This window comes from Muntiacus reevesi, chromosome X, assembly GCF_963930625.1.
Source record: "Muntiacus reevesi chromosome X, mMunRee1.1, whole genome shotgun sequence".
NCBI lineage: Eukaryota > Metazoa > Chordata > Mammalia > Artiodactyla > Cervidae > Muntiacus > Muntiacus reevesi.
The window spans coordinates 21,749,025-21,882,938 of NC_089271.1; the positions used below are offsets into that span (position 1 = coordinate 21,749,025).

Genomic DNA, 133,914 nt, shown 5'->3' on the forward strand with positions numbered 1-133,914 from the left:
CACAGTATTTGCACAATCTATGTGACCTGACAGAGAAGAATCTGGTGTCCCAATCTTTATCAGATTGGCGACTTCTGAGAAGCTGAGTTTCCTAAGGGCCAACCCTGAGGTCTCTCTGGAGACCACAGTCTCAGAACTGCGAGGTTAATTCTCTTACTGAACAGAAGCCATGACATTCACTCAAGCTCTAATTTGAAATTTACTTAAGGAAACATTCAAACTTGGGGTCTAGTAATAGTCTGATTTTGTCATCACTTCAGTGAGATGAAGTTTATACTATCAATGAATTTTTTAAAGTATATTACAACAGTAGATATTGTATGATACATGTTTAAGCTAAGAGATTTTTCTTTTTGGGTGTGCAAAAGAATGTTTAATGCAGACTGTATTTAACAATTAAAAAAATCTAAATATCTACCAATAGGGGGAACAGACAAGTAAAATGTGGAATATTCATACAACGGGATGCTATTAAAAAAAAGCAAAAAGATTTTTAAAGGACAGTGGTATACCTTACTATGCAAATGGGTATTAATTTTAACTTTTTTTCTATTTTTTGGCCACATGCAGCATGCAGGATCTTCGCTTCCTCACTAGGGAATGAACCCATGTTCCCTGCAGAGGAAGCATGGTATCTTAATCACTGGACTGTCAGGGAAGTTTCTAATTTCAAATTAAGTATATCTATTCATTAAAGCACAACCTGCAGGATCTCAACTGGTATTACTCTAAGCCAGACATTTAAATTCTTATTCATACTGAAAGTATTAAGACATTAAATCTTGTCTATATGCAATAACACATGTGCAATAACATTAAGGAATAAGCTAGAAGAATACAAGGGTGCCTCAAAAGCCCAACCCCAGGCTAACTCCTGCTGAACTTACTGTGGAAGGTGTTCCAAGGAGAAATAGCGATCACACAAAGAGAGCACAAGTTAGGTCCTAATGCAGTAAAAGTAAAATCACTCATTCAATGTCCTGTTTTACCAGGCTTGTTTCCTCTGATTACTTGACTTCCTTCTTTAAAAAACAAATATCCTTGGGTGCTTCTTTGCACAAGACCAATATACAGAATCACTGTCTATAAGGCAGTTAATCTGTATGGTATAAGGCTGTTATTATTCTTTAATTATTCTGATTGTTTTGTGTACTTGCTTTGTCTTTGCATCTGAATTGTAAACTGCATTTCTCCTCCTTATCAAAACAAAATATCTAGACCATGCACTCAGCTGATTCTTAATAAATCTAAAGAGGAAGTTATAGGGATTGAAGGTCCTTACAGAGTACTCAGTCCAATCTTCTCTGTTTTGGAAGCCAGAAACATAGGGAAACACAGGGACACATACCCTCAGGTAGGTGACAATGAAACAAATCCAATGCCTATGGGTATCCTCAAAAGTTAAGGAAAGGAAACAATGGACTTCCTATTCTGGAAAACGTGCCCCACAGTGCATCACAGCCCCCTTTTTGATCAATGCTGCAATAGAGGGTTGCATTCCTGATGAAGGACTCAGAAAATGAATCACAGATATCAACCACAAAATGCCATAAAGACAAAGACACACTATAACCTTCTCAAACTTTAAAAAATGGGGAGAAATGTATCACAACGCATTCATTACAGGAGGGGCCCCACTGGACACATGAAACCAAAATGTACAAAGCAAACATGAGACTTTTAATATTAACTCCCTTCCTTTTCTTAGAATTTGTTGTAAGTGTTTTCATTATTTTTCTTTATGTCAATGTTATGTAAGTACAGGGTTTCAAAAGCTGAACAGTTCACTAAGTCTGCTGTAAGAAAAAACAGAAGTCGTATTGTCTGCCCCTCCCTACCCTTTCCTAGGGCACTAGTGCCATCTTAACAACCCCTTTCCTCTCATCTTCCTGGGGTTTCCAGAGAAAGTAATGTATGTGTTCAGACTCTATCATTACCTGAAAGCTGTTTTTTCATAATTTAGAAGAGCTATGTGAAGACAAATGAGATGGTTGATCTTTAAAAGCTGCTATTTTCCCTGTAGTGAACAAAAGCGTATAAAATCATTCCTCCAACCACACTCAAGTTTGTAGCCACTAACAAAATCCCAGTACTGCGCCAAATAAGCATATGACTTTACTTTTGATCGTAAGTAGCCTTTGCATCCTATATTTTCCTCCATCTTTGCCTCTTGCCTTTTCTTCCACCTGTCTTGTACACTCCCAAGGCAGGCCAGCACTGAAAGGACTCTTCAGTGTACTTTCAGCGTGTATCTGAGAGGATAAAGAGTAACTCTGACTGGACTGACCCTGCCAGTGCTGAGTGTGAAGACTACTTCACAGGTGGGAGGGTTGGCAGGAAACACAGTCACTTCCTTCACTCTTTTTTTTGCCTTCAAGAGTCATAGCTAAAGATGAACAACGAAGCTGTAGAGCTGATTAAGAAGATAAAGGCCCTCAAATGTGAAATACAGGTGACTCAGCATTGAACAAAATGTGAACAAAATGTGAAACAGTGAAACACTTGTTTATGAAAACAAACTTTTCTCCTCCTGAGAAATTTGCTTGGCTATCATTTCATAAACATAAATAAGCCTGAACTTCGGTTATGTTTGGAGTTTGACCTTACCATACCCTTAGAACTATGTGCTGGCTAATTATTGACTTGAAATCTGAACCTATCAGAAGGGAAACAAAACATCAGACAGGAAGTGGACAAGGTGAATACCAAAATCTCAAGTGTTTCTTTCAGTGGTGAACAAAATATCATTGCAAATACTGACTTTTAAATTAAAAATAAACCTCGGATGAGGGTTCATTGCACAAATATACTGCTGGTCCCTCTGACAGTGGTTTTTCCATTAACTTAAAAATTTCATTAACAAATTAAAAAGTGAAAACTTAGACTCACAGTAAATCCCTCAGCTCATTTAAATTATCATGAATAATACTGGTCACAAAGAAAAATGTCCCTCTAAACACCCAGTCTTTTTCGAAATGTAAGTGCAAAGTGTGTTCATCAAGACAGAAAAATGAGGAAAAATCTCTTTTTGTTGTTGTTGAACTCAAATGTTCTTTTATTTTTAAACTATTTTTATTTATTTATTTGGCTTCACTGGGTCTTAGTTGTAGCATGTGGGATCTAGTTCCCTGACCAGGGATTGAACCCAGGCCCCCTGCATTGGGAGTGCAGAGTCTTAGCCACTGGACTACCACGAAAGTCCCAGAATTTTATTTTTAAACTAATGAAAATCATTATTACTCATTACTTGGCCTCATTTTAACTGTCATTTTTGTTGTTGTTGTATAGCTACTAAGTCGTGTCCGACTCTGCAACCCCATAGACTGCAGCACGCCAGGCTACTCTGTCCTCCACTATCTCCCAGAGTTTGCTCAAATCCATGTCAATTGAGTAGGTAATGCTATCTAACCATTTCATCCTCTGCCACCCCCTTCTCCTTTTGCCTTCCATCTTGCCAAGCATCAGGGTCTTTTCCAATGAGTCGACTCTTCAGGTGGCCAAAGTACTGGAGCTTCAGCTTCAGTCCTTCCAGTTAATATTCAGGGTTGATTTCCTTTAGGATTGACTGGTTTGATCTTGTTGTCCAAGGGACTCTCAAGAGTCTTCTCCAGCATCACAATTCAAAAGCAGCAATGCTTCAGTGCTCAGCCTTCTTTATGGATCAACTCTCACATCCATACTCGACTACTGGAAAAACTATAGCTTTGACTATATGGACCTTTGTTGGCAAAGTGATGTGATGTCACAGATTTGCCATTTAACCACAAGTAAGTTGCATTTTTCTATTTTTATATGTGAACACAGTCATTATACATACATTTTGAATTTTCTTTGGGCCATTTAGATATAATGCCACTGATCCATTAGGGAATGCCACTGATCCATTTGCATCACGTGGGCCACCACTGGGCTGGAATCCAGCCCCGCACTTAGCACAAAAGCTGCTGACCCAGCGGCCCAGGCACCTGCTGCTCCACAGCCTGGGTGGGTGGTCTCTCAGCTGTCCTTGATTCTTCTCCTCCTATTACTATAACTTTGTCCCAAGGTGTGACACGGGTGATAAGACTGATGAAGGCATTCTCTAGTATCACTAGTCTCTTTTTTCCCCCCACTGAAACTGCTTTTAAATCTTGATTTTTGACACAGCAATCTTTCTCAGGACATATTATCACAGAACAGAGCATGCCACATTTATCTCTTCAGAGAAGCTTAGGTCACACGGTATGGTAAAGAAGCTTCCTCCAAAGCATTAAAGTTATCCAACAGAACTACCCTGATTAAGTTACAGATAAATTGCACTGAGAGTCAGTCTTGGTTTTGTTTGTTTTTTTTTTTTTTGGCCATGTTGAGCAGCATGTGGGATCTTAGTACCCTGATTAGGGATTGGACCTGCACCCACTGCAGTAGAGGCATGAAGTCTTAACCACTGGTCTGCCAGGGAAGTCCCCAAGAGTCAGTTTTATAAGAAAAAAAGGGTTATAAGAAACAGAATAAAAAGTGTAACTGTAAATAGAGAATATTAACTCAGGATAAAAAAAAAAACAGAGTACAAATGCACTGAAGTAAGGAAATAAGCCAAAAAGGAAAGATACAAAATGGAACTCTGAAAAATATAAAGTGAAGTTAAAGTGTTAGTCGCTCAGTCATGTCCAACTCTTTGTGACCCCATGGACTGTAGACTACCAGGCTTCTCTTTCCATGGGATTCTCCAGGCAAGAATACTGGAGTGGGTTGCCATGCCCTCCTCCAGGGGATCTTCCTGACCCAGGGATTGAACCCACGCATCTTACATCTCCTGCATTGGCAGGCAGGTTCTTTACCACTAGCACCACCTGGGACCCCCACTATAAGAGTATTAAGAGCTAGGCAAATACAACATATTATAATAAGCAAATTTTATATACCCTACAGTTCAAAGTTCATTAAAGGCAGGTAAAAATTATTAAATACAAACAAAGGCAGCATTAAATCCAAACAACCATGAAAGGAAAAGATGATAGTATAAAAGCAACTGAGTTACCGTGGGTGAGAGGTGATCCCCTTGTTATCCTAAATATGGACCAGAAACTACTGGGCACTGGCTCTGTGAGACCTACTTCCATCCTCCACTCCTTGGAGGAGTTAGTAAGTTTCAAAGTAATGTTTCAGTGGGATCAAAGTGTTCAAAATGGAAGTAAATACCTTCCAGTTAGGAGGCACTGAAATACCTTTTGATTGAAGATCTCCCAAGCACACTGTGGTAGTGGCCACCCCTTCAACTTCTCTATATCAAGAACAAGGAAACCGGTGGATTCTCTACTTTCTGGAGGTGATGTATGAAGCCAAGACAATGGGAAAATCCTGAAACAGTAATAGTATGTTTATAATGAGACAATTTAGGCATAGCTTTAATATATTTGGTTGATTGATATGGTAAGACAAATGTATTTCAGTATAAAAGGAAATAAAAGATTTCTGGGTCACCTGGGGGATTATTCTAGAGACAAATATGCTTTGGCTCATTAATCCAGTAACAATGCTGGCACCATTCCTGGCATCTTGGTTCTATCGATTGTATTTAATATTAACATGTGCATGTTCCATTTGTGTATTGCTATCTTACCAGCTGCTATCAGTTCTCGAAGATCAACAATTTAGGAATTAGATTGATGCTGCAAGAAAACAAAGGTGACTTGTAATTTTTAAATCTGATTGAAATTTGGAAAGTCTCAATTCTCCTTCATATAGTTTCCCCCACCATCCTTCCTGGCTGACTGACAAGTCAAAAGAGACTCCTGCCATTCCCACCAGCACTGGGAAGATGGAGTTCAATGAACTGTGCATTAAGAGGTCACAAAAGCAAACACAAGGCCTACATACAGAGAACCAACACACACAATCACATACCATTCCTCCACCGGCAGAGGACAGAGATTACTGCATTACATGTCTCCCACTGGGAGTCAAGAACTGGAAGATCTATACAAGCTGGGAGGCAATGGCACAAAACAAGGGGTCATGGTCATTGTTTTCTTTTGTATGTCTTCTCATTAGTCAGGCAAACTATTACTTACAAGTTTTGTTCCCTGGGCTGGCGACAGAAGCATGATGTCTCAGCTTCAGAGCCACTCTTCTTTTTTAATTAAAAAAAAATGTTTGTTACTTATTTTTGACCGCATTGGATCTTAACCATGGCATGCAGGCTCTTCATGGTGCTCGGGCTTCTCGCTAGTTGTGTTGAACAGGCTCAGGCTCCAGAGCGCATGGGCTCTATGGTTGTGGCTAACAGGCTGAGTTGCTCCACAGCATGTGGGAACTTAGTTCCCTGAACAGGGATCGAACCTATGTCCCCTAGAGCCACTCTTCTTAATGCAATCTTTGGAGACTGCCAGCTGATGCTAAGAAGAGTAGGTGGTTTTCCTTAACACACACACACACACACACACACACACACACATAACATGCACACACATACATGTACACTCAGACACATACCATATATACACACAGGGAAGGGACACCAGGTACACTTAAACTGTCACTCAAATAATATAAGGGAAAAAAAAGGACAATTTTTTTAACTTAGATCTTTAATTATGTACATAAATAGCAACATGAGAACGAGGAGTTCTAAGGCTTATACATTATCTCTAGGTGGAAGAATTTCAGATTAGTCCACTTGGAGAATGGCATCACCCAAGATAACAAAGAGGCCTAGGATAGTTTTTCCAGAAGAATGCCAATTTACTACATTCAATACTGACTTCTCTGCCATTTTTCTGTAGAAATACTGGTTTACCATATGGAGTTTCCAATGTTTACCTATAATTAAAAGAAAATAAAAACATAAATACAGTGTCCTCCCAGATAAAAACAGCTCTAAGAGTTTGCATTTTTAAAACTTCTTAGGTTTAAATAGAGAAAGTCACATCAAGTACATATATTACCATTACATGACATCACAATGAGCTGGTGAAAACTGTAATTCTTCCCATTTTATAAATGAGTACACTAAAAACCAGAAAGGATTTTGGTTTACCTTTTATTTCCAATACTATATGCTGATTCTCGACTGGCTGTGTACCTGAGATAAATTAACCAGATGGATATGTGAATAAACTAAAAATAAATGCTTAAATGGTACAGCACACACTACATTCCTCCCCTTCTGAAAATCAAACAACTATATTTCCATCCATCAGATGGGGGAAAGCACGATGATATCACAGCTAGAACTACACATACCTTTCCTCACATGACCCCATCATTCTTTTCTCGAATGAAACACACATCAAATCCAAAGATACAGCAAAGACAAGCCAACTCTTCTTCAGATTGCCTTTCTCCTAATATGTAATGAATCTACTCAGCAATTAGAGATTTATAAAAATTTTAGAGGCCAGTGACTACTTCCTTGATCTTTTAAAATAAAACTAAACATTTTTAAACATGTAAACTACTAGTTTACCTTTTCTATCTCAGTTTATTAATATATTTTGAACTCCTCTAAGAATTCAATAGATTTACTGCATTGTTAAAAAAAAAACAAACTTCCAACTACCAACAATCTATATCAATAACGTTTTAATAACAGATCATGGCAGTCCATACTAGCAAATTATTAAGCAGCTAAAGGAGGAATAAGTACCAACAGGGAAAGATGTACACAATATATTCAGTGACCAAAAAAAAGCAAGTTATTGTCTAAAATAGATAACTAATGAGAACCTACTGTATAGCACAGAGAACTCTACTCAATGCTCTGTGGTGACCTCCAGGCAAGAATACTGAAGTGGGTTGCCATTTCCTTCTCCAGGAGATCTTCCTGACCCAGGGATCGAACCTGGGTCTCCTGCACTGCAGGCAGATTCTTTACCATCTGGGCTACCAGGGAAGCCCTGTCATTGATAGTTGATTCACTATGCTGTACAGCAGAAACCAAGGCAACACTGGAGAGCAACTCTACTCCAATAACAATTAATTTCAAAAAAGCAAGTTAATTCATTCAGCATAACTAAACATAGCAGTGTCTACAAAGTATTGTTACCAAAAAAATTGAACCTAAATCTGATTAAGCCTTCAAATCCAACAGTCAGTTTATGGGAAATGCAGAGAGGAGAGGAACCAAGAGATAAAACAGAATGACACTAAATGGATACACTCAGCCACTGCCAGAACATGGGAAATTTCTGAAAGACAAATAAGCCTGGTTTTTCAACAAATAAATGATAAGAGAAAAATGAGGGAGAAGGAACTATTACAGCTTAAGAGGGACTTAAAATATCTGAAAACATAGTTTATATCTTTATAAAAAAAATGAAAGAGACTTAAGAGACTCATCAGTCAAATGCAATGGCAGATCTTGTTATGATCTTGACTCAAACAACCAAAACAACTGTAAAAAGTTATTAATGAGATGATCAGGGGAATCTGCATACTCAATATGAAATGGTATTAAAGAATTAGTATTAATTTCTCTAGGTGTGATAATAAAATTGCAATATGTGCCTGCATGGAGCTTTCGGTGTACTTGCAAAATAGTACAAGGAATATGATCTCATTCTATCAAAAACCCAAAAGCATATTTGGATGTGTGTGTGTGTGTGTGTGTGTGTGTGTGTGTGTATTACACATAGAGAAAAAAGTTTGGAATAATATACCAAACTATTAACAGAAATTACCTCTGGGAAAGGAATGGAAGACAAAACAAGCTTTCAAAACATTTATCTAAAAACAATTCTTTACAGCAAATATGCATCATTTTTATAATTAAAAACTACATTTCCAATAAACAACTTAAAAATGAAATCAAGGTTGTATATACAATAAGCTGAACTCTGGCACGGAACATTTTTGAAATGAAAGGAATATGTACACAGTTTCCCTATATTCTATGACTCATTGTCCCTAGAGAGAAATATAATCATATCCAGTGTCAAATCTCTGACAAACATGTGTGACTTCTTGGCTGCTTACCCACTAGTCACCCAGATACACATCTGGCCCTACTCCCCAAAGATGCCAATTCTGGGGTGGGGCTTAAGCCTCTGCTTTTCAACAATCTCCCAGGTAATCTGTATCACAAAATGTGAGAAATGCTGACTTAGGGTTTCTATGTGAAGGGCTAGGATGTGAAAGAGGATCTGAATTTATTTTCTGTGACCGCTAAAGCAAGATCAGATCACTGTGTAGGAGTTATAAGGAGACATATTTTTGCTTAGTAAAAGAAACAGCTTCCTAAAAATTAGAACTGCCCAAAGATGGCTGCCCCGTGGGGTGCTTTTCCTATCAGGGAGGTAAAAAATGGGAACACACAGGGCCACAGAGAATTTTGCTTGAGGCTGGGGGTTATACCAAATACTTCTTTTCAAATTCTAAGATTATATGACTCTCTGGGTCTCCAAAAATATGGGGACAACGTGAGAAAGAAAAACCTCAAACCCAGAGTTTTCATGAGTTTTAAATAGCCATGACTTACAATAAATGTAACACTGATTTTTTTTAAAACAAATTTCTATTATAAAAGAAAATTCATATTCATTGCAAAAATTTAAAAATACATAAAGTTATATAGAAGAAAAAGTATAAAAATCATCTATAATCCTACTATCTGAAGATACATACTTAAATTTTTTTTGTATTTTCTGGTAATTATCCTCTCTAAAAATGTATTATACTAGCTTCTTTTTTCATTTGATAATTGTGCATGTGTGTGTGTGCTAAGTTGATTCAGTCATGTCCAACTCTTTGCAACCCTATGGACTGTAGCCCCACAGGCTCCTCTGTCCATGGGATTTCCAGGGAAGAATATTGGAGTGGGTTGCCATTTCCTCCTCTAGGGGATCTTCCCAACCCAGGGTCTGAACCCATGTCTCCTGCATCTTCTGCATTGGCAGGTGTATTCTTTACCACTGAGCCACCTGGGAAGCCCAGTCTCAAGTTACTCAATCTTTAAAGAAAGAAAATTACACCTGTGAATTCCCTATGTCACTTATTCTATATAATCTTGAGCGTCTCTACCAAAGTCATGCATTCAGCAAATGTTTATTGAATGATTATTAGGTGAATACAAGTGTGCTGACTATAGTGAAATGCTGTCTGAAAAAAGTAAGCTTAAGAAATGATTGTCTGAAATAGGTTTGTAGACAAATCGCAACTGTCGAGTTCTAGCTTGTCTAAAAAACGCAGGTACTTCTCAGGAACAAACACAATTAAAGAAGACATAGCACTTAAGCCTAGAAATTAAAGATGAAATGAAATATCATCCTGGCCCTTATGTTTCCACCACACAAAGTTTAAACAGCTATAATTAACTTAATTAATTAAAGACAAGTCATTTCAATTGGTGCTAATAATGCTAAAAATAACCACAAAGTTTTTTTGTTCTTTACCTGATTAAAATGGGCAGAGCATGGAGTAGTCTACTTATTTCCAGGTGAGTTCTTCACATTTCCTGACTTGTAAAACAGAAAGCAAGAATATTAATGCAGTTTGAAAAGAAATAGTAAAACTTCTAAAGAAATAGTGCACTGTTTCAAAGTGCACATCTTCACTATTTGAATATTATCTGATGCAAAGTGACCCATGTCTCCAGAAACTAAAGGAATTACTAGGGCTCCCTGAGGGCCCTGTTGTAGAAACTGACTCAGGCCCAGAGGAGAGGAGGAAATAAAACTCCATTAATCCTCACTACACAGATTTGGCCAACAGCTGATTTGATAAAACATCCAATCAACAGTGAAAAGATTTCTTCACTACTTTATGTCATTGTCCTTGTTAAAGAAGGTTACTGAATCACTTTGCTGTATACCTGAAACTAACACAATATTGCAAATCAACTAAACTGCAATAAAATTTAGAGAAAAAAAAAAGAACAGTCATTATGATTGGAACATCAAAAAAAAAGGGTTTACACATATGGTAATACTTCCTGTAGGTACTCTACTCTGTATATCATTCACTATAGGGGTCAAATCACAAAACATGTTTATTCTGAAAGAGGTTATAATCAGACCACACCCATCCCGCCTGGCTGTCATCTGAGAACATATAATTAGGTCATGTCATCCATGAGAAGTGATGAAGGAAAGGTTCTAGAGGGAAAAATTCATGGGCTACATGTATAAGACCTTACTTTCTTTCCCATATGTTCTTAAGACTGTAATTCTGAAAACACATTAATAAGACCTGATGTACATCAAGGAACTGAGCTCCCATGAGTGGCAATCTGAAAAACACTAGGCTGCATTTGGGTGAAAATGGGGCTGTGATTCTGTGGGCGACTTGGTGCAGGTTCTCCTAGTGGCCTTCTCTCAAAGTTACCCATGAGTGAAGGAGGAGGAAAGTGAAAAAGCTGGAACAAACGCCTAACCCTATAATTTCAGAGCATGGTTTCTAGCATTGCTTCTATTTCTAAGCAATGTCAGGCTTACTGTACAGGCTAAGAACCTGTCTCTAAGCACAGTGATCATACATTCTGCTTTGCTCCAGTTATCCATACTGGTTTATACCTGCTGTTTCAGTATAATTAATAAGTGTCCCCTTTCACTCTCAAGGGTATCCTGTTTTGGATGACAAATTACATGACCACTGTATCTACAGACGACAACCACTTGATGCTGGAGTTCTAGGAAATAAAGCAAGATGTATTGCTTGGTGGATCATTATACAATATCCAGGTCCACTTGCTGCTCTGAATCTACAGGACTCAGTGCCTATGTGCCTTACTCTATTCCTCCAGAGCCTCTTTCTCACACTGTCACGCACACACCAGAGGCCTTCTTGTTGTTGCTCTTCCAACTTGCCAAGTTCCTTCCTGGGATAAGACCTTTGCTACACAAATCCCTTGACCTAGACTGGTCACTCCCAATTTCTGCCTGGCTAAATGCTACTGATTCTTTAGATCAAGGCTTTCCTCTGTCCTCTGCCCTTCTATTCAGATGAGAATCTTTATTCACATTCATAGTACCCATGCACTTCCTGATTTGTGGAATTCTTTCATTCATGTTTGAATCCTTCACTAATATATGTTTCACAAGGGCACAACATCCCTAGGACCTCTTAGCACAGAGCATTCAAACATTTGTTGAATAAACAAATGGAATGAGGCAGAACCTAGAAATCTGATGAGTGTTTAAAAAAAGTTTGGGCATGTAATTAATGAAGAGATAAAAACAAGTTTATGAAGATAAGTGAGATAACCATGTCCAACAACTGGGTGTGCCATAAAAATCATGTGCTTCTCTACCAAGTTAAATGTATTTCAGGTCTGAATTACCTTAACATAATGCTTGCCAAGTACTTTTAGTGATATCTTATATATTCTACTATGGGTATTTGCCAGCAACTCGATCTCAAAAATATAAACTGCTAAGTTCATAAGCTTGTTAATCTTTTGGACATTAAAAAACTGAGCACATAAAAACATTCTTCTGGTTGAAGAAAACAACTCTGTTTCTAGGAAATTTTTCTTGTTTGATTACGTATTACTTATAGTATAATAAAACATGACAGTCAAATATCTCACTAATGAAATAGTGAGTCCATCCACGCTATTACAAATCAGATCTCTCTTGGCAGAAATCATCATGATTTCAGCAAAAACAATATTCTGACTTCAAAAGACAGTTTGTGACTTAGCACAAGCCAGAAATCAAGGTTTTTTTGCATCTCCAGACAGTTTTATTTAAAATATTTTACAATGCAACCATTCTCCTTATAATCTAATTTTAATATATATTGGGTTTCACTGTTCTTTTTAAGTCAGTAATGCATTTTAACCCAACACATCAAAAAATATTATACTATTATTGCAACATGCAATCAATATAACATCAATCAATATTAAAATCCTGAGATAGTTTACAATCTTTTTAATTTAGACCATGTCTTCTAAATTTGGTGTGAATTTGCCCTTATAGCACACTTCAGTGCAGATCAGTTACACTTCATGTAGTCCATAGCTGGTGTCTGCCATATTAGATTGCAAAGAGCTACAGAAATTAATCAAAATATTTATTTCTAATTAATATGAATTGCCATATGAAGGGGCATTTGTAGCTAAACCTTTAAGGTATATTAACCCACTGAAATGTCTGAGCCCTTCACTAGCTGAATCATTTTGATCAATTACTTAACTTCTCCAAAATGCAGTTTCCTCAGTTATAACATGGGGATAATAATAGCTGGCTTAAAACTCAATGTTCAAAAAACTAAGATCATGGCACCTGGTCACATCACTTCATGGCAAATAGATGGGGAAACAGTGGAAACAGTGGCAGACTTTGTTTTCTTGGGCTCCAAAATCACTGCAGAGAGTGACTGCAGCCATGAAATTAAAAGATGCTTGCTTCTTGGAAGAAAAGCTATAACAAACCTAGAGAGCATATTAAAAGCAGAGACATGACTTTGCTAACAAAGGTCCATATAATCAAAGTTATGGTTTTTCCAGAAATCATGTATGGATATGAGAGTTGGACCATTAAGAACGCTGAGTGCCAAAGAATTGATGCTTTTGAACTGTGGTGCTGGAGAAGACTTTTGAGAGTCCCTTAGCCAGCAAGGTGATCAAACCAGTCAATCCTAAAGGAAATCAATCCTGAATACTCATTGCAAGGATGGATGCTGAAGCCAAAGCTCCAATATGTTGACCACCTGATGCAGAGCTGACTCAATGGAAAAGACCCCGATGCTGGGAAAGATTGAAGTCTAAAGGAGAAGGAGACAACAAAGGATAAGAAGGTTAGATGGCATCACTAATTCAATGGACATGAGTTTGAGCAAACTCTGGAAGATGGTGAAGGACAGGGAAGCCTGGCATGCTGCAGTCCACTGGGTTGCAAAGAGTCTGACATAACTGAGTGACTGAACAACAAATAATAGAACCTGCTTCACAGACTCTTCCTGAGCAAAGAGTTTAGCACCCAGGGCCAAGCTCCCAGCAAGTACTCCATAAATGTCACATATCCTATGTGGTAGGTCACTTAACTTTTTTAATGAGGAAATAGAAGGTAAGGAAAAATGACCTGTCAAAACCCCAATGAAATTCCAGTTCACTGGATGTGGTAGGCAGAATAATGGCCCCGCAGAGGTGTTTGCATCCTAATCCTGGAAACTGTGACTGTGCTCCTGTACGTGGCAAAGGAGAATTACAGTGGCACTGGAGTTAAGGTTGCAAACCAGCTGACCTTACGATAGGGAGATTATCTTGGATTATCTGGGTTGGCCCAATTGAATCACATGGGTTCCTATAGCGTAAGAGAACAGAAGACAGGGTCAAAGAAATAGGACGTGAACAGGGCTCATCTACAGAAGCTGGCTTTGAAGACGGAGGAAGAGAGCTGGGAGACAAGGAATGCTGCAGCCTCTAGAGGCTGGGAACTGCCCTCAGCTGACAGCCAGCAAAGCAGACCTTGGTCCTATAACCGCCAAGAAACTGAATTCTGTCAACAACCTGAATGAGCAGGAAGCGGATTCTCCCCTGGAACCTCCAGAAAGGAATGCAATCCTGCTGACAACTTGATTTAGCACTGGACGTCCAACCTAGAGTCTAAGAAAATAGATTTGCATTCCTCTCAGTCAGTAAAGTTGTGGTCATTTGTTACAGCAGCAAAAAGCAAACTAAAACAGATACAGGGACTTTTGACTAATGAGTATAATAAGCTCTATGGCTCCATTTTCCATCAGGAGATGTTACCTTCTCCCGTGCAGATGTCACATGACATCCATCATGGCTACCATGTCTAAAGTTGGTCCATTTTCTCTGCTTCTGACATGGATAAACCCACTGAATTGTCGAAACAACCCCCATTTACCAGAGCAATTTCCCAAGGTTCCCTGGTGGCTCAGCTGGTAAAGAATCCGCCTGCAACGCAGGAGACCTGGGTTCGATCCCTCAGTTGGGATGATCCCCTAGAAATGGGAAAGGCTACCCATTCTGGTCTTCTGGCCTGGAGAATTCCATGGACTGTATAGTCAGTCCATGGGGTCACAAAGAGTAGGACTCAACTGAGCCACTTTCACTCACTCAAGGATTGTAAGAGGTGGGGGTGGGGTGGGAGTTGGAGAAGAGTGTCCACTATGGAGTCTACTCTCTTGGCTACCAGGTCACGCTGAATCCTGCCTCGTCTACATTTTCTGATACCAAAAGTGTATGTCTTTCAAAAAAAGGAGAGACTTTTTCTTTCAGGATTTCTTACTTTTTATTTTGCTAAGTAATATCGTTTTTAAAGGACAAAAGAAAAATCATTGCCTGGTACCTTTATTTCTTAGCATTTTAATAACAAAAACTAGAATGGGCAGAAATTCTGAACAAATTTAGCTTTACAGAAAACCCACTATATTGTCCTTATTTTTATTTTATTGTGGTAAGAACACTTAATAAGAGATCTGCTCTCCTGACAAATTTTAAAGTGTACAATATTGTAATGCTAACTACAGGCACTACGCTGTACAGAAGATCTCTAGAATTATCCATCTTTTATAACTGAAATTTTATACCCATTAAATAGCAACTCCCCATTTTCCCCTCACCCCCAGGCCCTGACAACTACCATTCTACTCTGTTTCTATAAATCTGACTGTTTTAGGTACTTCATGTAAGAGGACTCAAACAGTATTTCTCCTGTGACTGCCTTATTTCAGAGATGGTCATTTTAAAATCATATCACTTACAGCTAAACTTGAGTGTGTTTAGAAAGCTGAGGAATTTTGAATGGAGGAAGAGAAAACAGGATTTACTCAGGATGGTGGCCACTGTTGCCCTTTTATTTTCCTGCTGAGCTAGCAAAGGCTTGAATACAACTATTAAAAGCTCAGCATTAGAAATTCTGCTCAGTTTTCACATTAGTAACAGGTTTATATTTCTTTATATTTTCCTGCCCTTCAAAGAAGTATTAAGTTCTTTGCTTTTAGTTATTGTTGGTCTTTAACAGTCATTCCATAATTCTTTGATAGTAAATTGTCACAAGTTTTTAAAACCTAGTGAAAATTAAACATGACTTTTACTGAAACACATTGCTGTGTTTGGTTAATTTAGAAGACAATTCCAAAAGGGCCATCTGTGACCCTGGGGCCTGACACCCACCACTGGCCTCCATCTCTGAAACTCAGACTTTGGGCTGGGACTATTCTGAAGGGATTTCAGATTAGCAATGAACAATCAATGAATAGTTTCCTGCTTTTATTAAGTGCCTAGAGTCAAAGAGTGAAAACTGTAATGGAAGCGATCTATGAATCAATTATATTAAGAACTCCTGATCATCATCATCAAAGGACACCAAAACTGAAAAGACTAGCCTCAAACCGGGAGAAGACACCTGCAAACAAGTGACTACAAATATTAGTATCTAGGAAAAAATGAAGACTTTTACATCAATCATTAAGAAAGGAACTAATGACCCACATAAAAAATGTCAAAAGATATGAGCAGGTATTTCAAGAAGAAACCAATAAACATGTGAAAAGATGTTCAACTTCGTTAGTAATCAAAGGAATGTACACTAACACAACAAAGAGAAATTCTGAGACCAATGTGACATGCCAGACAGCCAGGAAACTATTGCAGAGTTCTTGCATCACATCAGGACACAAAGCCAGCTTCTACCAGCCAAAATGAGCAACCTGAACTCCAACAAGGATAGGAATTACAAAGCATTCAAACCCAAATATGTCTAAATCAACAAATGCAAAATGATTGTTAAAAAAAAAAAACTAGTTGGAGACAGTCTGAGGATGTGAGGGAACAAATTTATTATTCTGAAAGCCAGACAAATCCAAGAGAAAAGGCTGAGCATTTATCTTGTCTTTCCTATAACTAACTAGTTTATGAGGGGAAGGAGTTATCTATTCAAGTGCTCTAGCCATCATGTGAAAATGAAATGACAGAAATAGAATATCACCATTTTCCAACTCCCAGTGAATCAGTGAGTCTAGGTATTGATCCTCAACAGCCACTAACACCAAACTGGTAAAGTGAAACAAAAACTTAGGCGCCTGCAGAGACCTACGATAACACAAACTTGGTTAGGCAGCTTGTGGACCCAGCAGCCAATCTTCAGGAAATCTTGAGAGAAGAGAGGAACACTTTCAACTGCACCCAAGTGTGTAATCAGTAAAACCCAAACTGCTGGAAACTCTACAGGTCCAACATGCCAGGTTCTTTTAACAGAGTAAGGAAAAGAAGAGGATGGAAGGAGAAACTGTAGATTAAAAGTGACTTAGAAGGGGGAAAAAAGCCTTAAAAGAAATATCAAGTCAGAAATAATAGTGGGCAAGACTAAAGAGACAGGGATAGATACTTAGGTGATAAAGTTATTAATAGTTGAAGGAAACTACATTATTGGGGCAACTAAGGAAATCTGACTATGGACTGCATATTAGATTAAGTCTATGTAAACAATGAAATGTCAACTTTCCTGAGCATGATAATGATATTGTGATTCTATCAGTAAATGACCATATTCTTTGGAAATACATGCTGAGTTAGATATGAGTAGAAAGCGCCATATCTATAAGTCTCAAATGGTTCAGAAAAATAAAATACACATGGGTGAGTGCCCAAGCATGTGTAAAAAGACAGACAAAGCAAATGTAGCAAAATGGTAACTGGCGAAACTAAGTGAAGGGTATATTCATTACACTATTCCTGCAACTGTTCTGCAGTTCTGAATTTTTTTTTCAAAACAAAAATTGAGGAACAAAACAAAGCCACACATACACACACCCCACAGTGAAAAACTACTTCAAAGGCACCAGACTGGCAAAAATAGAAAACTTGTCATCTAGTAAAATTGATGTGCAGACCCTATGAACTAGGAATCTCAGCCTAGAAAGACTTTTAATAAACCATGACACATGTACAAAAATATGCTCACAGCTGTGTGTGCAACAACAATATACTGAAAACCACCCAACTAGCCATCAACATGGGATTTTCCCACAAAGAAATATTCTATAGCAGTATAAATAAACTATAGCCATACACAGCCCATGAACATAATGCTTAGGGAACAAAACAACTTGCAAAATAATACATAGAGTAAGACTCCATCTAGATCAACTATATATTTATTTATATGTGTATTTGATATAGCTACTTACGTTAAAAGGCAAACAACAGGCAAGCTGAACTACAGCATTTTAGAATAAATATGTATGTGGTTAAACTACAAGAAAAGTTTGAAGAAGAACAAGGGAATAAAAACTTCAAAATTCTGGACAGTGGTTCTCTCTGTGTAGACAGAGGGGCACAGGAAGACGTTAAAAGACACTGGTAATTTCCTATTTTTAAAGATGGATGGTTGGTTGGCATATGAATGGCCATTATATTGTTGGATTTTAAACTGTAAATATATATATACACACAGTTATTGTACATATATTTTATATATTATATCTCAAAAAAAAGAAAAAACCCTGACCCACTATGATGACAATAAAAAACCCCGACCCACTATGATGACAATATTTCTGGACACACCCGTCTTTGCTTCACAGTTCTGCCAAAGCAAAGAATTCATTTTAGCTGAAGCAGATTAATTCCTCTTCACCAACCAATCACAGAACTGAAAGATCACCTCATTCAAATTTCATTGGTAGAAGACTCACTGCAAACATTTAGAATTAATTTCTAAAAGGGAAAAGGGATGTGGCGGACCAAAAAATGCCACAGACTTCCTTAGGGTTTTGAGAGCAATACAGCTCCATGGGAAATAATAAAGAACTGAACCATCATTCATACCACTTAAAATTTCAGGGCCCCATTTTTTTTCCATTTATTTTTATTAGTTGGAAGCTAAAAATATGGAACGCTTCACGAATTTGCGTGTCATCCTTGTGCAGGGGCCATGCTAATCTTCTCTGTATCATTCCAATTTTAGTATATGTGCTGCCGAAGTGAGCACTCAGGGCCCCATTTTAAACACAATGGCCACAAATTTCTTTTGACTATTTGCAACCAAAAGTATGTATATCTGTTACATGACTGTAGTACAATTATGAAGCAGACTGCACTGAATTTGAGACTGGTAATTAAAGCCTCTCTTGAAAATCAATTTCTAAACATGCTAAGAAACAAACAAAAATCTATGAAGTGTTCCCCAATTCCCTTCAGAGTTCCTGAGCTCCAAAAGATTCCCGTTCCAGGGTAGCTTAAATCTTTACTCTCATTAGTAAAGAAAAAATAAACAAAAAATACTGAAACCCACAAAGTCCAACGGGGGTGGGGGGGGCAGGGAAATCAATAAAAAACAAAAGCATTTCATTATCAAATAATTCCCCAAATCTAAGTACATCAGATCTTGAATTAAAAGGGCCTTCTGAAATTTTTCACTTAGAACTTGTGCTAAATGTTTAAGTTGTCAATATCCATTTTATTACCTTCTAGTCACAATAGATAACTGGCAGGAGAATTGTGCTTTGAGAGTGAATGAACAGAACTCTCAGTGATGCTGGAGAGGGCAAGGGCACAGACAGGAGACCAAAGAAGATATATAGACCAACCTCTGGCTAACTAGGCATCGTTACTACCTCACTCCCCATATCCAACGTTTTCAAACAGCCATAAAATGCTGCCCTGTTCAGCTTGCATTCCAACCACAGTCCAGATGGTGAGCACGCGTCTGCCTGACACCACAGTGAACGCTCAGACTCCCAGGGGAGCCCCCCACCGTGGCTTTTGTGTGCATCAGCTCTGTACTGACACCACAGAGAGCATGCAGAAGTGAGGAGTTTCATTTGCTACATTTCTACTTCCTTTCTCATATTCAACTCAACGTGGACTTAAGGAATTTTTTAAACAGGAAAGAGAGCTTCCAAAGAAAATGTCAGAGAAATGAAAATAAAACTATGAGTGCTTATTCTTTAAAATGGATTGCCAGAGGGCACTTGATATTAATATACAACTTCCTACTCAAGAGCTAGCTGGTTTTAAACAGACTCAATAGAGGTTAATTCCTTTAGAAATCACCAGTACAAAACCTAGTCTTAAGATTTCACTGGAAGGAAAAAAAAAGATTTCACTGGAAGACTATTTATGTAACTAATGAGAAGGGCTTATAATTTATTCTACAATGTTACTTTCAAGTTCCAGTTTGAAATCCTGGACTTTATTTTTGAGACAGGTATTTATATTTTTTTAAAAGAGTACTTTGATTGGAGATGACCAGAATCAAGTGTTCTAAGATAAGGTATGTTAATAATAAGAACCCTAATTCTTCCTCATTGAGCTGTGCCTCTGAGCACTCAGAGAAGACATGATGCCTTGTTCTACACTTACTCTTCCTTATCAGAGGAGAATGTTCCAGCAAACATGGGCAACATTTAATCAGCTAAGTGGCTGTGAGAAGAGACAAAAAATGGCATGTCCTTTAATTCCACAACCTCTTCCCCTCTGATGCTCGCCCACGAGTCAGTAAAGTGGCCTGTAACTGGTGGCTGGGCCCCTATATACCCTTAACTTGGCCCAGAGGCTAGGGGATGAACAGATACAGTACTGATTAAGCAAAGAATGGGGCCTATGATGAGCAAAACAGCAAGAGGAGGAGTCTCAGCTATTCCTCTTCTGCTGGGAACATACCCTGTTTCCATCTATTCTAGTTTTGATAAAACTTTCAGAAAATATGCAACACTCTGAACAAATTGTAAATACAATAGAGCGGAAATTATGGTCTAAGACTGAAATGGAATGCATTCTATGATCCCCACTTATATTCAGCCCTGCTAAAAAATAATCACATGTATAGAAGTTCTATTGCTCCTCTAATAAAGGCCACCCGAGAATCTGAGCTACAAGCATAAGGAAATACAAACACAAAAAGCAGGAGCAAGCAACAGAGTTATCAATAATTTTATAAAACCTGAGAGAAACCACACATTTAAACTGAAAGGAAGATAATTAAAAAGATCTTTCTCACCTTTTGAAAGTTCTCCTTCCACAAATCTTCTACGACAATGTAGCCTCGTAAACCCCAGTCATACAGTTTCTCTCCACTGACCTTGAAATAAAATATAAACGATCCATTGCTATTCCATATATGAAGTGGTAAGGAAGAGAATTTATTGCTTTCTTTTGTCCCGTTTCCAAAAGAACTGTATTTAAGCATACAACTACCACAGGAATCTTGATTGAACATACACATTAAAACTATACAATGAAAAAAAAACAAAACAATGCAATGTGACCAAATAAAAGCAAGAATGATAGGGTAAGAAGAAAAAATAGTTTGCCCAGGTATAGCTACTATTTAAAATAATGTGCCATAAATTATAGGTGTATATTTCAACCTTTCACAATTTCAAGGGAAAAATGTGGGAAAAAATGCTGATATGAGAAATTCCTGAAAATCAGATAAGAAAGAAGGCTTCTATCTATCACATCTAGCACACAACAGTCAACCAAGTCTGAAACTCAAGATGAAAATCATTCATTCATTTTAGGGGCTAGGTAAAAAAAACAAGTGAGCCCAGTAAAGGTGGTCAGTCTTCCCAGATCCCTCAAAACATAAGTCTCTGAGTTTCTATAGGGCTTTTGCTTTCTGCTCCAAAATCCTTTCTACAACATGCAGAAAGGTAGGCTCCAGGGTCAGAGAATATTTTGGAGTAAGTGAGCTCCCTACCTTAAAAGGTGCTGATCCACCTTTGGCCTGCTGACTTCAATTACTGGAAGCTTTTACAAAAAATATTGAGCTTTCTTAAAAAGAAACTTCCAATAATTTGCACTCATTGGTCCTACTTATGACAATATTGATTTGTCTTCTACATGAAATTACTTTGATTTTCTGAAAGCAGTTATTATTCTCTTCTGAATTTTTATTATCATTTGTCTCTATATAGCATTTTACTTTACCAAGCACATTCACATGATTTACCTCTATTCTATATAACAATGCTATATGGTAAGTAGGCAGAGATTATTAGGAAATATTCAGAGGCCAAATGACTCGTCCAAGGTCACAATGCTAGTAAATCCAGCATTTGGCTGCAACATACTGGTTTCTTACAAGTTATATTCTTCCAGTTGTGCCAACTGTTCTTAAAATATGATATGATATGATTCTCAGACTCATTGGTAGATGTAACAAGCATTTACTATCAGTATGGCACTGTTCTCAGTGTTTTAAATTTCTGAGAGAAAAATAATATTCGCCCATCACTTTCAGAGTTTTCTGACAATACTATTCTCCAGACACTACTGAACAGAAAACAAAACATAAGTGATTAAGTGGTTTGTCCAAGGTCATGGCATTCATTAGGAGGGAAAAAAAAAGAGGAAGTAGAAAAGAAACTGTGAAATAGGAACTAATTCTCTTTCGATCACTGATGTTTGTTTTGTTTTATTGTGCAAAATACACATAATATAAAATTTACCATTTTAACCACTTCTAGGTGTACAATTCAGTGGTAATTACATTCACAATGTTATGTGACCATCACCACCACTATTTTCAGAACTTTTTCATCATCCCCAACAGATCACTAATGTTTTATATCTAGTGAAAATAGTTAATTGCTTTGTTCTGGCTCACTCTAGGTACAAAAAAAAAAAAGACTAAACTCCTTCCCACTGACTTTAAAAATAACTTAGAATACAACTCAGATTTGTATGCTACTATCTTGGTTGTGAATACAAAAAATTCTTTTGCAATGTATGCTGTGGCATGGAACATAAAAAAAAAGACCTCTACTCAGAGGGTTACTACATATGCTTCTCAACCACCAGCCAATTTACTATTTAAACCATAACAGACTAAGATGATGTTTGATTATTTTTGTGATCTAGAGCAGGCAGACATGATTCACTGTTTCAGAGTTAGGACTGAAGCAGGCAGAGGATCAGTAACTGCCTCCAGGACTGCTATAAACAACGCCAAACCCATGTTATAAAGATCATATTTGTATTTGCCACCAAAGCCAACAATTTCCCACAGCTGGATCCACTGGGCTCCCACCTACAACTGGAGCACCATCCAGGAATCTAGACTTAGTGATATTGCAAGGACTCCAGGGGACAGTGTCTGGTTAGACTGGCTCAGCGCTTCAAGGACTAATTCTGGTGATGGCACTGCTCTTCTTCCTAGAAACCAGTTTCAGTGTGATATGGCAGTTCTAGCAAATGAATCCCCATCTCCAGAAGCTACCTAGGATCTCAAAACTTTAAGATATGGCCTCGTTCTTGCCAGTTTTCCAAGGGATTCTATGTGTACAGTCCCTCCAAGTCCAGACACCACTGCCCTGAGGGAGTCTAACATCTTTATCAGTGGTTCTCAAATATTACAGGCTTGCAAAAATCCCACAGAGGGCCTGCTAAATCAGACTGCTGGCCCTAACTTTCAGGGTCTGAGTCAATAGTTCTGGGTTGGGGCCTGAAAACTTGCATTTCTAATAAGTTCCCAGGTGATCCTGATCCCACTGATCCAGGGACTACAGTCTGAGAACTGCTGGTCCAGCTGTTAGGGACTGAACTGTGTCCCCCAAAACTCATGTGTTGAAGCCCTAATGTGAAGCCCTCCCACAATGTGACTGTTTGGAGAAAGGGCCTTTAAAGAGGTAATTAAGGTCAAGTGAAGTCATAAGGGTGGAGCTCTAATCCACTGGTGTCATTATAAGACAAGGATGACACATCAGGGAAGTGTGCATACAGTGACAAGGCTACGCGAGGACATGGAGAAGGCGGCCATCTGCAAGTCAAGGAGAGAGGCCTCAGGAGAAACCAACCCTGCTGACACCTTGCTCTTGGGCTTCCAGCCTTCAGAACTGTGAGAAAATAAATTTCTATTATTTAAGCCTCATAGGCTGTGGTATTTTGTCATGGCAGCTTGAGCTGACAAAGGCATCAGCTGTACTCATGTCTCGGCCACTGTGTTCTACCCGCCAGGATGCCATCAAGCTGAGGCCTCAAGGGTGAGAAAGGAGCAGCCAACTGACAGCCCCAGAAAGGGCATTCCCAACGGAGCGAACTGCACTCCCTGAAGTCCCCAGCAAGGAAAGTGAGGCCGGCACCAGATGAGGGGGAAGGCAGAGGGCCAGAGCACAAGGCCCATGCCTGCAACACCAAGGAGGGCAGGCTATGACCAGGTACACCCAAACTGATCTGTAAACACCAACTCTGGAATTTGAGTCTCTGGGCTTCCATGTAATTATGCAAAAAAGTATATTAAATTTTCTTTTATTAATATTCAAATTAGCTTGCCTTCTCTGAATACTGACGTTGAAAGGAGGGCCAGAACTGAGGTATACAGTGGAGAAAACCATTTAAATTTGCTGCAAAACCATTTAAATCTATATGTGCAAAGAAATTTTACTCTGGTGTTATAAAGTCTGCAAAATAAAGTTAAATGAAGCAGTAAACTCATACATACATGAGCATGAAAGCTTACTGATATAACTTACCTGGACAAATACAATGGCTTGCTGTGGATAATAAAGAGAGGCAGCAAATCCCATGAAACCAGGTGGATACACAAGCTTCTTTATCTTTGAACCTATTAAATAAAAGGTTGTGAACACCATCAGAGGATTTATTATCTCTATCATCACAGTTTGCCTTGTACATCTAACACTGTGTAAGACTCCTCCAAGTATATCTACCTAAATAAACAAAAGACCTATACATAGAAAACTATAAAACACTGATGAAAGAAATCAAAGAGGACACAAACAGATGGAGAAGCATACCGTGTTCATGGATTGAAAGAATCAATATTGTCAAAATGGCTATTCTACCCAAAGCAATCTACAGATTCAATGCAATCCCTATCAAGCTACCAACGGTATTTTTCACAGAACTAGAACAAATAATTTCACAATTTATATGGAAATACATAAAACCTCGAATAGCCAAAGTAATCTTAAGAAAGAAGAATGGAACTGGAGGAATCAACCTGCCTGACTTCAGACTCTACTACAAAGCCACAGTCATCAAGACAGTATGGTACTGGCACAAAGACAGAAATATAGATCAATGGAACAGAATAGAAAGCCCAGAGATAAATCCACGAACCTATGGACACCTTATCTTTGACAAAGGAGGCAAGGATATACAATGGAAAAAAGACAATCTCTTTAACAAGTGGTGCTGGGAAAACTGGTCAACCACTTGTAAAAGAATGAAACTCGAACACTTTCTAACACCATACACAAAAATAAACTCAAAATGGATTAAAGATCTAAATGTAAGACCAGAAACTATAAAACTCCTAGAGGAGAACATAGGCAAAACACTCTCCGACATAAATCTCAGCAAGATCCTCTATGACCCACCTCCCCGAATATTGGAAATAAAAGCAAAAATAAACAAATGGGACCTAATGAAAATTAAAAGCTTCTGCACTACAAAGGAAACTGTAAGTAAGGTGAAAAGACAGCCCTCAGATTGGGAGAAAATAATAGCAAATGAAGAAACAGATAAAGGATTAATCTCAAAAATATACAAGCAACTCCTGAAGCTCAATTCCAGAAAAATAAATGACCCAATCAAAAAATGGGTCAAAGAAGTAAACAGACATTTCTCCAAAGAAGACATACAGATGGCTAACAAACACATGAAAAGATGCTCAACATCACTCATTATTAGAGAAATGCAAATCAAAACCACAATGAGGTACCATTACACGCCAGTCAGGATGGCTGCTATCCAAAAGTCTACAAACAATAAATGCTGGAGAGGGTGTGGAGAAAAGGGAACCCTCTGACACTGTTGGTGGGAATACAAACTAGTACAGCCACTATGGAAAACAGTGTGGAGATTTCTTAAAAAACTGGAAATAGAACTGTTATATGACCCAGCAATACCACTTCTGGGCATACACACTGAGGAAACCAGATCTGAAAGAGACACGTGCACCCCAATGTTCATCGCAGCACTGTTTATAATAGCCAGGACATGGAAGCAACCTAGATGCCCATCAGCAGATGAATGGATAAGGAAGCTGTGGTACATATACACCATGGAATATTACTCAGCCGTTAAAAAGAATTCATTTGAATCAGTTCTAATGAGATGGATGAAACTGGAGCCCATTATACAGAGTGAAGTAAGCCAGAAAGATAAAGAACATTACAGCATACTAACACATATATATGGAATTTAGAAAGATGGTAATGATAACCCTATATGCAAAAGAGAAAAAGAGACCCAGAAGTACAGAACAGACTTTTGAACTCTGTGGGAGAAGGTGAGGGTGGGATGTTTTGAAAGAACATCATGTATATTATCTATGGTGAAACAGATCACCAGCCCAGGTTGGATGCATGAGACAAGTGCTCGGGCCTGGTGCACTGGGAGGACCCAGAGGAGTCGGGTGGAGAGGGAGGTGGGAGGGGGGATCGGGATGGGGAATACGTGTAACTCTATGGCTGATTCATGTCAATGTATGACAAAGCCCACTGAAATGTTGTGAAGTAATTAGCCTCCAACTAATAAAAAAAAATTAAAAAAAACAACAAAAAGAATAAAAAAAAAAAAAAAAGACTCCTCCACACCATACCAGTGCCAAAATGCTGTGGTCACGGCATCTCTCCAGACGAAACCTTAAAAGGGGTACAAGGTACCTCTAAAGAAATGCCACGGATTTGCTGCTGAAAGCCAAGACAGCTGGTGTAACAGCATGTGCATGTTAGTGGAGAAAGTCCAGCCTCGCTCAGGTGGGCATTGTCACCACTCTCCTTTAAGGTCAGTTCCCTCTCAGCTCACCCAGAGAGAGAACCTGCTTCCCAGCAAGTCCCATTTATGTGTAAAAAGTTCTTATTAGAGTTTCAATCGCCTTGCTCTTAAATACAACTGTACAACCGAGGAAAGGTAAAACCGAGGAAAGGTAAAGAAAGCTCACAACATAAAAGAGAACATCAAGACAAGAAAGACAGAAAAATGACCCCAAAGGAAAGAGAAGAACTTAAACTTGTTCTTAGGTATCATCAATAAATTTAAGAAGCTACTGCATTAAAAGACAAATGAGCTCTGTGAAACAGAGCAGAAAAGAGCTCTTAGAAATGATCAAAGTAAAATAATTCAAAAGAAGAAAATAATCAAGAATATGTAAGAGGAATCTGATAGAGGCTCCTCAGAGGGCTCAGTGGTACAGAATCTGCCTGCCAGTGCAGGAGACACAGGTTCAATCCCTGGGTTGGGAAGATCCCCTGGAGAAGGAAATGGCAATCCACTCCAATATTCTTTCCTGGGAAATCCCATGGACAGAGGAGCCTGAAGGGCTACAGTCCATGGGATTGTGAAGAGTTGGACACAACTGAGCGACTGAGCACTGTGCACAGAGAAAGCTGATAGGCAGCTGCTCTTGGGTTTCTAGCTCCAACTGGTGCACACAATGAGCTGGGGGGTCCTAGAAGTTCTGGAAGGAAGTACAATCCCCTGCTTCCCTTCCTGTTTCCACCCCCAAACTTCCCAAGAAGCCAGTGATGTAGACTGTAACTGTCAGCCAGAGGGAGCCTCCAGAAGGCAACAACAAAGGGCAACAACCACCTGCCGTCCTTGAGTGGCCTGGCTGGGCCTACTTCCTCTGAATAATCATCCATTCATTTCTCTTCCAGAGAGATACCTCTTGTCATCACCACAGTCCTGGCCACCCTCATCACTGTTATCTGCTAAATGCCCAAGAAACCTATCTGTATGATCCAGCAATCCCTCTTCCAGATGTATATCCAAAGGAAATGAAGTCAGTAACCTGAAATACTTCATGTTCAATGCAGCATTATTCACAATAGTCAACACATGAAAACAAACTAAATGTCTGGAGTGGAGGAATGGATAAACTGTGGTATACATTTGCAATGGAATATTATTAGGCCTTTAAAAATAAGGACATTCTACCATGTGCAAAAATATGGATGAACCTAGAGGACATTATGCTAAGTGAAATAATCCAGACAGAGAAAGAAAAAAACAGCACATGATCTCACTGATACGTAGAAGCTAAAAAAAGTCAAATATACAGAAGCAAAGACTAGAAGGGTGGCTATCAAGAGTAGGGAGGTGGGAGAAATGTGGAGATATTGGTCAAAGGATACGAAGGTGCAGTTATGTAGGATGAGTAAGTCTAGAGATCTAATGTGCAGTATGATAACTAGTTAATAACACTGAACCCTGGACATTTACTAAGAGGAGATTTCAGATGCTCTCATCACAAAAAAGGTAACTATGTGAAAAGATATATTAATTAGCTCCACTCCAGTAATCATTTCACTATTTATACACATATGTTGTTGCTGCTGTTGTTCAGTCGCCCAGCCATGTCCGACTCTTTGCTACCCCATGGACTGCAACAAACCAGGCCACTCTGTCCCTCACCATCTCCTGAAATTTGCCCAAGTTCATGTCCATTGTATTGGTGATGCCATCCAGCCATGTCATCCTCTGACACCCTCTTCTCCTTCTGCCCTCAATCTTTTCCAGCATCAGGGACTTTTCCAATGAGTCAGCTGTTCTCATCAGATGACCAAAATACTGGAGTTTCAACTTCAGCATCAGTCCTTCCAACAAGTATTCAGGGTTGATTTCCCTTAAGATTGACTGGTTTTATCTCTTTGCTGTCCAAGGGACTCTCAGGAATCTTCTCCAGCATCACAGTTCAAAGGTGTCAATTCTTCAGTGCTCTGTCTTCTTTACAGTCCAGCTCTCACAACCATACATTACCACTGGGAAGACCATAGCCTTGACTATACAGACTTCTGTCAGTAGAGTAATGTCTCGGCTTTTCAGCACACTGTCTAGGTATGTCATAGCTTTCCTGCCAAGAAGCAACCGTCTTCTGATTTCATGGCTGCAGTCACCATCCATAGTGATTTTGGAGCCCAAGAGGAAATCTGTCACTACTTCCACCTTTCCCCACCTCTATCTGCCATGAAGTAATGGGGCCAGATGCCAAGATCTTAGTTTTGTTAAATATTTAGTTTTAAACTGGCTCTTTCACTCTCCTCCTTCACCCTTATCAAGAGGTTCTTTAGTTCCTCTTTGCTTTCTGCCATTAGAGTGGGATTATCCGCATATCTGAGGCTGTTGATGTCTTTCCCACCTATCTTGATTCCAGGTTGTAACTCATCCAGACCAGCATTTCTCATAATGTGCTCAGTATATAGATTAAACAAATAGAGTGACAGCAGACAACCCTGTCATATACATATATACGTATCAAAACATCACTCTGTATACCTTAAATATATATATTTTTTATTATAGATTATTTTCCTACTTTAAGTACAACATACTCTATAATAATTAATATTACTTTACAAAATGGGGAGGGGGAAAATTATGCTTGAAAGGATAAACAATTGCCTAGCATTTTAGAGATATTTACTATCAAAAAAAAGTCCTAATTATAAGTGAAACGTGTCTATTGAGTTGTCAAGCCCTGGTTAATTTGTATACAGGCAATTCATACAACTGTGTGTACTTAAGAAAAAAACTGAATTTCTTTATTAAAAAAATAAATTTATATTAAAATAAATAAAATGTTTGAAAAAAGAAAGAAAAGAAATGCTACCAGGAAAGACTTAGCCCATCATACTGCTGCCAGCATCTACCTAAAGGGGCCTGCAAATCACTCTGACCACCCATAAACATACTTACCCTCCCATTCATTTTGTTTAGGAACCCCCACCCAATGGTGTTTACCTCAGGCTCCTATACCCCAGCACCCATGGGAAAAGATCTATTGTACAGTATGTGTGCCTGTGTACTTTTCTGGAAAAGAAGTAAGGTTTTAAAGTATTTTAATACAACTAGAGTCCTCTCAGGAAAAGGAAAAAGAAAGGGGAACATCTAAACAAACAAGCAAATAAAGACAAAGGCAAAGGCCCCACAGCAGCAGATGTCCTTCTGTTGCTGATCTGCTCAGGAGAGCAGAGCTCCCAGTCGTCCTCAGGACGGTCAGCTCAGTGGATGTGCGGAGGATGAACACAGTGTAGAGCGCATGCGTGGCACAGGGAGCTGTAAAACTGTTCCATGTGCTCTCCCCACGGGGAGGGAAGGAGGAAGCTAATCTCACTTGATTCCACATTCCTGGCTCCCTAACAGCCAGTCAACATTCCAACACCCTGGCCTTGGGATCTCCATAAATTCTAAACACTATCTAAATAAGATAGGAATGCTTTTTTGGACAGCTTTACAGAAGGAGAGGAAAGAAGTTTGGGACAAAAAGCTGATTCAACTATTGCCCAAGTCGATTAGCAAAAATAAACTCTGCTTTTAATTCTTATGTATTCTGCGCCAAATGGGAGGAGGACACAGAAACTACAACAGGAGTTCATTCCACATGCTCGGGGAGTGGCACCAGGACAGCATTCTTCCATATTGTAAAAGAATGGTTAAGCCATGTATAGAAAGGTTCTTAATATTGAGAAATGATTATCAAACTAGTCTCTATAGTCATCTCTTATGGGAACCTGATTACAGGGTTCATAATCTTTCTAATTTAGAAAATTTTGCAATCTGAATTTTACAACGAGTGAAATTTCCAAGTAGTTCATAACAAATTCATCTCATTACAGTAAAGTATTTTATTATCCTGAATTTCCTATAAATTCTTTGTAATCCAGTAGTAAGGTGTAGTAATATCTCTAAGTTGATATTTGTTAGCTTTTAACTTTAAGTATTTTAAAAGATTTTTTTATCACTGACTGAAGCTATAAGACATCAAGAAATTATAAACTCTATGAAATCACTGTACTGTGATTAATAGCCTGATTTTTTTTTACTTTCTAATCTTTTATATTTCAAAAAAATACTACAGTGCACAACCTTGAACATATGCCATGTGTACAAAAACATCTAAGAGGTAAACTGCCAGAATTCCAACCAATTAGCCTGATCTTAATAGTGAAATATTTAGAAACAGTTTCTCAGATGTGACAGGTCTTGGTTAACAAAAGTTCACTTTCTGTACTGAAGAGCAACAGGATTTGACCAAGTAAATGAAGTAAATGGCCTATGAAGGATAACTAACTTCTTCTTTAAATCAAAAGTACACATTTTTTTTCATTTTATTTTTTTACAATTTCTATATATGTTTAAAATCAAATATACTGGAGAAAATAATCATATCAATTATACACCAAGAAGGCCATATGCAGAAGCCAACTCATTATTCCAAAAACTGATAAATGAAAACAAAGAACCAAACATATATCTTATCTCTGATTTATGAATTTTTTTCTTAAAAAAACTATAAAATTGTACCTACCTCTAGCCAAAACGAGTCCAACAACTCCAGCAAAACCAATAACACCAAGTCTTGGAAAAAATCCAGGAGGTGCATTCTGGAGATATTCATAGCTGTCTACAATAGAATCAGACCGGAAAACAGTACCATAAATTGCTCATTAATAAATAAAACACACATACCAAGTATATTTCAATTAAAAATACATAAAAAGAAACAAAAAGAACAAAACAAGAAGTCATATATAAAAGTATATGTAGTATCAAATGCTTTTCAAATAATGTAGTCTGCTGTTAATATGCTTCAACAAGTTCTTTTTATGTGAGAGATAAACATGATTTACTAGTCACATAGCAAGTATCCAATTCTCAAACACCTTTTAGTCTGATGACAATCTGGCAGTAACATTAGATTATCTTCATAATTCTTGAAGGCAACAGATCCAAATCAATTATTTATAACGGGAGAAATACAAATACAGAAATCTCTTGCCATTCAAACACAGGATCAGAATAAACTTGGATAAATCTTTGGACAGATGTGTCACTGTCTGAAGCTTTGCTGATTGCTCTCTAAAACTCAGGAACAAAATATATCAGACTCAGGGGGAAAAAACTTATCTTTTGCCATCTGAATTCATTATTCAGACTCAAGAAATGAAAAATCTGAACAATGAGGGAAACTTGTTGTGCAAGTACATGCGGGAAATAGTCACTGTTGATAGATAAATACAAACAAATGCAACACGTGAGCCTATTTGCCACGCCTGAACATGCCTGATGACCTCATTTGCACAATGCCTCCTCAGAACTCCTTCCCTGACTGCTTCCATCTCCCCAGTCTCTGTTAAACTAGCCTCCTTCCTCTGTACCTTCAATGGTGGTCTATGACTACCTCTGTATTTGAGATAGTATTGAACACTTTATTATATGCACCTCAGTGGTTGTGACCACTGTCTTCCTCAGCCTCTCTCTTCAATGCCTGCCATGGTGGTGACTTAAGAAATGAAAGTGGAACTAAACTAACTGGAATACTCTGTAATTCTCTCCTCCAGATAAGACTAGACACATGCCAGTTTTCCTTTTCTTGGGTTCTTTGGGAACTGTGGTGATCATTTTAAATACTGCTATAGGGTTTGTGCTGCTGCTGCTGCTAAGTCACTTCAGTCATGTCCAACTCTGTGCGACCCCATAGATGGCAGCCCACCAGGCTCCTCCGTCCCTGGGATTCTCCAGGCAAGAACACTGGAGCAGGTGCCATTTCCTTCTCCAATGCATGAAAGTGAAAAGTGAAAGTGAAGTCGCTCAGCCGTGCCTGACTCTTCATGACCCCATGGACTGCAGCCCACCAGGCTCCTCCATCCATGGGATTTTCCAGACAAGAGTACTAGAGTGGGTTGCCATTGCCTTCTCCAATAAGGTTTGTGCTGTTTGCACCAATTCCTGTTTGGCCTTTTACTTACTTTGCCTTTAACCTGATTTTAACTTGCCTGGGTCATTTGAGGCAGTTTTCTACTTCTATTTCTGCCTACCAGCATGTTATTTTCAACATGAACACAGAGCAGGTGACAGGACACCCAGATGCCTCGGTGAGGGGAACCAAAGTGGGAAGATCACAAAGAAATGGGACTCTAAGACTGCACTGAAGCTGAAAGCCAGCTTCTAGTTAACACATCTTGGCTGTGACTGCTGGGAAATGGACGGGTTGGGTTGTCTTGGCAGACAACAACGCAACTCATAATGGAATGTTTCTTCTTAAGAGCCTTTGCAGTAACTGAGTCCAAGAGAAGAAAAAAAAAGACTCATATTGCAAATACTGCTTACTTCTATGGGAAATGACAGGTGACAACAAAGAGATCACCTTAGTCACACAGAGATAAAAGATCAGGAAATCTTTAGCTTCCTGAGGGGGAAAAAAGACAGTAAAAAAGTACCTAATTGCCAGGGTTGTTGTAAGGATTCTACATCAATTAATACTTTCAAGTCACATAGATTAGCTCCTGATACTTAATAAGCATTGAATAACTGTTTTTAAAATTAAGATATTAATCCACATGAATAATTTAGAGAGCTGGTAAGCCACTAATATGTCTATTTTCAAAGGAAGACTGTATTTATATGGTAGGTAGTCTCAGGGGTATCAGCACATCAATGCTCTGATGATCTTCACAGAGAAATAAATTGTACTCATGTTTATTCTGTCATGGAAACAAACACTTGTAGAAAGAAGAGGATGACTGGTTTAGACGCCCAATAAAGGGAATGAAATATGACCAATGTCTATTAATTTCCTAATATTAGTTGAACACAAGACTGTGAAATCAGTTTATGGGTGTATGTGTTAAGTGAATGTGAAAGATGATAAAAAAAACAAATGAAAACATGTAAGAACACACGAATCATGCAATAAACCCTTTCCTAGGCACACTAGCCTAGTTCCTTCCTGCATCTAGACTTCTATAACATGTGTTAACAGCCATGCCAATGAGCGATCCTGATTCCGAAAACCTATAGATGAGCTAGGACACTGCATCTGGAAACAGATTTAAAAAAAAGAAAATCCAGTGTATCTGCACCTGTTAGGTCAACAATCCTAATGATCCTGAAGAGATTTAACTGAATGGGGACACTAGTTTCCTAAAATCTGATGGAAAAAAAACAGATCCTCTTTCCAGAAATAACCAAGTAGCTCTAAAATTCTACATATAATTTTAAGGAATTCACAGATCCCCTGGAGCCCATCCATGGAATACCAGTTAAAACATCCAATGTCAAACAAACTGACTGTGCCTAATTAAAAATCAACTTACCTAACCCCCATTGAACCAAACTTTGCATCTTGGGCTTATTTTGGGAGTACTTTTCCTAAAAAGATAAAAAAAAAGAATGAATAGACTTTGTTGATTAGAAAGTAACAATAAATATGTATTTATCTTTACTGAATAAATGATCATGTTATTAGCACTTCTTGAACAAAGGGATTTACTGTCTATCTGAGGGGTTTTGTGTTGTTTTTTTTCTTTTGTAATTTCCTGTTCACCACAAATTGCTTAGCAGAATGGCTTATTATTGCCACAGGAAGCAAAGATTTCAACTAGAGTGGTTTCAACAACCCAGCCTTTTTATTCTTCTACTGAAACTGAAGAGGATGAAAAACACTCAGTCCCCTCGATAATTAAAGTGGAAATCCTTTCCCTGTGAGATTAAATCTTTCATATTAAGTCTATTTCCTGATTTGCCATGATTTTAGAGCTTGTATCTGAAAACTGCCCATTTGAAGCAGAAATGACCCAATTGAATGTGACAAAGGAGTCTATATCCAGATTTGGAGATACGTACCCCAATCCTGAGCAAATGAAGTATTAACATTCTCTTAATAACAATAAAAAGACTTTTTACATGAACATCAGATGATCCTAAAGAAAAGAAGGAACTAGGCTAGAAGGTATCCACCTTCAAGAAATCTACAGTAAAAAATGGAAAAAGAAATATGTGGATGTTAGAAGATATCAGAACCAGTTGCCACTTGGAAAATGATTTGTTTATTTAAAAAAAAAAAAAAGCTACAGACCAATGTCTGGACTGACTGCCCACTTCTTCTGCTAGCATAATCTGTTAACTATGAAGAAAAACTAAATCAGTTCTTAAGAATTAGAATCAGTTCTAATTTAAAAAATTAAATTAGTTCTTAAAGAAAGGGACTAGAACTTGTAGGTCTGAAAATGAAGTCAGGAATGAAAAGTATTTTCATTCATGAAGAGTTCAAACTACAGGAAAATAAAACTAGTATAATCACAAAAAAGCTTTTTTACTTATAAGCAGTACAAATAAATATGTTGATTACTATGCTGTCAGCTTCAGAGGCATTTTGGTGCACTAAGCATCAAGCACAGACAAGAAAGTAAAAAACAAAAAGCAACCTTAGGTTGAAAGGTAAAGAGATAAAGTACTTTTAACCACAAAAAAAAGAGCAAGAGAGAAATAATAGTAGTCATGCAGTCATGCCTACATGGTGCAAAAATATTTGCAAATGTGCTGACCTTATCTTAACTACCAGCAGATGGTTTAAAAATCTTCTAGAACAAGAGAATAAAGTCTAAATGTGTTACAGCACATTATGTGTAAAGTCTTTAGGTATTTCATAACTCTATAATACGGTTATGATACTCTAGTATAATGGCCTAATTTATGTTGTTGACAGGGTCTATGTTTACCATTTTTTTTCTAAATTGGTGAACAAAACTTCAGCACTGGCACAGACAGTGGAAATTTACAATTTTAAAAGAATTGGATGAAAATTGAGTTTATAAATCTCAAGCAAAGTAAATCTAGACCACAGCACACACATCTACATTCTGTTACTCTGTCATGAATTTTCAAAATCAAGTTTGGCAAATATATAGATCAAAGTCAACAAAAACATTCTATAGACTGTAAACTTCAGTTTCCAATATTAAAACCTGCAGATGTGCTTTCATGAACATAATGACATACGTCTGATCTAAAACCTGAGCAGTACAAGTCAATCTGTAGATGCAGATCTTTGATCACTAGAGGAAACACTTCAGTACTCAAACATGTAATTCCACCCTCTTTTAGTTATCTATTCCCTTAATATTGCATTTGAAATGCTCTGTACCCATCCTGCTTAAAGTGGTACTGACTTGTAGAATATCTGTGAGGAGAGAAAATTCCTAACTTTAATATATATAAATGTTTGCATTGTACCCTTTTCCTCCTACTAAAGTTCCAGTCCCAGTATCCTCCCTGGTGGACAATAATGGTTTCATAGCCACAACCAACAAGATAGGTACCATGGGGGAATTCCCTGGTGGTCCAGTGGTTAGGACTCAGAGCTTTCACGGCTGTGGCTGGGGTTTAAGCTCTGGTTGAGGAACTAAGATCCTGCAAGCCAAGCAGGCCTGGCCAAAAAAAAAGATAAGTACCATGGGCCTCTGCTCTCTAGGCAATGTGACATTCTCTGCCCAGTGGGAAGGAAATTCTCTCTGCAGCTATGGCGACAGCTACCACCAGGAAGTCAGGGCTCTCTGCTCTCTTCCAGAGATGGCACTAATGAACATTTTTAAGTTGGGCACTCTTTAACTTGGGGCCCTTTGTTATGCCTTTTTCTGAAAACTTAGAGTCAATATAGACTTTTCACTACTGACTCTAAACAGAAATGCATTCATTCTATTTTCAGAACAGCTGTACCTGACACCAACTTGTATATGGTTCGCAATAATGTCGGAGATGAGAGATGCTTTCTTCAAGTTGGGTCCTTGGTTCTTCCACATATTTAGACTGATCCTCAGGAACGGAGTAGAGTGAAAGCTGCAAAAATTGAAAAACAAAACAGAAAAAAATGAAGAAGGATATATAGCAATGAAATAACAATCAACTGTCAAATTTATAAGCATCATATTTCTAGTAATTCATGAACTACAGTGACTAAGGATTATGTGCACCCTGAATTTTAGACCATCTTTCTACCATACTTACTTTCTTAATAAGGCCTAGGCCAAGACAGCAGGGCTCTTATGAGGTGTCGTAGCCTCCTCTGACCCTACTCATAGCAGACAAAGCAGCCCTCTTCACCCATTTTATATACTGGTATTTGTTATTTCACCTTAGATTTAGTTTGAAAAAAGGATTCTATTACTCTAAAGGGTGGGTGGGAGGTGGGATAGGAAAAAAAAAAAGCCTGAGAGTAACTGAAGAGTCAGTCTAGACTTAGTTCTAGTCTAACCTAGCCTAGTCATCTTCTAATGATCAGTCTAATGCTAACATAAGCAGGAGAGCAGGTTTGTCCCCCAGGCAGAGAAGAAATGTTTCAGAGCCACCATGGGCTGCCTTCTTCACCCTCAAAGATGCCATTGCACCAAGGCCTGAGAAGAAGAGAGTAAAGGGCAAAAAAACAAGCTATTCAGCTTTATGTAAACACCATTCAAGTAACCCTGATCATGACTGAAGGTAGATATTTATGATACTTTACACAGAGTATTTTAGTTTCAAAAGAAATGAAATAGCCAAAATAATCAGTGGGAAGCAGAGACAAAAAGGAATGTAAACAATGGAGAGAGGATTTCTCATTTTATATATTCAGTATTTATTAAGCATCTACTTACAAGCCTCTATTCCAGCCAAGCAGCAGGATGAGCCCTGGTCTTTAATTGCTTAGGCAAAGGAAAAATGTGAATGTTTTCCTGGCTTAATAAGCAGTCTAGAAGCAGGAAGATCACTTAGAAGTGACTTGTGCTTACAATCTACTGCGATAGAGCACTTTCCCCAGTAAAAATCTAAGAAATATTCCTTAATTATGCCCTTAGCTAAGTACCATTAACTAAAGTTGAAAAAGCCATAGTGTAGCAGCATCCCACATATAAAAAAAAAAAACTATAAGGAAATATATTTCCTCTTTTTAAACATCTTCCAAATTGTTACAGCTTCCTGATATCCAATTTGTATCCTTCCCATAGTATCTCTATCAGATATTCAAAATATATCACAACATATTACCTCATTAACCTTCACAGTATCTTTGTGAGGTGAGTCCTTTTTTGATGATGCATAGACCTTGAAGGTGAGCAGGCTCAGGCTGGCCGGCCCCACGAACCTCTGAATTACCTGAAACACAGAAGCAATTTAAGCCTTCTCCCAATTCTCCAAACTGAAGGTGTGTAACTTGGGCACCCTTGCAACCTCAGTCACTTCTGCTCCAAAAGGCTTATTGTGCATCATGGGAAATAAATGCATTCTTGAAGTTTTATGGAAGTCAGAACCTAAAAAACATGTTCTCAGGCACTCAAAATTCCAAGTCATCTTTATCTTCATTTCCAAAAGACAGCAGTAGTTCGTGAGTTTTCTACTTAGCCTTTTAAGTAAAATAAATGACACACCACACACACACACGCGCGCGCGCGCACAAACCACTAACAGGGGAAGGAGTTTTTAATGATCTCACCAATTGATTCATTGAACAGAGTGAAGATCCTTTCTTTAATTCTAAGAATGAAATGTTTAGCAGCTCTCGCTTTCCATTCCTACCCAGAGCTGCTCTCCCCCAATCTCTGTTCCCAAACTCACACTCTTTCTGTGTCCTGCTCTCCCTGACTGGGTCACTCATGCCCATGGCTTCAACACAAAGCCAGTGACTCCCAGACATGCAATTCCAGGCCACAGTTTTCTTCTGAGCTCCCAACTCACTTATCCTATTACTTCTGGACATTTCCACCTGGATGGGATACAAGCTCCCACCACCAAACACACGCAAAACCAGCTCATTAGGATCTTGATTGTGCCTCCAAGTCTCTATGAGGCCTGATAGGTGAATGTGTGCTGTAGAATCAAGAAAAGTTTTAAAAAATAATACATTTAAAAAATTAATACACAGCACTTGACCATCTTGAATCTTTCCACCAGAAATGCCCCCTCTTCAGCTACTGTTTCTCTCAGGAATGGTGCCACCCTCCAACTAGACAACCCAATCAGAAGTTCTAAGGTCATCTCCACCACCCCCCATCCTATTGGTTATTAAGTCCTGTTAATTCTGCCTGTTAAAAGAACTTAATTTACTCTCTCCTCTTTTCTTCTCCCCTTGGGCCCTTGTTTCTTTCCTGGATTGTTTCAACAGCTTAATTCTAACTGTTCACCTGGCCCTCTGATGACTCAAACCACCGCACTGCAAAAGAATGATCTTTCTAAATGGCAAACCTGAGTACTACCCGTATTTGAGATCCTTTGGTATTTATTACCTAGGACTTTTATGTGAGTCTAAGAGGCCCATTTATGATCTGACCCCAACCACCTTCTTAACTTCACCCGTCACTCTGCCTTTCCCCATAAAACTTGGACTCCTGCATTCTTCCCATGCTGTTTTCCAGCTTTATGGGTTCATTCATGCTGGTTCCTCCGCCTAGAATGTTCTACACTTGCTTTACTTTCTGTACAATTGCCTAAGAGCATGGAAGTTGATTGCTTTTCTTGTCTTATTTACCCATTTATTTATGACTATGAAGTTCTCCCTCCCAAACTAGAAGCCCTTTCAGGATGGGGCTGTCTCTCACCCTGTATTCCTCATGCCTACAACAGTGCTTAACACATAAAAAATGCTCAAGAATAGTTTCTGCCTGCATGAAGGGACAGAAGACCGGCAAAAAGTAAATGAGTGGTTGACCTGTTCTAACTACTCAGGCATGATTTAGCATCATGGAAATCCTATTCCTGAGATTTGCAATGCCTGTAATGTGAAAGACTAGGCTACTCAGAAATACTCACAAAGCATATAGTGCTAGTTAAAACCTCAAAGGTCTGTTGAAATTTATGCCTGGAGTCACACACACACACACAAAAGGAAATTCCCATATTTCAGAAGCAAACAAAGAGCTGGAAGCTATTTTTTTAAAAAAGAAATGGTTATTACTTAAACTGGTTTAAGAATAATGACTACACCCCAAAGCATTAAGTAGAATACTTGAAAGGTATTAATTTCCAGGCAATACTGCCACTAATTTCTTTTGCTTTCAGGATAAAGGTTAGTGAGCCACTGCTGACAGTATGCCCCTCCCCACTCCCCAGGAGATGGCCTATCAGGTTGCTGGTATCTGGAGGTGCCAACTCAGCGCTCTCTGCCCTCTGGGTCTGTTCAGACTACTGACAACACTGCTGATACTGGGGACTTTCCACTGAGCCAGCTGACTGGCCCCACCCCAACTTTGTTCAATTCCCCTTCTTACCAGCAACAGTTGGTGCCTCATCCCTTTCCCACTTCCCCATCCAAGCATTCTGGGTTCATGCTGACCTCTATTTCCTCCTCATTTGATACAATGCCTTGTGTTGACCTTTTAAATTCTTGATTCCTGATTTCAATCATAAATCCTCCCTACTTTTCACATATTTCATCTCAAATTTCAGTAGAAGGCTTTCTACTGTTTTCATTCAGATTTCTACTTTTATGTTCTTAATGATTAATCTCACTCACTTTCATCTTTTATTTTCAATCTCAACTCATTTACTTTTTTTTTTTTTTGTTTGTTTTATGAAGTCTCACTTTATTTTTTTTTTTTTTTTTTAAATATTATTTTATTAGTTGGAGGCCAATCACTTTACAACATTTCAGTGGGTTTTGTCATACATTGACATGAATCAGCCATATAGTTACATGTATTCCCCATCCCGATCCCCCCTCCCACCTCCCTCCCCACCCGACTCCTCAGGGTCCTCCCAGTGCACCAGGCCCGAGCACCTGACTCATGTATCCCACCTGGGCTGGTGGTCCGTTTCACCATAGATAATATACATGCTGTTCTTTCAAAACATCCCACCCTCACGTTCTCCCCCAGAGTTCAAAAGTCTGTTCTGTATTTCTGTGTCTCTTTTTCTGTTTTGCATATAGGGTTATCGCCACCATCTATCTAAATTCCGTCATTTACTTTTTAAATTTAACATTTTGCTGGAATTTATATGCATTTTTCCAGTTCTACTGAGAAGTAACTGGCACACATTGCTGCCTAAGTTTGTGTACCGCATGGTTAATTTGCATATATTTTGAAACAATTACAAGTTCAGCTAATGTCCATCTTCTCATAAATGACAAAAAGAAAAAAAATTCCTCCTTTTGATGAGAACTCTTAGGATTAAGACTCTTAACAACTCTCCTATATATTGTACATCACTGTAATCTATAGTCACTATGTTGTACCTTACATGCCTAGCACTTATTTATCTTATAGCCAAAGGTTTGTACCTTTTGACCACCTTCCTTCGATTCCCACTCCTCCCATCCTCCACCTATCATAACCAGAATTCTGATCTCTTCTTCTATGAGCTAGGGTTTTTTATTTGTTTTTAGATTCCATTTATAAGTGAGATCACATAATATTTGTCTTTCCGTCTTATTTCACTTAGGATAATGCCTTTAAGGTCCATTCGTGTTGTCACAAATGGTAGGATTTCATTTTTATGGCTGAACAAAATTCCATTTTATATACATGTATGTGTGTGTGTGCACAATATACATACATTTCTTTATTTACTCATCTATCAATAGACACTTAGGTTGTTTCCTTGTCTTGGCTATTATAAATAACGCTATGAACATGGGGGTGCAGATACCTTTTTGAGTTTGTGTTTTTGTGTCCCTTGGATATAGTCCTAGAAGTGGAATTGCTGGAGCACATGATAGTTCTGTTGCTAGTCCTTTTGGAAGAATCTCTACACTGTTTTCCATAATAGCCATATCAATTTACAGTGCCACCAACAGTGCACAAGGGTTCCCTTTTTTCCACATCTATGCCAGCATTCATCTCTTGTCTTTTTCATGATGGCCATTTTAATAGAAGTGAGGTGATATCTCACTGTGGTTTTAATTTGCATTTTCCTAATGACTTGTGATGCCGAACATCCTTTTAAGTATCTTCTGGCCTTTTGCATATCATATTTGAAGAAATGTCTATTCAGGTCCTTTGCCCATTTTTTAACTTGGTTATTTGGTTTCTTGCTACTGAGTTGTATGTGTTCCTTCTATATACTAGGTATCAACCCTTTATCAGATGCATGGTATGCAAACATTTTTTTCCATTCCATAGGTTGTCTCTTCACTTTGTTGATGGTTTTTTTTGCTGTGCAGAGGTTTTTCAGTTTGATGTAGTCTCACTTGTTTATTTTTTATTCTGCTGCTTGTACTCTAGGTGTCATTAACTTTTTTTTTAAATTTACTTATTTCTTTTGGCTGTGCTGGGTCTTCATTGCTTTGTGTGGCGTTTCTGAGGCTGCAGCGAAGCAGGAGCTCCTCACTGCAGTGGCTTCTCTTGCTGTGGCGCACAAGCACTAAAGCTCACAGGCTCAGGAGCTGCCGCCCCAGGGCTCCAGAGCACAGGCTCCGGAGTCGTGGCACACGGGCCTAGCTGCTCTGCAGTATGTGGGGTTCTCCCAGACGAGGAACTGAACCTGTCTCCTGCACTGGCAGGCAGATTCTCATTTGCTGTGCCTAGGAGTCATTAATCTCCACTTTTCCCCACTCCTGCCCATTTTTCTACTTTTAATATTATGCTAAGCCTACCCTTTTATTGCCCAAGTTGTTTTCTTTATCTCCCTCTTCTCCTGACCCAAGCCTACCTTCCCTCCCATTCCACAGCAGGAACTGTGGCCCCAAGGGTGGTAGCACTTAAGAAAGCTCTCTCCTGCAGTTGCCCTTTCAGTTTACTGCAGGCTCTCAACAAATTACAACAAAAAAAAAACCTCATACCCAGAGACCTGGGCCATCCAGAAATTAACACTCCCCAGGGCCACAATTCTCTCTGCAGAGGTTTACTTCGGGGTTGCTCAGTCTCAGCAATGTTGACATTTTGAGTTGGATCATCCTCTGTTGGGAGGCTGTCCTGTGCACTGTAGGGGGCACAGCAGCATCCTGGCCTGTACTCACTAGACACCAATGCAACCCCTCCCAGCCATAAGTCAAAAATGTGTCCAGACGCTCACAAAAGTCTCCTCGGAGGCCTCCTCCTGCCTTGAGAAGTGCCAATTTACTTGATTAAATATTATTTCCTGATATTTCTCACCATTTAGATTTTAAGGAAATCTTTATGCTTTAAAATCTGTGGCCTTAGTCCTAATATGCAGTGACAGAAATTAGCACAGTCAATAACTGTCACCTGAGAAACCTGTGTGCAGGTCAAGAAGCAACAGTTAGAACTAGACATGAAACAACAGACTGACTCAAATGTGAGAAAGGAGTATGACAAGGCTTTACACTGTCACCCTGTTTACTTAACTGCTATGCAGAGTGTATCATGTAAAATTCCAGGCTAGATGAATCAAGATTGCTGGAAGAAATATCAACAACCTCAGATATGTAGATGATAACACTCTAATGGTAGAAAGTGAAGAGGAACTAAAGAGCCTCTTGATGAGGGTGAAAGAGAAGAGTGAAAGAGCTGGCTTAAAACCCAACATCCAAAAAACTAAGATCATGGCATCCGGTCCCATCACTTCATGGCAAATAGAAGGAAAAAAGTAGAGACATTGACAGATTTTATTTTCCTGGGCTCCAAAATCACTGTGGACGGTGACAGCAGCCACAAAATTAAAAGACACTTGCTCCTTGGAAGAAAAGCTGTGACAAATCTAGACAGCATATTAAAATATAGAGACATCACTTTGCCGACAAAGGTCCCTATAGTCAAAGCTATGGTTTTTCCAGTTGTCATGTACAGATGTGAGAGTTGGACCATAGAGAAGGCTGAGAGCCAAAGAATTGATGCTTTTGAACTGTGGTGCTGGAGAAGACTCTTGAGAGTCCCTTGGACTGCAAGGAAATTAAACCACTCAATCCTAAAGAAAATCAACCCTGAATATTCACTGGAAGGACTGATGTTGAAGCTGAAGTTCCAATACTTTGGCCACATGATGTGAAGAGCTGACTCTTTGGAAAACACCCTGATGCTGGGAAAGATTGAGGGCAGGAGGAGGAGGAGACAGTGGATGAGATGGTTGGATGGCATCATCAATTCAATGGAATGAGTTTGAGCAAACTCCGGGAGATAGTGGAGGAGAGAGGAGCTTGGCATCCCACAGTCCATGGAGTCACAAAGAGTCAGACACGACTTAGGAACTGAACAACAATGTTTGGGAGGTGAAGTGTGTGTGGGGTAGACTTGTGGAGAAGGGGCACAACGGGACTTCCTGAAGTGACAGAAATGATATCTTGACTGGGTGAGAGTTACAGAAGGTGTATACATTTGTCAAAGCTCACATTATAATCCGTATATCTTACAATCTGTGCATCTCAATGTGTATAAATTGTATGTAAAAAAAAAATTCATACACACCTAAATCATGTCAGGTTTATGCCAAAATATGGGTGGAGACTGCAGGTCAAGGGTCATTCTCAGCAATGAGTCAGTCACGCACCTGGTGGTATTGACCTGTGCAGTGGAAACTCACAGGAAGAGCCTGGGTAAAGAATCCACAGGCAGAGAAGTCTGATGCTGATTCACTACCCAGCATCTTGGGTGGTTTATTTTCTTTTCTGGTATCAAAGAGGGCTCCTCTTGGTGAGAGACTACTCCATCCGGCTTGACCGGACTTTATCAAAATGGAGATTCTCAATGGTGGGCCCCTACCAGATGGCTATCACAATTTGTCAGAGCTCATATAAACTGTTTGGGTTAAGCCATTCAATATCAGGATTTACAAAGGAAAGTCTGTTAAAATGGGCAGAAATCACCCCAGGAAAGTGTGAGGGCAATAAAAGGAGCAAAGAAGAATCTTCTTTAATCTTTTATCTCCCCAATGAAGAAAAAGAATATGAATCTGGAAGTCTGATGTCCTCGAGAAAGATTTAACCAACTGGGTCATAATCACTAAAGTGCTGGCTTTGTGACATTTTCTTCATGGGCACTCCTGTTATGCTGTTATGCTGCCCATGTTATGGGCATAACCCTGTTATGCTGTTCATGTTGTGAGACATGAACACAAAGGTGTTCTCTCTCCATGAGGGATCCTGACCCATCATGGTACAACCAGACTAAAAATACCTCCTGGGAAGTGAGATCACTGGTGGACCTCTTCTGGCGAGGGGCTAGGATCTCTAGACTATGTGTACCCATGGCCTGAGCACTTACTGTCCCAAGTGACAGTCTTTGAGAATCTTTCCTTGTTTGCCAGGCTCACTCTCCACCCAGGGTAGATGGCTTGGCTCAGAAACTGGGTACATATGCACCTTCTAAGAGCTGATTACAGTCAGCAAAAACAAGACCGGAAAACTCAGCAGTGGCCACAGGACTGGAAAAGGTCAGTTTTCATTCCTATCCCAAAGAAAGACAATCCCAAAGAATGCTCAAACTACCGCACAATTGCACTCACCTCACACGCTAATAAAGTAATGCTCAAAATTCTCGAAGCCAGGCTTCAGCAATACGTGAACGTGAACTTCCAGATGTTCAAGCTGGTTTTAGAAAAGGCAGAGGAACCATAGATCAAACTGCCAACATCTGCTGGATCATCAAAAAAGCAAGAGAGTTCCAGAAAAACATTTATTTCTGCTTTATTGATTATGCCAAAGCCTTTGACTGTGTGGATCACAACAAACTGGAAAATTCTGAAAGAGATGGGCATACCAGACCACCTGACCTGCCTCTTGAGAAACCTGTATGCAGGTCAGGAAGCAACAGTTAGAACTGGACATGGAACAACAGACTGATTCCAAATTGGGAAAGGAGTACGTCAAGGCTGTATATTGTCACCCTGCTTATTTAACTTATATGCAGAGTACATCATGAGAAATGCTGGGCTGGAGGAAGCACAAGCTGGAATCAAGATTGCCGAGAGAAATATCAGTAACCACAGATATGCAGATGACACCACCCTTATAGCAGAAAGTGAAGAAGAGCTAAAGAGCCTCTTGATGAAAGTGAAAGAGGAGAGTGAAAAAGTTGGCTTAAAGCTCAACATTCAGAAAACTAAGATCATGGCATCCAGTCCCATCACTTCATGGCAAATAGATGGGGAAACAGTGGAAACAGTGGCTGATTTTATTTTCTTGGGCTCCAAAATCCCTGCAGATGGTGATTGCAGCCATGAAATTAAAAGACGCTTACTCCTTGGAAGGAAAGTTATGACCAACCTAGACAACATATTAAAAAGCAGAGACATTACTTTGCCAACAAAGGTCCGTCCAGTCAAGGCTATGGTTTTTCCAGTGGTCATGTATGGATGTGAGAGTTGGACTATAAAGAAAGCTGAGTGCCGAGGAATTGATGCTTTTGAACTGTGGTGTTGGAGAAGACTCTTGAGAGTCCCTTGGACAGCAAGGAAATCCAACCAGTCTATCCTAAAGGAAATCAGTCCTGGGTGTTCATTGGAAGGACTGATGTTGAAGCTGAAACTCTAATGCTTTGGCCACCTGATACGAAGAGCTGACTCATTTGAAAAGACCCTGATGCTGGGAAAGATTGAGGGGAGGAGGAGAAGGGGACGACAGAGGATGAGATGGTTGGATGGCATCACCGACTCGATGAACATGGGTTTGGGTGAACTCCGGGAGTTGGTGATGGACAGGGAAGCCTGGCATGCTGCGGTTCATGGGGTCGCAAAGAGTCGGACACAACTGAGTGACTGCACTGAACTGAAGAGCCGATTAAACATTCTCTACCTTGAATTAGAAGAGTCTGGTTTGGAAGTTCAAAGTCAAGTCCACTCTGTATCTTCAATGAGTGCTAAGCTACAGCCACAGGACTAACTAGATCCAAAGGCTGCACTGCTTTAGGTCCAGCCTATCCTCTGTATTGTACCCTTCAGTCACTAGACACCCCTCCTGGAACTCAACTAGTTGAAGGTCTCAAATTAAGGAAACGTATTGGCTTCCTTGAGATTTTAAAGGTAGCTGTAAGAGACCCATAGTCATAGGGGAAACAGGTCAGCTGGTGACCCTCAGTTTGCAAACTTCAGAGGGAGTGTCATGGAATTCTCTGGCTCATGTGGTTAAACCCTCTTTCTTTCTGTCTGACTATATTCCCTAAGAATACATCTTATATGCTGTGCTTATCAAGGTATATCCTCCATCTTAGACACGTGCACTCTCTTTGTCTCTCAACTTTTCTTTTACATAGTCCACAGAGCACTTGATTGTCAATGCAAATTGAGCACCAGGATTGGCAGTTGGTTGGATGGGGCCCTAACAGGAAATATTGTAAAAGAGCAGGCCACCACTGTTTAAAAGGCTTCCACTTCTTACTCTCCCCACTGGAGCTCATCAAGGACTGACAAGAACAAAAACAAATCTGGCTAGGGAAGTAGCGTTATATAAGATATAACAATTGGAAGAGGTCAACTAGAATTTCATTTTAAAATAAATATTTTTTACCTATCTATTCCACATCAGTTACCATGGGTTTCCCAGGTAGCACTAGTGGTAAGGAAACCACCTGCTAGTGCAGGAGACATAAGAGACACAGGTTGTATCCCTGGGTCAAGAAGATCTCCTGGGGGAGGGCACAGCAACCTACTCCAGTCTTCTTGCCTGTAGAATCGCATGGACAGAAGAGCCTGGCAGGCTATGGTCCATAGAGTCGCAAAGAGTCAGACAACTGAAGCAAACACACGCACGCACACCATGATACGACACTTAAGCAAACATGGTCCCTGAGAGTTTAGAGGAAGCTTTGAGTTAACTCAAAGAAACTCAAGTTATAACTTAAAAAAAAATTTTTTTAAGACTCAGGCATAAGACTGAGTTTAGCCTTCAGTACTAGTAGCAAGGGCAGATTGCTGTACACAGTTAACTAAAATATTAATCAGGTGAGCTCACACTCAGATCACAGTGGATACCCAGAGGAACTGTCCTTGTTTTGCAAATAAAAGTGTACTGTCCAGAACTCTAGCTCCAGGACAACTTTCTGATTGTGTCCCACGAAAACTGCTATGGTGTTGCTATTCAGTTGCTAGGTTGTGTCCGGCTCCTTGCGACCCCATGGACTGCAGCACCCCAGGCTTCCCTGTCCTTCACTATCTCCCAGAGTTTGCTCAGATTCATGTCCACTGAGTGGGTGATGCTATCTAACCATCTCATCCTCTGCTGCTCCCTTCTCCTTTTGCCCTCAATCTTTCCCAGCATCGGGGTCTTTTCTAATGAGTCGGCTCTTTGCATCAGGTGGCCAAAGTATTGGAGCTTCAGGTTCAGCAACAGTCCTTCCAGTGAATATTCAGGGTTGATTTTCTTTAGTACTGACTGGTTTCACCTCCTCGCAGTCCAAGGGACTCTCAAGAGTCTTCTCCCGTACCACAGTTCGAAAGCATCAATTCTTTGGCACTCAGCCTTCTTTATGATCCAACTCTCACATCTGTACATGACTATTGGAAAAACCATAGCTTTGACTAAAAAGACTGCTTTAGGGACACATAAAAATCTCAAGCTGAATCAGTCATCCTCAGAATTATTCAAGGATGCTCAGGAACGGTGGGGCTCAAAACCCTGACAATTTGCTTTATCAATTTTATGGAAAACATAGCATATAGTCTCTCTCATTATTAAGAAGAGTAATACTTTTATTCTCCCACCATTACAGATCTATTATTTTACTAGAATTTCCACTAAAAATATATGCCAATTTCCTAACACAACACTGTAAATCAACTATAGGTCAATAAAATAAATTTAAATATCTATACATATATATAAATTTAAAATATATATACACATATATGAGTGTGTATTTCTGTATGTATACATACACACACCAGTTTCCTTTTCAATAAAATGTGCTGTGTACCAGGACTGTGTAACATAAAAGGTTTCAGAATCACCTGGGAATTTTTTTAGACTCACAGATTCCAGTGCCTTCCCCCAGAGTGTCTGACTCAGTAAACCTACAAGAGTCCCAAGAATCTATTCCCACGATCAGCCAAGTTGAGAAAACCACTATTCCAAAAGCAGATGCTTGAGGAACAATTATTCAACTTAAGTTTGTAAAAACACTAAATCGTACTTACTTTCAAAAACACTTGAAAGGATGAAATGAAAATTGTCCCAAACATAAAAAGGAACAGTGACTGGCCAACCACTAGAGAAGTTACAGGATTTATTTACATTCAAGAAAATCTTTCCCATCTTAAACACAACACAATACCCTCTACCCCTAGTCCTCTAACTACTGTCCACTGGTTAGAAGACAGAACAGTGGATATCCTTAGTGAGCTGGGGAGTAACTTAGAAGGGCCCTGAAGGTTTCTCAAGTACAAGATATACCAGTACAGTTTGTTTGCAAAAATTTCTTGTGATCTGTGCACTTTCCTGTATGTATATGTCAACACAAAGTTAGAAAGACAGATTCCGCCTCCTTTCTCTATTTTATTCCCTCCTCCCCTCACTACTCAAGATATCTAAAAGTGGCCTTTCCCAGGCCACCGATGACCTCCCAGTAACTAAACTGCAAAGGACACCTGGCATCTCAGTTGTGCCCTGAAACTGGTGACCCCTCCACCAAACTCTCTCTTCCTTTAGTTTCTAAGATTCTGTTCTAGCTCCATTCTCTAAGCTTTGTAGGGCACTCCACCGATCTCTATATGGGCCTTCTCTTTGTCTGCCCATCTCTTCAAGGTTGATGAGTCAGAGTAGTACTTAATCCTCTCTTCTTCTCACTCCAGCACAACCTCATTAAATCTAAGTCTTCAACTCCCATTCTATGCTACTGATACCCAAATCAGTAGGCCAATTCTGAGGCCTGGTCACTCCCTAAGCCTCAGCTTGGTTGTCTAACTCCCCATGGACATCCCCATCAGGTTTTTCAATTGCTACCTCATAATGAGTTCTATCTTTCCAAAAAGCTCTTTTTCTCTGAGTTTCCCTACATCCTAAATAGCCTTACCAAGCCACACACAAGACAACATCAAAGCAATTCTTTAATGAAACAGTGAAAACAGACTTCAAAGATAATAAGATGCAGTCACTGCTCCCACAATCTAATAGTTTGGAAAACAAATAATTACGCCACTTGTGATAAGTGCATTACCAGACAAAGGACAGGAGTAACATAGAAAAAGGAATAAGGTACCAAAACTGAAAATCTGGGGAACAACCATAGAGAGAAAGCAGAATCAACAATCAGAAAGTTTCTGCCTGCCTTCCTATCTTCCTTCCTTTTTTTTTAAAGCAAAGTCACCCAACCGATTGATGTTAAGACTCAGTGTCACTAGGAGCAGTCTCTGTAAAGAGTAACAAAAGAAACAAAGGTTTGGATCATAAGGATGATTTCTCACACCACACTACAATCTTTTCAGTTATACTCATAATTAGCTACAATCTATGGGCTTCCCATGTGGCTCAGTGGTAAAGAATCGGCCTGCCAAGCAGGAGACCTGGGTTGGATCCCACGGTCAGGAAGATCCCTTGGAGAAGGAAATGGCCACCCAGTCCAGTGCTCTTGCCTGGGAAATCCCACAGACAGAGGAATCTGGTGGGCTACAATCCACGGGGTCATAAAAAGTCAGACACAACTGATTATCTAAACAACAACAGCTACAATCTCTAGATGGAACAAATACAAGCAACCATAAACCATGACTTTTACATATCAACATTCTCAATCCAGAAGCTCTCTTTTAATCTCAAAATCAGATGGGTTTCAACGATAATCTACTCAAAATAAATAACCTGGTATCAAAACTGTATAAATAAATCTAATGCTTTAATTACTGCCCATTTTAGCTATTATATAACTAGCTGTCATATAACCTGTACACTAAAATGTGCAGCTATTTCCAAAGTTATTGGATAACATCACTTTTGTATCTATCACTGTGGGTGGAAAATAAATGGCATTTGGGAACATTTTAAAAGTAAATGCCATTTAAAATTAAATATTCCTATATTTATAGGAAATGAGGCACTATTATGTATTTTCTCCCTAAATGTTACACTACTTCTTTGATCTTCAATCAACTTTTCCTGCAAAAATTTCCAACTGAAAGCATTTTTCACTTAAAAACAAAATGCTTTTAATTTGATTCTTTCCAGTTATTTAAGAGGGAAAGATCTGATAGGGATTTTTTTTTACGTCTATGAAAACTGACAATACTTTTGAGGTTATTCATGTTCTAAAAGAAGAACCTAAAACAAAAAATAGATTATGTAAAAGAATTTAGGGTAAAACAAAATGATGAAAACAATAAACAATTTTGCCCAAATCAGGCTGCATTGCTGTCCTTAGTAATGTGCCATAAGCTGAATAAAAAATAAAGAGAAACTAAATGAGTCTGCATTCTCCAAACATCAAAAGAATATGCCTCCCCCCATAATAAGCATTCAGTACAGTACCTACATTTGATACAGCAATCCTTCCTAATCTGGAGGGTCACACACCAAAACGGTAACAGAGGCTTTCTCTTAGAAGAGGATTAGAGGGACGCAGATGATGGAAAACAAATAATTATCATAACGGTACTGTTTGACTTTTTACAAGAAAAAGTTATTTTAGCATGATTTACACAATTTTTCAAATAGGTATTTTCTCACCTCATACCCCTCAGGATGGCTACTATGAAAAAAAAAAAAACAAAATAAAAATGCTGGAGAAGATAAGAGAGAAACTGAAGCCCTTGTGCATTCATTATTGGTGGGAATATAAAATGGTACAATCACTAAGGAAAACAACATGGAAACTCTTCAAAAAATTAAAAGCAGAATTACTGTATGATCCATCAATTCCCCTCCTGGATATAAATGGAAAAGAACTGAAAGCAGGGCCTCAAGGATGTATTTGCACACCCACGTTCATAGCAGCATTATTTACAACAAATAAAAGGTGAAAAGTCACCCAACTGTTCGTGCCATATATACATACAATGGAATATTAGAACCTTAAGTGAAATAAGTCAGTCACAAAGACAAATACTGTATGATTTCATCTATATGAAGCATCTAAAGTAGTCAAATTCATAGAAACAGAAAGCAAAATGGTGGTTACCAGGGGCTGTAGGGAAGAAAATGTGGAGTTGTTGTTGAATGGGTACAGAGCTTTGGTTTGGTAACATGAAAATCTTGTCCACAACAATGTGAATATATGTAACACACTTGAACAATACACTTAAAAATTGTTAAGATGGTAAATTTTATGTTATATGAGTTTTATCACCATAATTAAAAAGTATGGAACTTAAGAAAAATGATTAAGGTGGTAAACACCAAAAAAAGCAATCAGAAAAAAATACAGTATACCTTTTCCTCCTCAAAAATAAGTTTTTCTCTCTCCAAAGTAGTAACCTTGATAGATCATATCAGAACTTACTGTAACTATTTACATAACAAATTAATAAAGGAAATTTACTTTCAATATGTGATCATACAGCTTTCATTTCTAAATGCCTTCACATCAAATTTTAAGACTATAAGAAAACGTCTCAATATATCTTAAATAAAAGCAGGTTAGAAAATGAAATAAATTAGATTTTTTTTAAAGGGGTGGGGGATTTGTGAAGTTTTTGAAAATATCAAACGAAGGATGTCTATATAAGTATGCCCAGAAATGAGTCTGAAAAAGATATGACAGTGGTTATATACAGGTGGTGGGATTAAGGATGATTCTTTAGAATTAAATGAATATCCTGAAGTTTTTGCAATGAATAATTTTATAACATGAAAGAAACAAAAATGGCTGGATCCTGAGGATATTCTAAACAATCTGCCAGAAAATGTGATGGTAATTCCAAATGAAAAAGGATAAAATGTTTTGATCAGATGACATTTCTGGAATAAATATACTGATCAGTGATGGCATGTTTGGAAGAAATGTATTGACAAGGTAATTAAATCTGTCCTCTTAATAATGACTATTTTGACAGGCCCTCATTTGCATGTAGAAATCTGGGAGCCCTTACACTTCAACAAGACAAACCACAATCATTTCGATCTGTTTCATAGTGAAGGGACTATAAAGTCAGTATTTTAAGAGTTCAGACTTTAACCAGCGAAAAGAAAAACTGTCTTCCAACTATGACGAACATAGAACTATCTTATGAGAAACTCTGAATTCTGTTAATTCTGTGCTGGGCTAACTGATATTTCCTAGTTCCTCCTCATCCACTATAAACACACTGTGATCTAAAGAGATAGGGGAAGAAAAAAACCAAGGCTGTTTTCAAGATTAACATTTTTTTTTCCAGAAAACCACCTTCTATTTTATCATTGGAGGGCAGAATTCACCACAAAATTAGGTCAGCAAAGCAAAGCAAATATGTTTCATCTACAATTGTTTCATCTTTTAAAATAGTTACAGAATTTTGTTGAATTCACACACAAAAAAATAAACTTGTCTGATAAACAGGAAGGAAACCTCAGAGCCAAAGAGTGAGATAATTGTTCATTCGGGCAGGTTTTGAGTCATCTGGTTGGGCTGTACTGGTTTCACAGCCTTGGAACAAAGATGACATATAATTTATCATGTAGCAAATTTACTCTGAACTTCCTCATTCAGACAGAAATTTAACAGTGCTTACCTAAACCCGAATGGCATCCCAAGATCCATTCAATCTTTTCTAAGTTAAGGAAATAGAGGCAGCAAAAAAAAAAAAAAAAAAAAAAAAAAACCCACATAAGGGAATATTGACTTCAAGACTTGCCTTTCAAATGCTTCTACATTTTCTAACAACTAAAAGGATTTCCATCTTCTAAGAGGAAGAGGTATTCTGTCAAAGTAAATTCTATCTACACCCAGGTTTTGTTTCCTAACAGACCACTGTGTGCACAGAGAATGTTGAACTCACTGACAACTGCCCTAACCTCATCTCAGTTATTCACAGGCTTTTTATTCTTCAAAGAAGAGGAAACTGCAAAATTCTTTTGTAAAAAAAAAAATCATGTGCAAGGCTCAAATCAGCTGATGACCGTCTAGATTCATAATGAAAATCTCTGCGAAAATAAGGAACAAAAACAGGAAAAGTCAATATTTGGACTAAACACAGCAACTTTTGACAGTGCTCCCGAACCATGTGACTCTACCAACAGACTCAGTGTCAACATTTGCCAAGTGAGGCAAGCCATTAGCAAATGATTTAGGAAACTCGTTGGAGTCCTCCTATCACTTGTTCACCTGCTCACTCACCAGTTTAACCCATGTCATCAAATGACACATGAAGCAGCACCTTTAATGGGAAAGGAGATTCATTTCAGCAAGCACAAGAAAAGCAAGCTGTTACTTCACAAGACTGACATCTATAGAGTGGGGGGAAAAAGAAAAATGAACCTTTATTGTTTTCATATATCCTATTTTAAAAGACTGTTCAAAGGAATGAAGAGGAACATCTGCAAAAAAGAAACCACTGTGTCCGTGCCCCAACTAAAGCAGCGAACATGTACTTGTAAACCTGTCCCTAGCTCCCACAGAGGCCTCCTCATCCTCACCCAACCAAACAAAGACGTCCTTAAGTTGGAGCCAGTGAGGGCTTGGAACAAAACAAACCGCTTGCTTCAAAGAGTGAGAAAGAAGTAGGAAGACAGAGGGTGGCTGTATTTAAAGTGCCTTTAGAACAATATTCATTCAAAATACAACTTACTGTGTATAATGCTATTATCATGAAAACACAGTTTAATATTCAAAGTTATAGGCTGTCAGCATAATGAAACCCTTAGACAACCCTTGCTCTAAATTCCTCCTTCTACAAGTTTTAGTGTACAATGAAGCAAGTTTTGAAATTCACATTAAGAAACTGGCAGTTCAAGGTTTCTAATAAAACTGGCATGAGGCCATGCAGCAAAAGTGAAAAATAAGTAGTTTCCAAATTCTAAAATATATCTCGAGACCGAGTTTTTTTCCTCCCTGAAAATATCCATATGAAGTTTCATGTTGTATGCACTAACTATAAATTTCCACTTTAACATTACTGGGGAAAATCAACTGATACAAACTCTTCTAATTCCTTCATTGAAAAAAAATCTTTTGGTACTTTCCTGTCATATTATAAGTTAATTCTCAAGTTTTTGAAATAGGTATGTATCACTGCTACAGAGATTTCTTGTGCATCTAACTACTTGCAGTAATTTTAAATGTACTGTACAAACAAGTATCAAAGTTCATTTCTCAGGCTGTAAGAAGTTCCAGCTAGCCTAGAAAGGACATGGGTGTGGAGTACATATACATGTAATTAAAACATTAAACCTTTAAATCATAAAAAGTCAGTAAATATGCATAGGTCTCATGGGGCAATAAATTTATCATAAATGTCAAGTGCATTATCTACTGTTCCCCATTTTGTCTCTGCTCCCCGTTCTTTTAGGGTATAATTCATCTACTTCCTCCTTCTCTTCTTCCAGTGTTAGCTGCACATGAGAAGCTATTTGCATTTTCAAAGTCATTGGGAAGAGTGGTACAGTGTCCTGAGCAGAATTCAGTTCCAAATGTGAAGTGAATTTACTCAAGTTTGAGCTACTTTTTATAGTCCTAGGTCGACAGTGCTAACCTGAAACTCTAGATCATTTTGGTGGACAGGTATGATGCAAAAGGCATCAAAAGTACCTTACATTCGTTTAGTATTTGGCAGTTTACCGTTCTTCCTACGTATGTTACTGCATCTAAACCTTCCAACAACCCTGTGCCATATGGGGGGCCTGTTACTGTCCCCACAGCACCCTGATAGGGGGACTTGGGGAGATAAAGAAACCTCATTCAAGTTGCTCAGCCAGCAACCAGAAACACAACCAGAACCTGAGCCTGTGCTTCCTGACTGCAGCCTGCGGTACACAGCAGTTTTTCCTTCTCCTTTGTGATCCTACCACCCAACATCTTTGAAGGGTAAGAAAGGAAGAATATTCAGTTAGTTCTGCATGTAAATATGCTTTTATGTGAGCAAAATGTATTCACTGAGGATTTTCTTTTTCCGTTTATCAGTGTAATTCTCCCCTCAGTTTATACTAGTAACATACTATTCATGGTAAGAAAATTGATTTCAGAAAGACAGGCAATAAAGGCATTACATCAAGACCGAACAGTCACAAAGCATATGCGAGGTAATAACACCTTAGAGCCAAGGATATGGTCACCTCAGGCCCCTCTGAGCAGTGAGCTCTGAGTACAGGTCACGTCTCCGTCCTACAGGAACGAAGTGACATAGACCAGCTCTCACTAGGCTATCTTCTGGCCCTTGAGGCATTTGATGATTCCTTTACCTTCAGCCCACATCTCTTCTCAGGAAAACTCCACCCTCCTGGGTTCCATGCTAACTAATTACTTCCATGTTAACTGATTACCACCTCTAATGTCCACAGAAACTTCTACAAATCCAACCTGTTCAAAAGCAAGTTATCATCTCTTTCAAGCCAAACTCAGGCTTCTTCTACTTTCCCATCTCACTCAATAGTTCTAACAGCCACTCAATTTTCCAAGCCAAAAGCCTAGGCAGCATCCTGAAATTCTCCTTCTCCCAACTCTGCCACATCCAATCAAATACCAAGTTTTGACATTAAAAAATAATTTTGGAAAGTCCCAAGACTGTGCACCACCATAACACTATCATAGCAGCCTCCTATACAAGACCCCAACTAAAAGATATTAAGAGCTCGTGTCTACAGAGCACTTACTTTGTACCAAACGCTGTGCTAAACTCTGGGTCTGAGTTAATTTAAATCCACACAACAATTTAAGGTTGGTACTAGTCTTTGGCAGGGGGTGGAGGGGGGCAAGGGTGCTGCACCAACTGGCATGTGGAATCTTAGTTACCTGACCAGGGACTGAACTTGAGCCCCCTGCATTGGAAGCACGGAGTCTTAATCACTGGACTACCAGGGAAGCCCCAGGTTGCAACTAGTCCTATCCTTCTTTTACAGATGAGGACAAAGCTACAAAAAACTTTAGTATCTCACCCCAGGTAACACGGTGAAGCCCAAGGTTTTATCCTGACACTGAACTCTCACTTGTGTCCTTGCATGAGCTTTTTCTCTGCTTAAGAAGGCTCTTTCAACCTTGTCTGTTGAAAAGACCAGGACTAGAGCATGTTCTCCTCTACCAAGTCTCCTGATGCCCCCTGCTGGTGCTTGTTCCTTTAAGTCAGTACTTCTCAAGTTTGGCTACACGCCCTACAAACTAGAGGCCTAGAGTTCAACCCCAGAGATTCTGACGGCATTGGTCCAGTGCAGTCTGGGCACAGGGACTTACAAAAAACTAACCAGTGAGGGCTTCCCTGGTTGTCCAGTGGTTAAGAATCCACCTGCCAATGCAGGGGACACAGATCTGATCCCTGATCTGGGAAGATCCCACATGCTTGGGGCAACTAAGCCCATGAGTCACAAATACCAAAGCCTGCACTACCGAAGCCTGTGCTCCATAAGCAGCCTCGGATCTCTGCAACTGGAGAAAGTCCTTGCACAGCAACAAAGATCCAAGGCAGCCAAAAATAAAAATAGATAAAATTTTTATAAAACTACCCGGGTTGAGTCTAACATGCAGTCAAGGTTGAGAACTACTACTCTACATTTCCCTGACTCTTACATCAGAGCACTTGTCTCAGTGCATCCAAATGAACTATCCCTATCTGTGCCACTGATCACATCATGAGCTCCTAAAACCTAGGTTTCACAGTCACCTGAGGGGCTTTTTCAAAACTAGAGGTTCCTAGACCTCACTTAAAAACTCAATCAGATCCATGAGCAGCAACTTGGAGACTGTCTCACAAATAATTCTGCTATGTGGCCAAATTTTGGGATTCTCTCCCAGGTTAAAAAAAAAAAATGGGTTGTTTCATTTACACCTGGCAAGGTACAGTAGAGTGCTCAACTCAGATGAACTAACTATGATAGACATGTGCAATGAATGAAATCTAGTAACATGAATCTGGAGACTGGGTGTATGAAGTCAATATTCAAGCTTCTGGCAGCAGCACCTGGAAAATCTGCTTCCTGCAATAGAATGTAAATACTGGGGAAAAGCGAAAGTGTTAGTCACTTAAGTCTGTCTGATTCTTTGCAAGCCCATGGACTGTAGCCCGCCAGGCCCCTCTGTCCATGGGATTTCCCAAACAAAAATACTGGAGTGGGTTGCCATTTTCTTCTCCAGGGGATCTTCCCGACCCAGGGATCCAACCTGCGTCTCTGGCATTGCAGGCGGATTCTTTACCAACTGAGCTACAGGGGAAGCCAAAGCACTAAATACTGGGCAGCTTTTCAAAGGTGTTTTGTAATCCACCAGCGCCCCCTACTGACTTGAAGATGGATAGCTAAACCAAAATAGTGGTTAAGAGCTTCAATATTTTAATTGTATATGCATATAACATATGGCATCACCGACACGAAGGACAGGAGTTTGAGCAAGCTCCGAGAGTTGGTGGACAGGGAAGCCTGGCGTGCTGCAGTCCATGAGGTCGCAAAGAGTCGGACACGACTGAGCGACTGAACTGAACTGATACACATAACCAGCCACACAAACTTTACTTTTTCCATCAACACCTATATCATCAACTCTTCTGTCCTCCAGTCCTAGCTGATCAGTCCCTACCATTTGCTCATCCCCACTCCCAGGCTGCAATCATGAAAGAGGGCTAGTAGCAGTTCTCAGCAGAGCCCTCAAAGCCTCTAACTTATCTTTTTTGCTCTTTGGTCAATGCCTCTTCCAAATCTCACCATGCTCATAATCACTCACCTGGAAAACACACACACAAAAAAACCATTCACTTCACAATTTGCCTCAGTTCTTGCTATTCAAATTGTGAAAGGAGACAAGCAGCATCTAAATCACCCAGGAGCCTGTCAAAAAAAAAAAAAAATGGAGACTCTGAGGCCCCTACCCAGACCTCCTGGATCAGAATCTGCATTTTAACAAGAGTTGCATGCACATTAAAGTTTGAGGAGCCCTGGTCCTCACCTACTAGATTTGACACCTCCATTTTAAAAAATATTTGTTTATTTATATATTTATTCGTCTGCATGAGGTCTTAGTTGCAGCACTCAGGATCTTCTTCTTGGGCCACTTCTAGTTGCAGTGTGCGGGATTCATTCCTCTGAGGCATGTGGGATCTTAGTCCTCCAACCAGGGATTGAACCCACGTCCTCTGCATTGCAAGGCAGATTCTTAACCATTGGACCACCAGGGAAGTCCCAACACTGACATTTATGACAAATTATTTTCTAAGTAACTCTTGCTATCGGGTTGGCCAAAAAGTTCATTCAGGGTTTTCCCATACCAGATTGCAGAAAAACTCAAACTTGTTGGCCAACCCAGTGTCTTGAAGTAAAATTCATCACCTACACATATGTGTTTTGCGTATTAAAGTCGCTTCAGTATGTCCAACTCTTTACAACCCTATGGACTGTAGTCCATCAGGCTCCTCTGTCCATGGGATTCTCCAGGCAAGAATACTGGAGTAGGTTGCCATTTCCTTCTCCAGGGGATCTTCCCGACCCAGGGATTGAACCCACATTGCATTGACAGGCAAGTTCTTTACCACTAGTGCCACCTGGGAAGCCCTATACATATTAAGTCCAAAAAAAGAGACCAATATATTGATTTTATGGTAACACAATGGAGAATGAAAAGGAAAGATTTATAAGCATTATATTTCAGCATATGAATGTTCAACACAACTAAAAGATGTGAAGAACAGGGACTTCCCTGGCAGTCCAGTGGTTAGGACTCCATGCTTCCACTGCAGGGGGCACAGGTTCAACCTGTTTGGGGAACTAAGATCCCGCATGTCACATGGCATGCCCCCCAAAATTTTTTTAATAAAAAAGAATCAACCAAGTTTCTAAAACATATCCAAGGCAGGTGATACCATCTAGTTGAGAAGCAGTGGTCTATCATCACTGCCATCCTTCTTTCCCTTCCATCTTACAAGTGGAAGGGACTATCTCTCCTCCTTTTCAAAGCTGAGGGATTCTCTCTTGTAACAAAGTTTCTTCTCTACATTCTTCCCAAGGCCATGGGGTGTGTGTGTTTGAGTGCATGCACACTCAGCCGCGTCCAACTCTCTGTGACATCATGGACTGTAGCCCGCCAGGTTTCTCTGTCTATGGAATTTTCCCGAGGCCATAAACACTGCCAAATCTTGAATACTGCAACAACCACAGAACAACTCTAAAATCTTGACCAAACATGTCCCTCTAATTACTATATTCTTCCTACTTCCCTTGACAGTCAATCTTCTAAATCGCATTAACTCATCTTTCAGTCACCAACCCATATTAATCTAGTTTTCACTTCCACCAGTAAACCTACATGTATAAAGATCATGAGTCTTCCAACCAAACTGACCAAATCAGTGAACACTTCTCCAAACCCATCTAACTCATCTTTCTGTAACAGACATTGCTGTTGCACATCCAGTTTCCAGTGTCCCATTGTTGTATATGGATTCACTTCTCTCCCAGGTGACTAAGGTAGAGTGACCCATCCTGAGCTGATTCTGTTTTGTTTAAGACCATCAGGTCATGCCATTCCCCCAGCACTGGCTATTGGGTAAGGTGCAGACACCTGACATAAGCTGACCTATCAGATTGAAGGAAGAGTGTAATCCAAGTCTGAAGTTTTGTCCTCTGTTGCTCTAGTGGATGAGAAAGTGTATGTTACTAGTACTCATCTTGCAAACTTAAGGGGAACCAATCTTACTGCGGAAAGCCAAGAAAAGAGATGGGGACCTTGAAGGCATTGTTGACCCACTGGAATCCACCCTTCCTCTGGATTTTATGAGATAATTTTCCTTACTGTTTATGCCATTGGGTTTTCCCAAATTGAAAGCATCTACTCCTTGGAAGGAAAGTTATGACCAACCTAAACAGCATATTAAAAAGCAGAGACATCACTTTGCCAACAAAGGTCCGTCTAGTCAAGGCTATGGTTTTTCAAGTGGTCATGTATGGATGTGAGAGTTGGACTATAAAGAAGGCTGAGTGCTGAAGAATTGATGCTTTCGAACTATGGTGTTGGAGAAGACTCCTGAGAGTCCCTTGGACTGCAAGGAGATCCAACCAGTCCATCCTAAAGGAAATCAGTCCTGGGTGTTCATTGGAAGGACTGATGTTGAAGCTGAAACTCCAATACTTTGGCCACCTGATGCGAAGAGCTGACCCATTTGAAAAGACCCTGATGCAGGGAAAGATTGAGGGCAGGAGAGGGGGATGACAGAGGATGAGATGGTTGGATGGCATCACCGACTCAAGGACATGGGTTTGGGCGGACTCCGGGAGTTGGTGATAGACAGAGAGGCCTGGCATGCTGCAGTTCACAAGGTCCCAGAGTCAGACACAACTGAGTGACTGAACTGAACTAACATCCCTGAACTTCCCTCTCTTCATTTTCTAAATATCACTCTTATGCCCCTACTTATCAAAAGTTGCTTTTCAAAAATTTCTGGCCTCCCCTCTTCCTCCTCCTTACATTTTGGTATCCACCAAGGCTTGCTGTGAGTTTTTCTACTAAAAAAAAAAAAGTTTCAACAATTTAAGCTCCCTTTATCTTTTCCTTGATACAGCAGAACTAAGTTGGTGGCACCTTCCCAATGGAGTACCACTGCTGCTGTTCCCCAACTCAATCAATCGAGGAACTCTGGTCTCTCAAAACTTGCCTTGTCTGAAGTCCCCAGGGCTTCCTTGCTCTTTTGCGCCATAGACCTCTTCGGCAGTCTGATGAGCCCTTTGGACCCCTTCTCCAAAAAATGCTTCTAATTGCGTAAAATGTCAATTACAGTGCAGTATAATTGTTTTTAAGACCAAAAATCTGATACAGTAATGTGTTTATTAGCTCATTAAATAAGATATAACAGTGAGTCTTATAACTACTATAATTTTGATGTAATGATGAATATAAATGATATTTGGAGATCTGCAACAATTATAATATGATATGACAATGTTTGTGACATGCACTGGTCCTACTGACTTCGACTGGTGACAGGTACTGCTAATACTACTATAGCTTGTTGTTGTAGTAGCTTATTAAATGAATTGCTCCCAATGAACCATATGTCCTCACATCTATGCTCTGTGTAGTCCCCCACCATACTGACTCTGGGCTTGGCCATGTAACTTGTCTTGACATCAGCAAATGTGATGCAAGCAGGTGTTCATGCCTCAGGACAAGCCTTCTTGGAAACCAGTAACTATGTGAGGAAGCCCAAGATAGCCATACTGACGGGCCCCAGGCCCACAGATACGGGAGAAAGGCCACCTTGAAGTCTAGCCACCAGCTGAATTTAGAACTGCCCAGCCAACCTAAGGGTGGTGAGAAATTAAAAAATTATTGTGGTTTTAAGGTCATTATCCAAAAATGGATAACTGAAACAGTTACCTACATTCATAACTGAAGGAAATGCTAAACTTCACCAGAAGATTAGTGAAAAAGATTACACTTTCCCTCAAAGTTCAGGGACCCCCAAATTCTACTCACAGACCCTCTGAGGGAACGAGATCCACAGGTTGAGACCCCCTAGTAAGTCAGATTCTACTCTTTTTACTACCACAGTACATTAATAATATAAACTGATCATAGCATATCCTTAGTTGTTGCAACCCTAAAACTGAGCCAAACTCCTAGCACTTAAGTGTTTCAACACAAATTTATGAAATAAATGCAAGATGCTTTTGTGTTCTGTTGTCCTAACTAAACTGTGAGCTGCCTGTAAACAAAATAAAAGCAAATACTTAGATGTCACTTCTATGTGCCAGGGCCTCTTCCAAGTGCTTCAAACCTAATGTATTTATTCCTTATAACAACCCTACAAGGTAGAAGCTAGTTCCCCAATTTCACCAATAGGAAATCAGGCACAGAAAGGCCAAGTGACTTGCCCAAGGTCACACAGCTGGAAAGTGGCAACGCCACAAGTGGAAGGCCAAATCCATGGTCTAGTTTTATTCTGTCCTAATGCCCCCAAAGCCATAAACCATTTAAATAAGTAGTACAATTCTGACATTTCATTAGCACTATTTTATGAGTGCACTGCTTCAAGACTCGATTTTGTAGACTTCTTCCTAATAGCCTGTGATTTGTTTTTCATGATATACAAATACCATTTACTCTTTTTAAAGGAGAACAATGTCTTCATATTAAAATACATATTTTCGAGACAGTCTTCACTGTAAAAGTCAACTTCTTTCAAAGGACACGAGATCATAAAATGGAAAGGAGGAGGTCAATTTGTTCATACTATATAACGTTTGCTGGGAGGGGGAGAGAAGTTCCAGTTGCTCCTTCTCATCCAGCCCTTCCCAGGCCAGCCTCTCCGACTTTCTGCAGCAGCTTCTCCAAAGGTGACCCTCCCCCATTCATACAGCAGGTTCTGAAACCTGACCTCGCCAGGCAACCAAAGCCGAACCCCGCAGTGCCCTGATGTGGCCTAACTTTTCTAACGAACCCAAGAGGCGACCAGCCGGAGGGTGGATACTTTGAGGGGTACTTTAAATTTTTAAGTGTTTTATTCACGAGAGCACAAACCAAAAGGCCCCACCCAGCCACCCCGGGTCTCACGCCTCCGCCCGGCAGCCAGCCGCTCGCTCCACGCGGACCTCTGAATGAACAGTGAGGCCGGACGCAGCCGGCCCGGAGGCGGGAAAAACCTCGGGACGAGCCGGGCCTGGTCCCCGGAGAGGCCCACGAGAGCGCGGGGAGGGCTCCGGGCGGCCGGGAGGGGGCGGTGACAGCTGTGACCCGGCTCCACTCTCTCACCTTGAACATGTCGCTGGCAGCGGCAGCTCCGGCGGGGTCACCCCAGCCTTGGCCCCGCCCACTACAGAGAGAGGCGGCTACGGCGGCCGGCAAGGGCCCGACTCTTCCGACCGCAAATGGGCCGCGGTGCGGGTGACGGCCGTACAGCCAATTCCGTGCGGCCAAGGCTTAGCTCGGAAGCCGGGATCTGAAATCCGCGTTGTTGAACTGCAGCGCGTGGCGCCTCAGGCGGCGAGCGAACGCAAGCCCCGCCTTCCGGAGGCTCCGCCCCTGCGCCGGCGGTTGCTAGGCGGCGGGAAAGCGCCAGCTCCGTGTGGGCCGCACGCGGGGGCGCGAGGAGGGAGGCGCCGCTGCCCTCGCGGCGCTGGGACTGCCTTCGCCGCGGTGATTGGACGCCCAGCTGCGTAGGCTGAGAATCCTGTGTGCGGAGGCCGCCAGGCGGGGGCGCTCGTCAGGCCTTGGGCGGCAACGAAAGCCTTGGAGACGCAAACCGCCGACCTCTGGGGCCTGGATTTACCTCACAAAAGGTTTTTACTTGTGTGGTGTTTTTTTGTTTGTTTGTTTTTTTCCACTCTGGGCGGGACAGTTTTAAGATTTTAAATTTAAACTGATTTGCCACATCCTTCTCGAAAGATCGTGAATTTTTTTTTTCTTCTTTAAAATACTTAAGCCTCTGTCTCTTACTGGGAATCAACTGTTGTTCCCTTAATACTAATAGAAATAAGTAATAATGGTAATAATTATCTTATTGACAAGAATAGCAACGATCAACAGCGTTTACTCTATGCCAGGCTTTTACCTAAACTCCATACACATATTGTCTTCTCTTTCCCACTACCCAAGTAAGTGGACACGGTTATTATTCCGCATCTAGTAGATGAAGAAACTGAAGCACAGAGAATATATGCAAGGCCACAGAGAAGGAAAGTGGAAAGTCAGGATCCATATCTACCTAGTCGAGCTTTAAAGCCTGTGGTCTCACCTCAGCAACTGTCACGTTGGCTTATAATGGGGTTGTGTTTCGTATAATATTTCCTTCTGTATTTCACATCTAATCTCATAGCAAGTGTAAGCCCATCCAGGCAGGCATCTAGAAGATTTGGGGGATTTGTGCGGTGCTGTGTCCCTGCCCTCCAGCCAAAGACCACTAGGAACACATCTGTAGTTGAACAAGTTGGGTTTGTTTCTTGCAGCTGCTAGGAAAACGCACACCTTGGAAAACAGTAGGGCATCTCAGTGAGAGAGTGTTAGAAAGATTTATTCTAGGATTTGGGCTTTGGTTGGGTGATTTGGGGGCGGGTTCAGGGAAGCAGGGCTTTGCTCTGGGTTGGGTGGTGGTAGGAAGCCAGGGTTAACACCTAAGCCCAGCTGTGAATGCCAGGCCAGCTCCTGGATATTAAGGACTGCTTTTCTCTTTCTCAAGAGATCAGTGTATTCCAAGCCATCCCCATCCCCATTTCTAAGGAGAAATATTGAGATTCTGAAGGCTCTGCCTCAGTAATGGAATGTCGTATGTATATAAAAGTGTGACTTATAAGTGATCAGTTAGGGCAAGAAGTCTTAATTCAGGGAGTATGTGAACTTGGGAAAAAATTGCAACTTTATTTTCCCAAACCTCTACCTGAACTTTAGCATTTCTTTCAATTATATGTAGGTAACAAACCACAGTAATATCAGCAGTACCTGTGGCTTTGTCATCAATATAAAACACAGTATTTTCATATCACATTACAGTCACAGCAAATTTCTTGAAATACTGTTTCTACTTATTACCACTTCACAAGTACAGAGCTCTCATATTATTTAATGCATAAAGAAGACCCATTTCTAGAATTTTGTCTTTGAAAATATTTTGACAATAGTTTCAAGATAATTGGAGTCTTTCATAATGCCATATATTTTATATTATGTATTTTAAAAAACATAGTTCTTAGAAGGAGTTTGTCCATAGGGATCCATGGCACCAAAAGAAAAGATTAAAAGACCCTGGTTTAGTACAAGACACTCAGCAGTGACTAAGAATTTGTGAGCTGCTTCCAAATTGGAGTAATGTGTAAGGGATAGAAAATCAGAGGTGGAATCAGATCACTTATTACACATCCTCTCACTTTACCAGAGAGGGAGCTGAGTTACTGAGAGGTTAAGGGACTTGCCCAAAGTCTCACAGCTATTCCATGGTAAAACCAGGATGAAAAGTTTTTAGAAAGCATATAAAAACCCTCCGCTCTGATGTGCATTGGGGATTCCATGGATAGCAAGCTGCCTCCTACCTTCAACCAACTTGTTGGAATGACAGCAAAGAAATCAAATTACAGTGCATATGAGAAGTACTGTGAAAGAAAAACATATACAGTATTATGGGACCTTGAAGACAGTAGTGAGTAGTTCTGTAAAAAGGAAACGATGGGAAACTTCAGAGAAGAGGCATCACTTAGATGGGATCTTGAAGGGCAAATTGATGTTTGCTGGTGGTAGGAAAGTTGTTTCAGGTAGAGGAAATGGCATGGTCATCAGTACAGAGTTGTAAAACACTGACTTTGGCAAGAAATTCTTATTCTCACAGAGTATAGAGAGGCATGCTAGTGGAAAGTTGGTATTTTGAGATTAGAGAGAATGGAGCTAGATTGTGAAAAGACTTGCACACGAGTCTAAGGACTCTGCACTTTAGCTTGGAGGAAATGAGGTGTCCCTGAAAGATTTTAAGTTGAAGAGTGATAAGGTTGGATTATTACTCTGAAAAGTTAACTCCAGCTGCAGTGTGAAGGATGAACAGGCTGGAGACCGGGAGACCAATTAAAAGGCTATGGGTAGATTCACTGTCTTTCCTATATACCTCACAATTCTTGTAGCACACAAAGGATGTAAGTAATACCGAGATCTATGAAACCTTCCTTTTTCAGGGGCTCTGGAATTAGCCTAACAATCATATGGAACTTGAGTCTCATCCAAGCAGTGTAATAACATAGATTATGACCTCAAATGTTTAATTTATATACTTTCAGAGTATTTCATTGTGAGGAAAATGAGTCATTCTCTGAAGATACCAGTTACTGGTGTCCCAAAATCAGATAATCCAGTCTTGGGAAAAGGTCGCAGAGTACATTTCTCAAATACTGTAAAGACAAAGGAAAAACAACAGTAAGTAGCCATCTTTTGCCTTGTATCATCTTCTACAACTGGACAGTTTCCGTATGATGTTTACCCAGCTAACATCCAACACTTCTTGTTTTGTAAATTAGAGGGGTTTTTTGTGTGTTTTAAAATTACTTTTGAATTGAATAATAATTATTATAATTACAGTATTTCATAACTGACAAAGCATGTTAACACACATCTCTTTGATCTTAACACAATTTTGTGATGCAGTCTTGTTGCCACATTTTGTAAGTGAGAAAGTAGCAACTGGAAGAAGGTAAGCAATTTGCAGAAAGTTAATAGGTGGCATCAGCTACTATTCAAGGGTTTGTTTCCATACTTTAGGACTTTTCTGCTCTACATCTTGTAGTCTGCACTTGGCCAGCTGGCAGCAACACTATACGGAAGTACCTCTCTTTGCATGTAACCCTGTGATGGGTAATGATAGGGTTGTAGGGGGCAGTTCTTGGAGAGTGAGATTCCTACAATCTGCCAGTGCTGGGACATGATCAAAGTAGAATGATGCTCTGACCTCCTGACTTGGATGAGACTGGCTCAAACAAAGATCAGAGAGGGGAATTTCTTTTTCTAGGGCATGGTCATCCGCTCCCAGAAGAACATTGGACCTCCTGTAACTTCACATATTCTACATTCTATTTTCTTAGCATTTGAACTAATTGGACAATGTCTTTAAGAACTAACTCTAATGGAATCACTTTAGGTCACAGATGTTTTTAGAAAGCACATTTTTTTGATGATAAAGTTTTACCAGGATTTTTTTTTAATCTCGAGGGAAATATTCTGAAGTATTTCATATCCTCATTCTGACTAGATTCTACAGATGACCAGTTCTAATTACCACATCCAAATGTTCCTCATTAAGTCAGACTTAGGGTGGGGGATGGGGAGACGCAAGAGGAGGAAGCATAAATTCAGAGTTCCCCAAGATTTTAGGAAAATGAAAACTACTTCACAAATCTTAAGCTCTTTTGTTTCCTCTCAGAAATAAAGATGTTTCGGCTCACGTGATACAGAGAGCTTGGTTATCTCATCTCGACAAAACTGTGTTTCAACTCCTTAAGCATACAATTTGTGCAGCGGTATGTATTTTGCTTTTTGTTTGCTCTGACAGATATAATTACTTATCAAGGTAAAATGTGTGTTAAATAAAGATAGAATATATAGCCTTTTAAAATCTCTTCTCTTTGAATCTAATCATATTGCAGGGAGTTGTGGCATTTCTTCTTTGGTTAACCCTGAATAAATATTTCTGGATTTACTTTTTTAAATTAATTATTTTAACTGGAGGATAATTACTTTATAATATTGTGATGGTTTTTGCCATACGTCAACATGAATCAGCCACAGGTGTACATGGATTTACTTTTAAGCTGAGTAACTGTTGTTTCTTTTTCTGAAACCAATGCGATTTTTTAAAATTCCATGCCTTATTTGAAGATGTGAGACAGTGATCTTACAATGCTAAAAATCTCTAAATTAAAAGTGCCTGTACTGTCCACTCAGCAGTTTTACTTCTAGGAATCCACTCTACAATATATATATAATTTCATTGGAGTATTGTTATAACAGCAAAGAAAATAAACCCTATAATGTCCATCAGTAGGATACTGGTTAAATAAATGTTGATACTTTCATACTGTTAAGCCTTGCAGTCTTGCATATGATTCTGCAATAGAAGGTAGCTAAAATGTCTCATTAGTAAACAAGGCAAGTACAGCACATTATGAATAATATAGTCCTATTTGAATAAAAACAAACCAACAAACAAAAAGGTGCACATCCCCTCACTCCCCAAAGAAACAACTCTGGCAACCCTGGCAGAGTATTAAGCCTTCTTTCATATAGTACCTAATATTCTCCTAATAAAATCACCTGTGATTACAGTAGTCTATAATTAGTAATAGTCACATTAAGGGAATTTTAGCAGTTCTGAAAAAAATGATAAACGCTGAGAAATGTGTACACTTTCTCACCATCTGACCTACAGACCCATTTCTGATGTCAGCAAAAGCAGAATACCTCAGAGAAAACCCATTCAGGTAAACCTGTGACATTTCAGGTCCATTGTCTATTGTCTTCACATGTGGAATGTGTATTTAATAATTGTAATGCTGGTTTGTCATAGTTTTAGACTCTTTTAGTAACAGAAAAAAAGAAATTAATTCTTTTTTAATCTGTTAACCTAACACTTCAAGTTACTGTAATACCTTACATTAATAATGCTTTGTCATTTTAAAAGCCCCGTAGTGTACATTTTTATGTGATTGTCATAGGCATAAAGGTTGGGCAGGGTCATAGTGGGGGGAAATGGGGGCTTTAGAATTAAACAGATCTAAGTTTGAGTCCTGGTTTCTCTGCTTACTACTTTTATGTCTTTGAATGGGTTACAGACACTCCCAGAGCCTCAGCATGCTCATCTGTAAAATGGGAATGATAATATTCAAATATTTATGTGTATAAGGTACCTAATGTAGTGTGGTATATAAAAGGCGCTTAAAATCTAGTACCATTTCTATTATTATCCTCATTTTACAGTGATTCACTCAACATCAAATACTTATTTAGTACCTGCTGTGTTCCAGGCACTGTACTAGATACTAGGAATGCAATGGTAAAAAAGAAATACATGGCCCCTGCCTTTATGAAGCTTACAATCTAGTAGGAAACACAGACACATTTATAGTTAGTTACAGCACATTGTGAAAAGTGCTGTCTTAGGGAAAGAACAGTGCCTGGGATCCCAAGGAGGTATACATACCCAAACTTGGAGGCCAAAGGGATAAAGTAGTGACTCAAGGTGACACAGATGATAAGTGAGGGAGCCAAGACTAGAACTCAGATCTTTAGAATACCAAGGCTGGTGTACTTTCACTTTACCATGCCTCCTGTGTTGTTTTCAGTAAATTGTGCCTGGGCAGGGTACTGTGTTTCATTGATGGCACCATCATCTATTTCAGGAACATCACGTGACACATGAAATTTTGAAGAAAGTGAGTCCTTTAGAGGCTGAGCTTGTTAAAGATCCTTGCATGAAGTGTAAAGTTAGATTCAGGTAATGTTTTTATGCAGATTCATTTCAAGAAGTACTTAGTATGAAGAAATCTTAGAAATTTATTTTCTTAAGTCCTCATAACTTCTCACGTTATAATTGCAAATTAAGTGTCTTGTTCTTATTTACATTTATTATGTGAAGAAGCCAAGGCATGACTCTCTCAGGCCAAAAGTTGCCTTGAGAGTAGCTCTCATCTACTATGATGTGTCAGTCTGACACACGTATGAGAATAGTTGTGCACACATGTCAAAGTGGGGCTCTTTCATCCTTTGTGATCCGTTTCATTGCTAGTTCTTTTCATGCTCTAGTATAGCCTTTAACCTGCATGTAAGAAACTATGTGAATGATCCTAAGTACAAGAGGGAGAAGTAGCTGAGTCCCAAGTCTGATACCAAATGACTAATTCTGGTCTTTATTTCAGATTTAGTGGCGAAATATTTCCACCTTTCATCGTATTTAAAATTTTTCTTCACACTGAAGGCCATGGTTATAAGTATTTCAGCGGAAAAAAATTTTTAAAGCCATCAAGTGAGGTGATGTTTCATGATGTAGAGTTTATGTTAATTTAGCTTCTTAACATCTCTCTGATATCTGAATTGCATTCAAAGTGTACAGACTACATTATTTCACCATTCAATAGCCCAGCAGGCAGGTAGTATTTTTTAAGCATCATGTTTCAAAGTGTCTTTGCTTATTAGCTAAAAAAAAAATATTTGGAATGAAGAACTTGTATAAGGACCTAGAAAATACCCATCAGTTTTCTTTGTACAAAAATTTTGGTTTGTTAATAATGAATTACAGTGACCTATTGGTCAGGAGTTTTATTATCAATTATATTAATAATGTTTATTATGTTTGTTATGATAATTTAATTACATTGTTAAATATTTTTATTTTTAATTATGTAGAACATTTGATGCAATTTTGTTTTAATGGTATTTTATCATTGTCTCTTTGATTCTGGTAGCCTGTTTAGAAAGTGTGCTAGAGTATTGAAAAGGAACTTTTAAAATATTTATCCTTTTTTACATGAGTTCTTATACTTCTTACTTTTGTTTATATTCATCACAATTGTGTCTACAGCATAGGACTCACCTTGTTAAAATACAGTTTCTGATTCAGTCAATCAGGGATGAAGCCTGAGATTCTGAATTTCTACCCAGTTCCCAGGTGCTGCAACTACTGCTGATCCATGGACCACATTTTTTAAAAAATATTTATTTCTTTGACTGCACTGATTCTTAGTTACAGACTCGGGATCTTGTTGCACCACTGACTCTCTAGTTGTGGCACTCAGGCTTAGTTGCTCCAAGGCATGTGGGATTTTAGTTCTACCCAGGATCAAACCTGTGTCCCCAGCATTGCAAGGCAGATTCTTAAATGCTGGACCACTAGGAAAGTCTCTAGACCATATCTTTAATAGCAAGGATCTACAACTTAAGTTTTATTCCTTTGACCCTTATACATGACTATAATTGATTTTTTTTAAAAAGTGTACATTCTCATATTTAGCCTTTTATAAACCATATATCAAAGGTTATTTTCTTGTAGACTTGTGGAAATATTTTACATGAAAGGTATGACCCACCTGAAATCATCAGTACTGGCTTGTATTCAGAATAAAAGACCACACACCCTGGCAGTTTCTGACCAGATCCAGCATGTGCAACATTTATTCTCTGTAGAATATTAGAAAAGGAAAAGAGACTGCTTCTCTATGTCTTCTCAGGCAATATCAGAGAAAATTTAGCTTGGCTTCAGAAATGTAGCATAAGGACTAGTGGTTTCATGTGGAATATGGTGTTTCAGAAACATTAATATTTGTTCATTTATATATCAATAGAATGATCTCAATTGTGAAAGTATGTATTTATTCTCCATTCCAGAGATAAATTCATATCACATATATCTACAGAATAAGCTTATAGTTGTTCCTATAAAATTTCATCAGTTGTTGCTTTTCTGAGGTTATATAATGGGGCTTTTTTAGGAACTTACGTTTTCCTAAGACAGTTCCTAGCAGACCCTGCTATGCCCAGGCTACTGCAAATGAGAAGCTTGAGTCTATGACTGGAAAGCACTGTGCATATATTACAAGGCATTAAAAATGCTGTACAGTAACTTAAATTTATTTTAATTACAAAGTAACTGTTGAAAAAAAGGAAATAGCACAGAGATTTCTTTTTTCCTTTCTTTAATTTATGTTTTTCCCAATTATTTTTATTAGTTGGAGGCTAATTACTTTACAATATTGTAGTGGTTTTTGCCATACATTGACATGAATCAGCCATGGATTTACATGTATTCCCCATCCTGAACCCCCCTCCCACCTCCCTCCCCACCCCATCCCTCTGGGTCATCCCAGTGCACCAGATCCAAGCACTTGTCTCATGCATCCCACCTGGACTGGCAATCTGTTTCACACTTGATAATATACATGTTTCGATGCTGTCCTCTCAGATCATCCCACCCTCACCTTCTCCCATAGAGTCCAAAAGTCTGTTCTATACATCTGTGTCTCTCTTTCTGTCTTGCATATAGGGTTATCGTTACCATCTTTCTAAATTCCATATATATGCATTAGTATACTGTACTGGTGTTTATCTTTCTGGCTTACTTCACTCTGTATAATGGGCTCCAGTTTCATCCACCTCATTAGAACTGATTCAAATGAATTCTTTTTAATGGCTGAGTAATATTCCATGGTGTATATGTACCACAGCTTCCTTATCCATTCGTCTGCTGATGGGCATCTAAGTTGTTTCCATGTCCTGGCTATTATAAACAGTGCTGCAATGAACATTGGGGTGCATGTGTCTCTTTCAGATCTGGTTTCCTTGGTGTGTATGCCCAGGAGTGGGATTGCTGGGTCATATGGCAGTTCTATTTCCAGTTTTTTAAGGAATCTCCACACTGTTCTCCATAGTGGCTGTACTAGTTTGCATTCCCACCAACAATGTAAGAGGGTTCCCTTTTCTCCACACCCTCTCCAGCATTTATTGCTTGTAGACTTTTGGATAGCAGCCATTCTGACTGGCGTGTAATGGTGCCTCATTGAGGTTTTGATTTGCATTTCTCTGATAATGAGTGATGTTGAGCATCTTTTCATGTGTTTGTTAGCCATCTGTATGTCTTCCTTGGAGAAATGTCTGTTTAGATCTTTGGCCCATTTTTTGATTGGGTCATTTATTTTTCTGGAATTGAGCTGCAAGAGTTGCTTGTATATTTTTTAGATTAATCCTTTGTCTGTTCCTTCATTTGCTATTATTTTCTCCCATTCTGAAGGCTGTCTTTTCACCTTGCTTATAGTTTCCTTTGTTGTGCAAAAGCTTTTAAGTTTAATTAGGTCCCATTTGTGTATTTTTGCTTTGATTTCCAATATTCTGGGAGGTGGGTCATAGAGGATCTTGCTGTGATTTATGTCAGGGAGTGTTTTGCCTATATTCTCCTCTAGGAGTTTTGTAGTTTCTGGTCTTACATTTAGATCTTTAATCCATTTTGAGTTTATTTTTGTGTATGGTGTTAGAAAGTATTCTAGTTTCATTCTTTTACAAGTGGCTGACTAGTTTTACCAGCACCACTTGTTAAAGAGGTTGTCTTTTTTCCATTGTATATCCTTGCCTCCTTTGTTGAAGATAAGGTGTCCATAGGCACATGGATTTATCTCTGGGGCTTCAATTCTGTTCCATTGATCTATATTTCTGTCTTTGTGCCAGTACCATACAGTCTTGATAACTGTGGCTTTGTAGTAGAGCCTGAAGTCAGGCAGGTTGATTCCTCCAGTTCCATTCTTCTTTCTCAAGATTGCTTTGACTATCTGAGGTTTTTTGTATTTCCATACAAATTGTGAAATTATTTGTTCTAGTTCTATGAAAAATACCGTTGGGAGCTTGATAGGGATTGCATTGAATCTATAGATGCTTTGGGTAGTATAGCCATTTTCACAATATTGATTTTTCCAATTCATGAACACGGTATATTTCTCCATCTATTTGTGTCCTCTTTGATTTCTTTCATCAGTGTTTTATAGTTTTCTATGTATAGGTCTTTTGTTTCTTTAGGTAGATATACTCCCAAGTATTTTATTCTTTTTGTTGCAATGGTGAATGGTATTGTTTCCTTAATTTCTCTTTCTGTTTTCTCATTGTTAGTGTATAGGAATGCAAGGGATTTCTGTGTGTTAATTTTATATCGTACAACTTTACTATATTCATTGATTAGCTCTAGTAATTTTCTAGTAGAGTCTTTAGGGTTTTCTATGTAGAGAATCATGTCATCTGCGAACAGTGAGAGTTTCACTTCTTCTTTTCCTATATGGATTCCTTTTATTTCTTTTTCTGCTCTGATTGCTGTGGCCAACACTTCCAAAACTATGTTGAATAGTAGTGGTGAGAGTGGGCACCCTTGTCTTGTTCCTGATTTCAGGGGAAATGCTTTCAATTTTTCACCATTGAGGATAATGTTTGCTGTGGGTTTGTCATATATGGCTTTTATTATGTTGAGGTATGTTCCTTCTATGCCTGCTTTCTGGAGAGTTTTTATCATAAATGGATGCTGAATTTTGTCAAAGGCTTTTTCTGCATCTATTGAGATAATCATATGGTTTTTATCTTTCAATTTGTTAATGTGGTGTATTACATTGATTGATTTGCAGATATTAAAGAATCCTTGCATTCCTGGGATAAAGCCCACTTGGTCATGATGTATGATCTTTTTAATATGTTGTTGGATTCTGTTTGCTAGAATTTTGTTAAGGATTTTTGCATCTATGTTCATCAGTGATATTGGCCTGTAGTTTTCTTTTTTTGTGGCATCTTTGTCTGGTTTTGGAATTAGGGTGATGGTGGCCTCATAGAATGAGTTTGGAAGTTTACCTTCTTCTGCAGTTTTCTGAAAGAGTTTGAGTAAGATAGGTGTTAGCTCTTCTCTAAATTTTTGGTAGAATTCAGCTGTGAAGCCATCTGGTCCTGGGCTTTTGTTTGCTGAAGATTTCTGATTACAATTTCGATTTCCTTGCTTGTGATGGGTCTGTTAAGATCTTGTATTTCTTCCTGGTTCAGTTTTGGAAAGCTATACTTTTTTAAGAATTTGTCCATTTCTTCCAAGTTGTCCATTTTATTGGCATTGAGCTTCTGATAGTAGTCTCTTACGATCCTTTGTATTTCAGTGTTGTCTGTTGTGATCTCTCCATTTTCATTTCTAATTTTGTTGATTTGGTTCTTCTCCCTTTGTTTCTTAATGAGTCTTGCTAACAGTTTGTCAATTTTGTTTACCTTTTCAAAATACCAGCTTATAGCTTTGTTGGTTTTTGCTATGGTCTCTTTTGTTTCTTTTGCATTTATTTCTGCCCTAATTTTTAAGATTTCTTTCCTTCTAGTAACCCAGGGGTTCTTTATTTCTTCCTTCTCTAGTTGCTTTAGGTGTAGAGTTAGGTTATTTATTTGACTTTTTTCTTGTTTCTTGAGGTAAGCCTGTAATGCTATGAACCTTTCCCTTAGCACTGCTTTTACAGTGTCCCATAGGTTTTGGGTTGTTGTGTTTTCATTTTCATTCATTTCTATGCTTATTTTGATTTCTTTTTTGATTTCTTCTATGATTTGTTGGTTATTCAGAAGTGTGTTATTTCACCTTCATATGTTGGAATTTTTAATAGTTTTTTTCCTGTAATTGAGATCTACTCTTACTGCATTGTGGTCAGAAAAGATGACTGGAATGATTTCAATTTTTTTGAATTTACCAAGGCTAGATTTATGGCCCAGGATGTGATCTATTCTGGAGAAGGTCCCGTGTGCACTTGAGAAAAAGGTGAAATTGCTTGTTTTGGGGTGAAATGACCTATAGATATCAATTAGGTCTCGCTGGACCATTGTGTCATTTAAAGTTGTGTTTCCGTGTTAATTTTCTGTTTAGTTGATCTATCCACAGGTGTGAGTGGGGTATTAAAGTCTCCCACTATTATTGTGTTATTGTTAATTTCCCCTTTCATACTCGTTAGCATTTGCCTTACGTATTGCGGTGCTCCTATGTTGGGTGCATATATATTTATAATTGTTATATCTTCTTCTTGGATTGATCCTTTGATCACTATGTAGCAGAGATTTCTTTAAAAAGGAAAATATACCTTTCTTCTGCAGCTTTCATTTACCTGGGATGATCAGTGTTAATTGTTGTGTATCCTTCATTTTTTCCATAGAAAATATAAATATATTGCTAAAATATTTGTTCTTATTTTTAAATGAGATTATACTTTTCAGCTTTTTTCACTAAATATTATAAAGGCTTGTAAATGGTCAGAACATATCCAACTTGAAAAGAACAGTTTAGGGTTCCTTTTACCCTTTAGTTCAGCTTCAAAAGAAACTCTGGCACTATTTGGATTCATAGTTAATAGAAAACCTGTAGAAATGGAAATTTCAGTGACTCTGAGGTCACTGAATTATTTTGCTCTTTGAATGTATAATAGACACTATGTCTTGAGCAAACTGCTGCAACTTTATTGTTTATTTCCTAATGTAAAAGAAGTCAGTCAGTTTTAGTCCATTCAGATGTTTAATCTAAGTTCATTTATGAAGGAGGGGAGTTTCACCAATTCTTTTTTGTTGTTCCGTCTTTCCCCTCGTTCTTATATCCATTTCTAGTTTCATTTACTTATGATTTTCCAACAGCCTTTCTCATGTATTTACAAACACACTGTCACACACAAAAGCAAAAACAAGTGAAAGGATATAGAATAGCCTAAACTACTTTAGAGAAAAAAAACAAAATTAGACAATTTACCCTGCCTGATTTCAAGACTTAAAACACTACAGTAATCCTGACGCTATAATGATGACAAAAAGACAGACATGTAGATCAATGAAACAGAAAAGATAATTCAAAAACAGACCCACACATATATAATCAGTAGATTTTTATCAAAGGTTTGAAGGCAGTTTAAATGGTGTCAGAACAATTGAATAGTCATGTGTATAAAAGTGATCTAATTTCATTTATCTACTTCAATGATCTATTTCCAGAGCAATGCTTATCTACACAGGGTTGTCATATAGTAGTCCACCAACTATATTTAGAATATTCTAAAGCCTTGCTACTCAAAATGTGGTCTGCAAACAAAGGAAACTATACAGAAACCAAAGACAGTTTTTAAAACTAAATATAAAATAAAGTGTGATCTGCAAACCTGCAGCAATGGCATTCCCTGGAGCTTATTAGAAATGCAGGCTCTCAGGCCCCACCTCACAGCCACTGAATCAACAAGTGCATTTTAACAGGACCCCCAGGTGATTCTAGGCAGAATATAGTTCGACAAGCACTGTCATAAAGGTGCCCTCCCCCATGACCTAGACACCTCTGGGCAGTTGACAATTTCTTAACATCCAGCAATTGTTAAATTGAAAATCCCTGTTCTTTTTGAGGATTGAATGTTTATGTAAAAGGGAAAAACATCGTTAATAATAGCTGCCCTTATTGAGCACCATCAAGTATGATGTTAAACATTTTAAGCACATTATCATTTAATTCTCATAAATTCTAGAATGTAGATTCTGTTACTGTCTTCATTTTTTAAAAGATTAAGTAACTTACCTAAGGTCTCACAACTACAAAGTGAAGGAACTGACATCAAGACCAAGTGAACCTGACTCCAGAGCCATGTTCTTAACCACTTCTGAGTCAGGAACCCTACTAAATATGTTTTCTTATGTGGCCCCCTGACAACTCTGATGAGGTACGTGTCATTCCCGTTTTTCCTGTGTGGAAGAAGCTGGAACTTGGAGAGGCTTGTCAGAGCCAGAACTGAGACTTGAACACTTCATATTTCCACCATACTGTGCACACTTCAGGGTTGAAACAGTGTTCCACCGTACTGTGCACACTTCGGGGTAGAAACAATGTTAGTAGTGATGGTGACTCTATTAATTCTGAGCTTATATATAATTGAACTTTTCTAAACCAGGATACCCTGTTCCTGAGCATTTATTACTACCTTCATGAGTGAGAATTTCCAGCCAGGGAGAGAAGTGACTTGAGATATGAGGGTAACTTAACAAGCCCAACTGTAGATCTTGGCAAGCAAGTAGCCACAAGGTTATGGGGGCTTCTGGACCACAGCTATGCTAGCTACCAGGAGAGGTATCAAATTTAGAGATGCCCCCCTCTGACCTGGGCTTCCCTGGTGGCTCAGTGGTAAAGAATCTGCCTGCCAATGCAGGAGATTCGAGTTCAGTCCCTGGGTCAGGAAGATCCCCTGGAGAAGGAAATGGCAACCCACTGCAGTATTCTTGCCTGGGAAATCCCTTGGGCAGAGAAGCCTCGGGCTACAGTCCATGGGGTCCCAAAAGAGTTGGACACAATTTAGGGATTAAAAAACAACAAAAACAACTGCCCTCTGACCCTTTGAGTCACCCACTAAGAATGGAACCTGTCTCTAGAATTCTAGTCTTAATTGGTTGCTCTTGTGGAATCCTTACCTAGTTTTATCCCTTTCTTTTCTCCTTCCTTCCTTTTCTCTTCATTCCCTTCCCTTCCTACCCAGAAGGACTTTCTGAACCTGGCCATAGACAGCCAATGTCTGAGAAAGAACATCTTGGCCACTGGAGGGCAAACTTTTTTCAAACCCCTGACAGCTGGGCAACAAGCCTGCCCTGTGCTGCCAGGCGCCGGGGTTTTTTGGCTGAGAGACTGGAATGGGCTTGACACACCTGAGCCACACAGCTGAGCTGCCGTATGAATAAGGAAACTGGGGCTTGGAGAGATTGGTGGTGGTGGCTGAGTGGAGTAGAGTAGGGAGGAACTGACAAGAAATACTTTTTCTCTCTTTTTAAAATATTTGTTTACTTATTTGACTGCACTGGGTTTTAGTTGCGACACGTGGGATCTAGTTCCCTGACCAGGGATTGAACCTGAGCACCCTGCTTTGGGAGCACAGAATCTTAGCCAGGGAAGTCCCAGAAATACCTTTTCTAAGTAACCCGAGCTAAAGTAAAATATATTTATATCTACTAAAGAAATTCTCAAGGCAGAAATTACATGGTTTTCAGACCTGTTCAGTGTACAACTATTTGCTTTTACCTTTAGTGTCATTGTGGGGATGAGAATTAGAACCCACAGGAAACTGCAAGAAAGCATAATGGAGATACGTGCCAATATACTGCCTTTTCTTTAGATGCATAGTATTTAAGGAAACTAATGAAAGGGAAAACAAAAATGATCTGCCTAAAGGAAGGTTCCATCACAGTTTTAGTAAACTGTTTCTATGCCTTTGATTTGGTGCATTTGGAATCAAACTACAACCATTTGAATATTTTCTTTCATTTTCCCCATGTGTCTGTGTTCTGTGCTTTGCAATTTAAATAAAGAAATACATAGGAAATATTCTAGATAACAAAAATGAGAATGGGAATAAGAAATACATTAAGGCTTCCTGTTATTTTGTGTAAGTAAAAAGAACAGAGATTCTGAGTTTCAATCCTGTCTCTATTTTATAGCCTAATATCAGCATTAAAACAGAGTTCCCACACTTTCACACATTCTGAGATACAAAGGAAAAAAGAAACTGATCTGGAATCTAACGATGCTTGAATTTTCATCTATGCCACTCTCCCTTCACATAAGCATAATCTCTGTGGCCAGAAGCATGGATATGTAATATAAATATGTATTAGAAGAGTCAGCACATACTTATGGCGGGGTAGGGAGGAGGGTGGAGAGCACTGAAGTCTCTCTTCACAGTCTATGTATAGCTCTTAGCACAAGGACAGGTATACATGAAAGGGTATGAAGCAAATATGGCTAAACAGGATTTGAGCCTCCATGTTTTCTGTGATTCTTCTGTCTCTGCACTCTCAGGTCTTTCCTTGAGTACAAAATGTTGACATTTGGGAGAGGAAAAAACCCTTTGTTTGCTGCTTTTTTGCTACCGAGAAGAGCCTGAAGGAGAGGGAGGTCTGAGCACTCTGAAGCGTATATATTTCCATTTGGGGGCGACGTATTAACTACCACATAAAAGAGAGCTGGCCCCGGTACCTTTCATTGCGGTTCCTAGGGCAACCTGTTTAATAACCAGATAGGCTTTCTCTGCATTGACAGCATGAATGACGTTAGAGGTTTGTTTTGCTTTTTAAAGGAAAATAATGTTTTTTTAAGGGGGAAAAACAGATTAAAAAAAAAAAAGACTGGTCCTCTGGGGATTGTAGACTCTGCTATTCCTCTCGCTGCATTTGAAAACTATGTAGATATGGTTATGGAAACAGATTTTAAGTGGTTTAAAAATCTACATAATCTTTTCTTTGTAAATACAGTCTTTTTATTGAACAGCAAGTTACTAGAAGGAACACTATTTGATGGATTTGTCTCAAAAATATGTAAAATGTGTGCTGATAGTTATTGCTATTATACTAGTATTTTAAAAGTAAATCTTTTCTCTTTATAGGCTGAGGCTGATGCTTACAAAATAATGGGGGAAAAGAAATTTTATCATCAAATTAAGGAAGATGAACGTCTTTTCCAAAAGTTCAAAATAACTGATGACAAAGATATTGTCACCCTGAAAGATTACATGCAAGTAAGAAATTTAGATTTGGATATTGAAAACAAACAACAGCAAAATAAGCCTTGTGACCCTATCTTTCAGGAAGTAAGAATCATACATTAGTTTATTGTGGTAAAATACACACAATATAAAATGTGCTATTTTATTTTTTTCAGATTTGTTATTATTTTATTTTTATACAAGAAGGGATAATAACAAAAAATAAATAGTTGCATAATCTCACCAGGCAGATAACCCAATAGATGCTTTTTTAAAATAGTAATGTCATCTATAGAAGTTACAGCTTCACTTACCACTGTAGACTTTTCTCCAAATGCAAAATGTGCTATTTTAAAGTGTACTATTCAATGGCATTAAGTACAATCATAGTGTAGTGCAAACATTACTACCATCTAGTTTAAGAACCTTTTTGTCACCCCAAAGGAAATCTCACATGCAATAAGTGAATTCCCCCATCCCCCCTTCACTCCAGCCCCTACCAACCACTAATCTGCTTTCCATCTCTCTGAATTTGCCTATTCTGAATGTTTCATATTAATGGAATCATATAATATGTGGCTTATTGTGTCTGGGGAGTAATAGCTAAGAAATGTGGGGTTTCTTTTGGGAGTGATGGAAATATTTTGGAATTAGTAGTGATATATATCATAAATTTACTACACACTCTGAATTTTATACTTTAAATGGTAAATTTTATGTGAATTTTTATCTCAATACAAAAAATTGAAAAATAAAAAATAAATTCATGGTGCTAAAAAGAGTACATGATGGAGATTTGACCTAGTAAGAAAGGGATCTATTATTGTTTGGGTGCTTTCTGCTACAAGTAACAGAATATCTGCAACCACAAGAGGCTTAAACAATGAAGGACATTTATTTTCCCACTTTAGAATGTCCCTGGACAGGAGCATCATGAAATAGCTGGTGCCACAACTCCAGGATATCAGGGTTCTTAGCCAGCTTCTCTGCAGTCCTTTCAGCTTCCTTCACACAGTGACAAAATGACTAGCACATTCTCAACTATACTCAAAGGCAGGAAGAAGACTCAACATCTTTTTCTCTTTATCTCATGAAGAAAAATCTTTCCCAGAATCCCCCAGCAAACTTCTCAGATCTTCTTAGTCAGAACTGGATCACATGCTCCCCCTAAACCAATCACTGTAAAGGGAAATGGGATCATTTTCCCATAATTGATGTAGGACAATCACGGTTCATATGCTGGGGCCTTCCTTCCCAGAGCTTATGTCTGTTCTGTACGTCAAAAATAAATAAATAAATAAACCAGGGCTCCATAAGTAAGGGAGTTGGGGAATGGTTGATAGGCAGGCAATCAACAATGCGTCACAGCCTCAAGGTGGTGCACCCCAAGCAAGGCTGTGTGGTAGGATGAACTGCCGTGCCTGAAAAAGAGTTTGTGGGCCTGGAGAAGGGAGGACACAGAAGATGTGAAGGGCTGTCAGCCTGGAGGGCTGGCAAAAGATCATCATACAGGGCTTTTGACCATAGTAAGGTGTTTATTTTTTTCCTTGATTCTATATGCAGTGAGAAGCTGGTACAGTATCTTAGGAAATGAGGTGATCTAATCTAATACTTGAAGAGATCTGTCTGGCTGCAATGTAGATAAGGGATTAGAGGACAGCAAGAACTGTCTCCTTGTTTGGAGGTTCCTGCAGTATTTTAGGAGAGATGGTAGTCTCTTGGTTTAGGGCAGTGAAGCTGGCGATGCAGAAGATAATTAGGCAATAGAAGCAGTGGGCCTTGGGAACAGAGAAGTAAGCTTAAAGAAGGTGTCCAAGATGACTCCTAGGTTTCTGGTTTGCATAACTGGTCTGACAGCAGTGCTGAATCAGGGAACTTAAACTAGAAACCTGAATAGTAATAATAGCAAATGCTAATGTAATACTAACTCCTATTCTCATAAGAACCCTAAGAATTAGATACTATTATAACCCCTGTTTTATAACTTCTAAAGAAACAAGGGATCCCAAAATTCTAGCTAGGACTAATAATAGTAGTAATATATGGCCTTAACTATTCACTCAGTTGCTTGCATGTGAAACATGAAATTAATGCAGTGCTTTAGAGACTCCCAGTTGTGTTTTCTTTCTTTTAGAGCCCTAACCTAGAAGATTAGAGAACTGAACCAGAGAAGAAGTAGAGCTTGGGGATGTCAACTATCTTTGTGAGTGATGTGGGTCACATACTTGCAGATTGTGACTATGCCAAGGACTGGTGTCACAGAAAGAAGTTCCCAGATAGACATTGAAAGAAATATGATGATTGCTGGCATTTATTGAGCCCCTTATGGACACAGCCTTGTTTCTAGCTCTTTAAATACATATTATCTCCTTTCACCTTCAAGTTTGTAAATTTTGTGACCCTTTAAAAGATGAGAAAAATGGAGCTTAATGAGATTTTTTAAAACTTGCCCAAGGTCATATAGTTAATAAGTACAGAGCAAATCATTGACAGGTCTGAGATGTTTACCCATTTTGCCATTCTACTCTCAGGAAATAAAATGTACAGGCAGTCCTCACTTTGCATGGTAGTACAGGGTCATAAAAATGACCATGAAAGCTTAAACCATGCAGACCAAACTTAATCATCAATGGGAAAAATCGTGATTGTTCTGTACCTTTAAAAAAAAACCTTATCAAAACATTAAAAACTCCCTTACTCTATGTTATAATTATATAGGAAAATGAAAAAAGCAAAGCATTTATTCAGTACACTATAATTTAAAACATTAGAAACACTTGGAATTTGAAGTGTTTTACTTCTTTGTAAAAAGCTTATCATTTAAAATATACTAAAAACCATTGAATTATACACTTTAAACTGGTGAATTATAAGAGATGTGACTCTCAAAAAACCTGTAAAAAAGCTAGTTTATCAAGAGTAATTTAAACAGTGCTTGCCACCTTATTCTCATATAATTTACAGTAAGGAGTGAGCATCTTCTCTATGCCCTGGAAAATTGTCATACTCCTGAGTTTGCATCACCTGCCAACATTTTACAACATTTTACCCCTTGTATTTTTTCTCCACCTGGCTTGCAGGGTTAGTTCCCTGACAAGGGATCAAAACCAGCTTCCTGGTAGTGAGAGCACTAGGTCTTAACTAGTGGGCTACCAGGGAATTCCTTATACCCTGTACTTGAAGTGTTCTGAAATATATCAGGGCTCCTTTAATATGAAGTTTCTTTTTTGCCAACATTACTTCCTCTAAGAAAACTTTACCCTTTCCATCATTGCCATTTTCCCCGTCTGTGTTGATAAGTTCACTTTCACTAAGTCCCTCTAGCAGCCTAGCTGCAGTCTCCTGCATGATGAAAGTATCAACATCTCCATGGTCACCTGTTTCTTCTAGAACTCTGTTTACATTTAATTTGAATTTCATTTCCAGCTTTACCACTTTTTGTTTCTTTGTTGGACTTTTCCCTCTTTTGATTATTTTTATTGGTAAAATGTCGCATGGGTTTATCACTGGGAGACGAAGAGACAACACAGTTACATACTTTGCTGTCTGTGTGTGAACTAAAAAACAGATCCACAGTGTCCAATCACTGACACACTTTGAAAGAAGTGACATGATTTGTCGTCTACCACCACGCACACCTATTATTTCTGTAGTAATCTACGCATTGAAGAGCCAGCAACAGAGTTTGTACTTTATGCATTTAATTCAGCTATACTGTGGTAGGTGAAATTTGAACTGTGTTGTTGAAGGACTGAGCTTATTTTGCTAGATAGTGGTAATTAGGATTTTTACAAGCCTAAATGGTGCAAAGGGAGGACTTCTTGTATGTGTGTGAGTTAGAGAATGCAAGAGAGAGAGGGGGTGTGTGTGTATCAGAGAGATACCCTAAATGCCTAGCATAGTAGTTCCTCCTGCCCTGTTCCTGTCTCTTAAATGAACATTTATAAGGTTGAATTGATTATATATACATTTTAAATTCCTAATGTAATACTTTAAATGTAAAAAAAGAAAAGTGGAATTTCTATAAATACTCCACATGAAAATAGTGAAATTCACCACTTAGCACCAGAGGTGAACTCATTATTTCTCGAAAGGTTTGTGCTTTCAATGCAAGCACGTCATGAACAAGCATTGCCAGGTATGTAGATCATACCACTATTTTCAATTTTATCTGAGTTATATTTACCTTAAAGATTTAGTGTTTATGCATTAAATAAATACTCAGTGAGTGTGGTACTATGTGCACAATGCCATGTGACAGGGATCCTGCCTTGTCACAGCAGGGGAGCTAAAACATACACAGGTAGCTAGAACATCAAATAGTCAGTAATAAGAGCATAGAAGAGTGATCTCAATACAGTCCAGAGATGGGGTCAGGGAATGCTTTTTGGATGAAATAGCCAATCATACTTGGTTGTTTTTCATATAGTATTCCAGTCATCTGGATGAGATCCCTGCATCTTCTGGTGGCAGAAATAATCATTGGCGAAGATTAAGCCTCGAAAACATTCCCAGGACAATGATAATGTATGACATAGTTGATTATGCTGAGTCTGGAATAATCTCAAACCGTCTAAAAAGAGAGATGAAGTATCTATTACAAAGACCGAAAACAGAAGAGATGCATCAGCACCAGCTACAGATTGTTTCTGAAGTTAGGTAAAAGTGGTACTTCACTGGAGTTACAGTACTAGGGGAATTTCTGGAAATGTTCACATTCTGCCAAATGGCTCAGGAAAGATAATAACAGAGCATGTGAGAAAAAAATGGGTTGGGGCAGATTGCTCAAATTTTATGCAACTTTGTAAACAGAGCACTAGCAAAAAGAACATTTGGTACCTGGGGAGATAACTTGTACCACCAGACAGGCCACCAGAGAAAATATCAAAAATGTAGAGTGAAAATACTGGTGACCCTTTAATTAGAGGAAGTAGTGGGCACTGAGACAGTGCAGATGGAAGTGGAGCGCTGGACCAATGTGGTGACCTTTTAAGTAGAGACGAGAAGCAGTGCGACCTGCCACAAACCAGGAACCACGCAAGGCAGAAAGTAGGGTGGAGGGCAGTAAGAGTAGATTGTGTGTTTGGGGGGCTCTCTGGGGAGAGAGTGCTAGGTGCCAGTGTTAGTGTTATTTTCATAAATGCAACCAAAAGGGCTCTCATTGCCCATGCTGCACAGAGGAAAACATTTTCCTTTTCTGCTGAAGGTTATAATTCTAGTCTTGCTATTCTGGCTCCCTTTGCAGAGGATAAATTGCATATAAATTGCAGTGACATATTCCCTTCTTTACCAATAACATGTGAGCCAGTTCACATTATAGAAAAACATGCCGTAGCAAAATAAACTGTATTATGATCTGAAACAACATGGACAGACTATGACTACACCAATTATATTCTTTTTTTCTTTCCATTACCAAATCTCACCTAGCCCATCTTGTTTACAAATTAAGCTTTTTTTCTTATGAAAAAGAAAATAATAAGATTGAAGAGGACCTGTTGGTAGTCTCTTTTCACACAGCCATATTTGAAATGAAAAATACTGCCTCAGTACATGAAAAGACACTGGTGACCCACTGTCAGGCAAACACACTGGGTTTTTTCCAGGAGTAGAGATGAGTGGGTGTTGACCCAATAACATGATTTATCCCATTTATTTTCTGATCAAGGCTGTACATTTGCCAGACAGATGGCCTAGTGCAGTCTGTCATCATGAAATAGATTTTCTCTATATAACTGTAGGCTCCCTGCTATTTAGACTCATGCTACTGATTATCCAAGAATGAGTCACTTAAAAAGCCAAATAAGTAACCAAATTCTAAATCAACTGAAGTTGGGAAAGTACTTTCATAAAAACTCCTTTGAATGCAGTCTTAGTTTGGGATCTCCCAGAAGCAAACCCTGAGGTAAGGATTTGAGTATGAGTAGTTTATTTCGGAGGTGATCCCAGGAACCGTTGATGAGAGGGAGTGTTGTGCTAAGTCACTTCAAGGAGTAGAGAAGTGAAACAGGGAAGGGCCAGCAGCCAAAACAGTGTGTGTTAACAAGCAAGTTGTTAACTGTGGGTAACGAGCTTTAATCCTTCCTGGAAATGAACTAGCCAGGGTAGAACATGCAACTCAAGTTATCCCACTGAGGGGAAGGGAGTTGGGATATTTATACACCAACACCCATCAGTCACTGGTGAAGGGTAACTTAGGAGGAGAGGTGTTAATTCTGGGACACTTTCCCTGCACATGGGCTCTTATTTTCATAAGAAAGCTCTCAGAGTAAATGAAGCCAATGCTGACAGTTGGAAGTTGGGTATATGTGTCCTATGGCCAAGGGAACTAAGAGCATGGCACCAACCATGTCTGGTTCCAACACTGGTATAAACAACTTGTAAGCCATTATGAAATCTAATACTTGTTGGTGTTCATATATAGTATATATTTTTAAAAGAGTCAAATGGCTATTACATGATGTTTTCCAGGAAAACTGATTTTAAATTGATACCACATTTTGTAATTTTCATTATCATCATCATAAACGTCTATACACCTTCATGGGCTTCCCTGGTGGCTCAGCAGTAAAGAATCTGCCTGCAGTGCAGGAGACTCAGATTTGATCCCTGGGTCTGGAAGATCCCCTGGAGGAGGGCATGGCAACCCATTCTAGTACTCCTGCCTAGAGAATCCCATAGACAGAGGAGCCTGGCAGGCTGCTGTCCATAGGGTCGCAGAGTCGGACATGAATGAAGCGACTAAGCAGGAACATCAGCATATACCTTCATAAGTGGGAAAGAACTATGCTGTGTAACTCAAACAGAAATGATAACTTTGGCCTAAATACTTACATGCAATATTGCTCCAAGCACTGAGGTTTATGACATAGTTGCTAAAGGGTGCTTTAGTAAAAGTTGGAACTTGTTTTACATGTAAATTTTATTTTGTGCAATTTTTCTGTCTATACTACAAATATTTTCTAGGTCCCCTTTATTCTTATCAAGTCTTCAACCTTTGTATCGGCCCTACCAACAGCAAAGTCAAATTAGACATCTGGGTCGTCGATCCAAACAAGCTCTAATAAAAGTTGAAAAAATGAAGAGAGCTTATAAGATGGCTAAAGAAAAAAATGCTTCTGTGGGGTCTGTAAGTTTAACTTGTACTGAATTCATTGTTTTAGACAATATTCAAACTGTAGGTAATTTTACTTTCCTAATCTACAAGTTCACGAATGAAACATACATTTGTTATATACTTTAGATGGTATAAAGCTACATTCCTCTTGGTAATACATGTTTTAAAAATTCTTAAATACGAGTAGCTATTCTGATAAATACCAGCCATTTTGGCTCCACATCAGCGTGAGTTGGCAAAAAGCCCAATTATTTCTGTATATTGACACTGTTGATTCAGCACATCTCTAATGGTGCGTTTCTCAAAATGGAAGTCATTTCTCTCTACACTTATTAAGAGCTATAGTGTGGAAAGTCAGCTTCAGTATACTACATTGAAAGAATATTTTCAATGAACATGTATTCATGTTTCCTTTGTAGTTTTTTAAAAATCTGCTATAAATTTTTTTCAGATGAGGTTAAGTATGAACAGTCAAATATGAAAACATAAAATAGTAGAAACCAACTATAAAACACTTTCTGTTTTTATTTATAATTCTACCTAGGAACCAAAAATGGACATACCAGGTGCAAAGCAGAAAGAGACAGTTGTCCTCTCCACCCCATCTTTTGACATTGTGAAAGTTAAAGAACTCCTGTCAGATGACGAATTGGAAAAAGAGGAAAAGGAATTATTTGCCTGGTGTCAAGACTTGTTTATTAATAACTCTCCATTTTAAAGCACAGCTAATTGACAGAAAACCAACTTATTTAACAATCTGCTTGTCTGTCTATAAATGAGTATATGCATTAAAGGAAAACAAAATATAAACAAGTGCTCAGTATGCTCTCTTAAGCAAATGTGTGACAGATTTTAAAGCCCTTTCTGTATTACCATAGGTACAGGTATTTTTTTACTGACAGAATTTTAATCTAAATAATTTCAAATAGGTGCCCTCAAACTAGCTACATAACATTTTCTTCAAGAAATGGTAAGTATTTCATCTCTGGAACTTTATTTCAATTTTTATTTTCCTTCATTAAAAAAAATATCTGAACAGGACATGCTTAGCATAAATATTAGAATTCACAGAATAAAAGGCTGCTCTTGAGTCAGCCTCCAGTGTCTTTTTTTTCTTATTAATAGCATGTTGTTTTTATAGAACAGCTTGTGATTGACCCATTCTGAATTATAATAAAAATAATAATGAATTTGTTGCTATAGAAGGCATGACATAGCATACCTAATTATTATTGAGCATTGAAAACACCTGGGACAGAATGCTGCATGTGCTTCACTGTTGTACTTTGTATTTGTTTTTAAGTATAAAAGACTATTTTGAGTAATATCTTTCAATTTCCTTTTGAATTGATAAATTCTCATTCCTGATATAGTATCAATTAATGAATTTTTGTGGTGGTCCAAGCTATTAGATTATATCAAACCTTACCTAAGGCTATGAAATTAAACAAAGTGCATTATTTATTGTACTTTAAAAATATAATTTTTTATTTTGCTTAATATTTAAAATGTGCAGGTTGATTCCTGATTTAACTCAGGCAAAGCAGCCTATAAATGGATCTCATTCTCTATTAAAACATTCTCTTAAATGATAAAGAATATTGGAGTAAATGTATATAATTCCCACTAGAATATATTTAACATGCGTGTACACTTCAATATTAATATATCCTCACTTGATTTCTAAAAATAGGATGGATAATCTTGTTTTCAGAGCTTGTACTGGACACTGGTTGAATAGAAGACATAATTTGTCCTCATGAGTCGCACATATTCTCATTCATTAAGTTGGGAAGCAGTCTCTCATCTAATCAAATGCAGATCAGATCCAGTTCACTCACAGTATGTGCAGTAGTAAAACCAGCAACATTTCAGATAACAAGATGAAGGAAAAAGTCAAAGGACAGATTCTTTATGTTTAATGACACCCATTTCTCATATTTTATTAGCTATGATATGACTTTGTCCCATCATAATGCCTAGCTACAAGGGAGGCTGTGTGGAGCAGTTATGTACCCACCTAAAATTCTATTGTTATAAAGGAAAGGGATAATGGATATTAAGGCATAACTAGCATCAGCTGCCAGACTGAGATGTGTCTTCTGTTGATTCTTTTAACTTACATTAAATAATGTAATCAGGCTTCCCTGGTGGCTCAGATGGTAAAGCATCTGCCTGCAATGCAGGAGACCTGGGTTTGATCCCTGCATTGGGAAGATCCCCTGGAGAAGGGAATGGCAACCCACTCCAGTATTCTTGCCTAGAGAATTCCATGTACAGAGAGGAGCCTGGCTGGCTACAGTGCATGGGGTTGCAAAGATTTGGACACGACTGACTGACTAACACACAATGTAATCACATCACAAAAAATTCTTTTAAAAGTAGAATTACAGGGCTTCCCTGGTGGCTTAGTGGGAAAGAATCCGCCTGCCAATGCAGGGGACACAAGTTCAATCCCTGGTCCAGGAAGATTCCACATGCCACGGAGCAACTAAGCCTTTGTGTCCTAACTACTGAGGTTGTATTCTAGAGCCCAGAAGCCTCAACTACTGAGCCCACGTGCTCTAGAGCTTGTGCTCGGTAACAGGAGAAGCCACCACAATGAGAAACATGTGCACCACAACTAGAGAGTAGCCACCACTCACAGGAACCAGAGAAAAGCCCAGGCAGTGAGAGACCCAACACAGCCAAAAAATAAATAAAATTATTTTTAAGAAGTAGAATTACAGATAATCTCATCTCTGTAATATAGTGACTGTTTTCATTTACTCATACCTTCCTGGTCTGTCTAAATACACATTTTCACGTAGTTGTAATCATGAGTAACATATAAAGTGAAAATTTAGAATCTATTTTAAATGTGGTCTATTTTAAAGTAAATTAGGAGTTTGGGATTAACATATACACACTACTATATATAAAATAGTTAAACAACAAGGACCTACTGTATAAAACAAGGAACTATATTCAATATCTTATAACAACCTATAATGGATAATGTGAAAATCACTCAGTCGTGTCCAACCCCTTGCTACCCCATGGACTGTAGCCTGCCAGGCAACTCCGACCATGGGATTTTCCAGGCAAGAATACTGGAGTGGATTGCCATTTCCTTCTCCATAATGGATAACTAAATCACTTTATTGTACACCTGAAACTAACACAAAAAATAAAAGATAAAAAAAATTTGGGAATTCCCTGGTAGTCCAATGGTTAGGACTCAGGACTTTCACTGCCAAAAGCCTGGGTTCAATACCTGGTCGGGGAACTAAAATCTCACAAGTTGCACAGCCAATAATAAAAATAATAATAAAATAAATTTTAAAGTAGCATTACACATAATCTCATCACTATAACAACTGTTTTCACTTGCTCATATCGTTCCAATCTGTCTAAATGCACATATTTTCACATGGTTGTAATCACAAGTAACATACAGATTCTAAAGTATTCACTTAATATTATATCTTAAACATGGTCTATTTTTTAAAAATAATTCTTAATGGCCCATGATACCCCATTAGATTGATAAGGCATAATTTACTTAATCATACTCATATCATTGGATATTTCAGTGATTCTAATTTTCACTATTGTAGGCAATTAACACTAGAGTGAGCATCTTCATACATGGTATTCTTCCATTTGGTTATCTTTCTGCTATTTTTAACTCAATTGCACTGTAATCAGAAAACATGGTTTGTATGATACTGATTCCAGGAAACCTGTTGAGACTGCCTTTATAACCAAGTAGATGGTCAGTTTTTATAGGTCTTATTTGTACTCTGAAGAAAAATGTACATTCTCTATAGATAGGTACAACATTCTATACATGTCCTTTTGATCAAGCTTGTTAATTTATTTGTATTTTCTATACTATGCTACTAATTTCTATTCTGTATGATGTCAGTTACTGAGAAACATATGTGTTATAGCATATGATGGTGGTAGACTTGCTGTTTTTTCCTCATAAGTCTGTGAACTTTGTTTGTGTGTGTGCATGCTCAGTTGCTGTGTTGTGTCCGACTCTTTGTGACCCCATGGACTGTAGCCCTCCAGGCTCCTTTGTCCACAGGATTTTCCCTGACAAGAATACTGAAGTGGGTGGCAATTTTCTTCTTCAGGTATCTTCCCAACCCGGGATTAAACCTGCATCTCCTGTGTCTCCTGCATTGGCAGCCGGATTCTTTACCAGCAAGCCACCTAGGACTCTCCTGAAGATATCATTAGGTATATATATAATTTCAGAAACTGCATCACTTCATGATGAATTGAATCTATTGTCATCATGTAGTTACTATCTTTATTCCTAATAATACATTTCTCTTTGAAGACTTGTCCATTATGAACAGAGCTACTCTAGTGTTCTTCTGGTTAGTGTCTGCCTGGCATATCCCTTTGCATCTGTTCTTATTTTTTTTTTTTGTTCTTATTTTCAACATTTTTATGTGTCAGAGACTGGCTAGATGTTCACTGATTCCATTTCCTCTTCCTATGAACACAAGATACATGTCCCAAATCTTTTTACAGTTATTTTGGGATCACCAGAGGAATGTGGGCAGAAGTGATGTATACCCCTTCTAGGATTGGTCCCCAAAATGTTATGCATGGTCTTTGATGCTCTCTTTCCCCTGCTCATATGGCTCAGTTCAGTTCAGTCACTCAGTCGTGTCCGACTCCTTATGACCCCATGGACTGCAGCACGCCAGGCCCCCCTGTCCATCGCCAACTTCCGGGGTTTACACAAACTCATGTCCATTGAGTCAGTGATGCCATCCAACATCTCATTCTCTATTGTACCCTTCTCCTCCCGCCTTCAATCTTTCCCAGCATCAGGGTCTTTTCAAATGAGTCAGTTCTTTGCATCAGGTGGCCAAAGTATTGGAGTTTCAGCTCCAGCATCAGTCCTTCCAGTGAATATTCAGGATTGATTTCCTCCAGTATTCTGGCCTGGAGAATTCCATGGACTAAGTCCATGGAGTCCCAAAGAGTCAGACACAGCTGAGCTCATATGGCTCAGAGCAAAAAATAAACTCCAAAATGGTAGAACTAGGATTGAAAGATTTTAGATTCCTATGTCACTGATTGAAGAAGCAACAGTCAAAGCAGCACCCTGACCTGATGAACTGTGATGTGAGCAAGAAATAGACTTTGTTGCATTAAGCCCAAGGGATCCTAGGAGTGGTTTGTTATAGCAGCTAGCATTATTCTGAAATACCATGTCTTTGTGTTTTAGATTTACTCTTGTTGTTTAGTTGTAAAGTCGTGTCTGACTCTTTTGTGACTCTTAGGACTGCAGCCTGCCAGGGTCCTCTGTCCGTGGGATTTCCCAGGCAAGAATCCTGGAGTAGGTTGCCATTTCCTTCTTCAGGGGATCTTCCCAAGGGTTTGCACTCACTCACTCACTCACGCACAAACGCAAGGGTTTCCTGCCTTGGAAGGCAGATTCTTTACCACTGAAACCTAGGTTTACTCTAGGATAACAGCAAATATATGGATTGTTTTGTTTTGTTTTAATCCAATCTAAGGATTTTAACTGGTGGTTTTAAACAAGATAAACCGTTTAAGCCTTTTAACTGGTGGTTTTAAAGTTATACTTTATTGGTATTTTAATTAACTGTTGATATGTGGAATTATGTTTACCATGTTGTGCTATCTGTCCTGATTTTTCTGTCTTTTCTCCCTTTTCCTGTTTTCTTTCCGATTGTTCTTTTGATTCCACATTGTCCCCCTCTATTATTTTGGAATTTATAACTTATTTTTATTCTTAGCGATTACTCTTAAAGTTTACCATTTGTACTTGAAACCTAAATCTCCACTCCCTTTACCAAATTATCCAAACGTCTTAGAATGCTAATCACCATCCCCTTGTCTTAAAAGTTATTGTTATCCAATATTTTAGCACCACCTTGTTTTTAACCTCCAAATCAGACATCATTGTTGTTTTATAAATCTCAGACTTTTTTCTGAGATCATTTTTCTTTGTCCTGATGAATACTCTTAAAAGTTCCTTTAATGCACATCTTTTATTGATAACTAAGTTTTTTCTTTTCTGAAAATGTCCTCATTTCACCCTTATTCTTAAATATTATTAAATGCATAATTTCAGTAGTTATCAAAGTCTGCATTGACAATGGTTTTCTCTCAGCAGTCTGAAGTTGTTCCCCTGTTGCTACCAGTCTAGTAGTTGTGACTTTTAGATGCTCTCTCTTTTCTCTCTTGAAATTTTAAAAATTTTCTCTTTGTATTTTGTGCTCTTCAATTATACTGAAGAAGATTGTCCCACATTCTGTCTTTTCTCTCCCCATTTTATTTCACCTTACTGTCCTTTGAGAGACTGGCTTTATGCAGAGGTCTCAGTCCCAACCTGTCTGAGCCCAGGATCTTCTTGTCTCCCACATACATGAGGTCATTAAAATGTGAAACTTTAGGTTCCTGAGAGTGACAGATGTGCTCAGGGCCATCAGTCACTTACCATGCTAGTTTGTAACACCCTCTTTATTTTTCACTCTTGAGGATTTTCCTCACAAGTTCAGCTATCCTTTTAGAAGATAATTTATTTTATTTTCTCTAGGGTTTCTGTGGTTTTGCAATGGGATGGTTTTTCAGAATATTTAATGTATCATTTCCTCATAAGTAAAAGTCCACACATTGTCATTTAATTCTGTTGAATTATCTCCTTAGGATAAAATGCCAAGAATTGCACTACCTACTGCATCAGAAGTTTTAAACATTTTTATAGTTGTTCATATGCATTGTCAGATTGCTTTCCAGCCATTCTCTTTTTGAGTGGTGAGTACTATATTGATTCTTGTTTATCCACTTCATGGAGGCCGAGTGGTATCAGAGTATGAGTTTAAGTCAGCCAAATCTGGTTCTCTCTCCTTACCCCATCTCTCTCTATCCTGCCAGTATTCACATATATAGAGGTTAGAGAAACTCTTTCCCTAAAAAGTTTTGTCTTGGTTTGAGATGCGAAAGAATTAAGAAAGAAGGCACCCTTTGAGGAGAGAATTAAGATACACATGGAAGGACTTCTGACTAAAAATGCTGGCTTGAATATCTATCTTGGGCTCTTCTCCCCCCACAAACCCCACTAAAATAACAGTAAAAAGATTTTTTAAGGCATAAACTTTCAGTGATAAAGAGAAAGCAGTGAAAAAATTTTGTTAGTTATGAAACATGAGTTTTTTATATAGTTGACATAACATATCTAAGAAAACTGTATCTTAAACAGACTAAGGAAAGCTAAGAAGCAAACCAGTTTACACCATGCAACCCCTAAAAGACTCAGGAAATGGCAACAGCTAACAGGTTATTTTTGGAAGTGGGGGTGAAGTGAAGGACAAAGAATTGGGTGAAAATCTGTTTAAGACACAATTAAAACATCAAATCCCTTTCCCACTGTTATGGGTTGAATTGTGTCCCATCTTCTTCCCCAGAATATATATGTTGAAGTCCCAGTACCTCAGAATGTGACCTTATTTGGAAACAGAGTTGTTGCAGATGTAATTACTTAAGATGAGGTCATCCTAGAACAGGGTGGGCCCCTAAAGCAATAGGACTGGCGTCTGTATAAGAAGACAGCCATGCGAAGACAGAATCCAATAAAAGAATTGAAATGGTTGCCTCTATGAATCAGAAAATGGAAAAAGGAGGAGTGGTCTAGTGGATTTTACAGCAATCATTGTAGAACTCTTTGACTTCTAAAACTCTGTGCAAGTATACATTTGATTTTATTTTATTTTTTTAAACTAAAGTTTTTTTCAAAAATACAAAAAAGCAAGAGAGTTGTTTGGATGCAGACAGGAGTGTGCCAGAGCAGCTCATACTTAGATTGCTCAAGCTGCCAAGATTGCTCAAGCTCAAGATTGCCAAGCAAGCTTAGATTGCTTAGATTGCTCAAGGAAGTTCATAAACCAGTTGTTAAATATCGCCATTATTAAAAATTAAATGTATAGGCTTACAATTAAGTAAACTATTATGTATAGGCTTATAATTAAATAAACTATTATATTAAAAGCACAGTTAGTTACTCAAAACTCATCACTTCCTAGTTATTTTACTGTGATCTGTGACCTTGCTGTTATTTATATCTATTTTATCTGTCTAATGGAAATACTATACAATGCTGTGCTACTGGACATGTCTTCTCAACTCTGTGTTATGGAATCAGGTTGAAAAATAACTTGAAAATATATGTCTTTCTTGTTTATTTCTTACACTTTTTATTGTTAAATATAACACATCAGTAGAAAGCTATATGACTGGTACACAGTTTAATGAATTATTGGAAGCCAAGACACTTTTGTAACCACAATCCATGTCAGAAAAAGAACCATGGCTAACCACTTCAGAGGCTCTCTAACTGCTCCCCTTCTCCTGAGAGTAACCATACTTCTGACTTTTATGATAACCATTTCATTACTTTATAGTTTTACCACCTAAGCATGCATCCTTAAACACTATGGTTTAGTTTTGCTTATTATTTTTATATGGCTATTACCTCTTTTTAATCTGTAGGTTCCCCATTCACCTTTATTTTTCTCCTTCTTACAATTTGTTGTCAAAACTGGATCATTTATCTCTAGCATATCCCATGATCTGGATTTTGCTGATTGAATTCCCATGGCATAGCTTCCAACCTGTGTATTACCTGTAAATTGGTAGGTAGATCTAGAGACTGTTTCTTTATTATCAACAACAATGACAATAACAAAAATGCTAATTCAGCAGATATATATATTGAACATTTATTATATGCCTGAATCAGTTCAATTCAGTCGCTCAGTCATGTCTGACTCTGTGACCCCATGGACTGCAGCACGCCAGGCCTCCTTGTCCATCACCAACTCCCAGAGTTTATTCAAACTCATGTCCAATGAGTCAGTGATGCCATCCAACCATCTCATCCTCTGTCGTCCCCTTCTCCTCCCACCTTCAATCTTTCCCAGCATCAGGGTCTTTTCAAATGAGTCAGTTCTTCAAATCAGCTGGCCAAAGTATTGAAGTTTCAGCTTCAGCATCAGTCCTTCCAATGAACACTCAAGACTGATCTCCTTTAGGATGGACTGGTTGGATTTCCTTGCAGTCCAAGGGACTCTCAAGAGTCTTCTCCAACACCACAGTTCAAAAGCATCAATTCTTCAGCACTCAGCCTTCTCTCCAACTCTCAAATCCATACATGACTACTGGAAAAACCGTAGCCTTCACTAGATGGACCTTCCTTGGCAAAGTAATGTCTCTGCTTTTTAATATGCTCTCTAGGTTGGTCGTAACTTTTCTTCGAAGGACCAAGCATCTTTTAATTTCATGGCTGTAGTCACCATCTGCAGTGATTTGGGAGCCCAAAAAAATAAAGTCTGTCACTGTTTCCATTGTTTCCCCATCTATTTGCCATGAAGTGATGGGACCAGATGCCATGATCTTAGTTTTCTGAATGTTGAGTTTTAAGCCAACTTTTTCATTCTCCTCTTTCACTTTCATCAAGAGGCTCTTTAGTTCCTCTTCCCTTTCTGCCATAAGGGTGGTGTCATCTGCATATCTGAGGTTATTGATATTTCTCCCAGCAATCTTCATTCCAGCTTGTGCTTCATCCAGCTCAGCGTTTCTCATGATCTACTCTGCGTATAAGTTAAATAAGCAGGGTGACAATATACAGCCTTGACGTACTCCTTTCCCAATTTGGAACCAGTCTGTTGTTCCATGTCCAGTTCTAACTGTTGCTTTCTGACCTGCATACAGATTTCTCAAGAGGCAGGTCAGGTGGTCTGGTATGCCCATCTCTTTCAGAATTTTCCACAGTTTCTTTTGATCCACACAGTCAAAGGCTTTGGCATAGTCAATAAAGCAGAAATAGATGCTTTTCTGGAATTCTCTTGCTTTTTCTGTGATCCAATGGATGTTGGCAATTTGATCTCTGGTTCCTCTGCCTTTTCTAAATCCAGCTTGAACATCTGGAAGTTCACAGTTCATGTATTGTTGAAGCCTGGCTTGGAGAATTTTGAGCATTACTTTACTAGCGTGTGAGATGAGTGCAATTGTGTGGTAGTTTGAGCATTTGGCACTGCCTTTCTCTGGGATTGGAATGAAAACTGACCTGTCCTGTGGCCACTGCTGAGTTTTCCAAATTTGCTGGCATATTGAGTGCAGCACTTTCACAGCATCATCTTTTAGGATTTGAAATAGCTCAACTGGTATTCCATCACCTCCACTAGCTTTGTTCATAGTGATGCTTCCTAAGCCCCACTTGACTTCACATTCCAGAATGTCTGGCTCTAGGTGAGTGATCGTGATTATCTGGGTCATGAAGATTTTTTTTGTACAGTTCTTCTGTGTATTCTTGCCACCTCTTCTTAATATCTTCGGCTTCTGTTAGGTCCATACCATTTCTATCCTTGACTGTGCCCATCTTTGCGTAAAATATTCCCTTGGTATCTCTAATTTTCTTGAAGAGATCTCTAGACTTTCCCATTCTATTGTTTTCCTCTATTTCTTTGCACTGATCACTGAGGAAGGCTTTCTTATCTCTCTTTGCTATTCTTTGGAACTCTGCATTCAAATGGGGTATCTTTCCTTTTCTCCTTTACTTTTCACGTCTCTTCTTTTCACAGCTATTTGTAAGGCCTCCTCAGACAGTCATTTTGCCTTTTTGCATTTCTTTTTCTTGGGGATGATCTTGATCCCTCTCTCCTGTGCAGTGTCACAAACCTCCATCCATAGTTCATCAGGCACTCTGTCTATCAGATATAGTCCCTTAAATCTATCTGTCACTTCTACTGTATAATTGTAAAGGATTTGATTTAGGTCATACCTGAATGGTCTAGTGGTTTTCCCTGCTTTCTTCAATTTCAATCTAAAGTTGGCAATAAGGAGTTCACGATCTGAGCCACGGTCAGCTCCTGAATAGGATGCTATAAAAATATGAAGGAATTTTTAAGGACTTACATTATTTTCAGGTAACTGATGGAATCTTCTTGAGGGACAAATTGTTATATTTCCCTCTATAGCATTAGCTTGGTCACCAACTCAGGAGGCATCTGCAAAAGTGTTAGGTCTTATATGTGAAATATATATTAACTGACAGAGGGACTCTTGATAATAGCATAGAAGTAGTGCGGCAGTGCCTTCCTGAAGAAATTATTAACTTCATAACCACTCGTGTAGAAACCTCTGTTTGCTTTTCAAAGTTAATACATTAACATACACCACTGACAGTGATTGCAAATTTTATAGGAACAGTTTATAGGAACTCAACAGTAAAGGATTTTTTAGAAAGAACAGGAGGGAAATTGATTACATGATTCTAAATGTTCAGAACCTGGGAATTCCCTGGCAGTCCAGTGGTTAGAACTCAGTGCTTTCATTGCTGAGGCTGGGGTTTGATCCCTGGTTGAGGAACTAAGATATTGCCAGCCAGGTGGTATGGCCAAAAAAAAAAAAAAAAAAAAATCAGAACCTTAACTTTAAAAAAGGACACAGAATAATAAGATTTTAGGGCTTCATGCTCTCTGTAACTTTTTCCCATGATGAAGCAATAATACAGTCTCCTTGAAAGTGTTAGTCTCTCAGTCATGTCCGACTCTTTGCGATCGCATGGTCTGTAGCCTGCCAGGCTCCTCTGTCTATGGAATTCTCCAGGCAAGATTACTGGAGTGGGTAGCTGTTCCCTTCGCCAGGGGCTCTTCCTGACCCAGGGATCAAACCCATGTCTCCTGAATTGCAAGTGGATTTTTAACCATCTGAGCCACCAATACTAATTATTTCTAGAATAATACTAACAACACAAAGAACTGTTGATTTGCTTTAAATCAAACATCAAGGCTTCCTGTTCATAAATAGTACTAGGCTAAATTATTTAAAGTGTGATTTAATTTAGAATAGTTTTGTGGCTTATTTTCATAGTGTATAGTGATTGTTTTACATATATATATTATGTTTATAAAACTAATGAGGTTTTAGTAACAAGAATTTACTTCACCTCCACTATTCAATCTTTGTTTGGAAGTAAGGTGAGATGCTCAGATTTGTGGACCAGAAAGATAAGAAAGAATGAAGATTGCCCAAATACCAAAAAGTTTCAACCCCTCTCTATAAATTTACAGTATTATATTCAGCTATGATTCATAGGAATGACATTAAGTTTAAAATATTCATATGTATCATTTTTTAAAGTTCTCCAAGAGTAAGTCATTTCCTTCTGTATTTTTGGAAAAGTGAATATTCATTTCTCCCTGGTAATATTAAATTTTGACAATCTTTGGCATTAAAATTAACCTGTCAAATTATATTCTCCAACATTTGCAGAAATATGAGAAACTTCTAAAAGTGAAAATATCAATGATGGTTAGGGACCAGACCAAAAAAATAAATATCAAAAATTATACCATTCTGTCATGGAGTATTAAGAAAGAGTCAAACACAGCCTGAGCATATTTTGGATCAATAATTACTACAACTTTGTATAAATAAAAAAAAATCCTCCAGTGTTAAAAGATATTGGGTCAGCATTTCCGGAAATCTATGACTAATGCCATTATACTGTCTGTCCCAGGAAGTTTTATTATGATATCATCTCTTGAGAAACTTTAAATATTAATCCATAGGTTATTCTCAGCATACAGTCCATTACTTTTCCCTCATTCAGAGTACTTTCTCATGTGGTGCATGTAAGTTGATGTGATTCTTTTAACAGGCTGTATAGGATCAGATGATAATATTCAGATTTGTATTAATTTAAAGTGAATAAAAATGCTCTGTGCAAAGATTATGCATGCCAGTCCCTTATTGCCTTCACAGATTATTTTTGAAGGCATAGGATCAAAGGGATATTATTTTTGACAAAAATTTTACAGGTTACTCCCAGAAATATGTTCTGTAGTTTGAGTAATTTTGGAATAAATTAAATCATGATATTCATTTTCTTTCTTTTGGCCACATCGAGGGGCATGTAAGATCTTAGTTCCCCAACCAGGGATGAAACCCATACCTCCTGCATTGGAAGCATGGAGTCTTAACCACTGGACCACCAGGGAAGTCCCATGATATTCATATTTTCCTAATAAAATCACACAAATCTTTCTCTGTAAGGTAATTTCACTGTCTCCAAAATGTGATCCCCCTTCCCCGCTATGGCAAATGCTATAGATGTCCTCCATGTATCCCCTTGCCTTTACCACTTTCATGAACACAGCCTAACTTTCAATTTACCAAGCCCTAACCACCTTTTTTCTTCTTATTCATCAAATTGTGTATTCATATTTAAGAGCATCATTAGGAAGACAACTGCAGGGTACTAATGGTAAACAACTTTTTAAATGTAAACCGGGGAGAATGTAATTTTAAGAATTGTCATTATAGAGAGATGAAGAACCAGAAAAAGAAGAAAAGATTGGATTAAAGAAAATAATAAATATTGGGATCAACAGGTTAAACTGTTGTTTTTGTTTTGTGTGTTTATGTGTTTGATTTTTGTTTGGTAAGCATGCTGACCTTTGTTTAGGGCATTCTGCCGCTGATTTTTACATAGCAGGGCAGAAGTGCCAGGCAATTAATGCCTGAGAGTCTCAAGAGTGAGACTAATTCAAGAACTTGGTATAAAAATATCCCAGCACCGTCTGTCTTTGGTGGGGTCACTGAGGTTTGTGTGCCTTAAACTGGTTCTCACATTTTCCACAGCACGATTAAGTTCCAGTCACCCATAGTGGCAATAGACTTAATAATTCACTCTGTTGGCTGCCCTGCCTTCCATGTCTTACCTTCCCAATAACTTTCTCATTCTCCTACTGAGGGATCTGTTTGTTTTTATACCTTCTAAATAAGCTACTTGCACTGAAGTCCTTGCCTCAGAGCTTCTGGGGAAAACTAACCAAGAACCAGCTCTTATTGCTTTGGTTTGTTCTTTACTCAACATTTGAATTTATTTGTCATTTCCTGGTTTTATAGTGCAATAAAGAGAACAAATATCAACTTAGTTAAGAAATGACTTTCAGCTCCTTCTGAACATACTATGTTCTTTCTATTCTGCGTCAAGAATAATCACTTTAATTCCTTTGTAATCTTCCAAGGTATAGAAATCTGCAATTGAATTTGGTTACCTGGAGAGAAAAAATGAGGTCTCTGGTGTCCCTGTTGGAGAAGGAAATGGCAACCCACTCCAGTACTCTTGCCTGGAAAATTCCATGGATGGAAGAGCCTAGTAGGCTATAGTCCATGGGGTTGCAAAGAGTCAGACATGACTGAGCAACTTCACTTTCTTTCTTTCTGTAGTTCCTTTTGGAGAAGGAAATGGCAACCCACTCCAGTGTTCTTGCCTGGAGAATCCCATGGACAGAGGGGCCTGGTGGGCTACAGTCTATGGGGTTGCAAAGAGTCGGACACGACTAAGCAACTAACACACACACACACACACACACACACACACACTGGTATCCCTGTAGTCAAATCAAGGTCCCAGTCAGTAATCAGTGATTTCCGCAGTGCCTTCCAGCTTTGAGTTTTAGCACTAATGTACAAAAACTCTTCCAGAGTTTTTAGCACTAATGTACAAAAACTCTTCCAGAAAGTTAAAGAGGAGGGAATACTTTCTAACTCATTTTGAGGACAATATAATAATACCCAAACCAGACCAAAACAATGTAAAAAGAAAACTATAGAATAGCATCACTCATAAACTTAGACACAAAAATCTTCAAAAAATTTTAGCAAATCAAATCCTGCAATTTATAGAAACTATATATACCATAACCAAGTGGGGTTATTCCAGGATATAAAGGTAAAATATTTAAAATCATATCAACAATCTAAAGTAGAATAATCACTGATAATATAATGGATGCAGAAAAAGCATCTAACAAAATTAAACACTCATTCATAATAAACACTCTCAGCAAACTAGCAGTGTAGGGGAACTCCCTTTATCAAGGGGAACTACCTTGATAAAGAGCATTGAAAAAATTTATTTAAAAAAAACCTATAGCTAACATTATAAGTGAAAAGTGTTAGTTTCTCAATTGTGTCTGACTCTTTGCAATCCCATGGACTGTAGCCGACTAGGCTCCTCTGTCCATGAAGTTCTCCAAGCAATAATAGTGGAGTGGGTAGCCATTCCCTTCTCCAGGGAATCTTCCCCACCCAGGGATCGAACCTGGGTCTCCTCCATTGCAGGCAGATTTTTACTGTCTGAGACACCAGGGAAGCCCCCAGTTAACATCATACTTAAGAGTAAAAAATTGAATGCTTTCTCCCTATGGTCAGAAACGAGGCAAGGATGTCCACTTTCACCACTCTTATTCAACACAGCATTGTGAGTCCTAGCTAGTGCAATAAAAATGATTAAAAGAAATAAGATGTTTACATATCAGGAAGAATGAAAACTATTCCTGTTTGCAGATGGCATGATTGTCTACATAGAAAATCCCAAGGAATCTAGCAAAAAAAAAAAAGAACTTATAAACCAATAAGTTCAACGAGTTTGCAAAGTACAAGATGAATACCCCAAAATCAATCTATTTCTGTATACTAGCAATAAGCATATGGAAACTGAAAAAGAATACCACCTAAAATCACTACCAAAAATAGCCCCACCCAGGTATGAATCTAAAAAAACCATGTAAATAATCTCTTTGCAAAAAAATTTTAAAATATGGATGAAAGAAATCAAGGATTTAAATGGAGAGACATGCTCTGTTCATGAATGGGCAGACGATATAGTAAAAGTATCAATTATTTCTAAGTTGATATACAGGCTTAACACAATTCCCATCAAAATTCCAGAAAGTTTTTTGGGTAGATATGAACAAACTTATTCTAAAAGTTATATGGAAAGGCAAAGGAACTAGAATAGCTACATTTTGAAAAACAGGAATAAAGTGGGAATTATACATCCACCTGATGTTAACATACTATATAGCCACAGTAATAAAGACAGTGTGATACTGGTAGAGGAATAGACATATAGATCGACAGAACAAGATAGAACCTAGAAATCAAAATAAATACACCAAACTAATTTTTTTTACAAATATGCAAAAGCAATTCAATGAAGGAAGAATAGTCTTCTCGACAAATGGTGCTTGAACAATTGGACATCAATAAGCAAAAATAAAAGAACGTTAACTTGAACCTTAAATTGAAGAAAACCACTAGACCATTCAGGTATGATCTAAATCAAAATCCCTTATGATTATACAGTGAAGTGACAAATAGAGTCAAGGGATTAGATCTGATAGAGTGCCTGAAGAAATATGGAGAGAGGTTCGTGACATTGTACAGGAGGCAGGGATCAAGACCATCCCCAAGAAAAAGAAATGCAAAAAGGCAAAATGACTGTCTGAGGAGGCCTTACAAATAGCTGTGAATAGAAGAGAAAAAGTGAAGTCGCTCAGTTGTGTCCAACTCTTTGCGACCCATGGACAGAGGAGCCAACCAGGCTCAGGCTCCTCTGTCCATGGGATTTTCCAGGCAAGAATACTGGAGTGGGTTGTCATTTCCTTCTCCAGGAGGTCTTCCTGACCCAGGGCTTGAACCTGGGTCTCCCGCATTGTAGGCATACGCTTTACCATCTGAGCCACCAGGGAAGTCCAAAGAGAAGTGAAAGGCAAAGGAGAAAAGGAAAGATACCCCATTTGAATGCAGAGTTCCAAAGAATAGCAAAGAGAGATAAGAAAGCCTTCCTCAGTGATCAGTGCAAAGAAATAGAGGAAAACAATAGAATGGGAAAGTCTAGAGATCTCTTCAAGAAAATTAGAGATACCAAGGGAATATTTTACGCAAAGATGGGCACAGTCAAGGATAGAAATGGTATGGACCTAACAGAAGCCGAAGATATTAAGAAGAGGTGGCAAGAATACACAGAAGAACTGTACAAAAAAAATCTTCATGACCCAGATAATCACGATCACTCACCTAGAGCCAGACATTCTGGAATGTGAAGTCAAGTGGGGCTTAGGAAGCATCACTATGAACAAAGCTAGTGGAGGTGATGGAATACCAGTTGAGCTATTTCAAATCCTAAAAGATGATGCTGTGAAAGTGCTGCACTCAATATGCCAGCAAATTTGGAAAACTCAGCAGTGGCCACAGGACAGGTCAGTTTTCATTCCAATCCCAGAGAAAGGCAGTGCCAAATGCTCAAACTACCACACAATTGCACTCATCTCACACGCTAGTAAAGTAATGCTCAAAATTCTCCAAGCCAGGCTTCAACAATACATGAACTGTGAACTTCCAGATGTTCAAGCTGGATTTAGAAAAGGCAGAGGAACCAGAGATCAAATTGCCAACATCCATTGGATCACAGAAAAAGCAAGAGAATTCCAGAAAAGCATCTATTTCTGCTTTATTGACTATGCCAAAGCCTTTGACTGTGTGGATCAAAAGAAACTGTGGAAAATTCTGAAAGAGATGGGCATACCAGACCACCTGACCTGCCTCTTGAGAAATCTGTATGCAGGTCAGAAAGCAACAGTTAGAACTGGACATGGAACAACAGACTGGTTCCAAATTGGGAAAGGAGTACGTCAAGGCTGTATATTGTCACCCTGCTTATTTAACTTATACGCAGAGTAGATCATGAGAAACGCTGAGCTGGATGAAGCACAAGCTGGAATGAAGATTGCTGGGAGAAATATCAATAACCTCAGATATGCAGATGACACCACCCTTATGGCAGAAAGGGAAGAGGAACTAAAGAGCCTCTTGATGAAAGTGAAAGAGGAGAATGAAAAAGTTGGCTTAAAACTCAACATTCAGAAAACTAAGATCATGGCATCTGGTCCCATCACTTCATGGCAAATAGATGGGGAAACAATGGAAACAGTGACAGACTTTATTTTTTTGGGCTCCCAAATCACTGCAGATGGTGACTACAGCCATGAAATTAAAAGATGCTTGGTCCTTCGAAGAAAAGTTACGACCAACCTAGAGAGCATATTAAAAAGCAGAGACATTACTTTGCCAAGGAAGGTCCATCTAGTGAAGGCTACGGTTTTTCCAGTAGTCATGTATGGATTTGAGAGTTGGAGAGAAGGCTGAGTGCTGAAGAATTGATGCTTTTGAACTGTGGTGTTGGAGAAGACTCTTGAGAGTCCCTTGGACTGCAAGGAAATCCAACCAGTCCATCCTAAAGGAGATCAGTCTTGAGTGTTCATTGGAAGGACTGATGCTGAAGCTGAAACTTCAATACTTTGGCCAGCTGATTTGAAGAACTGACTCATTTGAAAAGACCCTGATGCTGGGAAAGATTTAAGGCAGGAGAAGGAGACAACAGAGGATAAGATGGTTGAATGGTATCAACGACTCAATGGACATGAGTTTGAGTAAACTCCAGGAGTTGGCAATGGACAGGGAGGCCTGGCATGCCGCAGTCCATGGTGTCGCAAAGAGTCGGACATGACTGAGAAACTGAACTTAACTGACTGAACTTGAACCTCACACCAATGCTTCCCGTATTTGGAGCTTCGCTCTGATTAATTTTTCATATGCCATTATTGTTGCTACTATTTGTCTTTTCAGAAAGGGACATGACTCCTTACATATCTTAAATGTTTGCCTTTGCTCATGAAGAATAGCTGGAACAGGTAATTGTAGCTGGAATGTGAATTATAGAGTGACATTCCTTTTCTGGTAAAACTCCGTTTTCTTCTATCATTCCATTCTAGACTTGAAGCTCCATGCTAGTGAAATTAATAATACTTTAATTGTATTTTGGCCAGACTGAGATGAGAGACCAACAATGATAATGGAAAGAGCAGTATGATAAAATTTTTCAAATTTAAGTTTTATGTTTTATCTTTCATTTATTTCCTTCCTGACTTTACAAAAATGCAAAACATTGTAGCTGAATTTTGAAGTGCATTGAGTGAAGAAATTTAATTCTTCAAGTAAAAAGATAAATTATTTTCAAAGAGGAGAAAAATAACTGAGCCTTTTAATCCCTGCTCTTCTGCCTCTGATAACTAGTAAATGATGAGTTCCTAGTCAAGCATGACTATGGTTATAATCCTCGGATGGAAAATTAGGCCAGGGAAAAATATTCTCAATACACAATACACAAATCTTAATTTTTAAATTTTAACTGCTTTGTTGAGGTATAATAGACATATGATAAATTGTACATATTGAAAGGACAATTTGAGAGGTTTTGATGTACATATACACCCGTAAAACCACCATCACAAAGTAGTGAATATGTACTCTGTCATCCCCATAAGTTTCTTCATGCCACTGTAGTCCCTACCTTATGCCCTTCCCAGCCCCATCTGTAAGGAACTACTGATCTGCTTTCTGTCAGTATAAATTAGTTTGCATTTTCTAGAGTTCTGTATAAGTGGAATCAAATAGCATGTTCTGTTTTTTTGGTCTAGCTTCTTTCATTCCACATAATTATTTGGAGATTCGTCTGTGTTGTTGTACGTACTCATCTGAATGGTATATTTCATTGTTTGGATACACCACAATTTGTTTATCCATGTTGGGTAATTCACCTGTAATGGACATTTGAGTTGTATCCAGTTTGGAGCTATTACAAATGAAACTACTACTTTGAACATTTATCTACAGTCTTTGTGTGGATATAGGCTTTCATTTCCTTGACATCAATCTTTTTAATTTTAGCCATTCTGATAAGTGTCAAGTGATATCTCACTGTAGTTTAATATGCATTTTCTCAAGGACTAATGATGTTGAACATCTTCTCATGTGCTTATTTGCCATTCATATATCTTCTTTGGTGAAGTGTCCTGCCAAACCTTTTAGCCATATTTTTATTGTGTCAGTTGTTTTCTTATTTTGGAGTGTTCAGAGTTTTTGTATACTCTGAATACAAATCCTTTATCAGATGTATTCTCTGCAGAGATTTTCTCCCAGTCTGTGACTTATCTTTTCATCACAAGTCTCTTTGGAAGAGCAGTTCTTAATTTTGATGAAGTCTATCAGTTTGGGCTTCTCTGGTGGCTCAGTTGGTAAAGAATCTGTCTGCAATGCAGGAGACCTGGGTTTGATCCCTGGGTTGGGAAGATCCCCTGGAGAAGGAAATGGCACCCTACTCCAGTATTCTTGCCTGGAGAATTCCATGGACCGAGGAGCCTGGCGGGCTACAGTCCGTGGGGTCACAAAGAGTCAGACACAACTGAGTGACTTAGCACAGCACACAGTTTATCAGTTTGGTTTTTAATGGATTATGCTTTTGTTGTCCTATCTAAGAAATCTTTGCCTAACTCAAGGTCACAAAGCTTTTTCCATGTTTTCTTCTAGTTTTTAAAAAATAATTTATTTATGTATTTACTTTTGACTGGGTCTTCCTTGCTGCCTGGGCTTTTCTCTAGTTGTAGCAAATGGGGGCTGCTCTCTGGTTGTGGTGTGTGGGCTTCTATGGTGGTGGCTTCTCTTGTTGGAGAGCACAGGCTGTAGTTGCAGCTCCCAGGCTCTAGAGCACAGGCTGAGTAGTTGTGACTCACAGGCTTAGCTGCTCTGTGGGATGTGAGATCTTCCCAGATCAGAAATTGAACCATGTCTCTTGCATTGGCAGGCGGATTCTTCACCATTGAGCCACCAGGAAGCTCTTCTTCTGGTTTTATAATTATAGGTTTTACATTTATTTTATGATCCATTTTGTATTAGTTTTGGTATATGGTCCTCACCATATGGTGTGAGGCTTGGATCCAAGTTCCTTTTGTTTGGGTTTTGTTTTTTTTTTGGCACGTGTGTAACGGGACGTAAGAGTCTGGTAGTCTGCAGTCCATGGGGTCTCGAAGAGTCAGACACAGCTGAGCGACTTCACTTTCACTTTTCACTTTCATGCATTGGAGAAGGAAATGGCAACCCAGTCCAGTGTTCTTGCCTGGAGAATCCCAGGGACGCCGGAGCCTGGTGGGCTGCTGTCTATGGGGACACACAGAGTCAGACACGACTGAAGTGACTTAGCAGCAGCAGCAGCAACGAATTGTTACATACCAGTTTTTGAAAAGGCTATTGTTTCTCCACCGCATTGTTTTTGCACCCTTGTTTTAAAAAAGTAAGTTGTTCATGGACTTCCTTGGTGGTACAGTGAATAAGAATCCACCTTGCAATGCAAGGAACACTGGTTCGATTCCTGGTCCAGGAAGATTCCACATGCTGCACACAACTAAAGCCCATGCACCAGAACTACTGAGCCCCCGAGTTGGAACTACTGAATCCATGTGCCGCAACTACTGAAGCTCTCGAGCCCTAGAGCCCTGCTCCCCAACAAAAGAAGCCACCACAATGAGAAAAATCAATGCACTGCAACTAGAGAGTAGCCCCTGCTCGCCACAACTAGAGAAAAGCCTGCGCAGCAACAAAGACCCAACACAGCAAAATAAATAGTTTTAAAAAATAATAATAAGTTGTCCATATATGTGAAGATTTATTCCTGAACTCTCTATTTCATTAATCTATTTGTCAACGTTTTACCCCAAAGAAATTGGTTGCATTGAATTTTTGATCAATGTGGGAGAAAATTAACATCTTTGTGGCCACTTGTATTCCTTCTTCAGGTGGAATACAGGAGGATGGATGAAGGTCTCTTTTTCCATCTTCAATGCTCATCACTCCAGTTAGCTGCTTCCATTATCACATTACCTTCTCCTGTTACTCTGACTTCTCTTGTGTCGCCCTTATAAATACCATTGAAATTACATGAGGCCCATCCAGATAATCCAGACTTATTTCCTCATCCCAATAGCCTTAATTTAATCACATCTGCAACTTGTTCCCTTTACCATGTAAAGTAACTTTCACAAATTCCAGGGGTTAGGATGTGGGCACATTTGGAAAGCAATTATTCAGCCTATATATGTTTAACTTTGTAAGTGTATATTCAACTTTATAAGAAACTTCCAAACTCTTTCTCAAAGTGGCTGTAATATTTTGCATTCCCACTAGCAAAGTATAGGAAAAAATAAATTAAATTAAAAAATACAATTTAATATGTCAAAAAAAAATTGGAGTTGCCCCACATCCTTGCTTTGCACTTGATGTTATTAGTCATCTTAATCTTAGCCATTCTAGAGGGAATGGAGTGATATTTCATTATGGTTTTAATTTGCGTTTTCCTAATAACTAATGATGTTAAGCAGCTTTTCATGTGCTTTTTCTCATCCATATATCTTCTTTAGTGAAGTATCTGTTTAAATATTTTGACCATTTTTAGTTGGGTTGTTTGTGTTCTTACTGAATTTTGAGAGTACATTATGTATTCTGCTACAATTCCTATATCAGATATGTATTTTGCAAATATTTTTCTCAGACTGTGGTTTGTCTGTTTCCTTTTCTTAAAAGTGTTTTAAGAATTTTAGTGAGTCCAGCTTATCAGTTTTTTATAGATTGTCCTTTTAGTGTCAGAGATAAGAATTCTTTGTCTAATGAAAGTCACGAAGATTTCATTCTGAAAGTTTTATTGCTTTAGATTTTACATTTAGGTCTATAATTTATGCTTAATTCATTTGTGTATATGATGTGAGGTATACAATAAGATTCTCGTTTGTTTTGTGTGTGAATGTTCAGTGGTTCCAACAACATTTGTTGAAGAAATTATCTATGTAAAACTTGCTTTTGTGCCTAGGTCAAAAATCAATTGACAATGTATGTGTGGGTTTATTTCTGGATTCTTTGTTCCATTTCATGGATCCACGGGCCTATCTTTTTTTGAATACCACACTTAATTACCTTAGCTTTATATCACATCTTGAAATCAGGCACTGTGAGTCCTCCAGCTTTGGTTTTTTGGGGTTTTTTTAATACTGTTTTGACTATTCTAGTTCCTTTGCTTTACCGTATCAATTTTAGAGTCAGCTTGACAACTTCTAACAAAATCTTTCTGAGATTTTGGTTGGGATTGCATGGAATCTATCCATCAGTTTGGGGGAAATTGACATTGTCTTATCTATTACTACATAACTAACTCACCTAAAATTAAGCAGTCTACATCATCAAGTATTTATTACCTCACAGATTCTGGATCAGGTGTCTCAGTTTAGCCAGGTGCATCTGTGGTGGTGGTTTAGTGCTCAGTTGTGTCTGACTTTTGTGACCGCCTGGACTGTAGCCCAACCAGGTTCCTTTGTCCATGGGATTTCCCAGGCAAGAATACTGGAAAGTGAAAGTGAAGTCGTGTCCGACTCTTTGCGACCCTGTGGACTGTAGGCCACCAGGCTCCTCTGTCCATGGGATTTCCCAAGAATACTGGAGTGGGTTGCCATTTCCTTCTCCAGGGGATCTTCCTGACCCAGGGATCGAACCCGGGTCTCCTGCATTGCAGGCAGACGCTTTAACCTCTGAGCCACCAGGGAAGCCCAAGAATACTGGAGTGGATTGCAATTTCCTCCTCCAAGGGATCTTCTTGACCCACGGATTGAACCTGCATCTCCTGCATTGCAAGCAGTCTCTTTTATTGCAGGCAGATTCTTTACTGCTGAGCCACCTGGGATTCCCCGAGTGCCTCTGGCTCAAGTCTTTGCATCAGGTTACAATAAGTTGTCAGCCAGGGCTTAGTTGAAGGCTCAACTGGTGGAAGTTCTCCTTCCAAACTCGCCCATGTGGTTGTTGGCAAGATTCAGTTCCTTTTGGGATGTTGACTAGAAGCCTCCCTCAATTCCTTTACCCGTGGGCCTTTCTTTACCCATGGGACTTCCCTGGTGGCTCAGACGGTAAAGTGTCTGCTTACAATGTGGGAAACGCGGGTTCGATCCCTGGGTCGGGAAGATCCTCTGGAGGAGGAAATGGCAACCCACTCCAGTACTCTTGCCTGGAAAATCCCACGGACAGAGGAACCTGGTAGTCTACAGTCCATGGGGTCGCAAAGAGTCGGACACGACTGAGGACTAAACTTTCACTTTTCTTTCATGGGCCTTTCTTTAGAGTAGCTCACAACGTGGCAGTTAGCTTTCTTCTGAGCAAGAAGATGAGAGAGTACTCAAGACAAAACCACAGAATCTTTGCCACTTAACCTAGAAAGCCACATCATGTTTGCCCTATTCTCTTCATTAAATGTGCATGATCTGGTGTAGCCCACCTTCAAGGGGAGGGGTTTGTGCAAGGGCATGATTACCAGAAGGCAGGGATCATTAAGGGTCATCTTAGAGGCTGCCTACCACAGACATCTTAACAATGAGCCTTCCAGTTTATGAAGATAGTATATCATGTACTTAGGTCTTTGATTTCTTTCATTGATATTTTGTCATTTTTAGCTTATAAATCTGGCACGTATTTTATAAGAATCATACCTAACGATTTCATGTTTCTGGTGCTCTTATAAATAGGACTGTTTTCAACTTCCAATTGTTTATTACTAGTATACAGAAATATAGTTGATTTCTGTACATTGACCTCCTGTTCTATGACCTTGATAAACTCACTTATTGTTTCTAGTAGTTTTTTCGTAGCCTCTTTGGGTTTTTATACATGGAAGGATTGTTTGTTGATATAAATAATTTTATTTCTCTTCTGATATGTATGCTGTTTATTTCTTTTTTCTTGCCTTTTTTCGTTACCAATGTTCCAGATGTTCCTCTTAGAATCATTTTTATCCTTCTGGGATATGTTCTTTAAAAGTTCTTTTAATCATGTCTGTTTATGTCTGAAAATATCTCAGGCCACAATTCATAAATGTTCCAATTTTATCTTTAGTTCTATCTGCTCTTTATAACACCCTTTGTGTTTCTAATTTAAATTATTATTTTTATTGCATAAGCTCCTATTTGATTTTCTTTCCAATATACCCTAGTCAGTTTTGATAGTCCCTTTGCCCTTAATTGGCAACCCTATTTTTAGTTCTTTATATACAACAAACATTAGTATTTTATAATCAGTACCTGAATATCCCATATCTATTGTTTTGTGTGTTTGTGTACCTGATTCTGAATTTCGATGTTTATGCTAATGCTCACAGTTTCTTGATTTACATATTATTCTAAATTAGTAACTTTCTGGTAATTCTTAAAGCTGGTAAATGTGTTTCTTCAAAGAAAAGTTTTTGTTTTCTTCTGGTAGTTTTCTCAGGGCACTTCCCAGGACCACTTTGAACTCTGTTTTGGGCATGGGGTTTGTTTTGGCCACAGTGATTGAGGCTTAGATCTGGCCCACACTCATGCAAGTTTGCTTGCGCGTGAGTGTTCCTATGAAGTTGATTTTCCTGAGCTCCATTGGCAAGGTGGGTTTTTCCCAACTGATCTTCTTGAGGCTGTTGCTGTTTGGTTCTCCAGCCTTGATACAGTCATCTCCATCCTGACCTTTCACACTGCTTGGGCTCTAAGCTTTGTCTCCTGTCCCCCACAGCAATGACTCATTAAAACCTGGCTCTAGGCCATCAGAAAACAGCAGATACCTCTAGAGTCACATGATCTCTAACTCTTGTGGATTTGTGCTTTCTTATCATTCCTGCCCCCACCGCAAGAATTCCCTTATTTTCCCACCACTACCTTATTATTAAAACATTAAAACTTCTCTTTTTTGTCATATAATGTGTTCTGAAGTAGGAGTTTCTCTAAATATCTAGTTCAGCATATTGTTAGAAACACAAGTTCTGCTGTTAAATTATTAGTATTTTCTTTTACGGAAAGTTTTTCGATATGAGACATGTAATCTGTATAATAAGAAAACACCAGGCGTCCTGCTTTATAACTTGTTGTTGTGTCATTTAGCAATATATTTTGAATATCTTTTTTATGTGAATAACTGTGTCAGCAGTACTGTGGGTGGGGTTCCCAGGAAACAGACTCTGGAGACATTTGAGTGCAGGAAGTTTATTAGGAACTACTCTTAAGATCAACACCACCGGGAAAGGGAATAAAGTAGGATTAGGCAGAAGGGGAAGTTAGGCAACGGTGCAGTCATCACTGGGGCTCCAGCTCTGGAGCTGGGGGGCCCTCCACATTGAAGAAAGAAGGCTGGACCTGTACCCTTCTTTGGAGGTGTTGATGTGGGCTGCCTCGCAGGGCTGGTGTGGGGGGTGATGTGACATTGGGCAAGGCAGCCAACTTCAACTGAGTGCAGTACCTGGAGAGAGCTGGCAGCCTGGAGCACTCAGTATCTGGAAGCCCTGAAGGGACATCTGAGGAAGCACATCACAGCATCCACTAAGTTAGAGACACTTTGGGCTCCAAATAACAGAAAATCAAGCAACTCTTGCATAACAAATAGTTAAAATTTTCTCCCTTAATATAAGGTCTGCAGTAGATGATTACTGGCTGAATCAACAGAATCTTTCTCTTTGACTGGTGGTGGTGGTTTAGTTGCTCTGACCCTTTGCGACCCTATGGACTATAGGCTGCCAGGCTCCTCTGTCCATGGGAATTTCCAGGCAAGAATATTGGAGTGGGTTGCCATGCCTTCAGGGGGTCTTCCCGACTCAGGGATGGAACCTGCTCTCTTGCATCTCCTGCATTGCAGCCAGATTCTTTAGCACTGAGTCACCTGGGAAGCCCTTCCCTTTGATTAGGAAAGCAACAAACGTTCTCAAAGTCTCAGTAGATTTCTTCTTATATTTCGTTGACCAGAACTGGATCACATGGCCACTCCCGGGTGCAAGGGAAGCTGGGAAAGTGGGAACAGGATTGTCATGATTTTCTGCCTGGAAAGTGAGCATTGTTGCCCTGAACCATAGTTGGGTTCTATAACTAGAGAGGAAAAGGGGAAAGGATTGTAGACATGCAACTAACACAGCCTGCTGCAACAGACCTCCACAAAACTATTTGGAATAATTAGACATGGATATAACTTAGTGAAGTGGTCCCCATGTTACTGGACATTTTATTTCCAATATTTTGCTATTATACACTCCACTGCAATAAACATCCTTGCCTGCCCATATCCTCAATTATACTTGAAATGCCAAATATGTAACTTCTGGACCAACAGAATGTACATTTTTAAGGATTTTGATATAGATACCAAGATGTACCTGAGAAAAGGTCTATAGATTTATGTTTCCAGGAGCAGTAAATGTGGAGACCCAGTTACCCTGGATCCTTACTGATGCTAGATATTAACATTCTTGTGAATTTTCATCAGACTTATATTCTCAAAAACGTACTTTGTTATAATTTGCATTTTTAGTACTTTGTACTCATTGTATTTTTTCATTTTCTTTGAATTATGGTCCAAAAATAGAGTTTGTATGTTTTCAGCACTTTGGAAATTAGTGAGTTATGCTTTGTGTTTTGCTATTGCACTGGCAAGGTGAATCACAGCAGACCTACAATTAACCTGAGTTGTTTGGTAAAATTAAAGCTCCTGCTTGACAGTGACTCTTGGTCATAGCACGAAGCATTGATGTATAGTGTGTCTACATATCCAGGAGTCCAAAGACTTTCAGGGTGGTTTGACCCAGCTTGTCAACCTTGTTTATTAATAACGATGAGCTTGAAGAGTTGCACCTGGTTTGGTGTGACACTCCCCAACCCCTGCCCCAGGGTTCTGCTGGTTCTACAGCAGGGCTAGGCCTAGGTGGTGAGCAAAATATAAATAAACTCAGCAAAGACTTCATTTTAGTATCTCTGGTTCCGAAGTGTTCTGTGCATACGTCAGTGGTTCCTGATCCACAAGACATCTGGCCTGGCCCTTCCAGTGAGAGGACAATAGGAGCCTGCACCTGGCCTCTCCAGGCCCCTGCCGTGAGTCATATGCTCTGATGTATATTCTGACTTTCACCCTCTTGCTGTAGTATGTCCTTTCCCTGTAATAAACTGTTCATTTGTAAGCTTTGCCATTTGGGGTCCTGTCAGTCTTCTTCAGCAGTTGAGCCCTGTCTTAGCACCACTGTTATTACAGCTATATATTTAGCTTTTTTTAGTCCTCCATGGGCACTAGGAAAAAAGATATATTGTCTGATACACATATGCCTTTCCAGGAAGCTGTAAGACTTACTGTTATTATTTTTAGACCTTTTTTTAAAAAAATAATTGTATTTATTACTTTGTTTTTGCCAGTACTGGGTCTTCATTGCTGTGCAGGCTTTTCTCTAGTTGTGGTGAGTGGGGGCTACTGTCTAGTTGCAGTATACGGGCTTCTCATTGCAGTGGCTTCTCTTGTTGTGGAGCACAGGCTCTAGGCACTCGGGCTTCAGTGGTTGTGGCTCCCAGGCTCTAGAGCACAGACTCAATAGTTGTGATGCATGGGCTTAGTTGCTCTGCGGCATGTGGAATCCTCCTGCACCAGGGATCGAACCCATGTCTCCTGCATTGGCAGGCAGATTCTTTTCCACTGAGCCACCATGGAAGCCCAAGACTTACTGTTATTATTGAGGATCTGTCCTTCATATTTTAGTTTTATACATTTCCATGCCATTTCATTCAGTTTTGGGTCTCAAATTCTACTAATTTAAGTATTTTGATCTCGATGTTCCTTCATTTATGTTTGTTTTGCATATATTTTCCCATTCCTTTTTTGTGCCATTGTGTGACACTTTTAAATACCATAGAATTGATTTTTTAAAATCCATCTGGGAAATTTTATTTTTAAATATGGCAGCAGATTCCATTTATATTTGTCATTATAGCTAATACATCCAGTTTATTATGTTTCATTTTTTTCTATGCTATTTTTAAAATTTTTTTTGCCATTTCCTTTAGTTTATGATTTGTTTTTCTCTTACGAGTATTTCCTTTGCTTTTATCTTCTTCTTGCTTTGGAGAGCACATATACTTCTTTTAGGACTAGTAAAGTTTGACCTTTAAGCATTCTGTGAATTTGTGGAAGGACACATACAAGATGTTCTGATAGCAATAAAACTATCAGAGACTGCTAGATCATGGCAAAAGGATTCAGGTGCCAACATTGTTCCCACTAGCTATAGTGGGGATCATTCGAGCATCAATAAAGCTAATTGCAGTGGTGTGAAACACATCAAATATGTTTGAATCCATGACTTCATATTATCAAAAAACCCTTACTGCTTATCTTTTTTTAAAAAAAAAAAAATCTGTTTTTCATTTAAAGATCTTTACAGTCCCAGCTATATTTGGAAAACTGCTAAATACTGATAAAATACTCAAGCAGAACAACAATTTTTTAAAAAGCATTCTGTGGCCTATATTTCTTAAATTATCAGAACTTTTAAAAATGGTAATGTTTTAGTTCTTCCTGACTCAGCCAAGTTGAGCTCACTTTTACTTTTCTCCCTCTTTGTTACTAAAATCTTACATTTATGATAGATACAGATTAATCATTTAGACTTTCAAAAACTTTGTTTTTACATGATTTTGACCTCTGTTTCTTTACTCTCTTGTTGCATCATACATTTTTATTACATTTTTTCCAAGAAGTGTGTGTTGATGATATGCTTTTGAACCATGACCTTGTGGGAGGGTGGTTGCCAGCATGGGTTTAGGAGATCAGATTGCCTAGGCGCCACCCTGGCTCTTAGATAAGATCCTCAACCTCTCTGGCCTTCTATTTCCTCATCTGTAAAATGAGGATAATAAGAATTTCTGTCTTACAGTGTAGCCCATGGAGTGGATGAGACAATACATATAAAGCCCTTAGAACAGTGCCTGTCACACAATGTGTGTTTTGTGTTTGTTCCCTATTGTTGTGAAAGACAATTTGGCAGAGCACACAAATCTTCAGTTACAGTCTTTTCCCCCCAAAAGTCAAGCTGTTGCTAGACTTTTTCTTCTGAAAACTGGTGTTGCAGAGAACTCTGAAACCAAACTTGACTTTGTTGCCTTCGAGCACAGTGGTTAAGAGTTCTGGTCAGACCACCTCGCTTTGTGTCCTGGCTCTTCAACTTACCAGGGATGTGCGACCTTGGGCAAGTGACTTGACCTCTCTGATCCTTACTGTTGTCCTCTGTAAAGTGGGGCAGCTCCCAGACCTCCCTGTCATTGAACCCTTTGGATCTGTTAGCCAGACCATCCTTCCTCTCTTTTCTTTGTCTGTTTCATCTCACTCTAACCTTTTAGTTCTGGTGGGACTTCTAGTCATAGTACCCACAGCCCCTGCTTGAATATCTTACTCCATCCTCTTGGCCACCGTCATGGATCCAAGGGTGAGCATAGAACATAAACAACCGGTGTCCTTCTGTGGGGAAACCAGAAGAGGGACTCTGTCTTCTTCTGGGGCAGCTGAGCTGGGACACTGTGAGCCCAGAGGTACCTGTGTGCATCTGGGGGAAGGCTGCCTGCCGCGCGCAATGACAGAGCTGAGGCAGCTGGAGGGCAGAGGGATCCTGACAAGATGGTCCGAGTTGCTGAATCCAGTCCACTTAACAGCCACCACCACCATTTTATTGGAAGGCTATGAGGGTTAAATGAGAGAATTCATGGAAAGTAGCATGTGGTGTGTGGAACTCAAGCCTCCAATCATGATGACTTGTTTCTCCTCCCTGAGTGATGGCAGGGCTTCCCCCCTCCTTAAGCATCATTGCCAAATGTCTCTGTGTGCAGGTAGTTAATTTTCTGTGAACCGTGGTGAGTTCTTTCAGTCCACAGATACAGATTTTCCTCCAGCTTAGGAAGACCTTCTTCGCAAAGAGCTCTCTTTGCATGCCTTGGTGGGAACAGCAAGTCCCTGGGTGCAGATGCTCCCTCTCTGTTCTCTGTATCTACCATCTCTCTCTTCATTCCTCCCTCAACTCTGATGAGTTCTTGGGGGCATTGATGTTGGTGACTCCTTCCTTGTTCTACCCCCAACCTCCTGGGCCACAGAAGGCCCAGATTTGTGTCATTTGTGTGTCCGTTAATGTTTGAAAATCTCGGCTCCAGAGCACAGGCGTTTTCAACCGTTTTATTCATAATCCTTTTTTTGTGTGGGGAGGTCTACTGACAGAGTCATTCTTTACAGCAAAAAGCTTCCCAAACTTCTCACCAGACCACATCATGTCATGTTCTCTTTATTTCTTACTTCATCTTCATGTGAATTTTCCCTTCATGTAATGTCACTACCATAAACTGGGGGCTCTATTGCCAGGGACTGGGAATCTTATATGCACAATTCACACTTTCTTGAAACTTTAATTTTACCAGGTCAGACTCCTGATCTGTCCCTGGCTTGCCTCACCTTTTCGAGAATTCCAAAACTTGCCATAGTTGTGTCAGTAGCTTCTGTTTGGTTCTTCCCTCCCTAAGAACTCAGTGATTTGAATACTTTCTCCTGGAGTTTAGAAACTTAAGTAATTTGTTTCCACTCATTAACCTGGATATATTTTTTCCCTCCAATATTGGATCAATATTGTCCACCCAACAATACCAAAATAATAATGGCTAACATCGGTTACCACACACTGTTGATATGGCGAATCTCATTTTATTCTCATCATAACTCCATGAAGTAGGTTCAGACATTCCCATTTTTTTGGATGAGTTGGAGTTGGGATCTTTCTCTCTTTAGGATACTTACCATTCTCATGACAAAATATTATACATACTATGGTGTGTACCTAGAAATTCAGTATATAATTCTACTTTTGTGTATCTTTGAATACTTCCATCAGGAAAAGGTATGTAAAAGCAAAATAAATAAGTACTGTCATTAATGGTGAATGACTGTATCTCTGCAGCTCTTACCTCTCTTCTGAACTTCATCTAGATGTCTATCTAGGGACTTTTTGGACCTCTTCACTGGTGAACACCTCACAAGCATTTGAGACCTGATGTGTCCGAACCTGCATTCTTGCTGTTCCCTTCCCAAATCACTCTTCTACCCATCTTTCCCATTGTAATTTGTGGCATCATAATATGTACTGTCCTCAAGATGGTCCCCTCTCCAACACTTCTTGTACCCAACCCATCACCAGGTTCTGCCAGTTGTAATCTCCCAAGCATGTCCTAACCATTCGCTTCTCTGTGTAGTCTTAGGCACCACCGTTGTCCAAGTCATCATCACCCTTCACACTTCACTGACCTCTTAGTGAGATTTCCAACTCCATCCTTATTGCCATTTGGAAACCAGATGACCCTTTAAAATGTAAATCCCATTAGCCACCTACTAGAACACTTCAGTGACTTCCCATTTCCCTTAGAATAAAATACAAACACCTCACCCAGCCTTCCGTGGTGTTGTATGATATGGCCCTAGTAGCTCTCCCATCACAACATGCACCACATTCTTACCTTCCTCTCCTCAGCCCTCTTTCAATCTCTCTGCTGCTCCACAAGCATGTTTTGCTGCACAGTTACACACCCTGCCCCACTCTCTATTTTTTGATCTTCTTTTACTCACAGTTTATATCTCTGGCTATATATACCTTCTATATATATACCTTCTTTAAAGAGACCTTTCCTAACCATAGAAGCAGAACTGGCTTCTTCTGAGCAGTCTTTATAGTGCCAGTTGTGAGAGCCATCACAATGTGCCACTATTTTTATGTTCAGTTCAGTTGCTCAGTCGTGTCCGACTCTTTGCAACCCCATGGACTGCAGCACGTCAGGCCTCACTGTCCATCACCAACTCCAAGAGCTTGCTCAAACTCATGTCCATCAAGTCAGTGATGCCATCCAACCATCTCATCCTCTGTCATCCTCTTCTCCTCCTGCCTTCAATCTTTCCCAGCATCAGGGTCCTTTCAAATGAGTCAGTTCTTCACATCAGGTGGCCAAAGTATTGGAGTTTCAGCTTCAGCATCGGTCCTTCCAATGAATATTCAGGACTTATTTCCTTTAGGATGGACTGGTTTGATCTCCTTGCCGTCCAAGGGTCTTCTCCAACACCACAGTTCAAAAGCATCAATTCTTCAGCACTCAGCTTTCTTTATAGTCCAACTCTACACCAATACATGACTACTGAAAAAACCATAGCTCTGACTATACAGACCTTTGTTGGCAAAGTAATGTCTCTGCTTTTTAATATGCTGTCTAGGTTGGTCACAGCTTTTCTTCCAAGGAGTAAGCGTCTTTTAATTTCATGGCTGCAGTCACCATCTGCAGTGATTTGGGAGCCCCCCCAAAATAAAGTCTGTCACTGTTTCCACCGTTTCCTCATCTATTTACCATGAAGTGGTGGGACCAGGTGCCATGATCTTAGTTTTCTGAATGTTGAGTTTTAAGCCAACTTTTCCCCTCTTCTTATTCACTTTCATCAAGAGGCTCTTTAGTTCCTCTTCACTTTCTGCCATAAGGGTGATGTCATCTGCATATCTGAGGTTATTGGTATTTCTTCTGGCAATCTTGATTCCAGCTTGTGCTTTATCCAGCCCGGCATTTCGCATGAGGTACTCTGCATGTAAGTTAAATAAGCAAGGTGACAGTATACAGCCTTCAGGTACTCCTTTCCCAATTTGGAACCAGTCTGTTGTTCCAAGTCCAGTTCTAACTGTTGCTTCTTGACCTGCATACAGATTTCTCAGGAGGCAGGTCAGGTGGTCTGGTATTTCCATTTCTTGAAGAATTTTCCACAGTGTGTTGTGATCCACACAGTGAAAGGCTCTTGGTTTTTCTGTGATCCAACAGATGTTGGCAATTTGGTCTCTGGTTCCTCTGCCTTTTCTAAATCCAGCTTGAACATCTGGAAGTTCACAGTTCACCTACTGTTGAAGACTGGCTTGGAGAATTTTGAGCATTACTTTGCTAGCGTGTGAGATGATTGTAATTGTGTGGTAGCTTGAACATTCTTTGGCATTGCCCTTCTTTGAAATTGGAATAAAACTGACCTTTTCCAGTCCTGTGGCCACTGCTGAGTTTTCCAAAATTGCTTGCATATTGTATGCAGCACTTTCACAGAATCATCTTTTAGGATTTGAAATAGCTCAACTGGTATTCCATCACCTCCACTAGCTTTGTTCGTAGTGATACTTCCTAAGGCCCACTTAACCTCACATTCCAGGATGTCTGGCTCTAGGTTAACCATCGTGGTTATCTGGGTCATGAAGATCTTTTTTGTATAGTTCTGTGTATTCTTGCCACCTCTTCTTAATATCTTCGGCTTCTGTTAGGTCCATACCATTTCTGTCCTTTATTGTGCCCATCTTTGCATGACCTGCGTTTACACCTGACCTGCCTCTTGTATGATCTGTATGCAGGTCAGGAAGCAACAGTTAGAACTGGACATGGAACAACAGACTGGTTCCAAGTAGGAAAAGGAGTACGTCAAGGCTGTATTTTGTCACCCTGCTTGTTTAACTTCTGTGCTGTATTTTGTCACCCTGCTTGTTTAACTTCTGTGCAGATTACATCATGAGAAACGCTGAGCTGGATGAAGCACAAGTTGGAATGAAGATTGCTGGGAGAAATATCAATAACCTCAGATATGCAGATGACATCACCCTTATTGCAGAAATTGAAGAAGAACTAAAGAGCCTCTTGATGAAAGTGAATGAGGAGAGTGAAAAAGTTGGCTTAAAGCTCAACATTCAGAAAGCTAAGATCATGGCATCCGGTTCTGTTGCTTCATGGCAAATAGATGGGGAAACAGTGGAAACAGTGGCAGAGTTTATTTTCTTGGGCTCCCAAATCACTGCAGATGGTGACTGCAGCCATGAAATTAAAAGACGCTTACTCCTTGAAAGGAAAGTTATGACCAACCTAGACAGCATATTAAAAAGCAGAGGCATTACTCTGCCAACAAATGTCTGTCTAGTCAAGGCTATGGTTTTTCCAGTACTCATGTATGGATGTGACAGTTTGACTATAAAGAAAGCTGAGCGCTGAAGAATTGATGCTTTTGAACTGTGGTGTTGGAGAAGACTCTTGAGAGTTGCTTGGACTGCAAGGAGATCAAACCAGTCCATCCTTAAGGAAATCAGTCCTGAATATTCATTGGACGGATTGATGTTGAAGCTGAAGCTCCAATACTTTGGCCACCTGATGTGAAGAACTGACTCATTTGAAAAGACCCTGATGCTGGGAAAGATAGAAGGCAGGAGGAGAAGGGGATGACAGAGGATGAGATGGTTGGATGGCATCACTGACTCAATGGACATGAGTTTGAGTAAACTTCTGGAGTTGGTGATGGACAGGGAGGCCTGACATGCTGCAGTCCATGGGGTCGTAAAGAGTCGGACACGACTGAGTGACTGAACTGAACTTGCATGAAATGTTCCCTGCTGCTGCTGCTGCTGCTGCTACTGCTAAGTCGCTTCAGTAGTGTCCGACTCTGTGCAACCCCATAGACGGCAGCCCACCAGGCTGCCCCATCCCTGGGATTCTTCAGACAAGAGTACTGGAGTGGGGTGCCATTGCTTTCTCCGGAAATGTTCCCTAGTTATCTCTAATTTTCTTGAAGAGCTCTGTAGTCTTTCCCATTCTATTGTTTTCCTCTATTTCTTTGCATTGATCACTGAAGAAGGCTTTCTTATATCTCTTTGCTAATTTGTGTTTAAGGATTTAATGAAAGCCTCTCATACTCTCAGGATTGAGAATATGAAAGCCTTTATATCCTAACACCTTGAACAGTGACTGGCACCATAGTAGGTATTCATGAAACCTGTGGTGATAACTAAATCTCCTTGTCATTTTCTCCTGCACTCTGGGAAAGCATCTCAAAGATGCCTTTCACATCAGCAGGTGAATTTGCTACAACATCCTTTCTTTTCTTTTTTTTTTTTTTTTTTTTTTTTTTTTTTTTTAATATTATTTTATTAGTTGGAGGCCAATCACTTTACAACATTTCAGTGGGTTTTGTCATACATTGACATGAATCAGCCATATAGTTACATGTATTCCCCATCCCGATCCCCCCTCCCACCTCCCTCCCCACCCGACTCCTCAGGGTCCTCCCAGTGCACCAGGCCCGAGCACCTGACTCATGTATCCCACCTGGGCTGGTGGTCCGTTTCACCATAGATAATATACATGCTGTTCTTTCAAAACATCCCACCCTCACGTTCTCCCCCAGAGTTCAAAAGTCTGTTCTGTATTTCTGTGTCTCTTTTTCTGTTTTGCATATAGGGTTATCGCCACCATCTATCTAAATTCCGTATATATGTGTTAGTATACTGTAATGTTCTTTATCTTTCTGACTTACTTCACTCTGTATAATGGGCTCCAGTTTCATCCATCTCATTAGAACTGATTCAAATGAATTCTTTTTAACGGCTGAGTAATATTCCATGGTGTATATGTACCACAGCTTCCTTATCCATTCATCTGCTGATGGGCATCTAGGTTGCTTCCATGTCCTGGCTATTATAAACAGTGCTGCGATGAACATTGGGGTGCACGTGTCTCTTTCAGATCTGGATTCCTCAGTGTGTATGCCCAGAAGTGGTATTGCTGGGTCATATGGCAGTTCTATTTCCAGTTTTTTAAGAAATCTCCACACTGTTTTCCATAGTGGCTGTACTAGTTTGCATTCCCACCAACAGTGTAAGAGGGTTCCCTTTTCTCCACACCCTCTCCAGCATTTATTGCTTGTAGACTTTTGGATAGCAGCCATCCTGACTGGCGTGTAATGGTACCTCATTGTGGTTTTGATTTGCATTTCTCTGATGATGAGTGATGTTGAGCATCTTTTCATGTGTTTGTTAGCCATCTGTATGTCTTCTTTGGAGAAATGTCTGTTTAGTTCTTTGGCCCATTTTTTGATTGGGTCGTTTATTTTTCTGGAATTGAGCTTCAGGAGTTGCTTGTATATTTTTGAGATTAATCCTTTGTCTGTTTCCTCATTTGTTATTATTTTCTCCCAATCTGAGGGCTGTCTTTTCACCTTACTTATAGTTTCCTTTGTTGTGCAAAAGCTTTTAATTTTCATTAAGTCCCATTTGTTTATTTTTGCTTTTATTTCCAATATTCTGGGAGGTGGGTCATAGAAGATCTTGCTGTGATTTATGTCGGAGAGTGTTTTGCCTATGTTCTCCTCTAGGAGTTTTATAGTTTCTGGTCTTACATTTAGATCTTTAATCCATTTTGAGTTTATTTTTGTGTATGGTGTTAGGAAGTGTTCTAATTTCATTCTTTTACAAGTGGTTAACCAGTTTTCCCAGCACCACTTGTTAAAGAGATTGTCTTTTTTCCATTGTATATCCTTGCCTCCTTTGTCAAAGATAAGCTGTCCATAGGTTCGTGGATTTATCTCTGGGCTTTCTATTCTGTTCCATTGATCTATATTTCTGTCTTTGTGCCAGTACCATACTGTCTTGATGACTGTGGCTTTGTAGTAGAGTCTGAAGTCAGGCAGGTTGATTCCTCCAGTTCCATTCTTCTTTCTCAAGATTACTTTGGCTATTCGAGGTTTTTTGTATTTCCATACAAATTGTGAAATTATTTGTTCTAATTCTGTGAAAAATACCGTTGGTAGCTTGATAGGGATTGCATTGAATCTATAGATTGCTTTGGGTAGAATAGCCATTTTGACAATATTGATTCTTCCAATCCATGAACACGGTATGTTTCTCCAACTGTTTGTGTCCTCTTTGATTTCTTTCATCAGTGTTTTATAGTTTTCTATGTATAGGTCTTTTGTTTCTTTAGGTAGACATACTCCTAAGTATTTTATTCTTTTTGTTGCAATGGTGAATGGTATTGTTTCCTTAATTTCTCTTTCTGTTTTTTCATTGTTAGTGTATAGGAATGCAAGGGATTTCTGTGTGTTAATTTTATATCCTGCAACTTTACTATATTCATTAATTAGCTCTAGTAATTTTCTGGTAGAGTCTTTAGGGTTTTCTATGTAGAGGATCATGTCATCTGCAAACAGCGAGAGTTTCACTTCTTCTTTTCCTATCTGGATTCCTTTTATGTCTTTTTCTGCTCTGATTGCTGTGGCCAAAACTTCCAACACTATGTTGAATAGTAGTGGTGAGAGTGGGCATCCTTGTCTTGTTCCTGATTTCAGAGGAAATGCTTTCAATTTTTCACCATTGAGGGTGATGCTTGCTGTGGGTTTGTCATATATAGCTTTTATTATGTTGAGGTATGTTCCCTCTATTCCTGCTTTCTGGAGAGTTTTAATCATAAATGAGTGTTGAATTTTGTCAAAGGCTTTCTCTGCATCTATTGAGATAATCATATGTTTTTTATCTTTCAATTTGTTAATGTGGTGTATTACGTTGATCGATTTGCGGATATTAAAGAATCCTTGCATTCCTGGGATAAAGCCCACTTGGTCATGGTGTATGATTTTTTTAATATGTTGTTGGATTCTGTTTGCTAGAATTTTGTTAAGGATTTTTGCATCTATGTTCATCAGTGATATTGGCCTGTAGTTTTCTTTTTTTGTGGCATCTTTGTCTGGTTTTGGAATTAGGGTGATGGTGGCCTCATAGAATGAGTTTGGAAGTTTACCTTCTTCTGCAATTTTCTGGAAGAGTTTGAGTAAGATAGGTGTTAGCTCTTCTCTAAATTTTTGGTAGAATTCAGCTGTGAAGCCATCTGGTCCTGGGCTTTTGTTTGCTGGAAGATTTCTGATTACAGTTTCGATTTCCTTGCTTGTGATGGCTCTGTTAAGATCTTCTATTTCTTCCGGAGTCGCAATACTCATATCAGATAAAATAGACTTTCAAATAAAGGATGTGAAAAGAGACAAAGAAGGTCACTACATAATGATCAAAGGATCAATCCAAGAAGAAGATATAACAATTATAAATATATATGCACCCAACATAGGAGCACCGCAATATGTACGGCAAACACTAACGAGTATGAAAGAGGAAATTAATAGTAACACAATAATAGTGGGAGACTTTAATACCCCACTCACAACCATGGATAGATCAACTAAACAGAAAATCAACAAGGAAACACAAACCTTAAATGATACAATGGACCAGCTAGACCTAATTGATATCTATAGGACATTTCACCCCAAAACAATCAACTTCACCTTTTTCTCAAGTGCACACGGAACCTTCTCCAGAATAGATCACATCCTGGGCCATAAATCTGGTCTTGGAAAATTCAAAAAAATTGAAATCATTCCAGTCATCTTTTCTGACCACAGTGCAGTAAGATTAGATCTCAATTACAGGAAAAAAATTGTTAAAAATTCCAACATATGGAGGCTAAATAACACGCTTCTGAATAACCAACAAATCATAGAAGAAATCAAAAAAGAAATCAAAGTATGTATAGAAATAAATGAAAATGAAAACACAACAACCCAAAACCTATGGGACACTGTAAAAGCAGTGCTAAGGGGAAGGTTCATAGCATTACAGGCACACATCAAGAAACAAGAAAAAAGCCAAATAAATAACCTAACTCTACACCTAAAACAATTAGAGAAGGAAGAAATGAAGAACCCCAGGGTTAGCAGAAGGAAAGAAATCTTAAAAATTAGGGCAGAAATAAATGCAAAAGAAACTAAAGAGACCATAGCAAAAATCAACAAAGCTAAAAGCTGGTTTTTTGAAAAAATAAACAAAATTGACAAACCATTAGCAAGACTCATTAAGAAACAAAGAGAGAAGAACCAAATTAACAAAATAAGAAATGAAAAGGGTGAGATCACAACAGACAACACTGAAATACAAAGGATCATAAGAGACTACTACCAGCAGCTCTATGCCAATAAAATGGACAACTTGGATGAAATGGACAAATTCTTAGAAAAGTATAACCTTTCTTTTCTTTACTGACTTCATATGGGTTTTAATTCTCTTGTTGCCTTTCCTTACAGTCTTTGAGTCAATGACCTTTTCAACTTTTGCTCATTTACCTGTGACCTTTTGTTTCTCACACACAGAGGTTATGATTATTTGCAATCTTTTGAAAATGCCAAGCAGTGTTACTTTGTTCTTCTGGATCTGAAAGCAAATAATTTTTCACAAATATTTCCTTCCTCTGAGTCTCCCAACTACTTCTTTTATCCCATAGTCTTTGTTTGTAAACCCCAACTTGTTTTTTCTCTTAATTCATACACAAACAAGGGAAGACCTTTCCAGTGTCTATGTGTCAATGGAACGTGTGGGTTGCCTTTGCTCTTAACTTCTATCCATTGGGTAATGGTTCCATTCCTTTGATGCATTTGCAGTTGGAAAGTGGGTAAGGTGATGAGCATAGCTTCCAGTCCACATTTCAGCTTCTAACAGGCTCTCCCCTCATTGTGCCTCTTTCAACTCTGATGCTTATTGCCCTCCTCTCATCTCCTTCTCTGGTACTGGAAGCCAGTGGCAGTAAGTGCAACTGTCCTTCCTATGTCTGTGGTCACCTACACTAATGGGGGAGGATATGCTTTGTACCATAGCCACTCAGCTCTTACTTCCTACCTAGTTGATGGTTGGGCTGTCTCAGTGTGAAAATACAAAAAGACAGTGGGTAGACTGAGGAGTGGAGATGGGGGCCAAAGGGGTCAGAGGGTGCTGGTGGGGGTGAGGGGTTTCAAGGCAAGAGGCAAAACTCAGCAACAAAACTGCTTCCCTTACAGTGTAGCTCCTTGGAATCGAGAGAATTGAAGGGCCAATTCTCTAGCTAGTAAAGGCACAAATCTCTGAGTCAGGACGCAGTTGGTGGAGCAAGAACAATATACCTTAAAAAAATCTTTCTTTAAAAAAAAAATCTTTCTTTGATTTGCTATCATGAAGAGAAGCCTGAGTATTCCATAATGTGAAGTATAGATCTATTTTTCTCAGTCTAACTCCATTTGGCTTAAAGTTTTCAAGCCTGCTCACAATTTTGTATTATGTTGTCTGTCAATCTTTCATTATTTTAATGGGTTTTTATTCATTTCTGTAAGGTCATGGGATATTAGTGAAAAGTCGTGAGGCGTTTCACTGGAGGGCTGTAATATCCAATTTTTCTCTTATCCTCTTTCAACAAAGAACTCTGCAGATCCACAGAATATTCATGAATATGATTTTTTTTTTTTTTGCTTAACATCTGCTCTCATAGCTCTGTCAGTGAGGAATTCATCATTCCCAAAGCATTCCATATGCTTTTCCACTCTGCATTTACCCATGCAATTTCCCCTGGCACAAATCCTCTTCATTTTTTGGCCTCTAGCAGTTCAGGAACAGGATGTTTCTACCCTCCTCTTGTTTTGAGCCTGAGGACACTGCGACTCCATGTTTGTGAGTACAAACATTCTAATCAAAATCATGCCAACATTGATGAAATTTAACAAAGAACGTATTTTCCTGAGCAAACTCAAAATCAATTTAATTTCTTGATATCCTTTTTCTGTATAATGCAGGTAAAATGTTTCTAAGATATATTTTAAATTTTTTACTTGCTTTCATTTTACTGAAATTATTTTCATCTGGAAAATTTTTGTTCATAAAAATGTTACCATGGAGACATGTTTTAAAATTTGTCCCAATAACAAAGTCTTAGCTTTAACCTCTTACAAGGTGAGTTTACTTTTATGGCAATAATGTCAACCAATCTCTTGAGATGCAAATTTTGTGGCCCTAATTTTGTCAATAGGTGATTCTTCTAATAGTTTTGAGTCAATAACAAATGTAGCAGATAGTAGTTGTGGCCCTCCCCATACTCCCTTGGCACTTAACCCTTCCGAATACATACATGCAACTCCCCACCTGAGGGCTTTCTCTCAGTCAGACACCCCAGGCCAGAAGTGCTGGGGAGTTAATGTGCCTGCAAGTAACCCTAAGCCAGTGACAGAAGGCAATCAGTACCCCCAGCTTCCTAGTCCTCTGGTGGGGATGACTCAAGTGTGTTCTATGCAGTTTTTCCCAGTACCCTGGGGAGGGCGGTGGAATTGAACCCAGTCACCCCCAGTGAAAAACTGCTTGATGATACACCCTTTACTGGTTCATCCCTATCATTGTCTTTTTTTTTTTTTCCTTTTTCTCTCGAGCTTAGTTGCTCTGCAGCAAGTGGGATCTTCCTGGATCAGGGATTAAACTCATGTCTCCTGCATTGGCAGGCAGATTCTTTACCACTGAGCCAACCAGGAAAGAACCCCCATCCCTGTCTTATTTCCCACCTCCCTAATGATGCTTTCTGGAATGACCTTAGATAGCTTGTATTCACATTCTAGTCTCAGATGGAGTCAGCTACCAGGGAGCCCAACCTACGATTACAAATGTAATTGTATAAAGTTTTTGCCATTCTCAGTTTTATTGTGCTGATTATTTCTACAGAGCCTAAATTTTCTGCGGTAGCTATTTTTAAAATTCTCATAGATAAATAATTTTAATGAGTTAAATGAGCCCTTAGATAAAAATGAGCCATTTTTTTCATCTTAACAAATTATACTAGGTGCTGTTCTATGTTGATTATTTCTACCAGTACTAGAATCCACTTAAATAGAAAACTGGGTGCATGATGGATTGGATCTGTGTGCATGCCTGGATCAGAACCTCTCGCCTCATGTGACCTCCTCAGATTTTTTGCATAATCTTTCTTTAAAATTCTTTTTCATATTCTCCACCTAGAGAAATCCAAGTTAATCTTCATGACCAACTAGAAATGCCAATTTCTCCATAAACCTGAATCTCATCTATAGTAACTAACTTCCTGAGCTCCCACAGCATCCTGTTTTTCCCTCTACTTGGCACCTTTTCTTGCCTTAAGTGACATTTGGGTGTCTATGTTTCCTCATTAGATTGAGAGCAAAGGAGATCTTTTCTTTCACGCCTACTAGCACCCACATAGCAGGTATTCAATACAAGTGTGAATATATGCTTCCATTAGAGAAGATGGCACCCTACAAAGAAAATTCTCATACCCCAGATCTAAGGGGTATGTTAACTTTTGAATAAGGTTTCTTTTGAATCTGTAATGTATACCATGCTTTTCTCAGTATTTTTATCAGCTTCTCCTATCTCTCAAATATATTTGATTCTTAATCATTTTGTTCCATCAGTATACTCTCCATCCCTTGTTTTCTCTAAATTGTTTTATTTGTTTTTCACATTTAATGAAATTTGATATGATTTTTAATAATCGCCAGTAATTAAAGATACCTAGTCATCATTTGAAATACTATACTCAAGTGTAACAAAGCATTGTTGATGAAGAATCCTTCAAAATCCATAATAAAACACAAAAATACCAGTGAAAAATGCATAAAAGACATGAACAGGAATTCATAGAACATTATGGCAAATAGACATGGGAAATATCACTCGACATTCACTGTAATAAAAAAAAAACATTCACTGTAATCAAAGAAATAGTAATTAAAATACAATGTTCACCTATTAAATTGCTAATTTATTTATTTATAAGTACAAGATGTGGTAATAGAGAAATTCATATTCACTGCTGATGTGAGTTTAATATTGTACAACTTTCCTGGAGCTTAGCCTGGCAATATTTGTCAAGGATCTTAGTTCATTTTTTAATTCCATCTTACAAAACTACATAAAGGAAACAATCAAAAGTATGGAATGTATCAAGTGAAAGAAATTTTTTAAATGTAGTATAGTGTCACAATAGGGGCATAGTTAGATAAATTATGTATAGCCATATTATGGAACACTAAGCAATCGCTACAAATATCTTCAAAGAAATTTTAATGAATTGTGCAATTGTTTTCAATAAAATTTTATGTGGAATACAGGATATAAAACTAATCTCACTCATCTCCATAATACTCTGATCCCTGAGACAGCTTTCTAATGACTCCTTATTTTCCTGGGTATGGTCACTTTGCAGGTCTCGTAATTTTTCATTAGAAACATTACAGATAATATATTTTAGCAACCCTGGCTTCTATGTGGTTGTTTTGCTCATTTTAAATTTTTTGGTTTTTTGTGGTTTTTCTGGCTTGTGTGCTTAGCGACTCGCCAGGAGGAATTCTATGGAGGCCATCCCCCACTCACCTCCCCTACCCCATGTACAGCCACTGATGGCTCAGCTGTTTCTTCCTTTATAATTCTTGTTTTTATTTTTAAGCTTGGATTCCAGGGATCACCTGAGTCGACACAGCTTTGTGGTCAACCAATGACTGCTCAGAAGTTACACTTAAACACCTTAAGCCAGTAAGGCTTCTGCTCTTTGCTGAGCAATCTATGTGTGGCCTGGGGAATGCATTCAAAGTTTGAGCAGTTTCCAAGTCTGCTGCAGTTTTTATTTTCTGCGTTTACAAGGCCTCACATCCAGCCAGGGACAAGTAGCTTCATAGGGCCTTCTTAGGACTCCCCTTAGATACACATGGCCCTGTCCATGAGCACAGCTTCCTGGAGCACCAGGAGCTATCTAATTCTCAAGATCTCCTGGCCTGTCCACTGTCACTACTGAGACCTCAGGTGAGCTGCAGTGTTAGCCACAATGACACGTGGGACTCTCCACACTCCATTCCAAAGGAAGGCAGGCCCCCTCTGATGACCCTGGTAGAATTTCCTTGCACAGAGTTCTAGGACAGGGAGTTGGAATGTAAACAGCCTCAGGCTAAAACATCAGATTCCCACCGTTCTTTCCTCAAGTTCAGTACATTTTCTCCAATAAATGCTTCTCAAGTTGTTGTATGCCTTTGGTCAATTTCCAGAGTCTTTGCATTTTTTTTGGACAAGTTTGTCTGCTTTTTAAAATTTATTCCTTTATTTATTTAGGCCACACCACGCGGCTTGAGGGATCTTAATTCCCCAACCAGGGATAGAACCCATGCCCTTGCATTTGAAGTGCAGAGTCCTAACCACTGGACCTTCAGGGAAGTCTCGAGTTTGTTCACTTTTATCATTGCTTTTTAGGTAGAGGATTTGCTGAGCTCCTTACTTGGCCATTCTGGAAGTCCTGCTCCTTAAATCACACAAGTTGCACAAATTAATTATACAAACTTATCTTACTACTGGGGGGAGAAGGTGGGACCTTCCTTGGGATGTGAAATCTCCAGGGTAATGTCATCTTGGCAAGATGTTGACTTCAAGCCTGGAATCTAACTGGTGCTGCAGGAGCAAGTCCTACTTTGTAGACCAGAGTGCCTGAATCAGTGGTCCTTTGTGATTGTTTTCTTTCAGTTACTCATTAGCCAGGCTCTTGCAAGAGCAATCATGGATCATATATATTCCATGAAAAAAAGCTCAGTGGTCAAATGCTTAATTTACACCTAGCTAAACCAAATAAAAATGAATTAACATCAGGACTTCTCAGAGATGTTTATATTTGCTGTTTGAGATTCTCGAGAGATGAAATGTAGTGTTTCCTAAGATTATTGTGACCACTGAACACTTGCCCCATCCTCTACCCAGAGCATTTCAGGAGATTAATGATCTACAAAACACCCCTGGGTCAGAAATATTGGATATTAAGGGAAGAACTGTCTGTTAACAATTGTATAGCTGTATGCATCCACCTTTTAGACATAGGAGCAGTGGTAGTGGAAACTGAATGGAGGGAAATTCCTCAGGGAGGTCAGTTCTGGCAGACAATCAAGCTCTCTAATAAAACTGCCCCTCCTCACCAGGAGCATTTCATTGGTGACCTTCCAAGTTTCTGGGTTCTATTTTTATTAAGGAAGACTGACCCTGTGCCAGACATTATCAGATTCTTAGAAAATAAAAAGACAGAATCTTTCCTCAATGAGTATAGTTAAAGAAGACAGTCATAATCAAGTGTCAGAGAAGGTAGGATCTAGGTATCTATAGGGGACAGTTCAAAAAGATGCCAAAGGCCATGATGCTCGGGCTGGTTCTTGAAGGCCAAGAAAGGGTTAGCCAGGAAAGGAAGATGGAAAGAGCATGTGTGAAGGCAGACAGGCTGAAGAAAACATGACATACTCAGGGAACTCCCAGCATCATGCATAGCTGGAGAATTGGGCACGAGAGAGACTGAACAGGTCCGAAGGGCATGCTAGGGAGTCTGGATCTTCTTCCCATGGTGAAGGGGGATTATTAAATGCTGCTGAATCTCAGGACCAGATTAACCTTCCGAAAGCTCTCTCTGGCAGCAGAGTAGAAAATGGGTTGTGGAGGTAGAAGATTGGAGAGAAAGCTCCAGGAGGACAGTATGGACAGAGAGGTGAGGGCAGTGATAACAGTAGATGAACTAAGATGTTGGGGAGAAGTGGGAGAGAGGCAGAGGTAGACAATTCCAGGTTTCTGACTTGGAACGATCTCAGGCAGTGATAGAGCTACATAATAATACAGGGAATACAGGACAAGGGGCAAGCTTGCGGGGTTGGGGGGGGATAATGCATTCAGGTTTGCACTTGTTCAGTTTGAGATTCCTATAAAACATGTAAGACATGTTCATGAGATAGTTGGAGATATTTCTCGGTTGAGAAATACAGATTTACAAGATATTAGAATAAAAGTGGTAGGTGAAGCCATAGCTGTGGGTGAAACTGGACAGGCAGTAGACTTGAGAAAAAAGCACAGACAAAAACCTTGGGGAACTATATTGTCTCCCTCTTCTGAATGTCTACAGCTCAGGTAGAATTAGTCACATGCTGCGATAAACATTTACCTCAGTGCCTATTATGTACAAAAAGTATCTCGCTAGATATGAGGGTACAAAAAGGAATAAAAGACAGTCTCTTCATCCAAGGAGATTATGATCTAATTGTGAAAGGAATTATACCCAACTAATATGCAAAATGAAATAAGAGCTATAAATGTGTTGAGTACAGAAGAGGCAATTAATTCAATGGAAGTAACACAGGTTTCAGTAGGAGAGAAGAACATTTGAGTGGGGCTTTGCAAAATAAATGGATTTTGCAAGCAGGAAAGGGAAAAGAAGGCAAGTGATTTGAAGCTGGAAATAAACATACAAAGATCACAACAGAAAGGAGTGCAGGAAGTGATAAGAAAAGAGGCTAGAAAGGTGGCTTGAGGCCAAGATCCAGGGAATCCTGTCGTTCTCAGGAGTCTGTTTTAAAGAAGGCACACATGTGCCTAAAAATACCCAAGTGCTTGTGTTGTAGCAGATTCATTTCTGCTGGGTTCCCTAATTTCAGAAATGCCTCTAAGAACAATGAAGCAAAAATGCTAAAGAAAATAAAAAAATCACCAAACTAAAGCTTGAGGGCTTATAAATGCTATTAGCTATTTCCATT

The 133,914-nt window shown here is 39.0% G+C and overlaps 2 protein-coding genes and 2 non-coding genes across 12 annotated transcripts; 1 reads left to right on the forward strand and 3 right to left on the reverse strand.

The window, feature by feature from the left end:
• Nucleotides 1–6,550: 6,550 nt before the first annotated feature.
• On the reverse strand, nt 6,551–63,501 carry APOO (apolipoprotein O). 2 transcript variants are annotated; one of them, XR_010660404.1, is made up of 10 exons: nt 63,277–63,501; nt 37,664–37,771; nt 36,359–36,478; nt 33,958–34,012; nt 31,170–31,265; nt 24,367–24,458; nt 20,892–20,972; nt 10,371–10,436; nt 7,019–7,063; nt 6,551–6,801 (listed from the first exon to the last, which is right to left on the reverse strand). XR_010660404.1 is itself a non-coding variant. In XM_065915290.1 (9 exons), the coding sequence occupies exons 1-8, from the start codon at nt 63,283–63,285 to the stop codon at nt 10,401–10,403; spliced, it is 597 nt and encodes a 198-aa protein (XP_065771362.1). In that variant the 5' UTR covers nt 63,286–63,501; the 3' UTR covers nt 6,551–6,801; nt 10,371–10,400. The 2 variants fall into 2 exon arrangements, 1 of the variants encoding a protein (XP_065771362.1); XM_065915290.1 differs by lacking the exon at nt 7,019–7,063.
• On the reverse strand, nt 18,775–18,881 carry LOC136154826 (U6 spliceosomal RNA). Its single transcript, XR_010660535.1, has one exon. It is a non-coding gene; the product is annotated as a U6 spliceosomal RNA (small nuclear RNA).
• A 64-nt stretch (nt 63,502–63,565) lies between the features above and the next one.
• On the forward strand, nt 63,566–88,443 carry CXHXorf58 (chromosome X CXorf58 homolog). Of its 8 annotated transcripts, none has more exons than XM_065915284.1 (9): nt 63,566–63,803; nt 66,279–66,414; nt 67,415–67,511; nt 69,390–69,484; nt 69,906–70,017; nt 79,914–80,045; nt 84,442–84,539; nt 86,979–87,141; nt 87,674–88,443. In XM_065915284.1, the coding sequence occupies exons 2-9, from the start codon at nt 66,299–66,301 to the stop codon at nt 87,845–87,847; spliced, it is 987 nt and encodes a 328-aa protein (XP_065771356.1). In that variant the 5' UTR covers nt 63,566–63,803; nt 66,279–66,298; the 3' UTR covers nt 87,848–88,443. The 8 variants fall into 8 exon arrangements, 7 of the variants coding, with proteins under 7 accessions (XP_065771356.1, XP_065771357.1, XP_065771359.1 ...); XM_065915283.1 differs by having other exon boundaries at nt 63,571–63,803; nt 84,442–84,671; XM_065915286.1 differs by lacking the exon at nt 63,566–63,803 and adding an exon at nt 68,420–68,471 and having other exon boundaries at nt 66,397–66,414; nt 84,442–84,671.
• A 21,922-nt stretch (nt 88,444–110,365) lies between these two features.
• Nucleotides 110,366–110,438, reverse strand: TRNAC-GCA (transfer RNA cysteine (anticodon GCA)). Its single transcript has one exon. It is a non-coding gene; the product is annotated as a tRNA-Cys (tRNA).
• Between the last annotated feature and the right edge of the window lie 23,476 nt (nt 110,439–133,914).

Coding starts and splice junctions, on each gene's coding strand:
- APOO (XM_065915290.1), bottom strand. Junction 36,479..37,663: donor ATACTGTGAAGGTTAATGAG/GTAATATGTTGT, acceptor CAATTTTTGCAG/CTTTCACTCTACTCCGTTCC. Junction 20,973..24,366: donor AAGCCATTGTATTTGTCCAG/GTAAGTTATATC, acceptor TTTTATTTCAAG/GTCAGTGGAGAGAAACTGTA.
- CXHXorf58 (XM_065915283.1), top strand. CDS start 66,299: ATGAGTCATTCTCTGAAGATACCAGTTACTGGTGTCCCAAAATCAGAT. Junction 66,415..67,414: donor AAGACAAAGGAAAAACAACA/GTAAGTAGCCAT, acceptor GTTTCCTCTCAG/AAATAAAGATGTTTCGGCTC. Junction 67,512..69,389: donor AGCATACAATTTGTGCAGCG/GTATGTATTTTG, acceptor CATCTATTTCAG/GAACATCACGTGACACATGA.